This window comes from Vulpes vulpes, chromosome 3, assembly GCF_048418805.1.
Source record: "Vulpes vulpes isolate BD-2025 chromosome 3, VulVul3, whole genome shotgun sequence".
Lineage (NCBI taxonomy): Eukaryota > Metazoa > Chordata > Mammalia > Carnivora > Canidae > Vulpes > Vulpes vulpes.
This window is the reverse complement of record NC_132782.1, coordinates 112,533,817-112,648,194: the sequence shown is the minus strand read 5'-3', so window position 1 is coordinate 112,648,194 and position 114,378 is coordinate 112,533,817. Positions and strand designations below refer to the sequence as shown.

Genomic DNA, 114,378 nt, shown 5'->3' with positions numbered 1-114,378 from the left:
GACTCTGAGCCAGTGGACCCCATCACAGGAGCCTGGGGAGACCCTTGGGCCAAGACACCCCACCTTAGGAGCCTGAGACAGGGCACCAGTGTGTTCCAGCCCCTGGCTTCCACCAACCTCTCTTTGGAGCTTCTGGCCACTCTGGGGAAAGGGAGTCAAGTTTGTCACTCCATTGGACAGATGAAGAAAACTGGTTCAGGGACTGAGTTACCCCATGGCTGCTCAGCACGTGAACGGTCACCAGAGAGCCCAAACCAGGTCTGAAATGAACTCCAGAGCCCGTGTGTGTTGCTCCCCAAGGGTCAGGCTTCATCCAGACAGGCCTCGGGGACGGTACCTGCAGAGCTGGGTGTGTGGGAGCCCCTGGGGTTGGGACGGGGGTTGATACTCCCACAGCGAGTGCCGAGCAGGGTCCCAGGTGCTGGCAAGTCCCACTTGGGTTATTTACACTGGCTGCTGGGGCAGCTTCAGGAGGAAGTAGGTGACTCCCTGGGGCCCTTGCTCAACTGTGTGGCCAATTATCAGTTTGCCCCCTGGGACGTTGGGGCTTCTGGTTGGGCCTTGCCCTGAACGCCACTCTGCTTTCCTGGGTCGGCCTCCCCTCAGCGGGCTCCAAGGACACAGCATCCCAAGGGCTGAAACAGACTCCTGGAGGCCTGTTGCAGTCCCCTCCAGCTGTTCAGAGGGTAGGTGGGGGCACCCCAGGGGTCAGTGCACACCTCCATGAGTGTCTCCTTCCCATCAGTCCCCAGGACACTAGAACTGTGGCTTTGCTCTCAGCCTCTTCTGAGTGTTTTTCAAGAAAGTCCTGGGAGGCTGAGGGGAGAACTGTTCAGAGGTCAGCCTAGCAGGTGTTCTTTGGGTCTAACTTGTCCGCTGCAGCAAATGTCTCTCCCAGGGAAGAGCTGGGGGTGCGGATCATCTGCCTTCCGTGACATCAAGTGAGGTGGCTCCATGGGGGCTAAAGGATCTGCTCCAAGAGGGCCCAGAGCTTGGCTGCGGCTGAGGCTCCGGTTCCCTCCACGTGGCCTCCCCTGGGCTGACTTGGTTTCCCATCATGTGCAGGGCTCCTTTCAATGGATTGGCCTCCCTCAGCGCACACACCCTGGAAACTGCCAGGCCTCCTTCAGGCCAGAGGTGACACCGTGTCATTTCTGCCACATTCTGTAGGTCAAGCAAGGCCCTGAGCGGGTCCCAGTTCAAGGCTGGGGTCCTACACGAGCCAGAATACCGGGCCCCACGCATTGGAGGCCGCCGCAGCCACTGACGGCAGCCTGGGAATCCCGAGACCTGGACTTGAGCAGTCTGTGCTCCCCCGTGAGCCTCACGGCTTCACCCAAAAGTGAGGGGATTGGCCCTCAATCTACAGGGACTGCGTAGTGTGGCTTCTGGCAAGGTCCGTCTTCTGCCCAGTGCCCAGGACAGCCTCCCTAACGTCTGTCCTCATCCCGGCCTTGGCCTTCTGGGCCAGTAGTAGGAGAAGACACCCTTTTTGTCACCCCCCAGTGGCTCATCTGGGGGACTTGCTGGGCGGCTATGTCCCTGCCCAGGTCCCAGCTGGAGCACTCAGCCACCTCTCATCAGTCCTCCTCGGGCTGCTCTCTGGGTGCTCCAACTCGGGCTCCCACCACCCAAGGCCACACCCACACTTGTAAGGACATGAAAACCATTCAGGAACCAAAGTTTCCAGAATCTGCTGTCCCAGGGACCTATAAAGTGTCCAAGGGTGGGACCAGGGTATGAGGGCAGGGAGGGGGCTGGAGGGATTATTCCCCTATATCTGAAAGGACCCCGGGAGTCCAGAGTGCCCTTAACATCATCACATTTGATCTCCCAGGAGCCCTTGGTGGAGCCAGCTCAGCCCCAGCCTGACCTGGACTGCCGGGACTGGGAGTTGACCACACCCGGGGGGGGCGGAAGGGGGAATCAAGACAAACCCAGGTTGTCCCATTCTGTCCCCACTGGACTGAGGTCTAGTGATTTAGAGCAGAGGGTTTCAACCACAGTGATTCTGCACACACACACACACACACACACACACACACACACACACACCCAGAGGACATTGGACGCTGTCTGTAGACACTTAGTTGTCTCACTGGAAAAAGAATGCTATGGGAATCCAGTGGAGTGGAGGCCAGAGATGCTGGTAGACATCCTAAGATGCACAGAATGGCAGCCACAACAAAGGAATATCCAGGCCCAGATGTCAACAGAGCCGAGGTTGAGACACCATGGGACAGAGGACTCCAAGCTGACTGTGCCTGGAGTCCAGCCCAGCTAGGAGAAGGACTGTGCCCATCCTGCCTGGAGGGACAGGGCAGCCAGGGAGCAGCGAACTCAATCAAGGCCTGAGTGAGCATGGGCATGGGGTTCAAGCCAGCATTTCTTCCCAGGTTGAGAGCCTGCTCTCTTCCCTGGCACTCTCCCTACACCTGGCCTGCTTTGTTTGTCCTCTGCTGCCTTGGCAAGAATGCCATGCCTTGCTTACTAGGTCTGTTGAGACCTTGTCCATCCAGGAAGGCTTCCAGAGTCCTACCAGAGGGAGGATGTTCACTCCTCAACCAACGCTGGGAGCACCTTGGATCCTCCTTGGCATCAACCTGGAACTTTGCTCTCAATGCAGGTGGCAGGTGCTCTGAGAGGCCCCTCCTCTGCATTGACCTCATCACAGAGAGACCCAGGGACAAGAAGGTACAGGCCTTGGCTTTTATTGGAATCGGACCTGTGGGCTCCCCGGCCTCTCGGAGCCCAAATCTCCGCTCAGTCTGGCCTCCCAGGTACAAGTGGCTGACCTGAGTTGGAGCAGGCTGCAAGGGCTTCTATTTCTTCTCTTCTACCCATGGGACCTACCCCTTCCTCCCCCCGCCTTGAGCCTTCCTGAGGCTGGCCCAGTCTCTGGTGCTGGGCAGCTGGTAGGGGCTGAGCCCTTCCTGTCTGGACCTGCCTCCTCCTCCTGAGCCATCCTTTTCCCTCCTGTCCCCATGGGGACAGCCAGCCCTTGGCATTCATATCCTTATGGTCTCTCCAGAGCCCCAGAGCGGGTTCTTTTGCACAAAGGACATGTAGACTCCTCTGAGGCCCCCCAGGACCTCTTGGGCCTGAGCCCCAAGCCTTCAGAGGGACTGGGCTGGAAGGGGGCACCCTTGGTTGGGTCCACACTGGAACTGGAAGCTAAGGAAAGTAGGGAAAGACAATCACTCAGAGGAACCCAAGTGGAAGCTGCCAGCCCATCCTATGACACCCCCCCCAAACCAGAGCCTGTCATTCTTCAGAATAGGAAGGGAGGGGCAGTTCTCTTGAAAGAGAGCCCATGAGGGAGGAGGAAGAAGGAAACATGGTTCAAGCCGGAAGGACCTTTCTGTGATTTGACCTTCTCATTTTATAAATGGGCACAGTGGATCTAAGGGGGGTAGGGGTGATGGTGGGGAGCTGTCCAAGGTCCCTCACTGAGTGCAGACCTGGGACAGGAACCCAGGAACTTTGGGAAGGAAAAGGACCCCATTCTTGGTCCAGCTGAGTCCCCAGCCAACTCTTCCCTGGGTCTTTCCCTCCTGTCCCCAGCCCTGCCTCACCTGGACAGGTGCTCACCTGTATTTCCCAGGCTGTCCCTGGGTATTGGAGCTTCCAGGAGGGCCAAGCGGTGGCTGTTACCTGGGCTCAGAGTCCCCCGTAGCAGGTCTAGGGGCCAGGCCATGACCTCAGGACGTGAGAGGCAGCCCTTAGCCATGAGCTGGCCCAGCCAGTGGCTCTCACACTGGCCGGCAGGTTGCATGTGGCCTGGCAGGTAGAGAGCCAGGCCCCGGAGGTGGCGCAGTCGGAAGTTCTTAGGCTTTCTTCCCTGGGCACTGGGACACTGCTGCTGCTGGGCCCCCAGTCCCCCTTCATAGATGTTGGGTGGTATGTCGGGGTGGCTGGGATGTCCTCGGGCCCAGCTCACTGCATCTGCAGAGGGGAGAGCAGGAGGGTGGTGGCTAGCAGGTTGCAGCAGCCAAGAGAGGAGAATACAATCACGTGCTCTAAGACCAGCTCATTTGATGGGCTCCACTGTGGCTTGCTGAGCACCGGCCTATCTTTCCATCAAATGGTCTCAGTCCCTTGCCTCCCACCAACCCCCACCCAACATATTACTCCTCTTCCCTTTCCCAATCACAATGGCTTCTCACTTTCCCAATCAACAGGAAGGTGTGAGAAGTCTTAGAGCGTGATGCAAAGATCTCTCAGGATTTCAAGCCCTTTCTACCACCCATTTTTGCCCCCTATCCTAGAAAGAGCATTCCAGTGTCAGTATAGAAATTGCACAGTGGGTCCAGGATCACATAGTCTAGGGTCACACAGCCTAGACCACTAGTGGCCATTCCCCTCTCCCAAGGATGCATGTCCCTGAGGCCACTCTGGTGGCTTTGGGCCCAGGTCAGGACAGGAGGGCAACTCTCCTCCTGCCACTCCTCCCTGCAGCCTGGCACCTTCTCTTATGCGCAGCTCAGAGAACGCACAGACCAAGGCTTCCATGGAGGGCCAGAATGGTGGGGGAGGAGCAGCTGGGCCTCCTGTGCAGCAGGGCTCTGTTCTCCCCCGCCTGGATCTGCAGGGCTCTCATGGCAACCAGCTCTGTGATGTCAAACGGAAGACTCTCAGTCTTCCTGGACCTTCAAGTTTGGGAGAGGATGAAGCCCACGGATGGGGCAGAATGGGGCAAGGCCAAAAGAAGGAAATGGAACTCTAGAGGAGGTCCTTGATCCTCTGGGTTAGGACAGGCCACACAAAACAGCTCTTGCAGGCTTCAAAGTCACTCCCTGGGTGACCTCTGGGGGTCTCAGTTTGCTCATCCACGGGTGGGAAATGAGGCCCCAGGGGCACAGACTTGGTGAGGTCTGAGTCAGCGCTTTGAGCCTGCTGAGAAGGTGGTTCTGAGTGGCTGAGCAAGTCACTTAATTTTCCTAATTGTGCATTGTCCTATAAGTAGATGATGGGTATCATGTGGGTCATACAGTGGAAGAACTGGAGCTCTCATTTACTGCTGGGGAGGAATGTAAAGTGGTACCACTGTTTTTTTTTTTTTTTTTTTTAAGAGACCATGGATCTCTTTATTTTTTTTAAAATTTTTATTTGTTTATGATAGTCACACACACACACACACAGAGAGAGAGAAGAGAGAGAGAGAGAGAGAGAGATAGGCAGAGGGAGAAGCAGGCTCCATGCACCGGGAGCCCGACGTGGGATTCGATCCCAGGTCTCCAGGATCGCGCCCTGGGCCAAAGGCAGGCGCCAAACCGCTGCGCCACTCAGGGATCCCTGCAGAAAACCAATTTATTTTTTTTTTTAATTTTTTATTTATTTATGATAGTCACAGAGAGAGAGAGAGAGAGGCAGAGACACAGGCGGAGGGAGAAGCAGGCTCCATGCACCGGGAGCCTGATGTGGGATTCGATCCCGGGTCTCCAGGATCGCGCCCTGGGCCAAAGGCAGGCGCCAAACCGCTGCGCCACCCAGGGATCCCTAGAAAACCAATTTAAAAAAAATTTTTTAAGCATCATACTTGTGTATTTAGGAAATCTTGCTTAACATAGTCACAAAACGTTTCTCCGAAGCTTTCTTCCAAAAACCTACAATTTTTTAACTCGAACATTTAGGAAGGGTCGGGGAGGTTCCTTTCTTTGCATATGGATTTCCAACTGTTCCCAAACCATTTGTTCCAAGACTATTCTTTCTCCGCTGAAGCGCGCTGCCACCTCGTCACACTCACCAGGGGCGTGTGGCTCTATTTCGGGGCTCTCCTTGAGGTCCCAGCCGGCGTGTGGTACCCTTGGCCACGGGAGTCCCAGGGGAGCCCCAGTGGAGCTCCCAGCGGAGCAGGATCCGGGGGCGCGCAGCTCCGCCCCCCGCAGCCCCGCCCCTCGCCCACGCGCGCTCGACCACGCCCCGCCCCAAGAACCTCGGTTGCCAAGACAATCGCCGGGGAAACGAAGACTGGTCTGATTTCCGGCCTGTCGTGAAGCCCCGAGCGAGCTGCGCATGCGCAGTCGCGGCGGGATGGCCTGTTGCCACCTTGCGGTCAATTTGGGTCTTCGCCCCTCCTGTCCCGGGCCTCCGGGCCTCGCCTCTTCATGCCTTTGCCGCTTCTCAGGGGCTTCGGTCTCCATCGAAGCCAAGTTTACCCAGGCCGGAGACAAAAGTGCTGGGCAGAGGACCCAGGAGGAGACCTGGCTTTCCTTACGGTCGTGCCCAAGATTACGTATCTGAGAAACCACCAAGGAGCCGACACCGATGCAAACACACGAGGATTTATTTACAAGCTCGAGCTTGGGCCCAAGTATACCCGACATAGCAGAGCGGGGACTTGGACCCCGAGGTGGGTTCCAGCTTAGTTTTATGGACTGGTCTAGGGGACCTCCAGAAGGGGTGGAGGAATTTCTCAAGTTCTGTTCACATTCTGACGTAGGGCTTTCAAGGGTATTGAGCTCAGTTCTCTTTTTTTTTTTTTAATTATTATTTTTTTATTTATTTATGATAGTCACACACACACAGAGAGAGAGAGAGACAGAGACACAGGCAGAGGGAGAAGCAGGCTCCATGCACCGGGAGCCCGACATGGGATTCGATCCCGGGTCTCCAGGATCGCGCCCTGGGCCAAAGGCAGGCGCCAAACCGCTGCGCCACCCAGGGATCCCTGAGCTCAGTTCTTATTCTGATATGGGATTTTTTACCATGGGCGCTGAGCTCTGTTCTCATTCTAATATGGGGCCTTCTAGGGCGTTAAACTGTGAGCTGTTTTTTCCTCTAACTGAAGCAAGGTAAATTTCAGCTCTTATTCACAGGGGCCTGAGATGGCTGTACTTGTGCTAAAGCTGAACTTAAGGTGGAAAGGCCTTAATTTTCTCGACCTCCACACATTCTAGGGAATTGAGGAAGAAATGACAAGCAAGACGTAGAGCGCCTAACAGGTGTCAGGGACATACATAGTTGGTGCTCAGAGTGTGTCCGCAAGTGCCACACGTGCGTTTGGAAAGGTGTGTGAAGAGGACCCAGACGTCGCGCGGCCCGCAGCCCTTCCCTGCGGTCAGGATCCCTAGGCTTTGCCTGGACACCCGCTGCCGGTTGTCCCTGCGCATGCGCACGCGGGGCGGCCGTGCAGCTTCGCCTCGCGTTCTGTTTGGCCCCGGCTGCGCGCCGTCCAGGGCCCCGCGCGTTGCCATAGAGACCCGGGAGCGCGGAGGGGCGAGCTTGCCCAGACGCCGGGCTGCTGGGGTCCAGATCGCCATGTCTTTTCGAGACCTCCGCAGTAAGGCTGCCCTGCTCGTGTCCCCTGCGGCTCCGCGGCCGAGTCTCCCCCATCCCCCGCCGCCCCGCGCGTGGTTTCACTTACCCCCCTGAACCACTGTGTGCTTTCTGGGCAGGGAGGGCAGGCAGCTCGGTTGGAGGACGCGGGCGAGGGAGCTGGCGCCGGAGTTGGCAGTGGGGTTCTGACTTCACGGCCTGCACGCTTCCTAAAGGGGCTGCCGAGGAGAAGCCCAGTGCCTTTGCAGGGAGGGGGGAGGAGTGGAGTGAGGATAAGCGAATTAGTGCTACTTTGGGGGCGCCTGTTCAGAATATCACATTCTCGTCCCCACTTGCACAGTGAATTGGGTTGTGTGATCCCTGCATGAACTACTTGGAGGTAGAAAGAGGTCAAGTAGCTTGCTTTAGGTCACCCAGCTAGAACTGGGTGGAAGCTCGCATGGAGCAGTGGGACTCTGTGAGTCAACATCCCTTGCACCCCCGCTTTTTTTTTTTTTAATATTTTAAATATTAATGAGAGAGAGAAGCAGGCTCCCCGTGGGGAGCCAGAGGCGGGATTCAATCCCAGGATCCTGGGATCAAGACCTGAGCCAAAGGCAGATGCTCGACCACGGAGTCATCCAGGCGTCCCACATCTCTTGCCTTTTATGCACCATCATTTTCTGAATCTGAAGGTATTAGGCCAGCTGGCTCCACCTGCATAGGTGTAGCAGGTGATCGCCAATTTGGTGTGATCTGGGCACATCTTTTCTGACGAATTGCTGGACCTTTCACCATTAACCATTACTCCTTTCAGTTAGGAATCGCTCTTTTTCTACCATGTGAATATAGGGGAAGAGGCATCACATTTCATTGACATACCTAGTAGCGTCATGGTATCAATTATACGCCCTCTGGGATTTGAAGGTTCTTGGTGACTGTGTGTCACAAAGACAGGTTTCTCCTCCCTCAGGCCGAGGCCAGTGTTCTGCTAGGGGACACCAAATGGAGTTGTGCCGGGAGAAGGGTGTAAAGAAGGGATTTCTGAACGTTTTGGCCTTAAACAAATGCCATACATTTGTGCAATTTATGATAAGAAGCATAGACAATTTGCTGCCATTTTGCAGAATTAACAGCACTTGACTATTGCTTACTGGGAAGAAGTATTTAGGCAATGCCTGGCTCTGTGGTGGGAAGACTGCTGCTTTGTTGACCATCACTCTGTTCACATTTCCCCCCAAACAGTGACAGAGCTCTTTGTGCTGTTGCTCCTGCCTTATCTTGTACCTTCTGGTCTATTGGCTGGTGAGATCCAGCCTAACCTCCAGTACCCAGGTGGCCTCTTTGTGAATGATGTTGAGATATTTTGAACCTTCAGGAAGAGCAAGGACAGGCATTATGAGAGCCAGAAGCACACCGAACAGATCTTGGCATGTTGTGGAAATGCAGAAAATGTTTGTTGTGTTCATTTTTGCATTCTGCTTAAAGCTTAATGACAACAACCTCCGGTTTCCAAGTCTTAGTATTATTGTTTCTTGTTCTGGCTTATAAAAAAAAATCTAAATATTACTGTATTGTTCAACCAGTCTCTTTAAGATTTCTTTAAATACAATGCAGTTAACCTTTAAAATTATTATTAAGGTCCCATATGCTCACACACACAAAAAAAGATAAAAAGACAACTCCAGAATAACTCAGAAAGGTGAATTTTGCCCTACCACCATCACTCCTAAACATAACCACTGTTAACACTTAACATATTTTTCTTTTTCTTTTTTTTTAAGATTTATTTATTTATTCATGAGAGACATAGAGAGAGAGAGAGAGTCAGAGACACAGGCAGAGGGAGAAGCAGGCTCCATGCAGGGAGCGGATGTGGAACTCAATCCCGGGACTCCAGGATCACACCTTGGGCTGAAGGCAGACGCTCAACCACTGAGTTACCCAGGGATCCCGCATATTTTTCTTTTTAAGATTGATTTACTTATTTGAGAGAGAACACGCCCATGCACCAATGTGCCCGTATGTGAGCAGGGGGTGCTGGGCAGAGAGGGAGAGAAGCAGACTCCCGGCTAAGTGCAGTGTCCTCATGGCTTGATCTCGTGACCCTGAGATAAAGACCTGAGCCAAAATCAAGAGTCAAGTACTCAACCGACTGAGCCACCCAGGCACCCCAACATAATTTTTCTCTATGACATTTTATAAAACCAGATATTTCTGATTTTGAGGGTAAAGAGAAAGATATCCGAGAGAGAAATGACATGTCAGAGAAATTCTATTCACAGCCAACCTCTAAACCCTATTATAATGTACAGCTTCCACTTTTTCTTCCCATTGAATGTAAATGTTTTTCAAGAAGCACAGTATGTATTTTAACTTTCATCTCCTTTTTACTTTCCTTCTTAGAGACTTTTTTTTTTTTTTTTTTTATGATGGTCACACACACAGAGAGAGAGGCAGAGACATAGGCAGAGGGAGAAGCAGGCTCCATGCACCGGGAGCCCGATGTGGGATGCAATCCCGGGTCTCCAGGATCTCGCCCTGGGCCAAAGGCAGGCGCTAAACCGCTGCACCACCCAGGGATCCCCCTTCTTAGAGACTTGATAAATAGTCCCTAAAACTATCTTATACATTGGGAATAAAAAGGGGAAGCAAGGAAAACATCTGAGTAAATAAGTGGCTGCTTTTTGATGGGGAACTGACCGAATTGTATTTTACCTTTGGACAGATTTTACAGAGATGATGAGAGCCTTGGGATACCCTCGACATATCTCTATGGAAAACTTCCGCACACCAAACTTTGGACTTGTGTCTGAAGTGCTTCTCTGGCTTGTGAGACGGTTAGAATTGTACTTTATTAAGGTCTAAGAGTGAATACTATATTTTATTCAGTACCCACCTAGAGTACTGTTTGTAAAATACAGGAGTCAGTAAATTTTGAGTTTGACAGACTCAATTATAACCTGTTAAAAAATCAGTTGCATATAAAGAACGATGTGGGAGAAGGGAATGTACTGGGCAGTGGTAAAAGATTTCTCAGTAGGAAGCAGACACTGGGCACTGGTCCACGCTCCTCTTCATGTTTTCCCTTTCCTCGGGGTGACAGGGATCTCCACATGCTCTAGTGAGTATATTGGACTAGAAATCATTTAGATTCAGATTTCATTTTGTGTGAAAAAAAAAAATTTAAGCTTTATTTATTCACGAGAGACACAGAGAGGCAGACACAGGTAGAGGGAGAAGCAGGCTCCCCACACCTGATGTGGGACTCGATCCTGGGACTCCAGGCTCATGACCTGAGCCAAAGGGAGACACTCAACCATTGAGCCACCCATGTGCCCCTTGGGTGAAAAATCTAATTCAGGGTTGGCAAACTTTTTTAAGGAGATCGTAAATATTTTAGGTGTTACAGGCTACATAAAATCTTTCTACCCTATTCTTTACATCTCATAATCCTTTAGAGATGTAAAAACCCTCTTAGCATGCAGGCTGTACAGAGACACAGGGCAGCAGTCTGCTGACCGCTGGTGGGTCATCAGTAACTCGAAGAATTCCAGTAACTGCAGTTTGTCAAACTAACTAGTTAGCCTTGGGTCAAGGGCTGTCAGCCAGAGTAATAGTTGTAATTATTTTAATTAAAATTTGAGGTCTGAGATAGATTTAATTTTGGAAGCTGAGCCCCAGATTTGATTTTTGAAGTTACTTAAGTCTGTTTTTACATGAGTATTCACTCCCTTTGGTGTTTGGTATTTTATGATACTTTTGAAGTCTTTCTTAATCTTTCTCCCTTAACCCGGGCATTCAGAGAGCCTGCTATTACAGATCGTCTCAGCTGCCCACTTTGTCTTTTGTGGACTTGGTGCTTAATTAACTTGTCTTTCTCTCCATGAAAGGTACGAACCTCAGACCGACATCCCTTCTGATGTTGAGACTGAACAAGACCGAGTTTTCTTCATTAAGGCAATTGCCCAGTTCCTGGTTAGTTGACAGTTACTTGCTGGAGTTGGACTATTAAGTACATTACAGATAAGTTTTTCTTTCCTATAGAAAGCAGCTACGGCTGCTTTCACCTTTCTAAGCCCATCTGATCACCAGGTTCCTGTGGAGGCATTTTGCCAGTACAGGCTTTTCGATTTTTTGGTTTCGATTCATTATTTGTTAAGAATTCTATTTAGTTAGTTTTGTGGGGTTTTTTTTTTAATGTTTTATTTATTTTTTTATTTTATTTTATTTTTAAAGATTTTATTTATTTATGAGAGACACAGAGAGAGAGACAGAGACACAGGCAAAGGGAGAAGCAGGCTCCATGCAGGGAGCCTGATGTGGGACTTGATCCCAGGTCTCTAGGATCAGTCCCTGGGCTGAAGGCGGCTGTAAGCTGTTGAGCCACCTGGGCTGCCCCTATTTTTTAGTTTTTAAAGATTTTTATTTATCCATGAGACACACACACACACACACACACACACACACACACACACACACACAGAGGCAGAGACACAAGCAGGCTCCACGCAGGGAGCCCAACGTGGGACTCCATCCCAGGTCTCCAGGATCATGACCTGGGCCAAAGGCGGTGCTAAACTGCTGAGCTACCTGAGCTGCCCCTATTTAGTTAGTTTTGAATAGGTAAAGTGCATCATAGTTTAAAAAAATTTTTTTAAAGATTTTATTTAAGAGAGAGCACGCATGAGTAGGAGGAAAGGTAGAGGGAGAAAGAGAGGGAGAAGCTGACTCCTTGCTGAGCAGGGAGCCTGACTGAGGGCTCAGTTTCAGGACCCTGGGATCATGACCTGAGCTGAAGGTAGATGCCTCACTGACTGAGCCACCCAGGTGCCCCTGAGATTTTTTTCTTAATTGTGAAACAATATAGAATAAAATTACTTTTTGTCATGTCTGCCATTGACCCAGTTCATCCCCAGTTCCATCCTCCAGTGATTCTTTATGGGTATATAAGCAAACACAGAATATATTCTTTTCCCTTCTTTTTACATGAATGGTAGCATATGGTACACCACTGCTTAGAATCTTGCTTTCTTCACTTAATGGTACGTTTTGGAGAACTTTCCAAATCCATATCTAGTTTCCTCATTCCCTTATACCTGGGTAGCATTGCTTTCATGGATATACCATGATTTATATAATTTATATATAGATCAGCATTTAGATTGTTTGTTAACTTTTGCTTTTTGAAACTGTGCTATAGTGATAACCAATACGTATCATTTTGCTTGTGTCTGTATCCTTAGGATAAGTTCTTAAGATTGGAATTGCTGGGTCAAAGATGCATGCATCTGTAATTTTATTGTTATTTACCAAATTGCTCTCTATCAAGATTGTATCAGTTTACACACCCACTTGCAGCGCTTGAGTCCCTTGGAAGTTTAACTCAGCACAATCAGGTTATTAAAGAGAGGTTTTCAAATTACCTACATGGGATTCAATTTAGATTTTACGTATGAAAGGGCCTTAAACTTTTTTTTTTTTGTCTGAAACTAGGCCACCAAGGCACATATAAAACTCAATACCAAGAAGCTTTATCAGGCAGATGGGTATGCAGTGAAAGAACTTTTGAAGATCACCTCTGTCCTTTATAATGCTATGAAGACCAAAGGGATGGAGGGTTCTCAGATAGGAGAGGAGGACATCAGCAAATTCAAGTTTGATCTTGGCTCAAAGGTAAGGACAATGAGAGGCTCTCAATGACACAGGACAGAATGTGTACTTCTTAAACTCTGAAGGGGAACATGTCAGGTACTTTCCATAGTCCTTGACTGAGAGCAGTTTGTCAGTTCTGTGCTCACAGCATTTGGTTACAAAGAGAAGGCACAAGAAATGAATCCAGCTGCATATCGAAAGCCCACTGTATGCCAGGCACAGTTGAGATGCTGGGGGGGATACAGGCGTGAACAACAAGGACAGAAATCCTGTTCCTGTGGCTCCAGGGGGGAGTCAGACTAAGCCACAAAGCAGAAGGAACGGCAGGTCAGAGGTGATCAGTGTGTGAGGAAGTCAAAGCAGGGCAGGGCCTGGGGTAGGCGAGGCGGGTATGCTCAGTAGGGAGATGGGACTGGTGAGTCTTCAGAGCTCTGAAGGAGGGAGGAGCAAGCCATGCAGCAGAGGAGGAAAGGTAGCCTCTGATGAAAGTATGCCTTGTGTGTTTGAGGACACGGGGCCATTCAGGGAGAGACTGGGAGCTGGGAGCGGGGTGGTGGCAGACCCCTGTGTGGTGCCTGCACAGCCACGGTAAAGACTTTGACTCTGAGCTGGGAAATCACTGTGTTTAGAGCAGAGAAGTACATGATTCAAAGGATCACTTTGGGTGCTGGGTTGAGATCAATTGAAGGAGGTGAGGGGTCGAAGCAGACCTGTTAGCAAGAGATGACCGTGACCTTGAACAGGGCAGTGATGTCAGGAGCTCAGCTGAGATGGAAGAGAGCTGAGCTGCCAGGTGTTGGAGGACTTGGTGAAAGCAGCAAGCCAAAAATGAAAGTTAAGTCTTTAACCCCATACGGTAATGGGTTGGGCCAGGGGCTAAAAGCAGAGGTAGCATCACCCCTCTCTCCTGCCAGGCTGTTCTGTTTTCTCCCAGGAGAAGACACACCCTTCAAGGGGTTGTCTCCTGAGGGAGCTCTCAACAGAAGGCTCCGGCGGACGGGGAGGACTAGGATTGGAAGAGTGGTGTGTCTTGAGTCAGTGGGAAGAGTGGCCTCAGGTTTTCTCCCCAGCTCCCCCACAAGGAGGCAGAGGCAGAGGTGCTGAAGAGGACCTCAACCCACCCTGAAGACCTGGGAGTGAAGGCTCCTGGGCTAGGGGTGCAGATGGAAGGTGGGGGTCAGAGGGCCTGAGTCCCTGACTGCCACTCCTTTCAGAGCCTGCACTGCCTTGTTGTGCCTTGGCTGGTGTGAGCCTGGGCACAAGTCCCCGCTGACTGCATGAGGCCTGCCAAGGGAAGCCTTTGTGATCACCTGTGGTCAGGCCGGAGAAATCATACTTAAGTGTTTTTTGTTTTTTTTTTTTAAGATTTTATTTACTTATTCATGAGAGACACATAGAGAAGGAGAGGCAGAGACACAGGCAGAGGGAGAAGCAGGCTCCATGCAGGGAGCCTGACATGGGACTCGATCCCAGGACTCCAGGATCACGCCCTGGGATGAAGGCGATGCTAAACTCCTGAGTCACCCGGGCTGCCCCACATTTAGGTTTGTAACTAGGAGCCAGACTGCTCAGTGGAAAGAAGTGGCCAGAAGTTAGAACCTAATTTAAATGTGGATCTTGTGGGTTTGGATGTGAGTTGAGAGAAAACCGACCATGCAGGGAAGATCCTACAGCCACACTGTCTACTGGAAGTTTCTGTGATGATAAATGTTCTGTATCTATGCCATACTGTAGCAGCCACTAATCCTGTGTAGCTAGCACAACCGAATGACCAGGTTCCAAATTTTATTTAAATTTAAATAATTTAACATTGAAAATTGGCCACATGTGGCAAGTCCACACAGTTTAGCCATCAGAGCTCTGAAGTATTTGCTCTGAGTACCTGCAGGGGTGAAGTTGCATTTACTGAAATGGAGGGGATTGTGGGAGGAGCAGGCCTGGTGGGAAAGGTGGGGAGTTTGGGTGGGAGCACATTGAGTATGGGGGCGTCCAGCCTCCGGTCATAGGAGGTGTTGCCGCCTGAGCTTAGGATGGAGAGGGGGTAGAGAAGAGTTCAGGGACTGAACTCTGATGGCCTCCAGGGCTGGGAAGTGGGAAGCTGGGGAGATGATGAGACAAAGGGAATGGGACATTCGCTGCAATGAGGTTGTGTGTGGGGGGTAGCTGGAGGAAGCAGAACCCTGGAGGACTAAGGAAAGGGGAAGAAAGTCAGTGGCTATGAACGCAGAGGGAGACTTGCTGTCCGTGGCTTGGGAATAAAAGTGAGGTGGGACTTCATTGGGGAGCGAGGAAAGGTGAGCAGAGTAAGGAAATGTTTGGGTTTTCTGGAAAAGTTAGCATGAACAAGGAAGTGTTGGGGGGACCTGCGAACCCTAAGAAAGAAGCTTGTGCTTGGGGCTAGAGGCTGGCATCTTCCCAGCAGTAGCTCCACCCTTGCAGGAGCCGGCTACTGCTATGCACATGTTAACTCATGGGACCCTGGGACCCTCGGCAGCCCTGCACCCTGCTGTGAGGAGGCAGAGAGCTGGAAGCAGCAGGGTTGAGCACAGGACAGCAGGATTCTGCAGCAGGAAACGTGTCTCTGAGGTTCCCCTCTGGGGAACAGCTCGTGCACAGGATGGAAATATGTGTCTTGTGGAAAACGTGTTTAGCAGTCAGGTATCCTGACTGGTGGCAGGAATTGTTATTAACAAACTGGTTGTTTCTGAATGTCTATTAAAAACCTGTCACCGAGGTTTCTGTTTTTGATATTTTCCCTCCAGATTGCAGATTTGAAAGCAGCCAGGCAGCTTGCTTCTGAAATCACCTCCAAAGGAGCATCTCTGTATGACCTGCTGGGCAAGGAAGTAGAGTTGAGGGTGAGCTGAGTTCAGATACTTAAATACTTAGCTGAGCATTTTTCAAGGTTTTCTTGCCGATTCTGTGGTTTCCCTGTCCTCGTTTCATCACACTGAACCTGATTAAATGAGGAATGTGCAGGGAGGTCATAGTATGAACTGCTAATCCTGATTCTAGTGGCTGCTGCTCTGTTCTTAATAGCTTTGACTTTTAGTTCAGGAATGGCAGTTATGTGGCATGCTTCTGGCACTTGCCTCCTTGTGCCCATGGCAGACTTTGCCTGTCATGGTGTTTTTCCTTGGGAACTCAGCATTTGTGTCTACAGAGTGCTCTTCTGAGCCCATGGTTCCCAGACCTTGCTCCCAAGAGGAATCCCGTGGGGACCTATAAAAACTACTGATACTTGGCTTCCGTGCCAGTGTCATTGGCTTGGAGTAGACCTGGACACTGGGGCTTGTTAAGTCTTAGCTAATCTAATGTGCAGCAGATTTGGGCAGCCTGTGACCTAGCCAGTTACTACCCCTCAGCTGAAGTTGATGTTACCATTAAAATTTATTTGCACTCCTTGTTCTAGACAATGCCAACCAAGGACAATGCTTCATCCACTACGTTTACAGAGCTGTTTAATAAGAGTGTGGCTCCTATAGTCCTTTTAAATGTCCAGGTTGTCCTCCATACCAGTGAATTAGAATGTCTGGGGGTGAGAGCCAGCCATCCAGCACCCCCCCTTTTTTAAGATTTATGTATTTGTGGGGGCGGGGTGGGGGAGAGGTGCCAGTGGGAGGGACAGATGGAGAGGAAGAGAGAATGTCAAGCAGACACTGCACTGAGTGTGGAGCCCAACTTGAGGCTCGATCTCAAAACCCTGAAATCATAACCTGAGCCAAAACCAAGAGTTGGTCACTTAACCAGCTGTGCCCTCCAGGCACCCCACTCAGGGGCCCCCCAGACATCCAGCTTTTAAAGAACTCCAAGTGATTCCATTGTGCAGTAAAAGTTTGGGACCTACTGGTTTAAGAAGAAATGGAGTTTTGTTTAATTTTTATCTGTAAGGATTTATGGCATTTGAAGCATGCATGCTCACCTCTAGTGTTTTTAAATTAAGTGCATTTAATTAATTTTGTTCAGTCGGTAAGTCAGCCATGACCTCTCTCACTGCCTGGCCTGTGTTCTGGAATCACTGCTGTAGTGTAATGGTATTTTTCCTCTTGCTTTTCATTTCTGTCCCTGGAAGCAGGGGACTTGGGTGCCAGCTCACTATCCTGCTCTTGATATATTAACCTAGCAGTTGCCACCTGGTGAAGGGCAGTTGACAGAATAAAACTGCCACTCTTATCTAATAGCTAATTTAGATAACTAACAAGACAGCTCCAGGCCTTCTATGTTTTCTCTTTATAGTGCATGTGGGGGTGTGTCTGCATGCATTTCTAACATACCTAGAGACAAGAGCTCATCACTTGATAATTGCCACAGAGCTGTGGCTTCATTGTATGACTTCAATTAGGATTCTACTAGGGATTCTTAGCACCATTCTATAATGAATTGAAATAATCAGTGGCTGAACTATTGCCATGGGAGCCAAGAATATGGTACTTCTCACATTCTGTATACAGCTGTAATCTGAGGAAGATCCCCTACCCAGTATTTGTTTTTCATACACTCAACAAACATTCCTTGAGGACTAGCACCCACCACAGGCAAGGCACCGTGCCTTGTGTCTTTGAGTAGGTCATAATCCCTGCCCTCCATAGTTTCCATCAGTTGGGGATATGAGGAGTACCATGGAATAAAGGAAGCCAAGGCTGAGTTTGCTGCAGGAACCTTATAACTGCATTGGCGTTGAAATCCCATGTGTCAGAAGTTCCTAGCACTGTTGTGATAGGCACGGATGCCTCCCTTGATTGGTTCATGGTTAATGCCAGGGGCAGGACCATGGTGACTCCTCTCATTATGGTTGGTATCAGTTATCAACAACAAGCAACTCAGAGGGAATCAATCATAGGAAAGATCATAGAAGCTGGCAGAGGATTCATACAGCAAGTTGAGCAACACTTGGTTTTGGATTCACCTGAACAAATGTAGGGAAAGGAGCAAATTTGGGAGAAAAGATGATGGGGGTTTTGCCCAGTTTTGCCCATGGTGTCTTGGCGATGTGGGGGCTATAGTTGGGGACGGCCCAGGGCATTAGAGGGAGGATAGGTTGGCAGTAGGATTAGAAAGATGTGGGGCCACCTGGCTGGCTCAGTTCATGGAGCATACGACTCTTGATCTCAGGGTTGTGAGTTCAGGCCTCACGTTGGAAGTAGTTATGACTTTAAAAAAAAAGACGTTTGGAAGAGGTGCTGGAAGAAAATTTTACATCAGAGATGTACCCTGTAATAGAACTTCGGAAAACTAATCTATAAGCCATATCCAGATCTGGGGATTAGTTTTGAGAATTCATTTTCTGAAAATACTTGTAATTTCATTTCATTGTTTCTCATAGGAACTGAGAACAGAAGCAATTGCCAGACCTCTGGAAATAAATGAGACTGAAAAAGTGATGAGAATTGCAATAAAAGATATTTTGGTAAGATTATTTGCTTTTATGTAATGTTTTTGTACCTAGGACTTGAAAATACTGATTTATTCCCTGACTTCTTAAGACAGAATAACCCTAGGCCTACTGACAGAGAAAGGGGTATGATTGTGGGGAAATGGAAAATGTAGAGGACAGTCTAGGATACCTAGGTTATTTGCTTCTATTTTTTTCCCCTTGTTATAAATATGAACAACTTCTCCCCCCAAATTTGTCAGTTTTAATAACTTAACAATTCCCTTAAATTCTTCAATAATTTTCATAAGTAATGCTCTATTGTATGGACTTTCATTACTTTATTTAACTACTTCCTTACTATTGGGCATTTAAGTCATTTTCAGGTTTACTTTTTTTTTTAATGGTGCTCACACCTGGGCATGGAGATTTTTTCTCTCTCTCCTTAATTTTTATTTTAAAAAATGTTATGTATTTCAGAGAGGAAGCGAGCATGAGTTGGGGGATGGAGGGACAGAGGAGGGAGAAGCAGACCCTCACTGAGCAAGGAGCCTGATGCGGGCTCAATTCCAGGACCCTGAGATCATGACCTGAGTTGAAGGTAGACACTAGACCCACCAAGCCACCCAGGTGTCCCATCTCTCTCTCTTTTTTTAAATATTTATTTATTTCAGGGCAGCCGGGGTGGCTCAGCGGTTTAGCGCTGCCTTCATCCCAGGGCCTGATCCTGGAGACCCGGGATCGAGTCCCACGTCGGGCTCCCTGCATGGAGCCTGCTTCTCCCTCTGCCTGTGTCTCTGCCTCTCTCTCTCTCTGTGTCTCTCATGAATAAATAAATAAACTCTTAAAAAAAAACTTAAAAAAGTGAACACATGAGCTAGCTGAGTGAGGGACAGAAGGAGAAGGAGAGAGAATCTTAAGCAAATTTCCTGCTGATTGTGGAGCCTGACACAGGGCTCGATCTCACAATCCTGAGACCACGACTTGAGCCAAAACCAAGAGTCAGACACTTTAACCAGCTGCACCGCCCTGGTGCCTCTGGGCACAGGGTTTCTAACTAGCGCTATAAAGAATAGAATGACCACCATCCTTTACTGCTTACCTACAGTCAAGTATTTGCTCATCTTACCTGATGCATTCATTTGGGGGGCAGTAGTGAGGGAGACTCTAGACTCAGACTGCTTGGGTTTGAATCCCACTGTCTGATCTTAAGTAAGTTACTTAACCACCCTGTGCCTCACTTTGCTCATCCATAAAGTGAGGAGAATGGTACTGTCTACCACATAGGGTCATTACGTACATTCATTATGACAGTGCATGGTATTTGTAGTCTCCAGCACATGTAGGTATTCAGTCATTACTAGGGATTTATTTTATTTTATTTTATTTTATTTTATTTTATTTTATTTATTTTATTTTATTTATTTTATTATTTTTGGGGGGGATTCATTTTATTCAATAGACATAGGAGAGGGGATCCCTGGGTGGCTCAGCGGTTTGGCGCCTGCCTTTGGTCTGGGGCACGATCCTGGAGACCTGGGATCGAGTCCCGTGTCTGGCTCCCAGTGTGGAGGCTGCTTCTCCCTCTGCCTGTGTCTCTGCCTCTCTCTCTCCCTCTGTGTCTATCATAAATAAATAAATACATCTTTAAAAAAATAGACATAGGAGAGCCTTATGTAAACTAGGAGTAGCATAAAACAAGAATTTGCTGAGAGTTGTAAATTCTAAGATTTTTTTTTTTTTTTTTTTTTTTTTATGATAGAGAGAGAGAGAGAGGCAGAGACGCAGGAGGAGGGAGAAGCAGGCTCCATGCCGGGACCCCGACATGGGACTTGATCCCGGGACTCCAGGATCGCGCCCTGTGCCAAAGGCAGGCGCCAAACCGCTGAGCCACCCAGGGATCCCCCTGTAAATTCTAAGATTGATAGGTTTTTATAATATCCTTGTCATAAAACAGTACTACTCCCTGGGCAACCCAGCACCAGGGTTCAACCTTAGCTGTGAGGAGGGGAGGGCAGCTGAGATGGGACATCAGTTACATGCAGGCAGACAGATCCAGGAGGTAAATATGTTAAAGATAACGGAAGTCAAGGTTTTCATGGTTGGAAAACAGTTACGGATATGAAAAACTTAGAATGGGGATCCCTGGGTGGCGCAGCGGTTTGGCACCTGCCTTTGGCCCAGGGCGCGATCCTGGAGACCCGGGATCGAATCCCACATCGGGCTCCCGGTGCATGGAGCCTGCTTCTCCCTCTGCCTGTGTCTCTGCCTCTCTCTCTCTCTCTCTCTCTCTCTCTGTGACTATCATAAATAAATTTAAAAAAAAAAAAAAAAGAAAAACTTAGAATGAACCCTGAAATTGGAGGTGTTGGCTAAGTGCATAGTTTTCATTGGATAGACAGGTAACTGGCTAGCTCTAGGAATGCATTTGGTACGCTTGTATGTTTGTACACATGAGTGTATGTCATATATTTATGTACATGCCCATGTACGCCCACATACACATTCATACATTTCCTAGCTCTGAGCAAACCTACCATCAGGTCTTGGCTTCTCAATGCCATTCTCCACTAAAAGGAACCAGGGCTCTTGGGGAGAAGCATCTGAGTCCAGAGGCTGGAACAGGAAAGTACAAGATCCCGTCATGCCCAGAGAATGAAAGGGATCTATCAAAATTCTTTGCAAAATAGATAGCAAACCAGGGACAATTTAAGCTTCAAAATCAATAAATTATAGTAATGGATCATAGAGCATTGAATGAAATGGGAGGCCATGAGTTCTCACTGATATAAAAAATAAAGGACTATATTGAAAGATGAAGAGAAAGTATTTATTTCTTATAGTTTCAAAGTAGTTCCTTTCAAGAGTACTTAGTAATTACAAAGGAGAAAACAGTGACTCCACTTGAGAATCCTGGCAGACACCTGCTTAATCAGGTGATCAAAGTGTAGGTCGCTGGTAGTGGGACAAATAAAAATCCTGCACACCCTATAGGACTCAGTGATAGCTGTGCTGTTTCTGCTAAAAGGTGCGTAATCTGAAGCTTATCAGACAAAGGCAGATTGAAGGACATTTTCCAAGCTGCTTGGCCCTTCTCTCCAGCAGTGGAAGGACATGGAAGTCCAGGAAGGGCCAAGAAGCCAAGGAAATGTGATGACCGAATGCCAGGGTGACCTCCGCCTGGTGTTACGGACGCCACGGCACAAGTGGGGATATCTGAGAGAGTCTGAGGACTGCATGGTGGTGGTTCACCTGCATTCATTTCATGTTTCAGTGATTGTATCATGGTTGTGAAGGAAAGAGAAAGTCCTTGTTCATGGGAAATACAAATATTGAGAGGTGATGGGACCTCAAGCCAGCAACCCACTCTGACCTGGGTCAGGAAAAAATGCTTTGTATTCTACTCTAGCTGTTTGTAAGTTTGTGATTGTTTCTCAATGTAAGTTTTTTATTTTTATTTTTATTTTATTTTATTTTTTTTTAAATTTTTTTTATTATTTATTTATGATAGTCATACAGAGAGGGAGACTGGCAGAGACATAGGCAGAGGGAGAAGCAGGCTCCATGCACCGGGAGCCTGATGTGGGTTTCGATCCCGGGTCTCCAGGATCGTGCCCTGGGCCAAAGGCAGGCGCCAAACCGCTGCGCCACCCAGGGATCCCCTCAATGTAAGTTTTTTAACTGCTAATGCTCTTGTGCTTGTCAGTGTTCTGGCTGGATCAGGTTAACATGGCATGAATGTGCCTTTAGCACTAAGTATATATTAGAATAGTGAAAGGAGGGCACTGTTCATTTCTTTGGGGAACCTCCTTATGTATGTATGTAATATTTCCTTTTTTATTTTTAAAAAATATTTTATTTTATTTTTTTATTAATGAGAGACAGAGAGAGAGAGGCAGAGACACAGGCAGAGGGAGAAACAGGCTGGCTCCATGTAGGGAGCCCGACGTGGGACTCGATCCGGGGTCTCCAGGATCACGCCCCAGGCCAAAGGTGGCGCTAAACCACTGAGCCACCTGGTCTGCCCTATTTCATTTTTTAAATTGAAATATAGTTGACATGCAACGTTAACATTTTTTTTTTAAGATTTTATTTATCTATTCATGAGAGACACAGAGAGAGAGAGAGGCAGAGACATGGGCAGAGAGAGAAGCAGGCTCCATGCAGGGAGCCTGATTCGGGACTCGATTCCAGGACTCCAGGATCATGCCCTCGTTCGAAGGCAGACGCTAAACCACTGAGCCATCCAGGGATCCTCTCAAGGTTAACATTAGTTTCAGGTGTACAACATAGTTGGTGAAGGCCTTTTAATGTATCTGTTAGTTGCTACAAAATATCCATGATGTTTGATAATTCTAAAAGCAAAACCAAAACAACAGCATGGATACTGAAAAGGGGTTATATATAGTTGTTTCAGAAAGCTAGGGAAAATTGTGTTTATCACACTGATAGTTATTTTTTTTAACATCTTTTTTTAAAAAGATTTATTTTTTTTTAAGATTTTATTTATTTATTCATGAGAAACACAGAGGCAGAGACATAGGCAGAGGGAGAAGCAGGCTCTGTGGGGAGCCTGATACAGGACTCGTTCCCAGGACCCCAGGGTCATGCCCTGAGCCAAAGGCGGATGTTCAACCACTGAGCCACCCAGGCATCCCTAAAAAGATCTATTTATCTATTTGAGAGAGCGAGCATGTACCTGCATGGTTGGGGAGAGGCAGAGTGAGAGGAATAATCTCAAGCGGAATCCCCGCTGAGTGCAGAGCCCAACCTGGGGCTTGATCCCACGTTCCCGAAATCATGACCTGAGCAAAAACCAAGAGTTGGACGGATGTTTAACTGACTGAGCCACCGGGGGCCCCAGTGTTATTTCATGTTTGAGGAGTGCATACCTTAAAAAAATTACTTTTATTTTTGAAATCAGATAAATTCACTAGGCTTAATCTGACTTTGATTCAGAGAAATAGTTGCTGTCTACTTGAGTTATTCAGAAACTCACCTTGTATTCTGTTGTGAGAGTGAATTTATATCTCTTGTGGAGTTTTTATTATTTTTATTTTTATTTGAAAGGTTTTATTTATTTATTCATGAGAGATAGAGAGAGAGAGGGAGAGACACAGGCAGAGGGAGAAAGAAGCAGGCTCCATGCAGGGAGCCCGACGTGGGACTCGATCCCGGGTCTCCAGGATCATGCTCTGGGCTGAAGGCGGCGCTAAACCGCTGAGCCACCTGAGCTGCCCCTTCTTGTGGAGTTTTTAAAGCACTTGCAGCAAATGGATAGTGATATGATTATTTTCATGAGAATATCTTAGAAACGATTAGTGTACTTCTTTGAAAAAACTCAACCATAAATAAACAATAAAAGTGGTTGCTTCCAAATATCCAGTTAGAGTGTCTGAGCTCCTTCGATGATGACTTGTGGACCCCATAGCATCTCAGAGACCTGCAGGTAAACCCTCAGCCTTTGTGGGGCATAACCCATGTGCAGAGTACTGGAGGGGAGAGCCCCATGTCGGGCATCAGGAACTAAAGGCAGAGTTGGAATGTCAGAATTTGGAAGACAGTTGCATAGTCAGCTGGCTGCGTGCAGACATTGTTCCTAATGCAGCGGATCGGATCACAACTCTGAGCCACGGGCCTGACCTGGCCGGCTTTCCAGACAAGATGAGTGTGAAGACGGTGCGTTCATTCTGACTGCTCCATGTCACATGAACTTGCTCTTGACTGTGTCCCCTGCAGGGAGGTCTGCAGGTTTTGTCTGTGGTCTCTCCTTCCCTCTCTCCTTCCCCTTCTTTATCTGGCCCTGCTGCCCAGGCTCCCTCCCAAAAGCTGGGTCCACTGAAGGAGCCACTTTCTCACTGACATCAGTGCAGTAGTTTCTCTGTTTTAGTCTATAGTTGAGGCTTACTTGCCAGTGGGAGGAACTTTCTCAGTTTCTTTCTCAGTTTCTCACCAGCAAGCAGTGGGTGAGGGCTGGGACCACTGAATGTTTCTTTTTGTCCCTTCCCAAATAAAGCCATACTTGGTGATGGATATATTCCATGAGTCAGATATTTGTAATAGGGGGGAGAGGGGTGGAGCCGCTGAACAATGTGAATAAAGGCAGGCTAACAGTCCAGAGTGTATGTAAGCACTGTGAGCAAGTGAGCTGCACAGGAGGTCTGGGCCTTGCTCCCCTCTGCTCAGGACACTGTTCTTTCTGTTTTCATTTGTTTTCCTGGGGACAAGCATCCTCTTTTCATGGAAAAAGGATCATTTTTTTGTGGACCTATGTGGCCTCCTGCCGAAATGGTTGGTGAACTGAGCGATGGCTTAGGGGAGGGTTTGATCTGTATGTTTACTTTTGCTTTTCTGTAGTGTGATGTCACTGTGCCTGAGGAGTTGTGCACATCCTCTCTTCCAGGGGTCAGGTCGGAGTTCCTCACTGGCCCATTCATTTCCTATTCAATGCAGGCGCAGGTCCAGAAGACTAAAGATCTGCTCAATAATGTGGCCTCTGATGAAGCTAATTTAGAAGCCAAAATCGAGAAGAGGAAATTAGAACTGGAAAGAAATCAGAAGCGTCTCCAGACTCTGCAGAGTGTCAGGTAGATATGAACACCTGAAGAGTGGGATGAGAGTTGTCTTTGGCAGTTCAAGCAGAGTGAGGACGTGTGGTCAGTGGCTTTGGCCCCTTGGGCATAAGATCATCTGGACTGGTTCGTGTGCGGGCCACATGCATCCTAACAAGTGCTTTGCCAAACTCATTATCTTTACTGCTTTCAGTGTGCCTGGGAAACTGCTTAATTCTCAAACCTCCCTTTAGTCCTTTACAGCTTCTTGGAATGCAGGGCAGAGTAAGTGAATCCAGATGGTGAAAGTTACATAAGGCTCCTCTCCTAAGATCTGTGCCTTGCCCTAAACGAGGTAGACACAGAAGCATACTCTCATTTCTTAGTTTGAATAGATTTTAGACTTTTATATTTGTTGACAGTAATTAATCTTTCTTTTGACTTTCCCTCCCTGAAAATACCTTTTTCCAGGTAATATGAATGGATAGTAGTGGTGCAAAATACCCTCCAGGTGATTAGAGCTTTTCTTTTTCTTTTTTTCTTTTTTTAATTTGTTTATTCATGAGAGACAGAGAGAGAGAGAGAGAGAGGCAGAGACACAGGCAGAGGGAGAAGCAGGCTCCATGCAGGGAGCCCGATGTGGGACTCGATCCCAGGTCTGCAGGATCACACCCCGGGCTGCAGGCGGCCCTAAACTGCTGCGCCACCAGGGCTTCCCTCATTAGAGCTTTTCAAGTGTGTTCCTCACATTTTCTTGGAGCCTGTGTGTGCACCCACACACTCTCTCACTCTCGTTTTACATCTTCTTTCTCTTGCTCTATCATTCTGCACTGCTTCTCTTCCTTTTTTTTTTTTTTTTAAAGGTTTGCATTTTTTTTAATTTATTTATGATAGTCACACAGAGAGAGAGAGAGAGAGAGGCAGAGACACAGGCAGAGGGAGAAGCAGGCTCCATGCACCGGGAGCCCGATGTGGGATTCGATCCCGGGTCTCCGGGATCGCGCCCTGGGCCAAAGGCAGGCGCCAAACCGCTGCGCCACCCAGGGATCCCTGCTTCTCTTCCTTTTCCTTCTCCCTTTATTTTTCTCTCTTCACTCCGTCTGTGTAGCTGCTGCATCTGTCTGGATGTCTTGCTTTTTGGAGGTACTGGTGACTGGGTCACACCCTGGCTACTGTCCTGGCATCTGTGGAGATACGTGTAATCCAGGGAGCACTAGCCACTGGCAAGCCATTTCACCTTTGGAATCTGGGCCACCTGATACATGTATCTCATTAAAAAATTCTACCTCTCAGGGATAAATTCATTTTTGTTAAGTTTCATGGCCTTTCAATAGAAGAGTTCATATGTTTTCTCTACTCCTAAGGTTATATATTATTATTTAACTTATATGTTTATATATATATATTTTTTTAAAGATTTTATTTGTTTATTCATGAGAGACACGGAGAGAGAGAGAGAGAGAGAGAGAGAGAGAGGCAGAGAGGCAGAGACATGGAGAAGGAGAAGCAGGCTCCATGCAGGGAGCCTGACGTGGGACTCGATCTCGGGTCTCCAGGATCACACCCTGGGCTGAAGGTGGCGCTAAACCACTGAGCCACCTGGGCTGCCCCATCTGTTTATGTTTTTAAAAGAAGAGAGTTTTCCCTTTAAGATCAAAAATAAGAGAAAAAAATAGATACAACAAACCAGTTGAAACAGGTTTTTGTGTTATAGTTTTGGTTTTAGATTTTATATTGTTAAAAACTTAGCTTTAGGGATGTCTGGGTGGCTCAATTAAGTGTTGGGACTCTTGGTTTCAGCTCAAGTCATGATCTCAGAGTAATGAGATTGAGCCCCACATTGGGCTCCCCACTCAGTGGGGAGTCTGCTTGAAGATTTTCTCTCTCCGTCTGCCCCTCTCTTGCCCACTGCTTGCATGTATATGCTCACTTGCTTTCTCAAATAAAAATAAAAATCGTTTTTAAAAATTAGCTTTAATTTGTAGCAACCTATATTTCCCTTATTAGGGGACAGACTACCATTTTGGAGCATCCAGACAGCAGAATATTATGCTCAAGTAAGATAATGCATATATTTAACTTCTTGATTTTGTGAGGTATTTTTGATATGTGATTAATTTTTAAGTCTTTATTAAAATCCAACCATTGGGCAGCCTGGGTGGCTCAGCGGTTTAGTGCCAACTTTGGCCCGGGGCCTGATCCTGGAGACCCACGATCGAGTCCCATGTCAGGCTCCCTGCATGGAGCCTGCTTCTCCCTCTGCCTGTGTCTCTCATGAATAAATAAAATCTTAAAAAAAAAAAAAGATCCAAGGCATTTTTTAAAATTAATTTATTTATGATAGACATAGAGAGAGAGGCAGAGACACAGGAGGAGGGAGAAGCAGGCTCCATGCCGGGAGTCTGACGCAGGACTCAATCCCGGGACTCCAAGATCACGCCCTGGGCCAAAGGCAGGTGCCAAACTGCCGAGCCACCCAGGGATCCCCCCAATCCAAGGCATTTTGAGTAAGAAAAAAGACTGCAAAGCTTCATCGAAGATGGTAATATGCTTAATGATATTTAAAAATGCATCCCTAAAAAAAAAAAACAACAAAAAAATGCATTCCTATATGGATCCATGCGTAGAAAAGTCTGGAAGGATGCTTACCAAATATTAAGTGCTTAAACCTGGTGATAGAATTATGAGTAATTTTTACCCTATTCTTCATACTTTGAGATTATTTCTAATTTTTACAAAGAGCTTTTGATTAGAAAAAAATAATAAGTATGTTCATTTTGAAGGGAGGGAGGGAGGGAGAAGAAAAGAGAACTGGGCTGTAAGCAGCTACGAGATGAAGAACCCTCTCCAGCTAAGGACTTTTCTACAGCAAACCATGATGGCACCTGGAACTCAGAGTACTTGTTTCAAACTACTGTTTAGTGATCTATCTTTTACTTTTTATTTCATTCGGTTGTTTCAGGCCAGCTTTTATGGATGAATATGAGAAGATCGAGGAGGAGTTGCAAAAGCAGTATGACGTTTATCTAGAGAAATTTCGAAATCTGGCTTATCTGGAACAGCAACTCGAGGACCATCATAGAATGGAGCAAGAAAGGTTTGAGGTAAGTGCTCAGCCCACATTTCTGTACAGACCATTCCTCCTGGTGTGTTATTTTGTACTTGTTGATGTGTCACTTTGTAAATATTGTAGAAAAAAAAAATCTGTGAATGTTTTTTCTCCCTGATCAAGTGTAAGAATTGCTCATGTGACACTTTTGTTTAACTCCTAGTGTCGCTTGAGCACGGGGTTGTCAGCTGTCTGATGGATTTGGTCAGTAGGACTGCAGACAGGGCTGACACGTGACCACGTAGTTGCATAAGACATGGCTTAGGAGGGCCTGTTCTTACTTTAACGCTGTGCTATCACTGGCTTGAAATTATTATTATTTTTTTTTTTAAAGATTTTATTCATTTATTCATGAGAGACACACAGAGAGAGGCAGAGACATATCAGAGAGAGAAGCAGGCTCCATGCAGGGAGCCCGATGCAGAACTCGATCCAGAGGCTCCAGAATCATGCCCTCTGCTGAAGGCAGATGCTCAACTGCTGAGCCACCCAGGGGTCCCTGGCTTGAAATTCTTAATAGTTTTTAAGTGCATTTTTTTAAAAAGATTTTATTTATTCATGAGAGAGACAGAGAGAGAATGGAGGCAGAGACATAGACAGAGGGAGAAGCAGGCTCCTTGCAGGGAGCCCAATGTGGGTCTTGATCCCCAGACCTGGGGATCACGTCCTGAGCCGAAGGCAGATGCTTAACCACTAAGCCACCCAGGTGTCCCTTTAAGTGCATTTTAATTTGCACTGAGTCCCACAGAGTCGGTAACTGGTCTTGGATAAAGATCTCAAGACTTGGCCAGTTCATTGAAAGATTTTCAGGGGCCTTGGTTACTTGAATCATTCAAACCAGTTTATCAGGGACTTCTTTATAAAGAGGATGCAGTGTATTGATTATTGTGGAAAATGCATGTGACCCAGAACCAGCCGTCTTACAGGTTCCTCTCATCTCAGTGCTCACAGCCACTTTGGAAGGAGTGTTTCTGGTCCCAGCGTGAGCTGATAAATACGGAATTCAAAGCAAATGAAATTGGACCAAGTTACTATCACTTTTTGAATTGGCCTTATCCCTTGGAGATATTTCTGCTTAACCTAAGAAGGGTCACTTAGAATCTGCATTCATGATGATATTAGTCTACAGTCTCCCTTTCTCACACTCTGTGACAGATTTTGGTATAAAGGTTATGCCAGTCTTCCTGCAAACTTGGGTGTTTAAATCAGGTGAAGCTGTTTTGTTGGAGGGGAGGGCTGGCTGGGAGGATTCCTGTGCTTCTGTGGACACGTTTATCTTGACACGGAGCCCGTTGCCACCATTGCTCTGTAGTAGGGGCAGGCTGCAGGGCAGCAGGGGTACAGCACAGGCACGTTTTGAGGGCAGTGCAAAGAGCCTGGAGTTCAGGACATTTTAAACGTTGAATGTCTGGGAAAGAACCAAAAAGGGCCAGTGAAGGTAAAGGGAGTGTTTTTGTGCTGTCGGGTGTGGTCACCCCTATGTGCAGAGTGTGCCAGAACACATGCCTCAGGATGCAGATTTTTTCATCCTCTTGTGTTCACGCAGACTCTCTGTGCTTGTAGCACCTGGGCCTGAAGGCGATCTCATGCATGAAACAGAACTTTCATTATAATGTTTAGAACAACAACAAATATTTAAAGGCCAATCTCCTCTCATAGTCTCTCTTTTGACAGTAATTAGGGCTACATTTGGTAACTGAGCTGAAGCGTTAGCTTTTGTGCCCCTAAAAACTAGACTCTATTCCTATCTTTCTTTCTTTCTTTCTTTCTTTCTTTCTTTCTTTCTTTCTTTCTTTCTTTCTTTCTCTTTCTTCTCTTTTCTTTTTCTTTCTTTCTTTCTTTCTTTCTTTCTTTCTTTCTCTTTCTTCTCTTTTCTTTTTCTTTCTTTCTTTCTTTCTTTCTTTTTCTTCTTTCTTTTCTTTCTTCCTTTCTTTTTTTCTTTTCTTTCTTTTCTTTTTTCTTTTTCTTTTTCTTTTTCTTTCTTTTTCTTTTTCTTTCTTTCTCTTTTCATCGTGATCAGCCCCACCATTTAGCATGTTTTGGGGCTGGAGTGGTGCAGAGCTTTGGTCTTTGGAGCAGGAGCCCTGTACTGTCCCGTAGTTGATGCATCTGCTCCCCTGTTGGCATTGCACAGTGACACACGTGATGGGCATTTCAGCGGGTCCTTTCGTGTTCTTTAGGGCTCGGGGGGGAGGTCAGCTGCCCCACTTCTGGCTGCCTACCTTTCTCTGGGCTGCTGGCAGAGAACAGGGGTGCTAGGACCCGGCCCTGCTTGTTGACTGGGCGCTGATCCTTCTCGTGTACTTTAGATCCTGGCTGGTCCTGCAGCACAGACTTAGCCCTATGTACCTAGATGCTAAAGAACAATAAAGCAGTCCGGAACAGGGTCCTTTCTTCTGAGTCTTGTGTTTGTTGTTCCCTAGGAAGCTGAAAATACTCTGCGCCTGATGCAGAACAAGCTGAAGGAGGAGGAGAAGCGCCTGCTCAGGAGTGGAAGTAAGGCCACACTCTCAGACAGGGCTGTTTCCTCTGTGCCAGTGTTGGTAGTCCTGAAAGAAATCTGTATGTATATTTTATTTATTTTCAAAAGGCAGTTTTCTCACATGTTCTGTATCCAGGACTCTTTTCGCTCAAGAGCTCAAGAGGTTGGTTCAAATTACATAGTATTTAAAGCACATCTGGTTTTCTTGTCAACTAAAATACTGTTTTCCCATTTCAATTATACTGTTAGTTTGAATTGCATGTAACATATAACCATGAAAGAAAACTGGGTCTTGGGGGTCTGTAGGGTCCTTATTTTAGGGCAGACTGATAGAAAGCAAGTGCCATAGTGCTATGCCCATGAAGGGGTCACTTCCTTAGGGTCCGCCCCCCTACCATCATAGCCTTCATGTGGCCCCCAGTAATCCAAGATGGTCCAGTGAGGCTGTCAGCTGGTGGGGACTGCTGCTTGTGACTGGTTAGCATGCTTCATCCACGAACTTCACCAAGGTGTCAGGTCAGCCTCGGGAGTGACAGCAGTGCATGGTCTTCATGCTGCATTCACGGCCCTGTCTCAGAGTTCTCCTTCTCTTGAAGGGGACGGTATACTTTTTTATGACGATATACTTTATTCTCCTGTGCTTGAGGACTTCAGGCATGTATATAGGACTTCAGGCATGTATACCCACGGTGGCTCTCTCTGTCTTTGTACTTTTCTCCTCTGTACTTGTCCTATGCCTCTTCTAATGTCAGGAAACTCTAGAAGGACAGTAAGGACTTCGGGGAGATCCTTTAGGGGCAAGTTTAGGGAATTCCCAGGGCCTCTCTAGCCGAAGCAGCCCCTTACCTTTATGGTTCCAGGTGAGCCAGGAGAGCCTGAAGCAGCCCTAAGTGATAAGCCTGCATGGAATTTATCCCCTCCTGAGAGGCCTGGCACAGGTAAGAGCCCTGGTTGGTTGGCTGCACCCTGCTCTGTCCCCAGACCAGCATGTAAGACTTTCCTCACTGATATTGTTTTATTCTTCTAAACTCACAGTTTAATTTTGTGATCCATAGATTTGGGATCTCTTGAAGGACAAGCATTCATAGGAGCATCTCTGATTTAGCTTTTTTTGGAAAAGTAATTTCCATTTGAAATAAACTGAATGAAGGATAGCACTTAATTAGCTTGGGGTGGGCAAAGAAGTTAGGAAAACATGAAGACTCATTCTCATTTATGTTCATCCCAAAGTTCTTAAGATGTTCTGTTTTTCTTTGCTGTGCTATATGTGGGAGCATTGTTCAGAGAATTGGGATCAGGGGAAGATATATAAAGGAAGACTTTCTGAAAGACTTCTCTGAACAGAAAAACCTAATAGGACATGGACATGATTAAGAGCAAGAATGAGCAAAATTCAGGAGTGATAAGAGATTGAGTGCAACAAATCATTGTTGAAGATCTATTCTGGATGTGAAGGATTCGCTAGTGGACGAGAGACAGGGATCCTTGCTTTAACCAGTCTGCTTGCCAGTGAGAGGACACAAACACTGAGCAAGCTGAGTGCAGAAAGTGACCCTGGGGTTGGGGGGAAAGTAGAGCAGAGAAAGGATGGAGAGGGTGGGATGGAATTGGATTTTATTTTATTTTTTATTTTTATTTATTTATGATAGTCACAGAGAGAGGGAGAGAGAGAGGCAGAGACATAGGCAGAGGGAGAAGCAGGCTCCATGCACTGGGAGCCCGACGTGGGATTCGATCCCGGGTCTCCAGGATCGCGCCCTGGGCCAAAGGCAGGCGCTAAACCACTGCGCCACCCAGGGATCCCTGGAATTGGATTTTAAATAGGGAGTCAGTGTAGGCTTCGTTTAGGAAGTACTATTTAGGGCAGTCCTGGTGGCGCAGTGGTTTAGCGCCACCTGCAGCCCAGGGTGTGATCCTGAGACCCGGGATGGAGTGCCACATCCGGCTCCCTGCATGGGGCCTGCTTCTCCCTCTGCCTGTGTCTCTGCCTCTCTCTCTCTCTGTATCTCTCATGAATAAATAAATAAAATCTTTAAAAAGAAAAAAAAAGGAAGTACTATTTAAGCAAAGCTAAAATAAGTGGATCTGGGGAGAAAGGAGCTACCAGTTGAGGAGAGAGAGACCTGAGCGTCTGTAAGAGAGTGGGGACCAGAGCTCAGTGAGGCGATGAGTTTGGAGGAAGGGACTTGAGGAAGAGAAAGTCTGAGTGCTTAAAGACAGGAGAATGCCCTGGGGTTAAAAAGGCCAAGCATTTTGTTCGAGTACCCTGTAATAGAAGTAAGGGCAGCCTTCGTCTTCCCACTATCCTTTTAAACCTCACTACTGGTGGTAAATCCATAAAATGACCCAGAAGTTTCTAGAAAGCACATTAGTAACCTTGCTGTGGTTTAGTTTTTATGGTATGGTGGAGAGCAGATGTTCCTGCATTTAACACTTAACTTACTGCATGCCTACTGCATATCAGGCATTTTGCTGGCACTTAGAACATAGTGATGAGTGAAGTGCTCACGGAGCTCAGAGTCTAGAACTGTGCCACCCAGTAACCGGCCATAAACCATGTGTGACTCTTGAGTACTTCCAATGTGGCTGGTCCAAATTGAGGTGTGCTGATTGTGGAAAATATACAATAGGTTTCAATGACTTAGCATGAAAGAAAGTAAAATTATTCATTAATTAATATTTTATGTTGTTTACTTATTAGAATGATATTTTGGATATATTGGGTTAAGTAAAATAGCGCTAAAATTAATTTACCTATTTTTTTTTACTTTAGTATAGTTACTAGACAATTTTAAATTATATATCTGCCAGCTGGTATTACATTTCTTTTGGAGTGTGCTGATCTGAAAGGAGACACAAATAGTTAAAGTGGGCGTGATTGTGATTTTGATGTGAATTCCTCTGATAGCTAATGAAATGGAGCATCTTTTCATTGCTTATTGGCCATTTGTATAAATCTTCTTTGGAGAGGTTTATTCAAGTCTTTGGACATTTTTAAATTGGGTTATTTATTTATTTATTTTATTTTATTTTATTTTTTTATTGAATTGTAAGAGTTCTTCTGTATATTCCGGATACTAGATTCTTATGTGATCTGGGATTTGCAAATACTTTCTCTCATTCTCTGGGCCATCTTTTCAGTTTCTTGCTGATGGCTTTGATGGCTTTGGCTGCATAAAGTTTTAATAAAGTCCACACTATCAGTTTTCCTTTTGTTACTTGTTTTTAGTGTCATACCTAAGAAACCACTGCCTAATTTAAGGTCACTAGGATTTATCCCTGGGTTTTCTTCCAGGACCTTTATAGTATAACTCTTACTTAAGTTTCTGATCCATTTTGAGTTAATTTTTACATATGGTGTAGGTAGGCATCCAACCTCATTGCTGGGCATGTGGCTATTCAGTTGTCTCAGCACCATTTCTTAGAAAGATTATTCTTTTCTCTTTGAATTTTATGGGCACTCTTGTCTGCCATACTTAATTTTAATGCATCACTGAGAGGAGGGGCAAGATGGCGGAAGAGTAGGGTCCCCAAATCACCTGTCCCCAACAAATTACCTAGATAACCTTCAAATCATCCTGAAAATCTACGAATTCGGCCTGAGATTTAAAGAGAGACCAGCCGGAACGCTACAGTGAGAAGAGTTCGCGCTTCTATCAAGGTAGGAAGACGGGGGAAAAAGAAATAAAGAAACAAAAGGCACCAAGGGGGAGGGGCCCCGCGAGGAGCCGGGCTAAGGCCAGGGCGAGTGTCCCCAGGACAGGAGAGCCCCGTCCCGGAGAAGCAGGAGCTGCACCAACCTTCCCAGCGGAAAGGCGCCCGTAGGGAGTTAGAGCAGGACCCGGGAGGGCGGGGACGCCCTCGGGCTCCCTGGGACACTAACAGGCACCTGCGCCCCGGGGAGAGTGCGCCGAGCTCCCTAAGGGCTGCAGCGCACAAGGGGGGACCCGGAGCAGCTCAGAGGGGCTCGGGCGGCGGCTCCGCGGAGGGGGGTACGCAGCTCCGGGAGCAGCTGGGCGGCGGCGGCGACTCGGGCAGAGGAAGAAGCTCCGCGCGGAGGGGGCTGCGTGGCCGGGAGCGCGAATCCAACAGCGCAGGCGCCAAAGCACAGGGCGCCGGGACAGAGCCCAGGATCCGGCCTCCCCCCGGGACAGGCAGAGGCCGGGAGGGCCCAGGACAGTAAGGACGCTCCTACCTGGAGCTGAGCAGATCAGCGGCCCCGCCCCGGAGCCCCCAGGCCCTGCAGACGGAAAGCCCCGGAGTTATTGCGGAAGCTGAATCCAGGTTTCCAGAACTTCTCCCGCCACTGTGGCTGTTCCTCCTGGCCCTCACAGGGTAAACAACCCCCACTGAACCCTGCACTAGGCAGGGGGCAGAGCAGCTCCCCCAAGTGCTAACACCTGAAAATCAACACAGCAAGCCCCTCCCCCAGAAGACCAGCTAGACGGAACCAGTTCAGAGGAAGTCAAGGGACTTAAAGTATACAGAATCAGAAGATACTCCCACGTTTTTTTGTTTGTTTGTTTGTTTTTGTTTTGTTTTGTGTTCTTTCTTTCTTTCTTTTTGATTTCTGATTGCTTCCCCCACGCCCCCTTTTTTTTCTCCTTTCTTTTTCTTTCTCTTTTTCTTCTCTTTTTTCCCTTTTTTTCTTCTTTCTCTTTTTTCTTTTTCTCTTTCCTTTCCTTCTCTCTCTTTTTCTCCTTTTCCCAATACAACTTGTTTTTGGCCACTCTGCATTGAGCAAAAAGACTAGAAGGAAAACCTCACCTCAAAAAAAAGAATCAGAAACAGTCCTCTCTCCCACAGAGTTACAAAATCTGGATTACAATTCAATGTCAGAAAGCCAATTCAGAAGCACTATTATACAGCTACTGGTGGCTCTAGAAAAAACCATAAAGGACTCAAGAGACTTCATGACTGCAGAATTTAGATCCACTCAGGCAGAAATTAAAAATCAATTAAATGAGATGCAGTCCAAGCTAGAAGTCCTAACGACGAGGCTTAACGAGGTGGAAGAACGAGTGAGTGACATAGAAGACAAGTTGATGGCAAAGAGGGAAACTGAGGAAAAAAGAGACAGACAATTAAAAGACCATGAGGATAGATTAAGGGAAATAAATGACAGCCTGAGGAAGAAAAACCTACGTCTAATTGGGGTTCCCGAGGGCGCCGAAAGGGACAGAGGGCCAGAATATGTATTTGAACAAATCCTAGCTGAAAACTTTCCGAATCTGGGAAGGGAAACAGGCATTCAGATCCAGGAAATAGAAAGATCCCCCCCTAAAATCAATAAAAACTGTTCAACACCTCGACATTTAATAGTGAAGCTTGCAAATTCCAAAGATAAGGAGAAGATCCTCAAAGCAGCAAGAGAAAAAAAGGCCCTGACTTTTATGGGGAGGAATATTAGGGTAACAGCAGACCTCTCCACAGAGACCTGGCAGGCCAGAAAGGGCTGGCAGGATATATTCAGGGTCCTAAATGAGAAGAACATGCAACCAAGAATACTTTATCCAGCAAGGCTCTCATTCAAAATGGAAGGAAAGATAAAGAGCTTCCAAGACAGGCAGGAACTGAAAGAATATGTGACCTCCAAACCAGCTCTGCAAGAAATTTTAAGGGGGACTCTTAAAATTCCCCTTTAAGAAGAAGTTCAGAGGAACAATCCACAAAAACAAGGACTGAATAGATATCATGGTGACACTAAACTCATATCTGTCAATAGTAACTCTGAACGTGAACGGGCTTAATGACCCCATCAAAAGGTGCAGGGTTTCAGACTGGATAAAAAAGCAGGACCCATCTATTTGCTGTCTACAAGAGACTCATTTTAGACAGAAGGACACCTACAACCTGAAAATAAAAGGTTGGAGAACCATTTACCATTCAAATGGTCCTCAAAAGAAAGCAGGGGTAGCCATCCTCATATCAGATAAATTAAAATTTACCCCGAAGACTATAGTGAGAGATGAAGAGGGACACTATCTCATACTCAAAGGATCTATCCAACAAGAGGACTTAACAATCCTCAATATATATGCCCCGAATGTGGGAGCTGCCAGATATTTAAACCAATTAATAACCAAACTGAAGAAATACTTTGATAATAATACACTTATACTTGGTGACTTCAATCTAGCTCTTTCTACCCTCGATAGGTCTTCTAAGCACAACATCTCCAAAGAAATGAAAGCTTTAAATGATACACTGGACCAGATGGATTTCACAGATATCTACAGAACTTTACATCCAAACTCAACTGAATACACATTCTTCTCAAGTGCACATGGAACTTTCTCCAGAATAGACCACATACTGGGTCACAAATCGGGTCTGAACCGATACCAAAAGATCGGGATAGTCCCCTGTATATTCTCAGACCATAATGCCTTGAAATTAGAACTTAATCACAACAAGAAGTTTGGAAGGACCACAAACACGTGGAGGTTAAGGACCATCCTGCTAAAAGATGAAAAGGTCAACCAGGAAATTAAGGAAGAATTAAAAAGATTCATGGAAACTAATGATAATGAAGATACAACCATTCAAAATCTTTGGGATGCAGCAAAAGCAGTCTGAGGGGGGAAATACATCGCAATACAAGCATCCATTCAAAAACTGGAAAGAACTCAAATACAAAAACTCACCTTACACATAAAGGAACTAGAGAAAAAGCAGCAAATGGACCCCACCCCCAGCAGAAGAAGAGAGTTAATTAAAATTCGAGCAGAACTAAATGAAATCGAGACCAAAAGAACTGTGGAACAGATCAACAGAACCAGGAGTTGGTTCTTTGAAAGAATTAATAAGATAGATAAACCATTAGCCAACCTTATTAAAAAGAAGAGAGAGAAGACTCAATAAAATCATGAATGAGAAAGGAGAGATCACTACCAACACCAAGGAAATACAAACAATTTTAAAAACATATTATGAACAGCTATACGCCAATAAATTAAGCAATCTAGAAGAAATGGACGCATTCCTGGAAAGCCACAAACTACCAAAACTGGAGCAGGAAGAAATAGAAAACCTGAACAGGCCAATAACCAGGGAGGAAATTGAAGCAGTCATCAAAAACCTCCCAAGACACAAGAGTCCAGGGCCAGATGGCTTCCCAGGGGAATTCTATCAAACGTTTAAAGAAGAAATCATACCTATTCTACTAAAGCTGTTTGGAAAGATAGAAAGAGATGGAATACTTCGAAATTCGTTCTATGAGGCCAGCATCACCTTAATTCCGAAACCAGACAAAGACCCCACCAAAAAGGAGAATTACAGACCAATATCCCTGATGAACATGGATGCAAAAATTCTCAACAAGATACTAGCCAATAGGATCCAACAACACATTAAGAAAATTATTCACCATGACCAAGTAGGATTTATCCCCGGGACACTAGGCTGGTTCAACACTTGTAAAACAATTAATGTGATTCATCATATCAGCAAGAGAAAAACCAAGAACCATATGATCCTCTCATTAGATGCAGAGAAAGCATTTGACAAAATACAGCATCCATTCCTGATCAAAACACTTCAGAGTGTTGGGATAGAGGGAACTTTCTTCGACATCTTAAAAGCCATCTACAAAAAGCCCACAGCAAATATCATTCTCAATGGGGAAGCATTGGGAGCCTTTCCCCTAAGATCAGGAACAAGACAGGGATGTCCACTCTCACCACTGCTATTCAACATAGTACTGGAAGTCCTCGCCTCAACAATCAGACAACAAAAAGACATTAAAGGCATTCAAATTGGCAAAGAAGAAGTCTCTCCCTCTTCGCCGATGACATGATACTCTACATAGAAAACCCAAAAGCCTCCACCCCATACAGCAATTTGGTAGCGTGGCAGGATACAAAACCAATGCCCAGAAATCAATGGCATTTCTATACACTAACAATGAGACTGAAGAAAGAGAAATTAAGGAGTCAATCCCATTTACAATTGCACCCAAAATCATAAGATACCTAGGAATAAACCTAACCAAAGAGGTAAAGGATCTATACCCTAAAAACTTCTGAACACTTCTGAAAGAAATTGAGGAAGACACAAAGAGATGGAAAAATATTCCATGCTCATGGATTGGCAGAATCAATATTGTAAAAAATGTCAATGTTACTCAGGGCAATTTACACGTTTAATGCAATCCCTATCAAAATACCATGGACTTTCTTCAGAGAGAACAAATTATTTTAAGATTTGTGTGGAATCAGAAAAGACCCTGAATAGCCAGGGGAATTTTAAAAAAGAAAACCATAGCTGGAGGCATCACAATGCCAGATTTCAGGTTGTACTACAAAGCTGTGGTCATCAAGACAGTGTGGTACTGGCACAAAAACAGACACATAGATCAGTGGAACAGAATAGAGAACCCAGAAGTGGACCCTGAACTGTATGGTCAACTAATACTCGATAAAGGAGGAAAGACTATCCATTGGAAGAAAGACAGTCTCTTCAATAAATGGTGTTGGGAAAATTGGACATCCACATGCAGAAGAATGAAACTGGACCACTCTCTTTCACCATACACAAAGATAAACTCAAAATGGATGAGAGATCTAAATGTGAGACAAGATTCCATCCAAATCCTGGAGGAGAACACAGACAACACCCTTTTTGAACTCGGCCACAGTAACTTCTTGCAAGATACATCCACAAAGGCAAAAGAAACAAAAGCAAAAATGAACTATTGGGACTTCATCAAGATAAGAAGCTTTTGCACAGCAAACGATACAGTCAACAAAACTAAAAGACAACCTACAGAATGGGAGAAGATATTTGCAAATGACGTATCAGATAAAGGGCTAGTTTCTAAAATCTATAAAGAACTTATTAAACTCAACACCAAAGAAACAAACAATCCAATCATGAAATGGGCAAAAGACATGAAGAGAAATCTCACAGAGGAAGACATGGACATGGCCAACATGCACATGAGAAAATGCTCTGCATCACTTGCAATCAGGGAAATACAAATCCAAACCACAATGAGATACCACCTCACACCAGTGAGAATGGGGAAAATTAACAAGGCAGGAAACCACAAATGTTGGAGAGGATGGAAGAAAAGGGAACCCTCTTACACTGTTGGTGGGAATGTGAACTGGTGCAGCCACTCTGGAAAACTGTGTGGAGGTTCCTCAAAGAGTTAAAAATAGACCTGCCCTACGACCCAGCAATTGCACTGTTGGGGATTTACCCCAAAAATTCAGATGCAATGAAACGCCAGGACACCTGCACCCCGATGTTTCTAGCAGCAATGTCCACAATAGCCAAACTGTGGAAGGAGCCTCGGTGTCCATCGAAAGATGAATGGATAAAGAAGATGTGGTTTATGTATACAATTGAATATTCCTCAGCCATTAGAAAGGACAAATACCCACCATTTGCTTCAACGTGGATGGAACTGGAGGGTATTATGCTGAGTGAAGTAAGTCAATCGCAGAAGGACAAACAGTGTATGTTTTCATTCATTTGGGGAATATAAATAATAGTGAAAGGGAATATAAAGGAAGGGAAAAGTAATGTGTGGGAAATATCAGGAAGGGAGACAGAACATAAAGACTCCTAACTCAAAAAAAAAAAAAAAAAAAAAAAGACTCCTAACTCTGGGAAACGAACTAGGGGTGGTGGAAGGGGAGGAGGGCGGGGGGTGGGGGGGAATGGGTGACGGGCACTGAGGGGGACACTTGACGGGATGAGCACTGGTGTTTTTCTGTATGTTGGTAAATTGAACACCAATAAAAATTAATTTATAAAAAAAATTTTAATGCATCACTGATAACTTGGTGATTTCAGTTACAGCATGCATTAATTTAGTGTATTGGTTTGAATTTTCAGAAGAAATGTTGAGCTTGAGAAACATGTTATTGATATTTTAAAATTCATAATACTTGGTTTATATTGCATGGGGTAATGACACAATGTCACAATATTCCTGGATGAAATAAAAAGTGAACAAAGTTGAATAGTAATTTCATGTTATAGACATTAATTTGTGTTAATATTTCATCATATTCTTTGTATAGGCTTTTGTAAGGTGGTAGTTTTCAGATAGGTAGTGTTGAGGTTTGTGCAGGATGCTATTCCCCACACTTGCCCTGACTCCTGGGTTTCCTCCCCAACCCCCACCAAGGGGAAGGGCACAGCTCTTTCTGCAGTGAAGAAAGTGGAGAACTTTCCCCTGCTGCCCTGCTAGATGCAACCGCCATTTCATTACCTGCTTACAGCAGAAGCTAAGCAGAGCCTTTTCATAGACGCACAATTACTGTCCTTCCAAACTTACTTTGACTCAGTGATCAGAACAGCAGCTGCAAACACCTCAACTTCCGTCCTTCTAGAACCACCGTCTCTCCCTGGTTGCAGGAATCTGGCTGGACAGTGAACAGTGAAAGCTTTTTCTCCCCACTGTGGAAACTCTCTTTCTAGAGGTTCCCTTGAGGAAATGTCCAACCTGCACAAGACTCCAGGAGAGTATTTAAGAAATGAATGTATAAGGCTGTTGCACTGAGAGTTTTCTCTATTTGCCTGTAATGGAATTCTCTCCCGGAAGTAACATCCTGAGCACCTGTTCTCATTGCTGCTCACTGGGCTGCCATCTTTCTCAGGCCAGCCGTGCTTGGCCATTCCCAGCCTGGTCTGTGTCTTGGCTGCTGGCTTGTTTTGGTGCACTCACCTTCTCAGGGGGCTCTGCTTCCCCATCTCTGTTATCCACAAAGAGTTGGGGTAACAGTACCTAACACGGCACAGAAAATGGTTTTCCCCCCAGCTAACCAAGAATTACCTTGATGGCTGGCTGTTCAATTTTAGTTTCACCTGCCGGAATGTTTCTTTTCTTTCTTTCTTTTTTTCTTTTTTTTTTTTTTTAAGATTTATGTATTTGGGGATTGGGGTGACTGGGTGACAGGCACTGAGGTGGGCACTTGATGGGATGAGCACTGGGTATTATTGTATATGTTGGCAAATTGAACACCAATAAAAAATAAATTCATAAAAAAATAAATTCATTAAAAAATATATATATATATTTATTTATTCACGAGAGACACACAGAGAGGCAGGGTCATAGGCAGAGGGAGAAGCAGCCTCCCCGCAAGGAGCCCAGTGTGGGACTCAATCCCAGACCCCAGAATCACGCCCTGAGCCGAAGGCAGAAGCTCAACCATGGAGCCACCCAGGGGTCCCCAGAATAATGTTTCTTTTTTTTTTTTTTAAAGATTTATTTATTTATTCAGAGAGAGCAAAAGAGAGGCAGAGACACAGGCAGAGAGAGAAGCAGGCTCCATGCAGGGAGCCCGACATGGGACTCGATCCAGGGTCTCCAGGATCACACCCGGGCTGCAGGCGGCGCTAAACCGTTGCGCCACCGGGGCTGCCCCAGAATAGTGTTTCTAATTGATGTATTCTGACCCATTTTGGTCTTGCTTTGGAAGATTATTTGAAAAAGACAAATAACAACAACAAAAAAACCAGTATCTCATTGTCTGTGTTAACTCCTCACTAAATATTTCCAGGCAAATCCCAAGAGTTTCATAGAATCTAATCACCAAAAGAAAGGCTGAGAAGTACAGATGTTTTTGCACAAGAATCCTGTTGCTAGAAGCTGTTTTAGAGGTAATGATGGAGTCGCCCTTGTGTTTTGTGTCCTTGTGTTCCTCCAGGTAATGACGACTCGGACATTGACATCCAGGAAGATGATGAATCTGACAGTGAATTGGAGGAGCGGCAGCTGTCTAAGCCTCGGACAGCCGTGGAGGTGCTCATCCAAGGTACGCAGCTGCTGTCACTTGCCCTCCTCCCCATGCCCTGTCACAGAACAGTTTGGGTGGCTTCTGCTCCGGAGTTCATCCTGCCCTCCTGTTCATGAGGTTTTGGCTCTTAAACTGCTCAGCGCTCACCTTTGCTGCTAATACTCTTACCTGTGGTCCCAGGAAGAGCTGATGCTTCTTTGTGGCCGGGGGTATCTCACAGAGGCCATGGGAGTACACTGCCTCTGCCACTGAGCTGCATTCCACCCTTCTTGGGTCCAGACAGCTCTCAGTGCAGTGACATCCCCTATAATCAGAGAATTAATGCATGCAGGAAGGACTCCCAACCATCTCTGCCTTTTAAAAAATCTTCTAGTTTCTACTTTCTCACTGCTGAAGACTGAAGCAATAAAATCTATGGAGTAAATGTGGGTGTCCCCCGGGGTTTTCTTCATGTGCCACTTGCTACCCTCTAGGGGTCCTGGTTGGTAGCTGGGGGGGTGTCTTTCAGATTGCCTTTCCACATATGGATGTGCACACACATACAGCGAAATACACAAAGATCAGCTGATACATTTTGTAACCTAAGTGGAACCAGACTTTGTGTATGGTTCTGCAGCTTGCTTTTTTTTAAAAAAAGTTATTATTAAATATATCAGAACTTCTCCCATGTCAGTAAAATAAAATCCACTTCATTCTTTTTGACAGCTGCATAATTTTACATAGCATGACTGTACCCATAATTTACTTGGGCATTCTCATATTAAAAGATATTTTAAAAATATATATTTAAGTTATTTTTTCCTCTTTTCCTGGTATATACATCTTTCTGCTTATCTGCAGTGTTTGTACTATTAAAAATGGAATTCTTAAAGTTTATGTAGATCTTTGTTTTGATAGACACTACTACATTGCTCTATACTTGCTTTTAAAAACATCTATGGGGATCCCTGGGTGGCGCAGCGGTTTGGCGCCTGCCTTTGGCCCAGGGCGCGATCCTGGAGACCCGGGATCGAATCCCACGTCGGGCTCCCGGTGCATGGAGCCTGCTTCTCCCTCTGCCTATGTCTCTGCCTCTCTCTCTCTCTCACTGTGTGCCTATCATAAATAAATAAAATTAAAAAAAAATTAAAAAAAAAAAATAAAAAATAAAAACATCTATGAAAAAAAAAAATCTATGTACTGGGATGCCTGGGTGGCTCAGCGTTTGAGCATCTGCCTTTGGCTCAGGGCGTGATCCCGAGATCTGGGATCAAGTCCCGCATTGGGCTTCTTGTGGGGAGCCTGCTTCTCCCTCTCCCTGTGTCCCTGCCTCTCTCTCTCTCAGTGTCTCTCACGAATAAATAAATAAAATCTTAAAAAAAAAATAAATGAAAACATCTATCTATTATCTGTTAATTTTTGGAGCAGTTTGCATTTTTGTATGCATGGTATATTTCTTTTTTTTTTTTTTTTTGCATGGTATATTTCAGAGGTAAATTATCTTCGTTTTATATTAAGTTTTGCTATTAACTGATCTTTTTTTGTTGTTTTTAAAACATTTATTTAATTTAGAGAGAGTAAGAGTGCACTCGGATGGGATGGAGGGCAGGGAGAGGGAGAGAGAATCTCAAGCAGACTCCACACAGAGTGCGGAGCCCATTGTGGGTGGGACTCATTCCCATGACCCTGAGATCATGACCTAAACTGAAATCAAAAGTTGTACGCTCAGCCAGCTGGGCCACTCAGGCACCCCTGTCCTTTTATTTTTTAACAGCTTCATGATATAAATGGAGGTTAGAGGTTATGACTCCCATTGTACAAATGGGAGCTGAGGCTCTGAAGACGTTTGTGATTGGCTCATGAATGCACTGCTGCTCCTAAATTTTACTGCTGAGCACTCAGCCAGCAAAAGTAAAAGCTAAAAAGTATAAGGGCTTTAGAAAACACAAGATTTGCATTTAATCTGATCAAGGAAGGTTTCCGTATTAGCTCCTGGTGGCCACCCAGGCCTGTAGTGAGCAAGTTCCTCTCCCAGCTGCCTCACTGCCTTTGCCCCGAGGCGTGAACCTGGGGTCCCGGGGCTCCTTCCTCAGCCTCCAGGTGGGGGTGCAGCTCTCTGCCTCCAGCAGTGAAGGATGGCTCCTAGGTGTTTGCAGCAGTCACAGCTGGGCATCCATGAGTGAAGAATGTTTTTAAAGATGAACTAATTGTGATCCTCAAAAGGTTTTCTCTTTGGAGCTCAGACATAGATTCAAACACAGGTAATGTTGGTCTGTGTAGGGAGACTGCATTTCTTTTTTCAGCAGATAGCAGAGCTGTTCTACCCCATAGATAATCAGAGTGGGATTCAGTGATTTTTCTCACATGTGCAGGATGCGTGTTTAGTTTTCTGATTTCTGCACCATGATCATGTTTTATTGCCCTTTTTCTTTTTTTTTTCAAAGTGGAAATGCAAAAAATCCATTACTTTTCATTGGCAGTTTTGATTATTTGGGTGCTACTTAAGTAAATTTTTTAGTGTGGTTCTTATGTTTTCCCAGTTTTCTAAAGGAAAACAAATCTTGAATGCCTTTCCTTACCTTTTTTTTAAAAAATAAGATTTTCATAATTTCTTCATGCTTTGGTTCTCCTCAGGAAGACCTGGCAAGCGCATCGTGGGCACCATGCAGGGTGGAGACTCTGATGACGATGTGAGTCCCAGGCAGTTCCCTTGAGCAGCTCTGTTCTTCCCAGTCCCGGGCTGGCCTTGTAGACTCACTGAGCCGACAAGCTGAGTACAAGCTGCTGCCTTGCAGCCTGGCCTGCTGCCGGGTTTGCGCCAGAGTTCGGCCTCCCGAGGAGCTGGACTCTGCTCTGCTTGTTGATGACTCTTTTCTTTTCAAATGAATGTGCTTGCCTTTCCCCCGCTTTTTTCCTTCTCACTGTTCTTTCCATTCTTGCTTTCCAAAGATGGAAGCAGCACCAGCTCTCTTAGGTAAATGCAAGACTTCCAGCTCCAAGAAGCAGGTTGGTTTTCTTTTTCATCTTGTGTGTGTGTGTGTGTGTATGAGAGAGGGAGGGAGGGAGGGAGTGAGCCAGCTCAGAGCCACTGGAAAGCCTTCCCCAACGGTAATGCCTGTGTGTCCTGGGCAAGAGCCAGGTGCAGAGGATCCACAGTGAACTGCACAGTTGCCTAGAGATGCCCGTGCAGGGGAGGAGGGGTGAGCACTGAAACAAGAGACGAGGAAGGTTGTCAGGCCTTGGAGTGTAGCCTGGAAAAGAAGGGAGTCTGCTGAGGGCCCTCTGTTCAGGTCCTCTCTGGGGAGGGAACAGGAAAAGGAGGCTCTCTTGAGATACGGGCCTCAGAGAGGTGGGACAGGAGGCTGCGACATCAGGCTGCTGGCAACTTGAGCATCCCTGAGGTAATACTGATTGGGAGACTCACCAGAATGAGGCCCTGCTGCTGGGGCTGCCACGTCGGTCACCCTGGGTCTGTCTTCCTTGTGGCGGTCTCCAGCAAGCCTGTGAGGCCCCGGAGGGAAAGGGTGATGGGGCCCACAGACCACAGAGCTCCTCATCAGGTCAGTTACCCCATATGTCTGGAGTGTGGGACTAGTGCCTGCACAGGGACAGAACAGGAGCCTGACCGTCTTGACAGAAGATCCCTTTATTTAGTGCCAACAGTATATATTGTAACCAAAATCCATGGAGGGAGAGGTCACTCAGGTTTGTTGGCCAAGATGCACAGAGAAGATTGAGCCTTGAAATCACAGAAGGTAGCCTTAGAGAAGCAGAGAAACCATCTCGAACATTTTTTAACAGTCAGGGCTGGATGGTTAAGTAGCTTCTGTCCATCAATCTTACACATTCGAGGCAGGACTAAGAAGTCTGGTGGGGGTGCTGGGCATGCCTGGACAGCACCGTCTGGTGCCTCATCCTACCATCTGCTTGGTCATGTGCATAGCTTTCTCTTAGAGCAAATGCCTGAGCCGCAGCTTCCATCTCCCTGTGCCTCGTGTTGCTTGTTTGTTTCTGGGAGCTGCCTCCACGCTCTCCCCAGGCACACGGCTTGTCCGTCAGCGGCTCACGCATCTCCTTGAAGATACTTCCGGAGTACCTGTTACGTGAGGTGTGGTCACAGATTATGGGTAATGCGTAATTAAGCAGATACATTGGGTCATAGTGGCAAGAAGAAAAAGCTGTTCAGGGAACAGAGTGACATGGTTGAAGGGGGTGATTGATATATTTTGAACCCTCAGGGAATGTCTCTCAGATCAGGTGACAGGCAGAGGCCTGAATGGGAGGAGGGACATGGTGCAGGGAGGGGCATCTGAGGCACAGGGAATGGAGTTCCTGCATTGGAGGCCTAGAGATGGTGGCATGACTGGGACGGAGTGGGCTGAGGGTAGGAGCAGCAAAAGGCAGCAGGGGCTGTGCAGAACTTTGCAGGACGTGATGAGGACCTGGGGTTCTCTGTGAGTGCCCTGGGAGGGCCCAGAAATCGTGAGCCCAGCAGTGCCCAGAGCTAACGGGTGTTCGAGAGACCCCAGTCAGGTGTTTGCCGTAGTCTGGAGGTGCTGGCGGCTCAGCCTGAGGTAGTGGCAGCACAGGTGTTAAGTGGTCAGATTCTGGGTGTTTCCAAGGTCAGAACCATGAAGTTTTGTTAATTGGACTTAGGGTATTTGGAGAGAAACGAGGGATGCGTCACTTGGGTTGTGGTGGGCTAATAGCATACAGAGAGTTTGCATTTCCCTGACATGGGGCAGGCCTGAGGAGGGCTTGAAGAGCAGAGCAGGACTTTGGTTTGGCTCTCTACACATGCGTTGCCTGCTGGCCATCCACATGCTAGGGTTAAGTAGCCAGTTGGAGTTTAAGTCTGGAATGCAAGGGTCAGGTCTGCGCTGGAGTTGAATTTGGAGTTTAATTTGGTCAGGTCTGCGCTGGAGTTGAAGCCCACCTAAATACAATGGTATTTAGGTGGTCCTCAGGCCACACTGACACAACGTGTGATTGTGTGAGGGACAGAGTAGAAAGAAGAGAGGAGGCTCAAGGCTCCGAACTGAGCTGTGTTGCAGGGTCAAGGAGATGGAGCATGTGGGGGCAAGACTTTGAAGATGTTGGGGTGAGGTGGGGTGGGCACCAGGAGAGAAGGGTGCACTGGGGCAGAGTGGCTTTCAAGGAAGGAGCAGCCTGTGCTGGATGCAGCTTGGGGGTCACAAGGCACATGGGACTCACCCATTGGGTTTGAATCCACTGAATGTTTGCATCACTATGAGAGCTGGCCTTCACCCTGCCGAGTGTGTTGAGGAGGCAGTGAGAGGGCAACTGGCAGGAGAGTGGGATCAAAACTCCTTCAGGGAGTTTCACTGTTAGAAGGTAGAAGACCAGGGCAGAGCAGCTGGGGAGGAAGGTGGGATTAATTTTGGGGGTTTTGTTTGTTTGTTTGTTTGTTTGTTTGTTTGTTTGTTTGTTTAAAGATTTTATGTATCTATTCATGAGAGACAAAGAGAGAGGCAGAGACACAGGCAGAGGGAGAAGCAGGCCCCATGCAGGGAGCCCAATGTGGGACTCAATCCCGGGTCTCTAGGATCATGCTGTGACCGAAGGTGGTGCTGAACCACTGAGTCAACTGGGCTGCCCTGGTTTTGTATTTTTAAGAAGGAAATTGCAGCATGTATATAAGCTGGTAGGAATGATCTAGCTAGAATGGCTAGCCATCTTGGTTTACTTGAGACACAGAACTTGCACTTTAAAACCTAGCCGAGTTGGTCTCCCTAGATCTAGGTGATGGAGAGGCTGTTCCTTTTACTTTGCTCCTTATGCCCATTTCCTGTGTGGCTTTCCATCCCCTATCTGATACAATGCAAAAAACAAACAAAAACACCCAACCCTCCTCTTTGCTGTCCCCTGGTGGATGTCTGGGCCCCGAGGGGCAGAGCAGTGGCAGGTGAGCTTTGGTGCAGATCCAGTGGTGTTTTCCCTGGGAAAGCCAGCCCCATAGCACCAAGCATGGCTGCACACTGGTGTCCGAAGGTCACTGGTTAGCTGATCCATTTATGATATTTCCGCTGGCAGTGTCAGCCATGGGTCCCCTTCTCATGCCCCCACAGCCTGACTGCTGCTCCGCCCAGCTCTCCCTTCACATGAGGACGTTGCTAGTTACTGAGCTGCTGGTGAACAAGGGTCTCAGCTTACAAGCTGTGGGTATGAGGCAGGTCCTCAGTTGTCTTTGTGGTCTTCCTACAGGAGGACTCCGAGGACAGTGAGATTGACATGGAGGGTGATGAAGAAGACGATGATTTGGAAGATGAGAGCATTGCTCTCTCACCAGCTAAGCCCAGTCAAAGGGTCCGGAAGCCTGAGCCCCTGGATGAAAGCGACAATGACTTCTGACCTTCTTGCCCAAGGGACCAGATTGATTAAATCCCTCAGATCTATAGGTAAACGGGAATTGGAAGGTTAGGAAGGAAACCTATCTTGTTCACTAAACCAGCTGGACTTGTTAATGAAGCAACAGCTAATTCTTCTCTAGCCTCCTCTGTGCTAATCCACAGAGCTTCACCAAGAACTAAAGCAAACCCCAAAGAGGATGTGGGTTTTTTGTTTTTGTTTTTTGCCTTATTTATCTCCTGAAACTTGGGAAATGTGTATGTTCTTAGAGATGCACAAGTGTGGGGCACAGACCTGAGGAGAACTAAGAGCACCATCAGGTCTTGATTATTGTTGGGATGTGTTTTCCTCTAAGAGTCGGGGTGAGGGACATGGGCTGGGCACTAGGGCCCGTTTAGAAATTGTGGGGGAGCATTTGACTCCTCCTCACCTGTAGGATTTCGAACATTTACTGTACACTGGCTTTTAATTCTAGCTTTCATTCCGTGGTCTTATTTTCTTCTATACGTTCACAATACCAAGCTTTAACTGTATTTTACTAAAACGTTCTAAATGAAAGTTAGCTAAGTTAGGTGAAAACTCACTATGATTAAAAATCAGGCAACAGAGAGATGCTGCAGAATATAAATACTCATTTTCTTTCAAAAGGGTGACATTCCTCCTTAGGAAAGCAAATTACTGAAGTGTTGGTACACACTTGTGTTTCTGACTCTAAAAAAATGAACCAGGATTGCATTAGGTTGAAGAGAATAATAGGTTGAATTAGAATAATTTCCCTGATGTGAAATGAGAAGTGACAGGTGCAGTTGTTTTGTTTTTCTGATATGGAAAACACGGAGCAGTTTTCATTTATTTTTCAGTTATAGAAGTCAGAAGATTTCTGAAGTTATTTAACTCGTAATAAATGTGTTTAATTCCATGTTTTTATGTTATTAAATAAGTTTTACTTCAAAGTGTAATTATATTGTTTATTTGCACCTATAACATAAATACTTAGGAGAAGTTTACACGTTACAATGGTAGCATATAAATTGTTAGGAGACAATGTGACAATTATTTCTATCATCTTTGCTTTTTTCTCTGTCTTTTCCTAACTTCTACATAGATTACCCTCTTTTTTAAACATTCAGCATTAAGTTAATTCACCAGCAATTGAGATGTGTCATCATTGAAATGAGCTAAAAAGGGAATGGGAGTGTCGGGAGCCATGCCAACCCCCTCAGATGCTGTGGCTTCTGAGGTGCAAGTCACTGTGTCTTCTTGGATGTTCTAGTTTTGGTTTCCCTGAGTCTGACCTGCCTTATATTTTGAAAAACAAAACCAAATCAAAACAAAACAATGTATTTTTCTTTTCCTCGTGTGATAATTTTCTACTAATGAGCATTAACATGAGAATGTGGCCCACGCAGCAGGCCACCCCTACACACATACACAGGTGCCTGTGCGATGGGCCATTTATTGTTTCACCTCTTTCTCCATCATCCTTCATCCCTCGATGCTTTGGTTAACTGACTTGGGGCAGTCATTGTGGAATGGCACCTCCTTCCTAGAGCAGCTTCTTTCAACCAAGGAGCTTCAGGAACCTGATCGTAGTTATGAATGTATGTCTGTCACTGTAACAGACCCAGCAGTTGAGTGTGCCAAGTGCCGTATGACCTCTTGCCACTGGCTTTGGCCAAGCCTCAGAGCCCCAGATAAGACTGTGTGATTAGGTCAGTGAAAAACCAGTATTAGATCATTTTTGACAGTCGCTGTTGTTTTTAACTATATAATTAAAGGACCTCTTAAAATGCTTTACAACGTATATATTGACAGAAAATGTAGAGGAATTTTTCAAGTCCTTAATTTTTATTGGTGGCAGCCGTGAGAACAAAGTCCAGGGACTTCCAATGGGCAGTGTGAGGAACTGTTTCCCTTTTAGCTGGGACAGAAGAAGACCTGCAAGTGCTCTTTCGCTAGCGTTGTAAACTATAATATCAGTGTCCGTCGTCTGGGAGGACCCACTGCATCCGTATCCCAGCTGTCAGATGGGCCCAGGAGACTCAGGTGCTAGAATCCGTGACTGGCAGAATTGGAAAGGAATTAAACGTGCCCAGAGCAGAAGCCCTTGTGATGAGAATGTGACTGGAACAGGAGGACACCGAAGTCAGGAAGGGAGCTCATAACAGAAACATGTACCTGATGGGAAACCTGTGTGTCTGAGACACAGTGTTTGACCGTAGACCTCTACCCCTCTGCTGGGCAGTCTGGAAAGGATTAAGCAATAGTGACATAGAAAACTAAGTTTTTAAAAGATGCACTATTCTAAAAAGAACAGGAGAGTGGCTCAGGAGTGATCAATATTAATAAAGGCATAAGATGGAGACTAATGGTTTGAACAAAAATCATGCTGTCTGTTGAGAGGATGGAGAAACAAAAAGTAGGGATGTTAGCTGATGTACATCCAAGGGTCCTTTCCCACTTAGAAGCCAAGAGATAATCTCTAAGATGACAAAACAAGAAATAGTACACGTCAGACATTTAGTTTGGGGAGTAGGGGTATTTGGGAAGGGGAGGGACAAGACAGGAGACTGCTGTTTTCCAATATACACCTAATAATTTTTGGCTTTTTAAACTATGTGTATTACTATGAATGTTATTTTGATGAAATGAAATTCTCAAAAGATAAATATATAGACAGGAAAAGGGTAAGGGCTGGAGACAGGTTTGAGGATTATTTTCCTGTGAGATTCCTTGGGGGAGAACACATGGGATGGAAAGAGAGCCAAGGTTGGGAGCCTGAGAAATGCCTGTGTCTCATGGGCAAAGGCCACAAGGAGCCAGAAAAAGAGACTGGGAAAGTATTTTCTAAAGTGACTGTATTTTACTTTAATGATTAGGAAAAAATTTTTTTTTTATTTTCCAAAGAGTATTGAAGAGGGGTAACGAGAAGGTGGAGGACTAGACAGTTATGTTATGGAAGCCAAGGCAGAGGAGAATCTCCAAAGAAGGGAAAGATGAGTAAGTGCTGAATCCTTGTAAATAAGCTTGAGACAGAGGGCACTGAAATTGTCAGTTAGGAAATCTCCGATGACCTTAGCCAAGAGCAGTCAGATAGCCAGTGAATGTGAAGAGAGGTTAGAATTTGAAGTGAACACAGTGAGTGTTGATGAGTGTTCAGATGACTTTTTATTTTATTTTTTTATTTTTTTATTTTTTCAGATGACTTTTTAGCTGGAGGGAACTAGCATGTGGAATGAGAGCGGTTGAATCTATAAGAGAGAGAATGTGTGTAATTAATTGATGAAGTAAAGGCGTCATTAGGAGTCATTCTGTTTAAATCCATATTGCCTATTGAAAATATACGCACCAGATAACCAGCTGGGCTGGTAAAAGTAAGATGGCTTTGGTTGATGTCATGATCTTTTACACCTGGATTTCTACAGCATCTGGTGTAGATAAGGACCCAAAAGAGTTTTTTGACTTGGGCATCAGGTGGAGTAAGTACCCAGAATACTGAGACAATGCCTCAGAAGTTAGGCCACAGTAGCCCTAAGATAAGGATGGCTGTTCTTGGCTAACAAAACTTAAAACAGCAAGCATTGAAAGTATCCAGCTGTTTCTAAGTAATGTGTCCCAGAATAAAGCTCAAGAATTTTAAGGAATATAAAAATAGTCCATACCCAACAAGATAAAATTCCCAATGTCTGGTGTCCAGTTAAAAATTACCATAATGAGAAAAATAAACAGACCCAGAAGTGACTCAGAAATAACAGATGATAGAATTAGTTTTTTTAAAAAAGGACATTCAGATAGTTTTTTACTGAGATGATGGAGGGAGGCATGAACATCTTAAGAGGTGATAAGGCATAAATCTCAAAGCTTATAGAGATGGAAGAAATGAGACAAAGACTGTGCGAGATGGGATTGAGGCCCACAGAAGAGAAGATACCGGCCCTGCAGACACAGCAATAGAAATGGTTCAGAATGAAAAACAAAAAGAAGAGTCCCACCGGGCTGGCTACTGGTGTGTCGCCTCAGCTCCAGATCACCTTTCGGCCCTCCCTGCGATGGTAGAGCTATTCCTTGTAAACCTCTCTGCTTTGCCAGTGGGCAAGAGCATGGGCTGGTCAGTGGGCTGCCAGGGAGACTTAGGAGAAGGAAGGGACGAGGCTTGCTCTACAGGGCCCTGGGGAGCATGATTTTTCTCCACTGCCTTGGCCCTTGAGGTTTCGCTGATGCTGGATTCCAGCAAGACACGGCTTTCTCTAGTATTTGGCAACCGTGACTCTTGTTCTGTCTTGTTCTCAACTGAATCAGACACTGTGCAAATCAGACGGCAGTATGGCAACATCCTGAAAGTACTAAGGGCCAAATACCAGCCTTTAGGTTCTATACCCCGCAAAAAAAAAATCTTCCAAAACACAGCAATCCAAATAAATATGACACAAGACCTGCGTTTGGATGTCCCCCATTTCCAAGTACTTTTCTTTATAGCTGATTATTTTTTTCAGTAGAGGATCTAATCAGAGAGCCTGCAGTAGGTGGTTATGTTTCTTTAATCTCCTACAATTTAAAATAGTCCCCAGCCTTTTTTATTTTTCATAACATTGACATTTTTGAAGAGGTTAGGCTGGTTTTTGTTGTTGCTGTTATTTTCCAGAATGCCTCTCTGTTTGGATTTTGTCTGATTGTTCCTTCCTGATAAGATTCAAATCAGTATTTTTGGCATGATGTGTCTTCAGTGCATCACATCAGGGGCACAGCATGCCCAGTTGTCCCATTATCGGTGATGTTAGGTTTAATAACTTTGTTAAGAAAATATTTGTAAAATTGTCCATCTTTTGTAACTGTCACTCGTGGGGTGATATTTTGAGACTTGGTGGTTATCTTCTTCCTCAATAGGCTTTTATCCATGGCTTTAGCATCCATTGAGGATTTTTGCCTGAATCCTCATTTTTGAAGGCACATTTGGAATAAGTGTGCTTCCTGTTCAAACTTTAAAATGGTAGTGACTTTATAATCTTTATAAGTATTTTCCTTGGTTATTTAGTTGATGAGAACTGTGGTGTCCATTGGGGTCTTTTTCCCTTCATCCCAGACACACACGTGAGGCAACTTGGACCACATGGAAGCTCAGCTTGCTGGCCTTCACGGAGAAGCTGCAGGCACAGTCATGGTTTTGGAAGCCCAGTATAGGATAACATTAAGGCATCAGCATTTAATGTGCCGTTGATAACCAGCATGCCAGATCCCCCATAATGTATGCCAGACATAATCCATGCCATTGAGAGATTTCATAATGGATAAAGGTGGCAAGAACCTTGGAGAACCTCTTTTTGTCTTTGTCTCCAGAATCCTGTAATTAATCCTGTAATCCTTTATTTCTCTTCAAAAATTATCAATTTTTCCATGTGTTTCTAATGATCATAGACCTAAAATGTTTTAGTCTTCTTGAGAAAAGAGCGGTCCCTCTGTCACCGATGCCAAGTTGATACCCTATATAGGCTTGAAGATGGAAGCTCCTTTCAGAGTGGGGAGGAGTGATTTTAACAAGTGGAGAAGGGAAATAATAATAAAAGAGGCACATGAAGACCTCAGTGTATAAATAAACTTGTACCAGCTTCTTACCTGCTGAGCTTTAAAGCTTGTGTCCTTGGTGGGGACATCCCTTCTCTGCACCAGAGCAGAGAATCCATCTCACCCCTACTTGGACTGACCTGGGACTGAGAGAGTTGCTCGTGACCTCTTTGGCAGCACCTTTCCTGCCTCCTTGCAGGAGACCAGCTATTGTGTGGGTCAACATCATTCCCAGACCACAGGAAGGAACCCTGGAAAATTGTCTTTCCATTCAAAAGCTTCCAGCTGTTGGTCTGCCTGTTGTCCTGCCAGGTCCACCAGGAACTTGTTTTGCTCACATCTCAACAGTGCACGAAGGAGCATTTGTCTTGATAGCCTCTGAGATCATCCTGGCACCAGATTCCCCAATGTGATTTCCCTGGAGACTAGAAGAGAAACATTAGGACAGGGCTTGAGAGATGGGCTCGAGGCCCAGGGACCTGCAGGTTCTCGTTAGTAAAGAGCACGAAATGCAGAGCTCCAGCCAACACCTTCATGCTTCCAGGGTCCCCCCCATGGACAGGGCCAGAATGACTCCCCTTTATACTGAGTTTCACTGCAGAACTGCTGGAAGACCCAGGAGCCCACTGAGAATCGGGCAGAAGGCAGAGCCTGACCTGGGCGCCGCTCCAAGGGAGCAAGAATGGCAGGAAAGGGCAGGTGCCGCCGAGCCCCACTCACTTGATGTGCTGGAGGCCATGGTTTCCAGACAGTGCAGTGGCGACACATATCGCCCCATCCATCCCCAAGGAATTTTCTTGAAGACTAGGCAGAGAAAAGATGGAGACACCACCGTGAGCCACTCAGGACAGAAGAACACGCCCCAGAAAGCTACGCCACATTATCTTGGGGGGCAGCGGAAGAAAGACAGTTCTGGGGCTGATTTGTCCATCAGTGTCCTAGCAACAGCAAGGGGGCATTTACCCCTGAGGCCAGTGTCTACAAGTAGCCAGGTGGTCTCGTCTAAGTGCCATGGAAGACGTAAGACCAAAAATGCAGGCATTAAGTGACTTAGCTCTGACGTAAGCTAGACAGAATGAATGCATCCATCTGCAAGAGGGACTCTAGTAGTCAGAGCTTTCGCTATTTGGAAGGAAGCAGCTACAGAGGACCCCAAGAGCCTCTCATCTCAAGGGGGAGGTTCCAGCAGTGAAGTCTGCAGCTCTGGGCACAGGTGGGTCTCTACAGCCACTCACTTGAGTCTTTGGAGACTTGAGTTCACCTTCAGGGCATTTGCCAAGGCTTTGGCTCCAGCCACCCCAATGGCGTTTCCTCGTAAGCTGTCAGGAGAGATAGGAACCCTAAGGCACAGTGACCCCTGTGGGATGAAAACCATACCTCTTCAGACGAGCCGGGGCTACTGGGTAGAGGAAGCATGGACTCAGCCACCATGGAGGTGAGGTGGTTCCTTCCTCGCTCCAAGCACGGAACGGAGATTGGCTCTGGGGAGCAGGACACGGGTGGAGGGGTGAAGCTGGCCAACCTGGGTGGTTTGTGGGAGCCCTCACCCTCCTCCATCCCCAAGGACGGAGAGCGGGGCTGAGACAAGAGGCAGCATTGCAGCCAGTGGTCCCCGCGTGCTCAGCATCAGGAGCAGAAATGACTGGCACGTGCCTGAGAGCCGCATCCAGGGTAACCCCTACCCCCAGGACCTTGGATCCTCTCATAGAGCGAGCTCCACAGCCAGGGACCCCTACACGGGAACCTCAGGATGTGCGCCGCCTGGCAAGGCGAGAGCGGGTACCTAGGGTGAGGAGGCCCGACAGTAGGGGCTCGCAGGGAGGAAGTATGGTGTGGGAATGGGGAAGCTGCGGCCTGCTTGACCTGAAGGACGGTGTTTGAATGATCTGTGAGTTTCCACGTAAATTGACAGTTCTTTTCTTCCATATCTTCATTCTGACAACAGTGTGGTTTCTTTGGGAACAGACCAGAGCCAGAGACGGGGACACTTACTCAAGAATCTCCAAGGTTCCGTTCATGGCCAGGGCGTCCCCTAGTGCCTGGGCGCCCCGGGCCCCGATGGAGGCCGCCTGCAAGCTGTGGGAGAGGTGCAGTCAGCGCGGGCAGGCAGGGCCCCTGCAGCCTGCACCCGCCCTGCGCCGCCTAGGACGGGAGCTGCCACTGCGAGTCCAGGAGGGACATGGGGGCTCCTGGAGAGTTTGAGGGAGAACACTCTCTGAGCCCCTACTTCCTGCTTTCCAGATGCTCGAGGTCCCACTTGCTAACACTCGGAAAACGAAACACACCTTCCTTGGCTGGAAAGCAAAACTGACAGGGGGTGTGAGAGCCGGGTGCAGGGCTGGCTCCCTGGCAGCGTGCACGTTAGCACTTACTAGAGAGCGGTGAGGGTCGCGTTGGTCTTGAGCGCACTGGCCACTGCAGACGCACCCTCGTCCCCGATGGCGTTCTCCTGTAAACTGAACACAGAGCATGGCCCTGGGCTCACGGGGCATGGGGTTGGCAGTCCAGTAGGACTTGCTGAGCTGGGCCCTTCTAGATTTAATTCAAACGCAAACAGAGGGACAATGGAAAAGGGACTAAGGATGTGCTGGCCAGAGAAGTAAGTCACAGCCCTCCACCGGGCCGTTCTTGCCGGTCAGTGTTTTACATCTTTTTTTTTTTTCCCCTCCCTTCCCTTCCACATGAGTAAAGTGCTAGGTCCGAGAGCAGTCAGTGGTTAAGAGTTTAGTTAGGGTAGGCACCCGTGTGTTCAGGGGAACAGTTTGCGTTAAGAATTCTGACAGACATTTGAGTGTGTGTTGTGTCCACAGAGCCGTACAGGCCGAGGTCTGTCTCAGGTGAGGAGTTGTGATTGAATGAGCAGGCCCCAGAGGCCATGTGCCAACTGCTCACAGAAGCTGCCAGAAGAACTAGGTCTAAATTGAAACCTGAAGGATGAGAGATGGGGGAGGGGGCTTGGCACATCCGCACGAAACCCAAAGAAACTGAGTCGAGTCGCCACCTCGTGGAATGAGGCTGAGGAGGTACACAGGAAGCAGATTGGGGCGTTCTTTGGAAGCCATGTTAAGGGTTGGCCTTCACTCTGCAGGCACTGGGCAGCATTTAAGCATTTCACCTAGGACGGGGACAGATTTATGTTTGGGAAAGCTCTTTGGCCAGCTGTGTGAGAGGATGGACTGGATGTAGAGGTGCCCCTGCAGTGACGCAGGTGAGTGATGCTGCTGGCCTGCTGGTGGCTGTGGGGGCAAAGGGAAATTGTGGAACGTAGGGAGGACAGCCACAGGTGGGAAGAAAGCAGAGGTGGTGTTTCTAGCTCACACGACTGGCTGGTCCTGTTCACGAGGTGGGGCCAGAGAAGCAGGCTCATGGGCAGGTGGTTTGGGCAGTTTGAAGTTCCTGTGAGGCGCCCTAGGGGAGATGCTGAGTGGGCAGTGGTGACACAGGTCTGGAGCTCAGGAGAGACCTCTGGGGGATAGACGTGGGGGCACCAGAGCTTTTTGAAGGCAAGGAGCCTGGGAGCGGAGAGCTTCTGGAAAAGAGGTCATTCAAGAGAAGATGGCCTAGGACAGAACCGTAGGGAGCACCAGGATGTCAAACACAAGAACCAGCCAGAGGTGAGACACCCTGGTCAGAAGCCAGTGAGGCTCAAAGGGTTAAACACAGAGTTAGCCCTCGACCCAGCGGTTCCACTCATGGTGTGTAGCCACGAGAAATGAAGGCTCGCGAAGGCTCACAGCAGTGTCATGAGAGCCAGACAGTGGGAACAACCCAGTGTCCATCAGTGGACAGTGTGGTCTATGCACACACTGGACTAGGATTCATCCATAGAAAGGAATGAAGCTCTGATTCATGCCACCACCTGGGTGACCCTTAAAGACATGACACTAAATGAAAGATGTTGGTTGCAAAGGCTGCAGACAGTATGAGTCCATGTATGTAAGACGTCCAGCGTGGGTGACTCCATAGAGACAGAGCACATGTGTGCTGGCCACAGCTGGGGTTGGGGGCAGTGGGGAGTGACTGCTAATGAGTCTGGGGTATCTTCCTGGGGTGATGGAAATGCTGTCAAATTGATCGTGGTGATGGTTGCACAGCTCGGTGGATGTACTAGAAACCAGTCAGTTTTGTACTTTATACGGGTAGATTGTGGTGCCTGGATTATGCTTCAGGAAAGCTATTAAAGCAGAAAAATGCCTGCTGGCCTTAGGGCAGAGGAGGCCATGTGCCTGGTGGACACCAAGGTTTCAGGAGTCCTTGCTCCCCTGACCCTCCTACAGCCCCTGCCGAGGCCCCACTTACTCGAGGCTGGTCAGGCTTCTGTTGAGCTGTAGTGCTTGTCCCAGGGCCTTGGCAGCACCAGCCTGGATGAAGTTCCACTGCAGACTGGACAGAAACAAACACACGTGAGCCCAGGGCGGAGCCCTGCATATTCTGGAGGTTCCGGAAAGAGGGGACTCTCCCAGGAGAATCTATAGGCAGGGCAGGGGTCCTTGTGGGATGAGGTCCTCGCCACTGATAGGCTGAACTCCTGGAGCCCACCTCAGGTTTGGTTGAAGAGGGTGAATGAGCACTCTGCTTAAGGGTGAACACAGGAACAGGCTCCAATAGAAACCCCAGAGGGCCCCTGCGTGAAGCTTGTGACACTCGGAGGTATGGCATAGGTGCCCACCTCCCTATAGGCCTCTGTGCAATCGCCCCAGGAGGCAGAGCAGGACGTAGTGCGCAGCCTACTGGGGGGTCCCAAAGCTGGCCTCGTTCTCCTGGGGAGCTGGTACGATGGTCCTACAGCCCCACAGAGGGGACGGGACGGGATGGGCTGGGGCTGCCGCAGACTCACTGAAGTGACGTGAGGGCCTGGTTTTCTCTCATTGCCACCGCGATGGCCTGGGCGCCCTGGTCGTGGAGGAGGTTGGCTGTCAGGCTGGGAGGTGGGGAACACGGCGAGTAAGCAGGAGCTAGCTGGCCACAGAGGCCCCATGCTTGCTCAGCCAGGAATCCAGGTCCCCTCCTCCCCAAGGACCTCCCAGCTCACGTTGGGGGAGCCTGCGTGTGCCAAGCTCGTGCCTGAGGCTGTTGTACTGAACCCCGACAGCCGCACAGAGAGGGGACCTGGATTCAGCTTAGTGAGGTCCCAGGACAGATCACCCCCTGGGAGCCCACTCCTGGTCCCCGTACTGCGCTGCCCCTGACCTGGGCCCTCCCACGTCGCCCTGGGGAGGTGGCTGGGGGAGGGGGCAGCAGGTAACTGAGCACGTGGGGGTGGTGGGGTCACCACCAGCGGCCAGGCCTCCGGGCAGCCCTCCCCAAGCAGGTCCTTCCCAGCCTGTAGAGCCGCCCTCTGCCCTCCACTCCCCAGGGCACCAGGTAGGCGAGGGAGGCGCAGCCTGCACCCAACTCACGTACTCCAAGTTCTTTAGGGTGCTGTTGCTGCGGAGAGCTTGTGCCAGCTCCTGGGCTCCCTCCGGGCTGATAGAGTTTTCTCGAAGACTGGGGAGAGAGAAGCCCCTGACTGGATGTGTGAGGGCTGGGGGCGGGGGGAGAGGGGGGAGACAGGCCCCGGCACTCCGGCCTTTGGAGACAAAGGAACCTCAGGCAGGACCTGGGCCTCCTGAGCCATCAGGGCTGAGGTAGAAGAGCCTCCAGCAAGCCAGGCTCCCACTGCTAGCTCTCCAGGTGTCTCACCTGTAGGTCCACCCACAGGGGACCCAGCAGGAGGAAGGGGCTCAGGTGACAGGCCGTCAGAGGTGAGGGGCCTGGGGCCAGGCTCAGCTGCCTCAGGGGCTGGTTTGCTGGAAGGGAGCAGCAGAACTGGCCAGCTGAGGCCCCAGGTGCCCCTGTGCCCCCGCCCCGCCCTCCCTGAGAGAGCAGGAAGTGTGCAGGATGCCAGGTTCCAGAAAAGCCCAACCACAGATCATACAGAACAGGCCCGCAGTGGGAGGTGTGGGCTTTCCTTCCAAGTCCCAAAGTCCCCTTGGCCAAAGGGACACTGACTGGAGAGGGAAGCCAGGACTTACTTGAGGCTGGTGAGGGCCTGGTTGGCACAGAGGGCCCCCGTCAGGGCTGCCACTCCCGCGTCGCTGATGGAATTGCTCTGCAGGCTGCAAACAGAACAAGATGACGGGACGTGCTTGGCATGGCCATCCCGACCCGCAGGGAGCTGCTGCTCCGGTGTCAGGTGCAGCAGAGCTGGGGGACTCTAGCCGTAGGTGTCACCCCACGCTGCCCTTCTCCTCATCCCTCTTTCCTGTCCCTGCCCCCGTGTTCCAGACGCCCTAGGTCCGCGCAGGTGGGTCTAGTACATCAGCCCCACAGCTTAGCCTCTGCCTTATGTGAGTGGCTCCAAATACCCAGGGTAGGAGTGTGTGTTGTGTCTGCAGCCCCAGAGAGCAGCGCCGCTGCGTCTTCCCGGTGTGGGGGCAGCATTGCACTCCCCCAGCCCCCACCAAGGCCGCCACGGCTGACATCCTTTTTAGTCACCTGTACCAGCTTTTCAAGGGCACTCGGTGTTTGTCACTCTGAAAACTCCACAGTCAACACCAACCGCCACTGTCTAGGGAAATGGAGCCGGTGGGGCGGGATGGGACGGTGGGGTGGGCGTGGGACAGGTCACAGTATGACCCGGGCTGCTGAGGTTGGGTTCTGGCGAAGTAGTGGTCCTGACAACCCTCCTCCGGGACCCGCCTGCTTCTAGGTGGGGAAACCAGGGGAGTCACCCTCTGCCCACGGCCACTCCTGGAGGGCAGTCAGGCAGACTCACTCCAGACTCTCCAGGCCCTGGTTCACTCTCAGGGCCTTAGCCAGGGCCTCAGCACCTCCGTCACCGATGCTGTTACTGGAAAATCTGCAAGAGATGGGACCAGGGTGAGTCGGTTTTCGGGAGCAGCCTGGCAGGGTGGGGCCCAGGGACCAGGGTGCAGGGCTGTGCTTGCTCTGTGGTGGTAAGGGTGCCCAGTGCACAGCTTGTTTCAGCTTGGGTCTGTGGCTCACACGTAGCCTCTGCAAGTGACTCCTTATGGCCTGTATACGTCAAGGTAGCAAAGTACTTGACTCCCTAGCAGGGGCAGGGCCAACTCTCTAGTGGGAGGTTTTGTGATACTTTATGTGAAGATGGCCAGGCAGTGCTGGGAAGGCAGTAAGTTTAAGTCTGAGACAGGCCCAATCCTGGGAAGCTGGAGTCCAAAGTCAGCTATCTTGCACCCACACATCTGTCCATCTGTCCATCCATCCATCCATCCATCCATTCATCCTCATGCTCACAAATATTTGTGATGGGCTGGGCATTGTGCAGTCAGTGAGGATACATATTCGGCCCTTCTGCATTTCTCACATGAGCTCCTTCAGACTCCTGTTCTGTTTCAGGGTCTCCGCTATCAGCTGGGCTCCCACAGGCCCGATGGTATTCTTCTGTAGGCTGTGGGAGAGAAGGGTCTTTCAGCAAAGCCAGCCATAGCCATTCCCACTGCAGGGGTGGTCCGGTTCGAGGGGAGTGCTCAGAGTGCTCGAATGCCCCCTCCATCTATCACAGCATCAGCAGAGAGGTCTCTAGGAAAGGTCTGTGGCTTGATGCTGAAGTGATGCCAGCAGACTGACACCATTCCATGGGGGGTGTCAGAAGCAAGGACAGCTGGGCCCTCCCTTGTCAGAAGCTGGAAAGCAGTGACCAGAGAACGCACAATATCTAGCAAGCTCTCGAGTGGCTACTCCTGCATGTGAGTCCCGCCGACTCCTCACTCAGGCAACCCTCTCAACACCCAACCATCTACCTCTTGACCAGCCAGTGGCCTGCCTCCCAGCCCTGCAGTCCTCCGAAGGCCAACGCTCCGTTTAGGCCCTCTTGCAACAGCTACTTCCCTTTATACCAAATCTGGAGGACGGAAATGTTCCCACAAGCCCCAGGCTCATCCTAGGAGGACAGACAAGGCCCGACCTGTGTTGTGTGAGGTGAAATAGGATGTAAACAGAAGGGAATTTCGTTAGGTTCCAAAGGGGAACTTTCCCTGACAGCGTTTCCCTTAGAGCGTTTCTTTGAGAAAATTTGCTATGGTAAAGCTGTCCCTTTGAGGAGTAAGTCTTTTTAAAAGCTAAATAAACCTCTTGCCAGATTGACAGCCTGTAGGAGTCTTGGAGCCATCTCTCTCAAATGTACACATCAAGAAAGACAGCACGACTCCACTTTGTAAATGCCTGCTTGTCATAAAGATAGGAGAAGTTTGGTTTTTCCTTTGGATAAAGGCAGTAAACAGATGGCTACCCCAGCTACCAGGCAAATTTAGGAAAAGCTATGTGCAACAAATGGTGCTGTCCAGTCCTCTGGAGCACAGATTATCTCAAGAATACACATATCACAGGTTGTGTCTGCTTGGCTGTAGAAAAGGGTGAGATTTCCTTGTCTTTGCCAACTCGTTGGTGGATTGCCAATGACGTGCACTGCTCTCTAGTTGATTATTCAAATAATTAAACTGTTTCATTCTTTACTACATTTGTGGAGAGGATTTTCTGCATTGGCAAGAGGCTTTAGTTTTGGTCATTTCCCAACACCTGTTCTTTTTTTTTTTTTTTTTCCAGCACCTGTTCTGTGGAAAAGTGGTGGACATCAAGATTTCCAGGGGCCAACCAGAGGGGTCAGAAAGCCTCAGGATATCTCCCCAGTCATCCTTCCTTGCAGAAATCAGACAGAGAGGCTCTTGGAGGAGGAGAGGAGAGGAGAAGAGAGGGTCTCTCTTCTGGTCAGCATGTCCACTTACTGCAGCACAGAGAGGGTCCGGTTGGTAGCCAACGCCTCAGCCATGGACCTGGCACCATTATCCCTGATCTCGTTGCTCTGGAGGCTGTGGAGGAGGCGCGAAGATGTGTGTCACAGATGGTGCACATGAGGGTGCCCTCTGGTGGTGGCCTTCACCCTTGCTGCAGTGTTAGCGAGGCCCAAGGGAAGAGGCAGGGGGTGGCGGAGCAGCTGACTGCTATCTGTCCTTACTGCCCACCACACAGGATCTGGGGACAGCCCGGTCTTCCCAGAGCAGCCCGGTCTTGCTGATCTGGCCTTAGGATTCCCTCTGGGTCTCTAAGCATTTGTCTCTTGACTAGAAACAAGGTGCCCATGATATCGGGATAACAACTAATTTATCAGTGGTCGGAATTACAGCCAAAAGCCACAGCATCCATGTGTTGACAAGGATGTAGAAAAATTGGAACCCTCACCCACTGCTGGTGGGAATGTAAAGTGGGGCAGACTGTGGAAAGCAGTCTGGCAGTTCTCAAAAGGTCAGAGTTACCGTATGACACAGTAAATTCTACTGGTAGGCGTCTACTCAAAAGAATTAAGTATTCAAATGCTTGTATGTGAATGTGTGCAGAAGCATTATTCACAAGAGCCAAAAGGTGGAAATAACCCAAATGTCCCTCAACTGATGAGCGGATGAACTGTGGTCTGTCCAGTGGAGTATGACTCAGTCATAGATCGGGATGAAGCACCAGCTACCATGTGGATGAACCTTGAAAACACAATGCTCAGTGAGAGAAGCCAGATACAGAGGGTTGTGTTGTAGGATTCTGTGTTTGTGTTTGTGTGTGTGCGCGCATGCGCACGTGTGCGTGTGTGAAATCTGCAGAGTAGGTAAACCTAGAGACAGAGAGCACCGACCCTGCTGGCTGCCAGGGGCTGGGAGGAACAGGAGAATGGGGAGTGATTGCTAATGGATACAGGATCTGCTGTCAGGGTGATGGAAATATTTTGGAACCTGATAGAGGTGATGAATGAACAACTGTGAATGTGCTAAGTGCCATTGCAATGTATACTTTAAAATGGTGAATTTTACCCCAATAAAAATAAATAAATGAAAAAAACAAATGACAGTACACACTCAACTAAGGACGGATACAACCACAGGCCCCTAAGAGGAAGATAGCAAACCACAGCAAACCATAGGAATATTCTGGAAGATGGGCCCTTCAATGTCCTGGGAAACACCTCAGGGGGATATTCTGACACCATGGTCTTGGGGATTTCCCACTCAATGGAGGACAAGAGGTTTTCCTTATGGATTATTTTACTTTTCCACTTCTGTACCACCCCACCTTCCTTCTTTTCCACCCCCTGATTAGGCTGTAAACACAAGAACAATGACTGTGGAAGAGCTGAAACCTGAAACTTGTGTAGGTTACAAGATCATGTGGTATCCACCCAGGTGGGAGCCAGTGTAGCATGCCTGCCATTTTGAATCATCTCCCATTCCATGGTTGGCACCTAGGAGGGGGTTTTCTGGGTCCTCTACTGGTTACGTCGGGACAGGGAGCAGATGGTACATACCTCAGAAAGGCCAGAGTGCGGTTAATCTTCAGAGCATCTGCCAGAGCCTTGGCCCCTTGAGGTCCAATGGAGTTGCTGCGGAGGCTGGTGGAAGGAAGAGAAATAACTGGTTTTTGTTTTGTTTTTAATCCAATTCCCAGGGACAGAAAAACAAAAACAGAAGTTACTTGACCTTTAAATCTATGTTCCTTGAAAATAACATATTGGGCTTTAGGATTTCATGTTTTGCAGAGAAATCCTAATTTAGGTGAACAAGTAAGGACTTTCCCAGTATGGCCCATTTGGTGGAGAGGAGAAAGCAGGATCTGATGGACTTGGCTTGGACCAGGTGTGGAGGGGTGAGAGAAGAATACTATCTTCAGGGATGAAATTCTGATGCCTCCCTGAGCTGGTCCTAACAGCTGAGGAGCCAGGATTTTGCTCACTTGACTGTCTTTCCAACCCACCCAGGAGAGAGTGTGGTCTATGGGACTTCACGAGATGGCTCGCAAACTGTCCCTGACCCAAGGGTGGAAGGTTGGCCTTTGGTGCCCTACTTACTCCAGAGCAGTCAGACTTCTGTTGACCAGGAGGGCTCTGGCCAGAGCTTTGGCACCTTTATTACTGATCTGGTTCTCAGCCAAGCTGCACAAGGAGAGAGGAGTGGTTATTTTAGGTCCGTAAGTCTCATGGCCTCTTCCTCAACACCAGGCTTGTGATCCAAACCTCTCAGTTTCACTAGCATCATGAAAGCCTGGATGCAGGTGGAGATGAGGTGGTCCCTGGAGTGAGAGTGACCAGCGCAGGAAAGCCTCTGAGCCAGGTAAGGTAAGGCCAAAGAAAGGGGACAGACCCTCACACTGGCAAAGAGTCCCAGGGCAGAGTTGGGCAAGAATCTGGCACAGCAGCTTCTACACAGTGCAGCAGGGAGCATAGGCAGTTACAGAAGTTGCCCACATAGATCCCACGCAGCAGTGTGCTGCAAAAAACAAAATACAAAAACACTGATGTGTAGCATAGGCCAATTTCCATGGTGTAAATACTCCCACCTCAGCCAATTTTTTAAAACATTTTATTTATTCATGAGACACACACACAAAGGCAGAGACACATGCGGAGGGAGAAGAAGGCGCCCTGTGGGGAGCCCGATGTGGGACTCGACCCCAGGATCACAACCTGAGCTGAAGGCAGATGCTCAACCACTGAGCCACCCAGGCGCCCCTACCCAGGACATTTTTTTTTTTTAAGATTCTATTTATTTATTTATTCATGAGAAACACAGAGAGAGAGGGAGGCAGAGACACAGGTAGAAGAAGAAGCAAGCTCCATGCAGGGACCCCAATGTGGGACTTGAACCTGGGTCTCCAGGATCATGCCCTGGGCCGAAGGCAGCACTGAACCACTGAGCCAACCAGGCTGCCCTACCCAAGACTTTTATAATGTTTTATGAGTAATACTTCACGAGCCATATGTGTATCCTGAAGGGTGCCTTGGACATTTCAAATGGGGATGTGGCCCCAAAGACCAACTATAGGGAGGTGAAGAAGAGCATGTGGCCATAGAAGAAATTTTTGACTTCTATTCCAAAAATTTCCTGAGCACTCTCCAGACTCCTTCATGCAAAACACTGGAAGTTGACTATTTTGCTGAAGACTTCCCATGAAGGAAAAAATAATGAGAAGTTGTCGTTACTGTGTTTTCTCCAAAGGGGTTGCATTCATATCTCCAGCTAACGAGACAGAGATAATGCTGCTCATAATGGCTGGCCCTTCCTTGTACAGTCCTTCCTCTGTGTCTGGCCTGTCCTCACACTTCCCTTGCACTGACCTGCTGAAGCTGCTTGACAACCCAAAGAGGTAGTTAGTGTGCAGGAGAGGGTTATTAATCTTGCCCCAGTTCCTGAAAGTTGATCTCTGCTTACCTGGGAGCCTTAGGCGCCCCCCCAGTAGCAGCTTGACCTCTGGAAGGGCTTCCCTAGGGGCAGTCAGGTATATCTCCATGCCCAACCTCCGATCACAACTGCACACAAGCCTGGGGAGCCTCCCTGGTGGGAGAGCTTCGTGTGTGCTGTCACACAGGGTCACTGGGAGAGGGAGGCACCGTCTATAAGACTGCCCTGGGAAGACAACTGGGAGCTTGCCTGCTCTCCCGGGGACCACCCCACGCATCTTCTTTCTTTGCGTATTTCCATCTGATCCTTTTGATATAATGAACCACAGCTGCAGTACAATGGCTTTTCTGAGTTTTGTGAGTCCTTCTAGAGAATCATTGAACCTGAGGAAGGGTCGTCGGAAACCCCTGGACCCACAGACCCTGTTTTAACCCCATTTTAACCCTCTTTCGGCACACAGGTAACTGTCCAGGGCCACACAGGGCCCACGGCTCTCACCGCTGTCCTCGATGACTACTAGTTGTGCCTGACTCATTCCATGTTTGTTTTTGTTTTCTCAGGCAAAGATTATTTCAGAACCCGGAGGGAGGCTTACGTGAGGATGAAGAATTCCTCCCTAGATCCTATGCTCCAACTCATCTCCCTAGTTCTAGCCACCTCCAGGTCACATCAGTTCGGCTCCAAACCGGGTATTAGACTCAGAAACGTTATCACGTTGTGTTTCCTAAGCACAAAAATCTCTTCTGCCATCAGCATATAGACTTTCATCTAATTATAACATTAAAGATGCAATGTTTAAATTGTATTTTTGTACTCATTTAAAAGTTTAAATTCATTTTTTAAATTAAAAATGTTAACATTAAAGAAGCAATCCTGGGATCCCTGGGTGGTGCAGCGGTTTAGCGCCTGCCTTTGGCCCAGGGCACGATCTGGAGACCCGGGATCGAATCCCACGTCGGGCTCCCGGTGCATGGAGCCTGCTTCTCCCTCTGCCTGTGACTCTGCCTCTCTCTCTCTCTCACTGTGTGCCTATCATAAATAAATAAATAAATAAATAAATAAATAAATAAATAAATTTTAAAAAAAAGAAGCAATCCTATGCCTATGATACTGTTTTGAGGGCAAACTTTGAGAGGTGCGCAGAGAAGACTGGGCCTGGCACCACATTGGAGCACACAGTATTCAGAGAAATGCCTCCATGTCCGTGATAGCATCTGACCCTCACCCTATCCTTTCCCTCCTCTCACAGTTGAGGTACCTGAGCCTCTGAACTTTCTGGAATGGGCAGAAATAGGCAGCATGCATCCTGAGCCACAGCCTTCAAAGGCACCTCTCCTTGAAAGCACTCCTGGCCAGTTGAGCAGAGAGGAGGATGGGAAAGCAGCCCCAGACCCTGTGAGAGAGCGGGCACCCTGGATGGGGTCTCCTGAGTCAGCGTTACCTGATCCTCTGAATGCGACAGTCCTTCCCACTCAGCACACTGCCCAGCAGCTCCATCACAGGGTCCTGAAACTGGTTGTTGTCCAGCCTGCAGGAGGAAGAGCGATGATGAGCAGGTAATAGGGCCCGTGGGCAAGTGGGGTGAGGTGCTGGTGCAGGGCTGGCGTCAGGACCACAGAGGCACCCAGGCCAACATTTCCATCATGCTGCAGCCTCCGTCATGCAGCTCAGGGGTCCGTGCCAGCACCCCCACCATGCTCAGAGTTTTCCTGTGAGGGTGGACTGGGAGGCTCAGTGTTGTAAGTTCCAGGATTCCTATTCAGGGGGTGTCTTCCCAGCAGCCCCGCACGCCATGTAAGTCTGGGGAACATGGGTTGCTAGTTCTCCTCCTCTTGAGGACATGGCACCTGCTCCCAGGTCTGAAATGGCCCTGGTCTTACAGCCTTCCTAAGGTCCAGAGCCCTGGGTGGATGCTGGGCTGGGGGTGGAGGGAGTCAGTGTGGCCTCTGTCAGGACTGGAATGGTTCACAGGGTGTCAGAGGTTGAACTGTATTCCTCAAAAAAGATATGTTGGTGTTCTGACCCCCACCCCCACCCCCCCACCTGGTCAGTGACTCAAGAATGCGACCTTATTTGGAAATAGAGTCATTGCAGATGTCATTAGTTACAATGAGGTCTTTCTGAGCAGGGCGGGCCTATAATCCCATAGGCCTGGTGTTCTTATCAGAGGGAACAAACACTGCCTGAAGACAGGGACATGGAGAAGGAATCCATGTGACCACAAAGATTAGAGTGAGGTGTGGACAAGCTGAGGATGCCAGCAAACAGCACAAACTAGAGAGGCAGGGAGGATGCTCCCCTACAGGTTTCCGAGGGAGCTTGACCCTGCTAACACCTTGGTTTGGGACTCTGGCCAACAGCTGTGAGTGTATGTTGCCTTAAGCCATCTGTGCTGTGGTCCATCTCCAGGCAGCTGGCCCTAGGATTCTGATACAGGGGGGTGTGGTGGTGGTGAGGAAGCTTCCTGGGCCTGCCCGCTCCTCCACCCCCACACCTTGTACATCCCGACCTCAGTGCCCACCTGAGGCTCCGGCAGTAGAGTAGCTGGGGCAGCAGGCTCTGTAGAACGCCCCTGCTGAGGCACAGGGACAGGTTGGCCTCCTGGGCACAGGCATCAGACACCTGCAGGAGATAGGCCAGGGCTGCGCGGTGCTGGGGGCTGGTCAGCCCTGCCAGGCCCCCGCTCTCCATGGCCTCCTCCACGCTGCGGGCCAACTCTGTGCACTGCAGCTCGTGCAGGCAGTGTAGGATGTTGACTGCCCGGGCACAGATGGCCACGTTGGGGCGTAGGCAGCCCTGCAGGAGCTCCGCCACCTCGGCCCGGTAGCCCTGGTGCTCACCCTGGGCCAGCAGGGAGCCGGCCAGCAGGGCATTGACCCTTGGGGACAGGAGTCCCGAGAGGAACCTCAGGAACACGTCCAGCCGCCCGTCCTCAGCCTGCATGGCCCGCTGGGCCGCACTCCTGAAGTGTGTGAGGAAGCCCAGGCGGGGCCAGGACATGCCACCCTCGGTGAAGAGGTCGAAGATGGCCCTCTTGGATGCACTGTAGTAGTACGCAGCTGCCACGTACTCCTGCAGGGACAGGTGGCTGAAGCAGTAGGCTGTGGACGAGGCCAGGGTCTCCTCCCGCTGCAGGAAGCAGCTGCACAGGGTGCTCTGCACCAGAGTGAGATCCACGCCGAACGCCTTCAGGTCCTGCTCATAGAACACGTACTTCTTCCTGACCAGCCCATGGAAGGCCAGCCGCCCCAGGGTCCCCACCATCTTGCGGCTGCTGTGGGCCACCTGCTCGATGCGAGGGCTCGCCTTGCCCTTCTCCTGCCTGTCCCCACTGAGGGCCATCCTGAAGTAGCAGGAGTAGAGCTCGCACAGGGTCCTTGGGGCCCACGGCTCTGCATCCTGGGGCCCCAGCTTGCTGCGGCTCAAGTGAGCCAGTGCCGACGCGGCCAGCCGGCAGAAGGCGGGGACCGTGCACATTAGGTACAGAGCCCTGTCAGCCTGCACCTGCCTCAGGACCCAGCCTGAGAGGGTGTGGTCTTCGGGGAACATCTCCTCCAGACACGCCTTGATCTCGTCCTCGTTAAAGCCCCGGATCTCTGTCATCCGGTCCACCAGGCCACCCGGGATCTGGCCAGCCACATTGGGGCGAGAAGTGACCCAGACAGACACTTCTGGGAAGAGGTTGCCCCGGATGATGTTGGTGATCAGATGGTCCACCTGGATCTCCTTCTTGGGATCTGTGCAGGCCACGGTGTTGGAGAAGTCCAGAGGCATCTTACACTCATCCAGGCCGTCCAGGATAAGGAGGATTTTGGATGGGGCTGCTGCCGCCAGGCCAGACTCCCCGGTGTGTGGGAAGACGGAGTGGACGAGTCTCTCTGCAGACAGCTTCTCGTGGGTGTTGAGATCTCGGAAAGTCAAAGGTAGCACCAGGGAGAAGTCCTTGCCAACCTGTCCCCGGGCCCAGAGGTAGACAAAGTTCCTCACCAGGGTGGTCTTGCCCACGCCAGCGACCCCGATGGTGATGGAGATTCGGGGAGGGATAGACACCCGCGACAGTGGCAGGAAGAGTCTGTCGAGGGCAATGGTCCTGACCGGGTGCCAGCCTCCACGCGTGGTCTCCACCTGTGTGAAGTCGTGTTCCTTCAGCTGCAGGTCCGTCAGCCCCTCCACCAGCAGGAGGCTGGTCAGCCTGGACGGGGGGCCGCCCAGCTCCAGGCTGCCTTTCACCCAGTTCAGCAGAGCCTCCTGGCACTTCTGTGTCCTCGAGTCTGTGGGACAGAGACCGAAGGGGAGGGCTGGGAGGGACGGGGACACGGGGGGGGGGGGGGGGGGGGGGCGCGCTCCCTCTGCCTACCATCGCCGAGTGGCGGCCTGTCCGGGGCCTGCGGGGTCTGGGAGCCCTGGCCGCTCCTCCCGGCCAGCAGGTCCACGAGGGCTTTCACTTGCCCGGCTGGGGAGCCCGAGCCGTGCCCCTGGCCTGCCTCTGTGCCTGGCTGCACCTCCTGCTTCCTCATGGGGTCCGGGATTGCCGCCGGGAGCTGGGGAGAGAGCCGTGTCACCCACCGGGCCTGGGCAGGGAGTGAGCCTACGGGGCCAGGAAGGGACCCTCGCTGTGCCCTCCCCGGCCTGCTGGTGGTCCTCAGCCCGGCCCGGGAGGGCCCAGACGGGTGAGCGGGGCCTGCCTCTGATGAGGGGGCCGGTGGATCAGAGCCCGGCCTGGGCTCCAACCCGAGCTCTGCCGCTTACCGGCTGTGGGACGCTGGGCAGGCCGCCTGAGCTGCTTGCGCTGTGGTGTCCTCATTTGTGACCTGGAGATAGAGATGAGGTTCAGGGTAGATCTGCTCGCAAGAAGGGGTGAAGGAAGGAAGCCAGTCTGGGAAGTGTTCTGTGATTGCAGCTCTGCGACCTTCTGGAAAAGGCAGAACTCTGGAGATTGTTGCTGGTTGCGAGGGGCGGATGGGGGTCGGGGGAGCCAGGCGGCCCCCAGGGCGGTGAAGCCACAGTGAGGTCCTACCGTGGGTCCGTGTCATGGTGCTTTGCCCAAGCTCCTACACGTACGGTGTTGCGGTCTTCCTCACTGTTTTCCTGGGGTCTCCTGATGCGCAGGGGCAGTGTTTTCTACTGAGCACTTTGACAGGGAGCCGCTATGAGGCAGAGCTGTGCCCAGGCACCACCTGCCCACCTCCTTTTTCCTCTCTGAGAATTTGAGTGGATCCCGTAGCCAAAGCCGGCCAACCACATGTCCCTCCCTCAGCTAAGGTGGACACTGGGGGATCCCAAGCCCACCCGCACCCCCTTCCTGTCCTCACCTGTAGCGGGCGGGATGTCCAGCCCACGGCAGCCCCTCTGGCAGGGCCTCAGGTACTTAGGGGGTATGGGTCGGCAGCCCTCATCCACAGGTCTAGGACAGAAAACAGGACACAGCGCTGGGCAGAGGTCACACCTACTGCCCTGGGTGGCAGGAGCTCACTGAAACGGGTCTGACCCATGCCTCCCAGCCCTGCAGCTCTCTGGGTCTTAGGGATAATCACTTAAGAGGAGTCACTGGCTCCAGCCCCAAGGGGGCCACATACTCCCTAACCTTGTATTTGCATTGGGCCTTCCTGGCATTTTAACTCAGGACGAACCATTTACCTGGAAAATGCTAAAAAGAAGCTTAGCGACAAGTAATATAGCGTTTTCCAGCCGTTCTGTTCCTAGCGCTATTGAAGCACTAAGTAGTGCAATGAATTCAGGGTAGCTGGCTGGCGTCCAGCCCATCCGAGGAATCTGGGAGCATTCGTAAAAGGCCAGGAGCATATTCTTCAGATCCTCTCACTGTGCTCAATCCTCGGTTCTTGTAAGTGTGAAAACCAAGGTGAGAAGAAACCAGAGGAGGGATCCCTGGGTGGCGCAGCGGTTTGGCGCCTGCCTTTGGCCCAAGGCGCGATCCTGGAGACCCGGGATCGAATCCCACATCAGGCTCCCGGTGCATGGAGCCTGCTTCTCCCTCCGCCTGTGTCTCTGCCTCTCTCTCTCTCTCTCTTTGACTATCATAAATAAATAAAAAATTAAAAAAAAAAAAAAAAAAAAGAAACCAGAGGAGATTTGGACTGAAATCTCGTTAATGTGTATAGACTGGAGTAGGGGTCATTGGTCTTCCTTTATATCCTGTAGTGACGCTGTGTTTTCCCTCACGTGGATCTTGCCAATTCCCTATTTGCATCTAGATACTTTTTTTTTTAGATTTTTATTTATTCATGAGAATACACAGAGAGGAGAGAGAGAGAGGCAGAGACACAGGCAGAGGGAGAGGGAGAAGCAGGCTCCATGGCTCCATGCACAGAGCCTGACGTGGGACTCGATCCCGGGTCTCCAGGATCACACCCTGGGCTGCAGGCGGTGCTAAACTGCTGAGCCACCAGGGTTGCCTGCGTCTAGATACTTTTAAATGGTTTTTGTTGTTCTTGTGAATTCTGTCATTATAAAGGAGACAATTTTTGTGTATTTTATCTCCTATCCGATCAACATGTTAGGTATTCACCTTAGTTCTCGTCATTTCATGGTGAATTCTTATCCCAGTATGAATAAGTTCTATTTTCTAAAACTGCCAGACTTATCTTGAACAATTTCCCCACATCAGTCAGACCCCCTGCTTCCCCCACGCGGTGGTGAAGGATGGCAGTCGTGCAAGGGCATCTGCATTTTACTCCCAACCACCAGGCATGATTCCAGCCCAAGCTGGCAGGCCTGACGTTTGCGACAATGTCTAACTAGTTCTCATCTTGAAAAAGATTCTTTGATTCTCTTACCATTCAAATAACATTATGTGATACTCCCTGAAGGCTTACTGTGTTCCAGACGTTCTGTTAAGCACTCTTTATTCTACTTCTTGGAGCAACTCTCGATTGCATTATCTTTCCCATTTTATGGATGAGGACATCAAGGCTCAGAGAGGTTAAGTGATTTGCCCAAGGACAACATACAGCTGGGGAGCAGTTGAGTTGGAGAAACCAAGGCTTCGCCAACAGAAGCCTTTGTGCTGGATAATCTACTGCCTCTTAGAGTACATTCCCACATTTTTAATAAATGAGGGGGGGGCCTGTTAAATGGGGAAAGGCCTTTTGAGCAATATTGATATAGCTGCATGATTTATTTTCATTCACTCATCCAATCATCAGGTACGTATTGAGGGCCTGTCATGTGTCCCGGACACCAGGGGAGGTCAAGGAAAACAAGCTAGACCAAGTCCTGACCCTGTGAGTGTGGTCGGGGTGGAAGCATTGTGACAGTAGGGAAGAAAAGAGGGAAATGAGCGAGGTGCCTCTGCAGGTGATAAGTGCTGTGAAGGAAACACACATTACGCGTGGCGGAGCCCGTTGATGGTCACAGTGGCCAGGGAAGGCCTCTGTGAGAAGGCTACGTAGGAGCAGTGATCTGAAGGGGGAGAAAGTTAATCATGGCAGGACAGAAAAAAACATAATTGCTGGAGCATGGTGAATGGGCGAGAGGGCTCACAAGGAGGGTCAGGAGACAAGGTCAGGGGACTGCTGAGACCTGTTCACTGTTAAAAGAGTTTGGGTCTGTTCTAGGTGTGGTGGGAAGCCACCGGAGAGACTGACATGATTGATTCATATCCAGCCTCCTTCAGGCTGCGAGCTACACTAACAGATTTTCTAATATTGAACCAACCTTAGATTCTTGAATACCATCTTCAGGATGGTGTATTAGAACATAATATAGAGCCCAGGGACAAATACATAAAGTATTTACATATGAAGGAGTTTGGTAATGTGGAAAGACAATAGCATTCCAAATTAGTGGGAATGTTGTTGGGGCAAACTGGCCGGCTTATGAAAAATATTCTTTGAGTTTTAATTCATAATGAGCACAAAATTTGATTTCGGTTTGAATGAAAGTGTTAATATTAAAAACACAAAACCATGAAAACACAGTAAGAAAATATGAGAGTATATTTAAAAATATTCTTTGTGTGAGGAAGGCCATTTTATTTTATTTTATTTTATTTTATTTTATTTTTTAAAGCAAGATGTAAAATCTTGGACTCACAAGGGAAAGACTAACAGACTTATTTAAAATTTCCAAATAACAAAAATAAATAAATAAATAAATAAATAAATAAATAAATAAAATTTCCAAATAACAGTAAAAGCCATAAGCAAAACTGAAAGAAAACCTCAAGCCAGGAGTCAACCTTTGCAATACACATGAAAGAGTACTAATATCCTTAATATATAGAGAGAGCTCTTATAAGTCAATTAATTTCTTAATTAATTCTTATAAGAAATTAATGAGAAACCTAATTAATTAATTAATTAATTAATTAATTCTTATAAGAAATTAATGAGAAACCAAATAGGATTCTAGACACAGATAATTATGGATGCAGATAGAAATAGAAAAAAGGATACAGATAACTCATGGAAGTATAAATGACCCAGGCATTAAAAAGATGCTCATTCTCACTAATGATCAAGAAAAAAACAAAACAACGAACTACTGTCTTTCATCTGACAAAGATTATAATGACATAACAGGTTGCATTGGTAAGAATGTGGGAGTGGTAGGAATTTAACACACAGCTAGTGGGAGGGTAAATTAGTGTGATTCTGGATCATATTTTGCCATTATCTGTTGCTATTAAATATCTTTTGCCCCAGAAGTTCCACTTCTGAGATTTTATCCCAAAGAAATAACTGGACAAGTGCACAAAGATGGCGCTACAACTGTGATCCCAAAGCATTCTTTGTAACAAGTTGAAGGAGAAAAAAACCTAAATTTCTGTTCAAAGAGGGTTGTTAAATTATTAAGGCCCTGGTATACAGTGGAAAACTCTATGGCCATAAGAAATAAGGTCAAACTGGAAAAATGTCCATAGTGTATTTTTTAGCTGTTAATGTCATAAAGGTTTTTTTTTTAATTTTATTTATGATAGTCATACACAGAGAGAGAGAGAGAGAGAGGCAGAGACATAGGCAGAGGGAGAAGCAGGCTCCATGCACCGGGAGCCAGACGTGGGATTCGATCCCGGGTCTCCAGGATCGCTCCCTGGGCCAAAGGCAGGCGCTAAACCACTGCGCCACCCAGGGATCCCTGTTGTAAAGGTTTTAATCACCTTTTTGAGGTATAATTTATATACAAAAAATGCACCTGTTTTGAGCATAGAAACGGTTTTGAGATTAGTTCTGACAAATGTATACACCACTGTAACAACTATCACAGTCAAGACCTTGAACATTTCTTCCTCCAAAAAAATCCCCTCATGCACCTTTGTGGGCTGTCCCACCTATGGCCCTCTGGCCCTGAGCCATTGATCTGCTCTTTTTGTCTAAGATTAGTTTTGCCTTTTCTAGGGTTTCACATAAATAGAATCATACAGATCTCCATGGTTTTTCTTTCTTCATTTAAAAATTGTGGTAAAATAGGGATGCCTGAATGGCTTAGTCGGTTAAGAGTCCATCTCTTGATTTAGGCTCAGGTCATGATCTCAGGAGCCCTACCTCTGGCTCCGTGCTCCCTCCCCCGTGCACACACAATGAGGGAGAGAATCTTCAAGCAGCCTCCCCACTGAGCACAGAGCCCCATGTGGGGCTCTGTCTCCTGACCCTGAGATCATGACCTGAGCCAAAACCAAGAATCCCCCGGGTCGACCAGCTGAACCACCGGAGGCGCCTCCTTGCTTTCAGTTCTTGAGCATAGGCCCACAAGTGGTAATTCTGTTTTTAATTTTTTGAGGAACTGCCACATTACTTTCCACAGTAGCTTTACCATTTTACATTCCCAGCAAAAGTGCATAAGGGTTCCAATTTTTCAGCTTTCTCACTAATGCTTGTTGTTTCCTGTGGTTTTGGTAGTAGCTACCCTAACAGATGTGAGGTGGGATCTCGTTGTAGTGTCAATTTGTGTTTCACTAATGATGAATGATGTTGAACATCTTTTCATGTGTTCAGTTGCATATCTTCTTAGGGAAATATCTATTGAAATCCTTTCCCCATTTTTATGGCTGGTTGTTTTTTTTTTCTTGTTGTTGTTGTTGAATTGTAAGAGTTCTGTATATATTCTGGTTATTAATCCCTTATCAGATATATAATTTGCAAATATTTTCTCCCATCCTATAGGCTCCCTTTTTCTCTGTAGCTGGTGTCTTTGGTGCAACAAAATGTTCAATTCTCATGAAGCCCAATTCTGTATTTTTCTCTTCTGTTACCTATACCTTTGGTGTCACATCCAAGAAATCACTGCCAGATCCCATGGGACTTGTGCTGTTTTCTTCTAAGAACTGTATTGTCTTAGGTCTTATATTTAGATCCTTGATCCTTTTGGAGTTTATTTTTGTATATGGTATTAGGTAGGGATCCAGCTTCATGCTTTTGCATGTGCATCTCCAATTTTGACGGCACCATCTGTTGAAAAGACCGTCCTTTGCTCATTGAACAGGCATGGCGCCCTTGTCAAAACTCTTTTTTACCGTATAAGTGAAGGCTTGTTTCTGGGCTCTCTGTTCAGTTCTGTTGGTCTGTATGTCTGTCTCTATGCCAATACCACAATGTCTTGATGACAGTAGCTTTGTAGTGATTTTGAAATTAAGAAGGGTGAGTCCTCTAATTTTGTTCTTCTTCAAGACTGTTTTGGCTGTTTGGAATCCCTTAAGATTCTATATGAATTTTAGGATGGATTTTTCTTTCTTTTTTTTTTTTTTTTTTAGGATGGATTTTTCTATTTATGCAAAAAATGTCGTTGAGATTTTAATAGAATTGCATTGGATCTGTAGGTAGCTTTAGGTAACATGGACATTTCAATAATATTAAGTCTTCCAACCGAACATGGGATGTGTCTATTTATTTATTTATTTCAACAATTTTTATCGTTTTCTTTGTGCAAGGCTTTCACCTTTTTGTTTAAGTTAATTCCTAAGTATTTTATTATTTTTGATTCTATTGTGAATGGAATTGTTTTTGTAATTTCCTTTTCAGATTGTTCATTGTTTATGTGTAAAATACAATTTCTATTTGTATGTTGACTTTGTATTCTGCTACTTCACTGAATTAATTTATTAGTTCTAATAATTGTTTTGTAAAAGATCATATCATCTGCAAGCAGAGATCATTTTAATTCTTCCTTTCCAATTTGGATACCTTTTATTTCTTTTCTTGCCTCATTGCTCTAGCTAGATTTTCCACCACTATGTTGGAGAGAAGTGACAAAAATGGGTACCTATAGCTTATTCCTGGTCTTAGAAGTGCTTTTAGACTTTCACTATTGAATGATGTTTGCTGTGTTTTTTTTCACGTACAGCTTTTATTAGGTGAAAGTAGATTCCTCCTATTACTAGTTTGTTGACTGTTTTGTTTTTTTTTAAGATTTATTTATTTATTTATTTATTTGAGAGAGAGAGAGAGAGAGAGAGCGAGTACGCGCACCAGTGGGCGGAGGGACAGAAGGAGAGGGAGACAAGCCGACCTCCTGCTAAGCAGGGAGCCTGATGCAGGACCCAAGATCATGACCTGAGTTGAATTCAAGAGCCAGACACTTAACCAACTGAGCCACTCAGGCACCCTAGAATGTTTTGGGGTTTTTTGTTTGTTTGTTTATTTATTTATTTAGATAATCTCTATACCTGATGTGGGGCTCAAACTCATGACCCTGAGATCGAGTTGCATGCTTCTCTGACTGAGTCAGCCAGGCACCCCTTGTTGAATGTTTTTATCATCAAAGGATATTCAGGGTCATCTGGGTGGCTCAGTTGGCTGAGTGTCTACCTTCGGCTCAGGTCATGATCCCTGCGTCCTGGGATCGAGTCTGACATCAGGCTTCCTGCTCAGTGAGAAGTCTGCTCTTCCCTCTCTCCTGCTGTGCTTTCTATCTCTCTCAAATATATAAATAAAATCTTTAAGGAAAAGAAATAAAAAGGATATTCAATTTTGTCAAGTGCTTTTTCTGCATCAGTTGAGATAACCATGTGGTTTCTTTCCTTTATTCTGTTGATGTACATTGCATTGATCAGTTTTTCTCTGTTGAATCATTGTAATCTAGGAATAAATTCCTGAATTTATTAAATGATTAAATTTACTAAATTTATCAAAGTTATTTTTTGTTGAGGATTTTTGCATTAATGTTCATAGGGAACATTGGTCCATAGTTTTCTTTTCTTGTAATGTCTTTGGCTTTGTTAGACCGACCTGACTTCATAAAATGAGTTAGGAAATGTTCCCTCTTCTTCATTTTTTTGGAAAAATTTGAGAAGGATTTGTATTACTTCTTTTTTAAATGTTTGGTAGAATCCACCAGTGACACCATCAGGCCCAGGGCTTTACTCTGTAAGGAGATTTTTTTTTTCTTTAAATACTGACTACTGCTTATGGGTTTCCTTACTTTATAGATCTATTCAAATTTTCTATTTCTTTGTGATTTAGTTTTGGTAGGTTTTGTGGTTCTATGCATTTGTCTATTTGTCTATGCAATTGTCTAAAATTGTTATCCAATTTTTTGGTGTATAGTTGTTCCTAGACTCTTAAAATCCTTTTTTTAAAAAAATAAAATTGGTAGTAGTATCCCCAATTTTATTTCTGATTTTAGTCATTTGAGTCTTCTTTTTTTCTGAGTCCAAGGTTTGTCAATCTTGTCGATCTTTTTGAAGAACCAGCTTTTGCTGTCATTAATCTTTCTTTCTTGTTTAATTCCTTTTCTTGTTTATCTCCACTCTTTATTATTTCCCTCCTCTGCCAGCTTTGGGTTTACTTTGTTCTTTTCTAGTTCCTTAAGTTGTAAAGTTAGGTTGTTGATTTGAGATCTTTCTTGCTTTTTAATGTTAAGTGTTTGTAGCTATTAATTTCACCCCTTCACAAAAAAATTTCACCCCTTCACTATGCCAATTAGTTTGGTATGTTTTCATTTTCATTTATCTCTTTTTTTTCTAATTTCCCATGTGATTTATTCTTTAATACATTAGTTACTTAAAAACGTGTTGTTTAGGGATGCCTGGGTGGTTGAGTGTCTGCCTTTGGCTCAGGTCATGATCCGGGGGTCCGGAGATTGAGTCCTTTCCCTCTGCCTATGTCTCTGCCTCTCTCTCTCTCTGTGTCTCTCATGAATGAATAAATAAAATCTTTTTTTTAAAAAATGTGTTGTTTAGGAGTGCCTGAGTGGCTCACTCAGTTAAGCAATTGACTCTTGGTTTCAGCTCAGGTCATGATCTCAGGATTGTGGGATCCAGCCCTGTGTCAGGCTCTACGCTTAGTGCAGAGTTGGCTTGAGATTATTTCCTCCTTCCTCTCCCTCCTCCCTCTGCTCTATCCTTTTTTCCTCCTCCTGCTCTGTCTCTCAAATAAATAAAATATTTTTAAAATATATACAATGTTCTTCTTTGACCTTTCTTTTTTATTAAAAGATGTATTTATTAGAGAGAGAAAGAGAATGTGTGAGTGAAGGAAGAGGCAGAGGGAGAGAATCTCAGATTCATGCTGAGTGTGGAGCTCAATGCCGGGCTCGGTCCCAAGAACCTGAGATCATGACCTGAGCTAAAATCAAGAGTCAGCTGGTTAACCATTGAGCCACCCAGGTGCCCTGTAACCTTTCTTGACTTAAAATCTATTTTGTCTTATATCTGTAATGACTGTCCTGCTCTCTTGTGATTACTCTTTTCATGGAATATTTTTTCCAACCTTTTTCTTTCAACCCATTTGTGTCTTTGCATCTCAGGTGAATCTCTTGTAGACAGGATATAATTGGATCATGGGTTTTATCTTACTGAAAATCTCTATCCTTTTATTGGATAGTATAATCCATTTACATTTAAAATAATTACTGGTAGGGTTTGAGTAACTGGGTGATGGGCATTAAGGAGGGCACATAATGAGATGAGCACTGGGTGTTATACTATGTTGGCAAATTGAATTTAAATAAAGTGTATTTTAAAATTACTGGTAAAGTTATTTTAAAATAACTTTTATTTTAAGATCAGGGAACCCTATATGGGGCTTGACCCCAGGACCCTGGGATCATGATCTGAGCTGAAGGCAGATGCTTAACTTACTGAGCCACCCAGGTGCCCATGATGGGTGATGTTGAGCATCTTCTCATGTCTCATGTCTTTTGCTGTTTGTTTTCTTTATGCGTTATAGCTTCTCCCCTTCATTTATTGCATTACTGTCTTTGTGTATAGTTTATTTTTTTGGATTTGTTTTCTGTGTTTTTTCCTTCAAATTTTCATTTAAATTCTGGTTAGTTAACATACATTGCAATATTGGTTTCAGAAGTAGAATTCAGTGGTTCATCACTTACATGTAGCACCCAGTGCTCATCATAACAAGTGCCCTTCTGGGGCACCTTGGTGGCTAAGTAAGTCAAGCATCTGCCTTTGGCTCAGATCATGATCCCAGAGTCCTGGGATAAAGCCCTGCATTGGGCTCACTGCTCCATGGGGAGCCTGCTTCTCCCTCTCCCTCTGCCTGACACTCCCCAATAAATAATATCTTTGAAAAAAAAAACAATTAAGGAGAGCACTTTTTCCGCATTGCCCGTCTAGCCCATGCCCCATGTCTCTCCCTTCCTTCATCAACTCTGTTCTCTATCATTAAGAGTCTCTTATAGTTTGTTTCCCTCTCTCTCTTTTCCCTCCTTCCTCTATGTTCATCTGTTTTGTTTCTTAAATTCCACAAATAAGTGAAATCATATGTTGTCTTTTTCTAACTGACGTATTTTACTTAGCGTAATACACTCTAGCTCCATCCATCTTGCAAATGGCAAGATTTCATTCTTTTTGATGGCTGAGTAACAGTTCAGTGTATGTATATACCACATCTTCTTTATCTATTCATCAGTCAATGGACATTTGGGCTTTTCCCATAGTTTGGCTGTTGTTGAGAATGCTGCTATAAACATTGGGGTGCATGTACTCCTTTGAATCTGTATTTTTTTATCGTTTGGGTATATACCTAGTTGTGTAATTGCTGAATATAAGATAGTCCTATTTTTAACTTTTTGAGGAACCTCCATATTGTGTTCCAGAGTGGCTGCACCCAGTTTCCTATCAATGCAATGTAAGAGGGTTCCTCATTCTCACATCCTTGCCAACATATTTTATTTCCTTGTTGTTAATTTTAGTCATTCTGACAGGTGTGAAATGATATCTCACTGTGGTTTTGATTTGTACTTCCCTGATGATGAGTGATGTGGTTTTTTTCTAAACATTTTATTTTCGCTTTCTTTCTTTTTTTTTTTAGATTTTATTTATTTATTTGACAGAGAAAGAGAGAAAGAGAACAAGTAGGAGGAGTGGAAAGCAGAGGGAGAGGGAGAAGCAGGCTCCCCACTGATCAGGGAACCCTATATGGGGCTTGACCCCAGGACCCTGGGATCATGATCTGAGCTGAAGGCAGATGCTTAACTTACTGAGCCACCCAGGTGCCCATGATGAGTGATGTTGAGCATCTTCTCATGTCTCTGTGAGCCATCTGGATGTCTTTCTTTAGACATCTGAAACTGTCTATTCGTGTCTTCTGCCTATTTCTTGACTGAATTATTTGTTTTTTGGGCGTTGAGTTTAATAAGTTCTTTTTTTTTTAAGATTTTATTTATTCATAGAGACAGAGAGAGAGAGAGAGAGAGAGAGAAGCAGAGACACAGGCAGAGGGAGAAGCAGGCACCATACAGAGAGCCCGACGTGGGACTCGATCCCAGATCTCCTGGATCACGCCCTGGGCTGCAGGCGGCGCTAAACTGCTGCGCCACCGGGGCTGCCCTAATAAGTTCTTTATAGATTTTGGATACTATCCTTTATCAGTTATGTCATTTGCAAATATCTTCTTCCATTCCATAGGTTGCCTTTTAGTTTTGTTGATTTCCTCTGCTGTGCAGAAGCTTTTTTATCATTTTTTTAAAGAAGATTTTTATCTTGATGAGTCCCAATAGTTCACTTTTGGTTTTGTTTCCCTTGCAACGTGTCTAGTAAGAGGTTGCTATGACCAAAGTCAGTGAGGTTTCTGCCTGTGTTCTTCTCTAAATTTTGATAGTTTCCCATCTCACATTTAGGTGTTTCATCCATTTTGAATTTATTTCTGTGTATGGTGTACAAAAGTGGTCGAGTTTCATTCTTCTCTGCATGTTGCTGTCTAGTTTTCCCAGCACCATTTGTTAAAGAGACTGTCTTTTTTCCATTGGATAGTCTTTCTTGCTTTGTTGAAGATTAGCTGACCATAGAGTTGTGGGTCCTATCATTGATTTTTTTGTAGTGAAATCTTTAAATTCCTTTCTCATTGCCTTTTGTGTATATATTATAGCTATTTTCTTTGTAGTTACCATGGGATTACATTTAACATCCTGAAATTCCAACACTAATTTGAATTTATACCAGCCTAATGCACAACATACAAAAACTTTGCTTGATCCTTTACAACTGCATCTGACTCCTTTTGGTTGTTGATATAAGAATGTTACATTTTTATATGTGGCGTGCCCCCAAACATAAACTAGTGATTTTTAAAAATTGTTTAATTTCTTTAATTTTTTTTAATTTTTAAGTAATCTGTACACTCAATGTGGGGCTCACACAACCCCAAGATCAAGAGCCACATGCTCTACCAACTGAGCCAAATTGGCACCCCTTCTTTATTCTCAAATTATGTAGAAACAAAATTTGGAGTTGTAAACCAAAGTTACAGTAGTACTAGCTTGTGCACTAATTTTTTTTTTCTGTAAAGTCTGCTAATCTTTACTGATGATCCCTTTACATGATAGTAGATTCTGTCTTGCTGGTTTCAACATTTTCTTTTTGTCTTTGTCTTTTTGAAAGTTTGGTTATAAATGTGTCTTAATATGGGTCTCTGAGTTAATCTTACCTGGAGTTTGTTGAGATTCTTGGATATTTTATAGTGTATTTTTATGTGGAAAAAAATCAAGGTGTGGAGAATTAGGATACTTTTTTTCCCGTAGTGATGGATAATCACATACCATTTTTATCTGGCCATATATAGAAAAGCTGGAAATATAGGACAATGTGATTAAGAAATTGTTTTTTATTTTGTAAATTTGTTTTGTCTTATCTTTTTTTTTTTAAGTAGGCTCCATGCCCAATGTGAGGTTTGAGCTCATGACCTTGAGATCAAGAGTTGCATGTTCTACTGAGACAGCCAGCCCCTATTTTGCAAATTTCAGTTGCTTAGGTTTTGCTAACAAACATGTATTGCTTCCCTACCTCATTGAAATATACAAGTAATACATGCTTATTAAAAACACTTAAATAAAAAAAATTAAAACAAATAATATAAAGGCAAGTAAAGTATATACTTCACTTTCATTGTCTAGGAGTAATCTTTTCTGGTTGATGTTTTGTTTCATTCAATCTACAGTTGATTAGAACTTAGCATGAACTTAGCAAGATTTCTGGACACAAAATAAATACCAAAAAAAAAACCATATATATTTCTACTTACTAGCAACAAAGAAATTGAAAGTAAAATTTTAGAATGTTTAAAAAGCAAGTATTTAAGAATAAATTTAGCAAAAAATTTGCAAGACCTCTACACTGAAAATTACAAAACAATACTAAGAGAAATTAAAGACCTAAAGGAGCAATTTACCATATTCATGGACTGGAAAACAATATTGTTAAAATGTCAGTTCTTCTCAAATTGATCTATAAATTGAATGACTTCCTAATCAAAATTCCAGCAAGCTTTTTTTTGGTGAGGAAGGGATGATGGAAATTGGCAAGCTAATTCTAAAAATATATCCATAAAGCAAAAGACTCTGAACTAGCCAAAATTATTTTGAAAAAAAGAAAAAAAAAAAGAGCAAAGCTAGACTTACACTACAGAATTTCAAGGCTTAATAGAGAGCTGTAGGTATTGCCACAAGAGCAGACAAATAGACCAATGCAGTACAATAGAGTGTCCAGACACTGCCCCACACATATATGGTCACCAGATTTACATCCAAGGCTCCACTGCGGTTCAATGGAGAAAAGACGGTCTTTGTATTAAATTGTGCTACTCCAATTGCGATATTCTTACAGGAAAATGGACCTTGACCCCCTCCCTCCCACCATACACAAAAGTTGTTCCAAGATGGATCATAGCTCTAAATGTGAATGCTAACACAGCCAGGCCTTTAGAAAAAATACAGAATACTTTCAGAAACTTGAGCTAGGTAAAGACTAGAGGGAGCACAAAAAAAGCAGTAACCGTGAAAGACAAGAGTGATATATTGGAATTCATCAAAATTAGGGATATCTGTTCAAGAGAAGAGGGTGAGAAAGCAAAATGTTGACTAGGAGATGTCTCCAGTACATTTAAAAATCAGTAAGAGACAGCCCAGCTTAAAGTGAGCCAAAAAATTGAAGATATGTCACAAAAGATAATTTCCTTAGCCCTCAGAGGGGTGCCTGGATGACTCAGTTGGTTAAGCATCAGACTCTTGATTTCGGTTCAGGTCATGATCTCAGGGTTGTGAGATGGAGCCCTGTGTCAGGCTGTGTGCTACATGTGGACCTGCCTAAGATAAAGAGATCTATCCCTCTTCCTCTGCCCCTACCCCTTAAAAAGGAAATTAAAAAATAGTTTAAAAAATATATATCCTTAGTCATCAGAGGAATGCAAATTAAAATCACTTTGGAAAAATGTTTGGTAGTGATAAGACTAAATATTTTGATAAGACATATTTGTGTGATCCACCAATTCCCTGCCTGGGTATATACCCAACAGAAACAACTGTTTATATCAATCAAAGCACTATATCAGAATGTTCTAGCAGCTTTGGTCATAGTGTCCAAAAAAGTAGAAACAACCAATAGCCATCAACAATAGAATGGGATTCCTTTTTCTTTTCTTTTCTTTTTTTTTTTTTTTTTTTGATACATTCATACAATCAAGTCCTGCATAGTAAAGACAAAAAATAAGCCACTGCCACACTCTGCAGTGTGACTGACCCTCACAGACACGCAGAGTGAAAGAAATGTGACACCAAAGAGAAGATACTCTGTGATTCCACTTATGGGGAGATTTATGTCAAACCAAACCAATCTGAAATGATCAAAGTCAAAATAGTGGCTGCCCTTGGGGGCAGTTTTGACTGGGCGGGCACTGGAAACTTCTACACATTGATCTGAGTGATCAGTATGATCATTGATTGGTACAGATGCACAAGTATACGTATGTAAGAACCCATTGAGTTCACCTTCCTATCTGGAAGTTATACCTCAATTGAAAAAAAAAGTTGCGCTAGCAGCTGTCTACAGATCCAAATGTGTCTAAACCCAAATGAAGCAATGTTATTACGGCTTTTTAGTGTATGAGGCCAGGATGCCAGGGCCTCTGTCCTGCTGTTGGATGTCAGGGCACATCCAGGATGGACATGGCCTCCTGTCCTTGGGTGTCCAGGTACGCCCACGGTGACACTGCGCTGATGCTGGTGGTGGGCTAGTGGCTGGGAACATGAGGGGACCATGTTGAAGAAAGGTTCAGGTTCAGCGCTTCTCAGCTCTGGCCAGACAGGGTCTAGAGCACTATTTTAAAATTTGATTTTTGATTAAAATATGCACAGCGTAAAAATTACCATTGTAACCATTTTTTGTGTGTATAATTCAGTGGTGCTAAGTACATTTACAGAGCTGTGAAACCATCACCACCTCTAGGATTCTTCATCCCCCCAATGGGAAGTCTGCTCCTATTAAGCACCACCTTCCCATTTCCCTCCTCCCAGGCCCTGGCACCCACCATCTACTTTCTATCGCTATGAACTGGACTACTCTGGGGGCCTTATATAAGGGAAATCATAGAGTATCTGTGATATTTTTGTGTCCGACTTGCTTTCACTGAGCGTAATGTTTTCCAAGTTCATCTTTGTTTTAACATGTATAAAAATTCCCTTCTTTTTAAAAACTAAATAATGTTCCATTTTGTGGGCATACCATATTTAGTTTATTCATTCATCCATCCATGGACATTTGGGTTGTTTCCACCTTTTTTCTTTTGTGGATAAATGCTGCTGTGAACATGGGTGTGTACAAATCACTGGTTCCAGCCCCTGCTTTTGGTTTTTGGGGTATATATACTCAGAAGTGGAATTGTGCTTCTGTGGAGCACTAATTTTAGAAAGCCACGGCTCAGCCCAACCACCTAGAGATGTGTTTGGTGTGAGGTAGGGCCTCACCATGTGTGTAGTTGAAAGCTACCCAGGCGATCGTCATGAGCAGTCAGAACTGAGAAGCACCAGACTAGTGAGCCGGACAAGTGACAGAGGAGGGACAGCAGCAGCAGCAAGAATGAGGGGAGTGAGGCCCCAGTGTGTCTGGGAAGCTGGGGGGTGGTGAGACTCTCCTGCTTGCACCCTGAAGTCCCATCAGCCTGACTGTGTTGGGAACCACTGCTTCCTCTGAATGAGACACCCATTTTTCTGCCCTTCTGACCTCAGGGCTAGAGTTGCCAGATTTAGCAAATTAAGATACAGAATACCCAGTAAAATTTGAATTTCCGATGAACGATGATTCTTTCAGTGTAAGTGTATCCCAAGTGTTACGTGAGATATACTTACACTTTAAAACAAGGGCCAGCATGAGAGGCTGATGACAGAGCTCCCCCCAAGGGACGGCTAGCTGGCCGCCTGTGTGGACAGGCCCTGCAGGGTGGAACTTGCACAGGCCTCTGAGTGGAGTGTGACCTGGGGCCCGCAGGCTGCCAGGGACATCAGGTAGGTCCTGCCCAGTGCAGGCAGCCTCCAGAGAGCGGCAGGAGGCCCTGCCAGCCTAGGGCGCAGGAGACTGAGGGTGAGTGGGCCTCGGGCTGCCTCGGCGGACCTAGAGGCCAGAAGTTGGTCAGTGGGTATAAAGTGGAGCTGTTGTGGGCGGGGCGAGGCCAGGCAGACAGGGGGACCCGCTGCCCATCCCTGGAGCGGGCTTCCCCGTGCCCAGCATCCTCCAGAGTGGCATCTGTAGGGGCGGACGCAGCTAAGGCCCTGTGCTCCCTGGTGCTGGTGTCATCAGACCCTGTCTCGTCCCTGAGAAGACACAGGTCCAATTTACTCATGGTCTCTGCCAACAAGCCCTGTCCTGTCCTCCGCTGCCCTCCCAGGCCCTCCTCCCAGCCATCGCTTGGTCTGTGCAGGCGGCCAGCCTCTCTCCCCTGCTGCACTTCTTGGCTGTGGGGGCCCCGCAGTGCTGACCTCCCGCCTGGCCTCTGGGATGCTCCTCTCTCCCGACTCCCTGCCCTCATCCCACCTCCCAGCACCATGGGTATGGACCACTTGAAACCCAGTCGCCTTTTCCAGAGGTGGGAGGCAGGTACCTTTGCTGCAGGACACGGCCCTCCTGCCATTGCCCTGGGACAGAGGAGGGGCACCCAGCCTGCACCCCCATCTATGATGGCCAAGAGTGAGCCCCCACCTCGGGGAAAGCATGAGCCTATTGAGGAGACCCAGAGGAGCCCTAGGAACCCAGTAGCCTGGCCATAGGGGAGGACCCCACGGCCAGCAGCCACCCCCAGCCCAGCTCAGTGGCACCTCTTCTGGGAAGGCCTCTGGTTACTGTCTCTCTCAGAATGATGAGCCTCATTTCCACCCAAAGATGTGGCTGGAAGAGATCTCTCGGGGCTGCTCACCCAACATGGGGGTGGCGTTCGTGGAGCTGACACTGGTGCTGGGCCCCAGCCTGATTGTACCACCTCCCCTGGCCCTCAGGACCCTGGGGCAGGTCTGGTAGTGTCACCCCCATCCTACAGGTGGAAAGGGGTACCAGGAGTGGAGCTCAGGTCTGCCGATCTCAAGCCTCACCCCTGGGCTGCCGTGTTCGGCCTCATGTCTGCCTGCCTGCAGCACTTTGTTTACTTCCTGCTCTTCCCTGCCCATCACTGGTACCTGGGGAGCTGGGCTTTGTCCCCTCGGCCTGTCGTGGGCTGTCTGTGGGCACATGTTTCTTCCACGTGGTGAACTAGTCCTGCTCAGCAGCTCCAGCACCACAGGGACACCTGCTCAGCACCACCCAGCCACTGCCCCCTAGAGTAGCTCGGCCTTGAAAGTCACTGACACAGTCTCTTCTTCCTCCCCCATCTATGCTGAGGCAGCCTGGACTCACCTTAACTCCTGGACCTCGTCGCCTTAGGGATGCCGAGACTGGGGGGCTGGGGATGCTCCATCCCGGCACTCCCAGGCTCAGCCCTGCTCCAGTGGACGGAGCCAGTTGCGTGGTGGTGGGGACGTCGTGGGAGTCTCAGTGGTCGGTCAGCTGGGCCCCGAGCCCTCGGGATCTGTGCAAGGCAGGAGCAAGGCCCAGTCAGGAGGGTGGGGAGGCGCTGGCTGTGCAGGGCAGCGCGGTTGCGGCCCGCCAGCTCCTGCAGTCCCCCAAGCCCACCGCTGTCACGGCAGCTGGGCTCTTCACCTCTTCCTGTGCTGGGCTCCACCTCAACCCTCCTTCCTGTCTCATTTCAAAAGCCAACAGCTTCTCAGACAAATCAATGATCTGCGGCTGCTCAGATCAGCTCTTTCACTGCTCTGTAAGTCAGAGAGGCAGGGGGTGCCGCCAAGATCTGGATTGGAGGACCCCTGTGGACGTCATGCTTGGGGAGAGAGGTCCAGCCAAGGCCATAGAGGAAAACAGTCTCACCACCAGCAGACCTTTGTTGTTCAGGGGTTAGCTGCAGGGACGTTCAGTGACTTGCCCAAGGCTACATAGTAGGAAGCTGGCCCTACTGTGTCTGGAGCAGAGTCCCCTTGCTTCCAGGCTGGCACTCTATTGTGGCTGTGGCCCTCATCATCCTGCCTACTCCCCCTTGCTTTCCTCCCTCCAGCACCCAGCAGGCACCTGCGACCCAGCTGTACCCCACAGGGGCTCCCCAGAGGCAGGCCAGCTGCACCCTGAAACAGCAGGGTGTGGCAGTTCACTCAGGCCCCAGAGGTCGGCCTCAGCACCGGGGTGGCACTGAGCGCAAAGGGGGGAGGGGGAAGGCATGCCCAGAGTGGACAACAGGAGAAACATTACAGTACAGGAAGAGTACGGGACATGGGAGGGACATGTGACAGGGAGGGAGCCTTGGAGAGAAGCAGGGGATGAGGTGGGAGCCGAGCGGTGGGTGCGATTCTCCTAAGCAAGCCACCTGGGAGCCATGGATGGTTGTGGAGCAGGAGGGTGGTGGGTTCAGATGAGGCAGCAGCTTGTGGATAAAGGGAGGTGGGAGGGGCTGTGTGCTCCTGTCAGCCTAATCTCAGGAGCGGTGTGCATGTGATGGGGGGCAGGGGGGCGGAGACGGAAGCGGCAGGTTAGAGATGCGCCAGGCAACGACACCCTTCTGTGCCCCCGCCACCGGAGATGCATGGGGTCGCCCTCGAGGAGCCCGCCGAGGCTCCTCTCTGGAGCTGGCGCAGTGCTCACCGGGCCTGAGGTGCTGGGAGGGCGTCTGAAACCAGGCCGCCCACAGGATGTTGGAAGCCGCAGGGGCCTGGTGGGTATCCGTCACATGAAAGAGGCCCACATGAAAGAGGCCGAGAGGCCCGTTCTGCCCCCTGCACAACTGGGGCGTCCTGAGCACGGGAGGAAACCCTCCTCCGTGGGAGTCTTGGCGCCTGGGCCACAGCTCTGCCCTCTGCCTCATGGGGCCACTGCCGGGCAGGGCTGCCCATGGCTCCGAGCTCTGCGCGCCAGTGTGTGTGTGGGGTCTCTCACGGATGTGCCCCCCGTCGGGGCTTTCTGTCCTCCCAGAGCCGAGGCAGCCCGAGGCTTCCTGCTCGCCAGAGCTCCAGCTGGGCTGGGCCCCCCTTGGCCTGAGTGACCAGGGCCGGGCCAGCCACAGGCAGGGGCAGGCCTGGGAGGTGGCGACACAGCGCTGCAAAACAGGAGTGTGGTGCAGCTCACCAGGCTGGGCAGAGCTTCTGGAAGGGAGCGTCTGTCCACCCCCCGGCCGGGCCCTCCTCCGGCCTGCAGCAGGTGCTGGGACAGGGCAGCGCCGCCACGCCGCTTCCTTCTCGGCCGTGAGTTGGGCCTCAGGGTGTAGTTGCCCAGCCGGGAGGCCCAGCTTCTGGGAGAGGCCCGGACGCTGCCAGGTCTTGGCTGGGGCGGTTTCTTCACTGCGGTGCTGGTTTTAGCCCCCTGCCTGCCTCTCACCTGGGCTGGGGCGCTGGCGCTGGCCAGGCCCCTTCGGACCCCCGCTGGCCCCTGGGGGCATGGCGCAGACCTGGCCCAGCGAGGCCCTTGGCCACCAGGGCTCGCTTCCCCCCACCCTTCCCTGGCCTGTGGCTTTTCACCTGTTTCACCGCCTCCACCAACATCATACCAACCTGCGGCAGGTAACTTTCTGCCAGGCTGGGCTGCCTGTGAGGGCTGAGGGTGCCCAGCGCGCCCAGAGCTGCTCGTCCAGTGAAGCCAGGTAAGGACTCCCAGTGGCCTCCCACCTCCCAAGGGCCTGAGTCACCCTTGCAGTGAAAGGCAAGCACAAAAGCCTCCTGCAGAGAGGGCTCTGGGGGCAGCGCAGGCGCTGTGGGAGGGGGCTCGTGGCCAGCTGCCCTCCTTGGCACCCAGAAGATGCTTGTAAAGCCTTCCTGTTTTTATTGCACATCATATAAAATGGACTGCACTGTATTTAAAACAGACGGGACATTCACAAGGATGTAGAGACACAAACTTTCTCTCTTCCCTGGACGTCCCGCGCCCCACGCCGCCCCTGAGGCTGGAGACAGCCTTACCACACACCAGCAAAGCCGGTTAACAAACAACATGCGTATTCTGGGCCCTTCAGAGCTGTGCTGGGCCCTCCTGCTCTGCCCAGTTTGGAGATTGCTGGTGACAATGACAGATGTCTGGGCAGGAAGGCTGGGCCAGCAGAGTACCTGAGGCAGCGAGAGGCTGGTGGACACCTAGTGTGCTGGTGGAGGCTGAGATTATGGCCCGAGTGCTGGGAAGGAGGACGGGGCAGGGCCCCGCTGGCCCCGGACAGCCATCTCAGGACGAGGACACCCTGGCCACCTGGTGGCCGCCCACAGCCCTTCTCAAGCACCCAGGGGCTTGGCGAGGGTTAAAGGGAGACAAACGTGGGTGCTGACGGAGGTGCTAAGCTCTGAACACTATTCCAGGAAATAGAGTTGGGGACAGCTGCCCTAGCTCGGTGCTATGGCCCCTTTCACCGCGGGTGAAGGTGGTCCCCAGGTCCAGAGACGCCCACAGCAGCCTGGCTTGCTGCTGGGGGGCTGCAGACCCTCACAGGCTGCTCACGGCCAGGGGTGGGGAGGGGCGGACCGGCCTGTTGGCTCTGTCCCCTTCTTCTTGGCTGCAAGCTGCCGCCTCTTCCTCTCGAGCTTTTCCTTCCGGGCCGCAGCAGTGGTGAAGGTGATGCAGTGGGCATCCAGGAAGTCCAGCAGCTTCCCAGTGGCCACACTGATGCCCTGCTGCTTCAGCTCGGCCTGCAGCTCTGACAGCTCGAAGGGCTGGTACAGCAGGACCTTGCGGTAGAGGGCCGGCCTGGAGCGGATGTAGTGCCTCACGGCCTCCTCCGTGGCTGCTGCGTGCACGGCTGTCTGGGATGCACTCTCCTCCTCTTCACCTTCCTCATCCTCTGCAGACTCAAAGGCCACTCCAAACTCACAGGAAGAACTGAAAAGAACCAGACAAAAACATTCTGTGACACTCCTCTCCAGCACCCCGAGACCAGGAACCCCTTTGGTTTCTGTGTCCCCTGGGGAGCCTGACACCGGCATGGACGGCCTCGGGGGGCGAGGTTTGCAGGAAGCTCCAGGCTGCTGTGTCCTTGGTATGCCAGCTGCCAGCCTGAGCAGGATCTGACCCTCGGCCACAGTCGACTACTGGCAGCCAGCCCCCCTCCCAAGAGCATCCGGTGGGGTGAGCACATGGTGCTCCAGGTGCTCCAACGGTCTGCTCAGGAGGCTCACAGGGGACTGCCCTGAGCCCCACTGGGTTTTCCTTGGGTTAAATTCAGAAGGCAATGGGCTTTCTCAATGTCAGCATCAGGCCTGGCTTATGCCAACTCATGGATCCCATGGTCAGGGGACCTATGACACCACTAACCCCATCCTCCCATCTTGTTACCTTTGTGAGCTAAAGGAACTGTCACTGCTGTCCATGGAGGAGGCCACTGATTCCTGGGACGCAGGGAGCTGGGTGTCACCATCAGGATCTGGAGACTCCTCCTTTGCCTGTGACAGGTTCATTGGAGGGATGCTTCCACCAGGCTGCTGCTTTTGATGTCGGGGGCCCTTGGTCTTAGTGGACCCCTTGGACCTTTGGGGAAGAGGCCCAGAAGTGGCCCCCAGCTGGGCACGGCCAGCAGCCCTGGAGGTCCTGCTGGCGTGGGTCTGGCTGCACGGAGCCTCTGAGAGCACCTGTGAGGACTGGCTCTCATTCTCAGAGTCTGACTCCAGAGTCTGGTGAGTATATTGGAATATCTCCTTCAGTTTTAGGACCATCTGGCGTTTGGGTAGAGGGCGGACCCCAAACCTGAAATGGGGAAACAGCACAGAGCAAACAGTTATCAGCAAATTAAATAATGACTTTGTAGAACTGAAATCTTAAATGCCTGACTTTTGTGAGCTTTCAGGGGTGTCTATTCTGCATACAACTGAGCTTACTCTGAAGAATATTCCAGAAAGGCCGTTCCCAGGTTTAGCGATGGTGGTAGTGATAACAGCCCTGGTGCCCAAGGTGATGAGCAGTATTGATTGGGATGTGACAGTTTTGAAGTTCTTTTAAAAAATCAGATCTTCTTATTCAGGCTGTTAAGGCCAAGGCCCCGTCTCCATCCACATGGCACATGGAGACCTATCAACTCATGGGGACCTGGAGTCCCATCTCTTAGCTCCTCAGGGAACTGGAGGTTTGGGGAACAGTGTGGGGAAAGCCAGCAGTCGCACACGCTCCCATCCCCCAGCGGCTCCTGCTGCCAGAGCCCCACGGCGGGTCCTTCAGCTCCTGGCCTCAGCCTGGACACACATGGGAGGGAGTGGACCACCTGTGGGCAAGTTTTCAGGAACACCACTTACCTATCCAGTTCTTTCTTCAGTACCGGGGTCTCCATAATGGAGTACCTTGGCATTGGGGTGATGGGCACTTTCGGGGGCAAGTTCTTCCGATGAGCACCTTCTAGGTAGAAAAGAAACACGTTTCAGCACGAGGGACCTGGATTTACCTCTTCTGAGCTCAGCAGTATCACCAAGAGAAATACTGCATTTGAACAAAGCCCAGCCACCGTTCTGCTCCATGAGAGCGGTACCTCCACCGCCCCTTCACCGAGACTCCCAAACTGTCTTCCCATTGGAAGGCATCACACGTGGTTAGGGCCACAGCCTTGTGCAGTGCTGACGCTGTGGAACAGGGCAGAAGCAGATAGATTCATGGCTGTTGGGGGCTCAGGGGGAGGGGCACCGAGTGACTGCTAATGGGCAGGGGAAAACATTATGGGATTAGCTGTGATGGTTGCCCAATACTACTAAGGTAATAAAAACCACTGAACTGTATGGTTTGGTGGTTTTGTGGCTGCCATCTGTCACCATGCGCTGCTGTGATACCAACGACTGTAGTCGCCGTGCTGCTCCTTCACTCCTGTGATGGACTCCCCGGCCCCCCATTGCAGGACAGTGTCCATGTACTAAAAACCACTGAATGGTGTATTTTAAAGGGTGAATTTTATGGTATGTGAATAATAGCTCAACAAGGCTGTTATTTAAAAAAAAAGGAATCAATACTTTAAAGACAAATGAAACAACTCAGGAATATATAGAGTTCGGTTCTTATCCTTTTTAAGAGCACGGAGCCCTCTGAGACTCCAATGAGAATAGGCTTTCTCCCGAATAAAGCACAGAACTCTTTATATAATTTGCGAAAATTTGTCACCTCCTGGAAGCCCACCTCAAATTCAGACCAAGGTCCCTGGTCTCACAGCACCACCTGGGAACTGGTTAGAAATCCAAATTCTTGGTCTCTACTCTGGAGAGGCGCCTGGCCACGTATGTTGCACAAAGCTCTCCAGGCAGTTCTGATCCCCATTCAAGGCTGGGAGTGCTGGTCAGTCATGCCCAGCTGGTTTTGAATTTGGGGAGGAAATCAAACACCAGGATGCAGGCAGATCCTCTGCCCACAGTCCGCTTCCCTGCGACCAGTCACAGCTTCGTGGCGCCCTGCCCCTTCCCAGCTTTCCCAGGGGCTGCCTGGCAGGGGCTGACACAGGGGCTCTGATTGCCTCTTATAATAACATGAGCTGGGAAAGTGCACCCTCCATGCGCTTGGGGGTGGCAGATGAGGCAGGGCCGAGGCTCACATGGCAGATGCTTCACACTCACCCCACTGGCTGCTGTTTTAATTGAGAGGAAAATTCACATAAAATTTAAAGTGAACAATTCAGAGGCACTTAGTATACATTCACAATGCAAGCACCACCTCTAGCTCCAAAGCATTTTCACTGTCCCCAAAGGCAGTTCTGTACCCAGCACCCTTCTGATTCTCCCCTGACCCCTGCTCCTGGCAACTTCTCACCCACTTTGTCTCCACAGACTGGCTCACCCTGGACATTCCCTATAAACACAGTGACACGCTGTGGTCCTTTGTGCCTCTCTGAGCATCGTGTGTTCAAGGTTCACCCAGGAGCTAACACCTGTTTTACAGCTGACGATCCTCCACCATATGGATGGACCACATTTTCTTTATCCGTTTGTCAGCTGATGGACTTGTGGCTACTGTGAGGACTGCTGCTGCGAAGTCTGTGTAAGGGATCAGTCCTGATTTCCCCTCTTCTGGATGAGCTCCCTGGGGTGGGGCTGCTGGGCCGTAATGGCAGCACTCCGTGTAACCCTGTGAGGAACCACACTTGCCCGATTTTAAGGTGTTTGCCTTAAAGTGTTTGAGGTGTTTGCCTTTAAGGTGTTGGCCTCTCAGAAGCACTGTCCACAGCTGGGGGTTTTTAGCAAGGGCCCAGGCAAGCCAGGGGATCCAGGCAGGTTTAGGAACTGGCTAAGCAACATGTCTGATGGCAAGCCTGTTCTCCCTCTGCAGGGGAGGGTGGGGAGGAGGCTCACCACAGCCCTGCCACCCCCTCCAGCCCCTTAGCATAAAACGGCCTAACAGACAACCACCCTCCCCGCTACTCACTTGGCGTCTCCAACCCTTCTGATTTCTGAGCAGCAGCAGCATCACTCAGTATCTGGGCGGGAGGAAGGAGCTCTGAAGACTTCTGTTCCTCTCCATCCCAATCGTCCCACAGAGCTGAGTTCAAAAAGCTTAGCCTGCTGCTCGCCGGCACGCTGGCCCGAGGGGACCTCTCTCGGGACTTCCTCTGGCTAGTGCAGCTCCCTCGGGCAGGGGGGGTGCCCAGGAGGGCCGGGGAGCTGCAGCCACTGCTGTCTGGAGCCTCCCCTGCCTTACTGCCCGGACTGCTGGTGCTCAGGGGGCCTGTCCGCTCAAGGTTCAAGCGGTCAATGGGAATGGGTGACAGGGGCTCCACATGCCAATGACACTCATCCACCGGAATTGGAGGGTCGCTGTCCGGCAGGGGGCTGCTGTGGGCCTGACAGGAGGCCGCCTCCTGCTCGTCTTCGCTGTCCTCCACCTCTACGACTTCACTTGTGATGGCCTGACTCGGTGGGCTGGGCCCTGGCGGCGAGCACCCATGGGGCTGCCCAGTGAAATCGGCCAGATGGGAGATGGGACAGAGAGCCGGAGAGCAGCGCTGGGGGTGCGCAGGGTGGGGCCTGGCAGGGCTCCTGCTGTCGGGGCTGCCTGCACTGACGGAGACCAGGCCTGAGGACGACACGGGGGGTGTGATGACAGAACACTGGCTTGCAGCTTCGGGCACACCCCTATTTTCTAATGGGGTCCAGCACTTGACCTCAGCCGTCTGATCCACTGGAGCCCGGGACCTGAGGCCTGTTATCTGGGTCTGTGAAGAAGAGTCACGCCTTCTGCTGGCCAGTGGGGTGGCAGGCACGAACCATGACATATCCGTGGTGCTGTCCCCCTCAGGGCCGCTGTCAGGGTCACACGGCAGCTGAGGGGTCCCTCTGCTCCCCACAGAGCCCCGGTTCCCTGACAGCCTCCCATCCCCGCACTGCAGTGAAGTCTCTCCTCTAGCTGGACTTTGGAAAGGTTCCTGATCTGCATCAACGTCAATCACAGAAAACAGCTCAGAAGGCTTGGGGCTAACTTCTAGAACTTTCCTTTCTTCCAAGGGACCATTAAAAACTGACTTTATTTTGGTTTGTTCTAGCTCCAGCTCTTCATCTGAATCCAATAAAAGGATAATCTCATCTTCTTTGTTCTTGCTGGATGGAGTATTTTGAGATCTGGAGCTCAAACAGCTAGGTTTTGACTGGGTTAGGTCAATGGAAGGAGATTTTTCTGGGGAGATCAGAATCCCTTTATTTCTGCATTCCAACAGGGAACTATGTTCTTCGCCCTTCTGGACACCTGGATCTTTAAATAACGTGAGGAGGCTCCTGCCCTTCCTCTGCTTCAATGGTGAGTCCTGGGAGGCCACCCTGGAAGCTCTGCCTTGTGACTGGGGCACTGAAAAGGGTGACTCACCCCTGAGACTCTGGCCCCGAGGGGGCTGTGACAGGGGCAGGTGCCATGGGGGCACCTGCTGGTGAGCGGGGATACAGGCGCTCTCCGTCCCCTTTCCTGAGATGGTGTCATTGTCTTCCTTGAGATGGCTCATTATCTGGGATGGTCCAGAGCATCTTCTGGGAGTTGATGAAAACAGCCGGGCCTCAGGAGCATCAGCTGAGCGCCAGAAAGCACCTTCCTTTCTCCCTGGCCCGCAGCCTCCAGAAGGGCGAGGGGAGCCGGAACAACCCAGCGCTCCCTCCGGGGAGCCTGCTTTCTCTCCCGCGCCCTGGCCCTTGAGCAGCAGGGGCATGGACTGTCTTGTGCTCTTCCTTTTGGCTGGGGCCTCTTCTCTTCCCTGACCAGACGATTCCATCTGTTCTGCATTTTCTGGCTGTCTGCTAACCTGGTCACTTCCTAAGATCTGCATGGACACTGGACCATCCTCCCCGAATGGGTCCGTTTTTTCCTTGATCTCTGGAGCCCCTTCCCCCCGGAGCAGCTCTCGCTGAGTGGCTGCAAATTCATAAATTTCTTCCATTTCTGCCTCATTCACTTTTTCTCTGTCTTCTTCACAACCCTCAGGTTTCATCAAAGCCTCTGCTTCTTCCTCTTCACCTGTCCACATGGACCTCAAGAGTTCTTGGAAGTTCTCCGCGCGGCTTTCACAATCCTTGTCTTCCTTCTCCTTCCACAGTGTGTCCTCTGAATCTGTCATGTCAGATGCTTGTTCGCACAGAAGAACAAGCTCACTAACACCAAACCTGCAAGAGGAAATGCCACGCATCACTACCCTGCAGACGCGGTGGTTGGGCGCCCCAGCGTAGGTGAGGACCGTCGGTCCTGACCCCTTCCCTGCTCTCCAGCAGACACAGGCCGTGCTCTCAGCCAGCAACACCCCAGCACCTTGAGCTTGAGAAGAGACTCCCGGACCTTTAAGGCAGGGCTCACTGACTCCACTGCCCAAAGGGGCGCATCGGGCTGAGCTGAAGACAAGAGAATGGTGCTGCTGCAAGGAGAGCATGCTGCCTTGAAAGGCACTTGAGGCTCTGTGACTGACGCAAACCACAGAGACCAGACCTGTCCCAGTCAGCCCGGCCCAGTGGGCATGCCAGCCTGTACCCTCCTTGAAGGCTCCCTGGTCTGACTGCTACATCAGGACCCCAGAGGCTGAGCTCATCCCTTCCTAGGAGAGCACCCAAGGTTATGCCAGGGCCTTGGGCGAATATGGCTTCATCCCAGGGGCCCTCAACCTCGTCAGGAGACAGAACACCTTGTCTGTGGAGCCACCTGCCACCTCTCCTGATGCTGTGCGGATGAGCGGGATACGTGCTAACCCATGGCAGTTGCACTAGACACTCTACCCACTTCTGTTTTCTGGGACGTGGGACAGAACAGCCCTCACTGAGCTTCTGTCGCTGAACAACGGAAGAGAGGCAGCGTCTGGGGGCAGCTGAGCTGAGGACCACCCTCTCATCACACCCAGGGAGCTAAAAGCCACGAGACCCAGCAGACGCTGTCCTCAATCCGTGTTGGGCTCTCCTGCCAGTGTCCGCTCCGGCCAGACTGCCAGTCACCATGTCCCAGGCCAAGTCACTGGGGTTAACAGGGCAGGAAGGACGCAGGCCTGACCCTCCTGTGAACCGCCAACCTGCTGATCCTCAGCAGTTAACGTGAGATGCTGTGAAGGTAAATGGCAAAGACACTCGGACCTGTGGGCCAGAGCGCTCAGGTCAGGGGCCAGCTGGGGAGGCACGCCAGGGTCCGCGGTATAGAGGTAGTGCAGGAGCGCATGGATGGCCTCGGTGCTCACGTCACTCAGCAACACACGCTGACTCCTCAGATCGCCATCCTCCACAGCAAAGAAGCCTTCACTGTTCACCTGAGAATGAAATAAAACATGGGTGTGATGTGGGGCAACACAGAGCTGTATGTCCCAGCACCAGCACTGGCCAGGTCCCACCCCCCTGCTGGTCAGGCCCTCAAACTTCTGTTTGCAAAATCAGACTGTGAAAGACATTCAAACACCCCATTAGTTCCCTCTTGACAGACACATCAGAGGCACTAGAACTTTCTGGTGGAGACCAGCAGCTGGCTTCCAGATTGCCGCAGCACAACATTCAAGTCAGATGCATGTCAGTACAGGTCAGCACAGAAAGATGTGTCTGCAGCTCAGCCTTCAAGAAGTCGATGACCTCATAATTACAGAAATGGAAGAAAAGGGAACCGTTCTACAGAAAATGGATTTTGATTCAATCGAGAAATCTGATGTTCCCCAATCCTCCACTCATCTCCTCGGACCACCTCCTCACCTGGAATCTGTCTCCCCACTGCCGCAAGTGTAACAGAGGAGGGAGGTGGGTGCACGTGTGGGGGGTGCACAGAGGTGTGGGGGAGGCATGGAAAGAAGGAGCATGGGCCGTACTCACATACTGCATGAGAAGTGGGCACCGGGCATAAAGCACGAACTTGTGTGCGTAGAGCACCTCCCCGCTGTCCGTCTGAAGCTGGATATCACTCAGGTGTGGGTTATTGACCATGGCCCTGAAGTCTGCCAGCAGCAAACCGAGGGTGAGCTGGAAGGAGGGTGCACACTGGCTCAAGCAAGCTCCCCAACTTCAGGAGCGCCTTGAGCTCCTGTGCACAGGGCTCCCATGCTGGCTCCCACCTCCGGCTGCCCTGAGGCTCTCTTTGGTGCAGAACAGCACCACGCTAGCTTCTTTCCCAAATTCTCCATTATGCCCAGTCCCCTGGCCTCACATGGGGTAGGGACGAGCAAGTGGAGGCACAATGGCCACAGTGAGGCCACAGCTGGGCCAAGCATGGTGCACACAGGGCTGAGTGCTTCACAAGCACCGTGTGCAGCCCCGATGCGTCAGGCAGGGACACTGAGCCCACGATGTTCGGGTACCCAGCTGAGGGGAGTCTCGGTCCCCCTCTGACTACATGCCACAGTCGCCAGGTAGACCATGATGAGGTAATGTAGCTGATGCCACTACACTAACAGGATGAAAGCCCGACTTCCAGCACGTGAAGGGTTAGTTGGAGGCCACCTAGGGACCTGCACATCAGAGAGGCAGTCCGTCCGGAGCGAATGAGTGAAACTTTGGGGCCACCTCCCAGAGCAATGGGGATCCCTGCCGGCTCTCAGGACCAAACAGGCTCCAAGGGCTTGGCTGAGGTACCCTCAGAATTCAATGACAGAGGGACAAAGCCTCATGGCAGAGCCCTCGAGGGGGATAGGAGGCTCCCATGGGCTCTCGGCTGGCTTCGGTCAAGGGCTGTCTCTGGGGCCAGCGGACTCGTGTGCGGCTCTGGAGGCTGACTGTGAGCGGACTGTGCAGAGCACAGGACCACAAGTGGGGAGCAGGTGCCCCGGTGCTTACCGAAGCCTGGCTGCCCCCCTCCAGATGCTTCTCAGGTGGCAGGACAAACCCAGTCGGTGGAAGGCCAGTGGACGACCCATCCATCCCTGAAAGGAGGATTCAGGTATCAAAAGAACAATCACCTCCTGGCAACGTCAATCTCTGGGAAACGCCAGCAGGTGTCAGCTGGCCTACCCCAAAGGCTCCCTGAAGATGCTTTTTACCTGATTACTGGCTCTGGAAAGGGCTCTGTCCTTGCTTAAAGTTGGAGAAAATTGTGAAGGACACACCTGTACGACATCCAAAGCACTTACAGAGACTGTGTTCTCCCCGTTATTTGGGGACAAGCCAGGAGACCTCAGATTGGAGCAGCTGTCCCCACACCACAAGGACTAGCCGGTCCCACCACAGCCATAGGGAGGAAGGGTGGGAGGGCAGGGCCGGCCCTGGCGACCCATCTGGGTTCTCACCTGCGGCCACTCCTGAGCTGGCCAAGCCCCCACTGCAGGGCCACGGGGTGGCATTCAGCCCCTCTCCTGCCAGGTCCACAAGGTCCTGCAGGGCCTGGTGCTCTCTCTGGCTGGCGGAGGGTGATGGGTTCCGGGGGCCACAGCCCACAGGCTGGGCACTGTGGCGAGGTGGTGTTCGCACACCCAGCTCTGGCTGGTCAAGCAGCACCGGTGGCAGCGTGGAGTCCTGGGCAAGACCCTGAAAGAAGTCAGGAAGCCAAGTAACCCTGTGGCCACTATAGCAGCCACCACACAGAGGGGTCCTGAGAATGCCGGCCACAGCCCAGAGCAACCCTGGGAAGCTTTTCTCCCATCACCGTCTACCAGCAGGCTTCTCTGTCACAGTGAAGGCCATGCCTGTTGCAGCTACATGTACAGAACAGTCTCTGAGGGTCCTGTCCCCCTAATGTTATCTAAATGGCCTCAAGTACATAGTGACTCCAGGCCCACCTGCATCAGGGTTGTCTGGCTCCTGGGCCCCACCCCGGGCACAGGGACAACCCCTCAGATTCCAGTATGCCAGCCCCCTGGGGCTGGGGCCCTGGACTGCATTTCAAACAAACTCTCCGGGAACAGGATACATTCGGGAACCAGGGGTCCTCCCATTCTCCCCAGGAGAGCCATCAGTTGCCGTACAGACAAACACGCTACAGCCGGCACGCCTGACTTCCTATCCTTCCTTCCTTTTCGGACTTTCTGTTGATGACCCATCCTGCTATCTTGGCTGCCAGCCTCTCCCCAGAGCCCGCTGTGCACCCAGAGCGGGGGACATACCTCGGCAGGGGCAGACCGCTGGGGCACCAGGGGAGGGACCAGGCTTGTGGTGTAGAAGGCTTCCAGAGCCCAGGCTCCAGTCAGGGCACTGCCCTCCCACAGAAAGTTCTTCTTCCCTCCGGGGGGCTGCAGACTCTGGCCAGCCTTTTCCAGCTCCCCCTGTAGGATCCTGCTTGCAGGAAGTGGCGGTGTGCTGGACAGCTCCATCTCCTCCGCAAAGAGCTGGGCCACCCGGTCCTCGGTCTGCCTCCCTGTGGTCTCCAGGTCTTGGAGTAACAACAGGGGAGGGCAGGCAGGTGCTTTCCTCTTGCGACTCTTCTTTTCTGGGGTGAACGGAAGCACAGGGTCAGTGACAGAGCTGCCCCACACCCTGAGGCCCAGCAGGAGTGGTGAGGCTGTGCCAGCCTGGCGCCGCACCTACCTGCCCCCAGTCTTATCCTCTCGGAGAAAGCGCTTTCCAGTCTCAGCACAGGGGGCATGGCCTCCTGCTCCATCTTGGACCGGGACAGAGCCATGGCCACAAGCAAGTCTTCAGATGGCACCTCGGGCTCGCTGACCTTTTGCTTCTTCTGCAGCTCCTTCCTATTGGTGGCTCCCTTCCGCTTTAAACCTCCGTGATTGTTGAAGCTTAAAAAGCAGCCAAACAGAAAGATTAGTGAGGCCAGGGTGTGAGCACTTCCTGTGCGGGGGTATCCCTGCTGGACCAGAGAGGCCCAGACCCCATCTCCTCTGTATTGGGAAGAGAAAAGGGATAAACACAGACCCATTAGACAGAGGCATCAATGGCTCTGGGAGTTCACTGTGCTCATCCTGTTGCCTCATGTTAAGGTTACATGATCCTGGGCCAAGTTCAGTGCGCCCCAGAGAGGGGAGGTCTGGTCCTTCCATGTGACACTACCCTACTGAGTTCCTGGCAGGTGTATCAAGCTCTGAGTGGTACCTGCACACTCCAGGTGTGGCCAAACCCTTTGGTGGAGTCAGCTTCCTGGATTCCACCAACTTCTGCTCATCAATCCTTCAGGTGCCCCTCAGGCAGTCCTGGCCACACTGGCCATGACAGGATCCCTTTTCTCTTGCAGGGCCTGTGGGCATCGCTTCTGCCCCAGGCCCGAAGGAAAGGCTTCCCAGCTTCCACTACCAACATGGTCAGCCAGCCTGGAGGTCAGTGTATAGCAGCAGCTCATTTGACTTGGAGATTGGCTTAAAGAATTTTCCAGCTGGAAAACCTAGACCACCTGGTGAACCCCAACAGACTAAGCAAGAAATAGGAGGGCAAAGGCGAGAGAGAAATTGGGAGCTCAAACCCAGCTGTCAGAATGCTACGAAAAGCACCCTTTATAGAAGCTCATGCTTTCTCCTGGGCCAGGGGTGGCTCAAGAATCTCAGGCATCACCTCGGAAGATCTGAGCAACTCCTAATTCTGTTCAAGTTCCTGGGAACCCCACACGATAACCACAGCCTCCCAGAAGGCAAGGGGTTGTCCCAGCATCTGACTACTCCAGAGTTCCATACACCCCAGGCTTGGCCTTTGGCAGAGGAGGCTCGAAGCCTTGGTGAGGGTATCCATTTGCTATAGTTTTTCTACTTTATCAACCTTCTAGAAGGACCCACACACATCTTGTTTCTCTTCTCAAAGTTCTTTTTTTTTTTTTTTTTAAGATTTTATCCATTTATTCATAAGAGACACAGAGAGAAAGGCAGAGACACAGGCAGAGTGAGAAGCAGGCTCCTCATAGGGATCTCAATGTATGACTCGATTCCAGGACCCTGGGATCGTGCCCTGAGCTAAAGGCATTCAACCCCTAAGCTACCCAGGTGTCCCTTCTCAGAGGTATTTAAAAAGCAGATATATTTCATCTGAGTAGGTGGTTTCCATCCAGTCCTCGCAGAAGGCAAGTGACGGCTTACATAATGTCTGTGCTAGGGCCTTAAGGCTTCCGATTCTGAGATGCTAGTGTTGATGTGCTACGATATGGACAGGCTCACCAGCTAAGAACCCACCTGTGCCCACCCTAGTCTCACCATGGGCCTGGCTCAGATGCCCACAACCTGTGTGCAAGGCAGTGGCCAGGACAAACAGGGCCACCACTCTTGGCCTTCCCTTTGCTCTTGAAAAAGTCCCAAACCTACAGAAGTGCAGAGCCTACACTGGTTCCTGTAACGCGGCATCCACAGCACCACGGGCAGTAGGGAGGGGAGCTGAGCTGCTTATGTGCCTGTGGTTTGCACCAGCTAGGAGAAAGACCTCCTATTGTAACATGTAAGCATTTAGTTCATGCACGTTTAAAAAAAGAAAAAAAAAAAAAAAAGGCCTGTGCTTCTGTCTCACCAACTGTGTGAACTCACTGAGTCCTCTTCACCAAATGGTAGGAGACTCGGGTTGCACGGAGGTGGAAGCTGTGGCATACCACATGCGAAAGGACGCAATCAGGTGTGTTACCAGATTCCTCCCTCCTCCAGAAGACACCTGCGTGGACCATTTCAAGGCCTTCGAGGGTACAGAATCTGTCTCCTCCTCAGTCCTGGTGGAGACTCTGCCGGATTTTCTCCTCACATCTCATTTCCAGAATCAAGGAGGGTTCTCGGGCTCAACTGTTCTCTAATACTACAAAAGGCTTTAAAAAGAAACAATCCAAGTATTTCTTTTATTTTCCTCCTTTTCATCTGACTCACCTTGATGCCTGTGTGCTACAGGCCCCGACAGGCTGAGCTGTCTGCAGCCGTACGGCCTGGAGCAGGAGCTGGGGGCCGACGTCCATCTTCACTGCACACTGTTTCAAGTGGCTGATTCTGCTCTTTGGGGTGAGAAAGGGTTTGCCACAAATTGGGCATTCGGGGATCCGAGGTATGGAGGGTGTCAGTGCCTTTTCAGCCTCATCCAAGCACCTGGAGGAAGACAGTAAACATAAGAGAACCTTCTCCCCAGTAACATGCATCCACGTCAGCATGGACAGGCCGTGGGCCCAGCCTGTCCTGCCATAGCCCACTCCTCCACATAGCCTGCAGTCAGCTTCTAAAGCTAAATTTAGGTATCTGCTGGCTGAAGTGAGCAAGGACATGGCAAACAGTGGCAATGTGTACCCTAAGGAAGTGAGAACAGATACTCTAACATGAGAAACACGTGGTCACAGCAGCTCTATTTACAAAATCCAAAAGGCAGAGACAATCTATACAGATGAACAAGACGTGGTCTGTCCATATGACAGGATATTATTCAGCTGTAAAAAGGAATGAGATTCCAATCCGTGCTCCAACCTGAACTTGAAAGCACTACGCTGAGGGAAGGAAGCCAGACACAAAAGGCTACGTCTTACGTGACTCTGCTTAGTCCCCAACGGACAAGTCCGCGGAGACAGTATATTAGCCCCTGCGAGGGGATGGCAGTGGGGGAATGAGCAGTGAACGTTAATGGGGACAGGGTCTCCTTTAGGGTAATGAAAATATTTTAAAACTTATTGTGGTAATGGTTGCACAATTCTGTGAATATAATAAATAAAAGCCATTGAATTGTTAACTTTAAAAAGATGACCTGGGACGCCCGGGGGGCTCAGTGGCTGAGCATCCACCTTCGGCCCAGGCCATGACCTTGGGTCCAGGATCGAGTCCCGCATCGGGTCCCCGGAGGGAGCTCACTTCTCCCTCTGCCTGGGTCTCGGCCTCTCTGTGTTTCGTGAATAAATAACATCTTTAAAAAATAAATAAAAGGATGAGTTGCATAATACGGGAATCACAGCTCAATAAAGCTGTCCAATGAAATGGCAGGGCTAGGTTGAGGCCTATGCAGAGGTGCTCTGGTCACGGCCGCCCAGTCTGTCTTCCTACCGGTTCACGTGCTGCTCCCTTCGCGTCACGTTCATGGCCGAGAGGTTCTTGTGGCAGATCTGGCAGAAGAACAGCCCCGCCTCCTCCAGGCTGCCCTCTGGTGTGGCTGCGGCCGCTCGGTGGGGCCCAAGGTCCTGCTGCAGGGTGCTCTCCAGCACGGGGAGCCCGTAGCCCGGCCCTGGGGGGGGGGGAGGGGCGTGAGGGCTGCTGCCCACACTCCTGCAGCACCAGGCGGACACGTGGCCACCATCACCCAGCACCGGGCAGCCGCCCATAAGGCCTCCCGCTGTGCACTGCTCCCAGGCCCCATGAGGTGGCAGCGCCTCGGCCACTGTCGCAACCAGGCCCTGGCGGACGCACCGTTCCTGTCCCTTCCTGCTCGAGCTGCCACCCATTCCACGGAGCACAGGCTTCCCCTGCAAAGCTCAGCCTTTCCTACTGCTATGACCTTTCACTAGAGAGGCCCTTGGCACTCACAGACGCGGAAACCTTCCGAAGTCCCCAGTTCTTGAATATTCCTGTGGCCTATCTTTCCACCGAAGCCAGAAAAGTATCGCACCTCATTTTGGTGCCTTATTTTTTTCTCAACAAAGAAATGGTTTCTCTGTCTCGAGCCCTGAGCATTACTGGGAATGCTTTGAAGGTCAATGCAAACAACCGAGTCACACGCAGGGCAAGTGCTGAGCTCGTGTCCTAGCTGAGCAACTCCAATGCACCCCGGTGGAGACACAGGGGGTGATGCAATGGTGGATGTCCCCTCTGCCCGTGTGGACCTTAGAGGTAGCCTGAGAATCCTCAGTGCTCCCAGGGTGAACTCTGCAAACCCACTACCAGGAGACTATGTGTTTGTAGCTGCAGGTCCATCGACACAGTTTCTTCCTAGTTACTTCTTTTCTGTGTATTTTCACCAGAGAGGAGGGCTCACGTTGTTCTGGGGGGGAAAGAACAGAACCAGGGGTATGACGTGCCTCCTGGGGTGGTGGAGGGTGCAGTGCACGGCACCTGCATGGCACCTGCATGCTTGGTGCCTGCTGCCTTCACCCAAGGCCCCCCAGACCTCTGGTTTACTCACACGTAATATACCACAGGGCTACAGGAAGTGGTTATGTGACACTATGAGGAAACAATCAAACAAATCTAAAAGTGGGAAATTTAAAAAGACAATTGTCCTGGACTCTTCCAAAAGTTGGTATCATAAAAAAAAAAAAAAAAAAAAAAACAGGACAAGGGGACCGTTCTAGAATCTAGACTTTAAAAGACTACTGAACTATAGCAGATGCAGTGTGTGGGACTTATGGTTCTGACCAATCCTTGTTCAGAAAAAAAAAAAAGAAACCATCTATAAGGCTGTCTTTGGGACAAGTGGGGAAATTTTAATATGAACTGGACACCAGGCAGTATTATGGAATCAAGTGTGACAATAGCACTGTGATCATGTAGGAGATGTATGAGGGGGAAGCATCATGACATCTAGAACTTACTTTGAAATGGTATAGAAGAATCAGATATACTTAGAAATAAAAAATACATGCCAAAATGTTAATAATTGTTAAATACAGGTTGAGGGCATGGGGGTTCATTGTAGTATTTTTTTTGACCTTTCTATATGGGAAAAATATAATAAAAAGTCAAAATAAGAGGAAGAGGTACTTTGTCAAAGAAGCTAAATGAGAAATGACCCAAGGGACCCTTCATTCTCTGGTTAATACAATGAAGTGGCCAAGGTACGGTGCCAGCCAGAGCACCCACCCCGACCACGCAACTCAAGAATGCGGGTTCCTTCCTGCCCCTCTTTCTCCAGGGTTCAAACTTATCCTTGATGGGAATATATAAAACTCCCATCATACCATTCCCTGCTGTCATCTCCTCTGGAGGGCCCCGTGGGGTGTTTTCTTCAAGCGTGGCCTCCAGGGAGCACCTTTCTGAAGCATGCTGCAAACGCTCGGGGTCTGCCCTCTTGAACTGCTGCATTCGCCGTACAACCAACTCTGCCGTCCGGGCTTTGGAGGGACTTGGCGCTGTCACTGTCAGACAGGAAGGAGGGGGCTGGGAGTTGCTGTCCGGAGCAGCCTCTGGCAAGGAGGAAAATATTCACAGGCATCTGTTCTAGCTGGAGAAACAAGGACTCTTCCCCCAGATACAGGCTGAACCCAAGTTTCAAGGGGTTGTTTACCAACTAGTTTAGGTTTAACTCTCAACTGTGAATAGGACCAACTATTGGTAACCTCACCGTTGGAGGTAATATAAATAGACCTGTCATAAATATCTATGACAGAGGGGCACGGCATTGACTCCTAATGAGCACAGGGTTTATTTTTGGAGTGATAAGAATGTTCTAAAATTAGCTAGTGATAGTGATTACACAATTCTGTGACTACACTAAAACCAGTCAACTGTCCACTTTAAAAGGGTGCATTTTATAGAATGTGAATTCTTTCTATGAAGCTGTTATTAAAGAAATATTAATGACAAACATTTTTATCTTCCTAGGTCAGAAGTCCTCCTGTAACGCAGGGTCCACAGATGGCCTCTGGCGGGGATTCATGAAGCCCTGGCAGTTTTATGCCAGTTTCACAGGTGTGTGGGGGTGTGGTCTTCTGGGGAATCATGTGTAACTTTCACTGCTCCCAAAGAGGCATGAAGGACCAATGACGTTTCAGTAACACTACTGAGCCTTACAACAGTCTCTGTGAGCTAAGTTTTTACCACTACTCCACTGAGACAGCATGTTGACCACACTAATAAAAAATACCATTTAAGATCAGGAAGTGAAGGTGAGAAACATTTAGAAGTAGAACCCAGGAGCCGAAAGATCCTATGCAAGGTTGGTTCTCAGTTCTGCTTGAAGAAGTCATGGTAAACATACGGTTCAGTACACCAAGGGCAGCAGGGTAAGAAACCCGCTTCAAACGAACAAAGAAAAAAGAAAAGAACAAAGGTGTTTAGAGGAGAAAGGAAGGACCTGGAGATTCTTCGGGGATTGAGACCTCTCTGGCAGCTTCCTACCGCCTTCTGAGTAGCCTTACCCAACTGGCCTGCACCACCATGACTTACCCACTCTGGACTGAATTCAAGAAAATGAGAGAAGCAGCATTATTTTTGGTGTTCACGTAACTTGCATCAACTACATAATGTAAACATTAATTGGAACCTCTAAAAGAGCAGAGGGCCCCGAACATAATCATGTAGAATATTCACGCAGGGGTTAAATTTTTTATGACCATTGTTTAAAACAGGAGTTGGCAAACTATGGTCCTCAGGCAGGCTGCCTGACTTTTTTTAATGAAGTTTTGTTGAAACACAGCTCTTTCATTTGCTTACATATTGTCTAGGGAGTTGAGAAGCTGCAACAGAGACTGGGGCTGCAGAGCCAAAATAATTTACTCTCTGGCTCTTTTCAAAAAGTTTTCGGACCCCTGCTTAAAAACAGTACCACCACCTCTGCAAACATCCTGGCAGTGGTTCTGGCACAGTTACCTGTCTGGGTGGTCTGTGCACCCTTCTGGAGTGGAGTGGAGGCAAGCACACTTCCCTCTCCGTTCTTGGGGGGAGCTGGTTCACTCTCCTGCTGCTTGGGGGCCCCTTGCTCTTTAGTCCTTGGGGCCTGGCTGCCAGACCGAGTTTTCTTCTCCCTCAGGCCTGGAAGGGTTTTGCCCCTGGTCCCAGTTGGTTTGGTCCTTTTGGGTTTGCTTATCTGAGTGCTGTTTGAGGCCTTTTGTCCCTTCCTTTCACCCAACACTTCCTTGCTGACATTCTTTTTCACCCTTTGGAGAAAGCTGGCACAGAGTTCCTTAAAATCATCATCTGACTCATCCATCCTCTGACCAGCTTTAAGGCTTGTGGGTGGTCTTCTGAGGTGTGAGGTCTATCTGGGGGGCCGAGAATGAGCCTAGCAGGGCCTCATTCAGACCTGCAGCTCCATGAAGGCTCCTCTTAGCTTCTCACTAGGACACCTGGAGAGTTTGCACAACTGAGCAAAAAGTAATGCTTTTCCCTTCATAAGGATTCAAAATGTCTTTGTTCAGATTGAGTCCCTGTTAAAACAGCACGTTCAAAGTTCACATCTGAGAGCTTTTGTGGTCCAACAGATGCCTCTGAGATAGAATACATATGAACTCCATGTTCGGGTGATTCTCCAAGATCTCCATAATGGTAAAGCACATTGATTTATTTAATGTCACATCTGTGAAAAATCAAAAACATCTAAATGTTATTAGACAGACACTGCATTCTATGCCATTTCTTCCAGGAAGGTACAAGAGGATGTGGAGTATGGGCAAAGTGCTCAGAATAACAATACCTGTGTCAAATACTCAGGTACAGCCTGGTTGACAACAAACTCATGGGGAGTTTATCACAACACAACACAACACAACACAACACAACACAACACAAGGGGAAGGATCTAGTAACCCCTCAAGGAACATGAGCATCTTGGAAGAGTATTGTTTTTACTGAAATCTGGTGAATGAGTCCCATGAAGGGCAGTCACCACAGAAACAAGATGATGGCCAAATGCAGAAAAAGTGCAGGGCCGGGGGAGAGGGTGGCCAATGGAGAGAATATGCCCTTGGATACTTGGGAAGAAATGAGATGAACACAGGAGGCTCACCCATCACTGATACAATGTTTTCAAATTTAAAAAGGGCGACTTAAAAAAAAAAAAAAAAAAAAAGGGCCACTTTTCTCCACCCTCTCTCATGCTAGCAAGAACTCTAAACTCGAGTGACTGGAATGGTGACCACCGCAAAGCCTGGGTCTTATGGGCATGATTACTCTGGCACAGTTTAGCGGGATTCAAAAACCAAAACTGAGGGGCACCCGGGTGACTAAGTCAGTTAAGCATCTGCCTTCAGCTGAGGTCATGATCCTGGAATCCTGGGATCCCTGAGCAGGAGCATGCTTCTCCTTCTCCCTCTGTTGCTCCCCTTGCTTGTGCTCTTTCTCTCTGGCAAAAAATAAATAAATAAATAAAAATAAAAATCTTAAAAAAAAAATTAAAACGGAATGACCCAGTGACAGAAAGTGCAATCTCCACCATCCGAGTAATCCGTTTAATCACCTATTTTTTTCCGGAGTGGGGCAGACAGGCATACCTGTAATCTACTTCCCATGGCTGCCCCATCCTCATCTTTCCGAGTCACCTCGTTAGAGAAGCGTCCCCTCATCCTTTATCCAAGTGGACCCTCTCCAATCCCATTTTTTTTCCATCATCACACTTTACAATCGCATTTATCACAAGTTACCTTCATTTGTAGTAACATTTATTGAATGCTTATGGCGTGCCAGGCACGGTTCTAATTGCTTTAGAAGTCTAGCTCATGTAACCCTTACAACGATCCTACTCCGTGGGCTCTACCCTCATCCCTTAACAGCCAGGGGTCCGGCATAAGAATGAGGGACTGACTTAAGCTCACGCAACTTTTGAAGTGGCAGGGCTGGGATCACATCCAAGGGGGTGGTTCTGGGGCATCAGCACGTACACTCTTATGCACTTACTGTCTGTCTCCTCCTAGGCTCAAAACTTCAGGGGGGCACTGACTCACCCATTCTACTCTGGATTCCCTGTGGCTGGTTAGGCACCTGATTTGTAAAGACTTCAGAACAGTGGGAGAGGATACTGCAGGGAGGGAACCGCGTCTGGACGCCTGACTCGAGCCCTGGAACGTGGGGAGCTAGAGCAGATGCCACCCCCCGCGCCGCGGGGGTGTGCACGGGGCCTGTGACATTTGTCCGACAACGACGAACGTCCTGTCCGCGCTCCCTCCGAATGTGCGGAAGGAAGCTGCAAGTTTCCGGAGGGCTGGGGACTCGCGTCTACGCCGGCAGACGCGGAATGAATGAGTGGGCAGTGCGGGGCGGACCCTCCCGCCCCCCGGGACCCGGTGACACACGGCCAGCGGGCAGGGGCTCGGCCTGGGGGCGGCCGCCAACGACTCTGGCAGCTACCAAGCCGCACGGCAAATTCCGATCCCCAGCCGGACCCCCGGGCCGTGACCCGGTGGGCACCCGATCCCCCCTCGCCCTTCCTCCCTCCAGGCGGCCCCAGGCCCCTCCGCCCGAGCGCGGCTCCTTCCTGCCTCCACACCGCGGGCGAGAAAGGCCCCAGGTGACTGGACGTCGTTTCCAGACTGCAGGATCCTAACCCTAAAACCCGACTCCTCCTACCTCCCGCGCCGCCGAGGCACCTTCTCAACGGAGAGCCTCGCGCCTACGCATGCGCCAACCGGCGCCCCCTGCGGAGGAGAGCGCCTGCGCAGGCGCGGCCCGGCCCGGGAGCCCCGCTTCCCGTCGTCCTGCGCGGCCGGGAGCGTTTCCGGGCGGCGCGAGCAGGGGCGCGGCTGAGGGCGGCGCTCGAGGCCCGAGTGGCCGCAGGTGTGCACGGCGCCCCGCGAAGGCTGTGAGGTGCTGAGGAAGAGGCAGCGTGAGCGCAGGGCGCCGCCTCGGTCCGCCGCGGTTCCTACGGGAAATGTTTGCGGAGGCCGGGGAGGCCCCTCGGAGCGTACCTGCCCGAGGGGTGGTGTGGAGACGCACCGAGCGCGGCCCACCGGGCGGAAGAGCCTCCCGGCCCAGGTGGTAGCGAGCGAGCAGAGGCCAGGGGGTGGGCTCACGTGCCGCCCGAGGGTGCGCCGCGGGCTTGCGTGTGAGGACCTGCCTTCCACCTGCCTTCCACCTGCCGGTAGCGTCCGGAGCCCCAGCCCGGAGGTCCGCGGGAGACCCTGTCGGCGCACGAGGAGGAATCCGGAAAGGCCAGGCCGGAGGCCGGGAGAGGCCCTGGGAGATGCTGGAGTCCGCGGACGTGAGCTTGGCCCCGAGTGGAAGTCGGTGCGGAAAGTGAGAAAGGACCTGGGCGATCGGGTTAACATTTCTAGCTTTCTGGCCTGAGCCTCTGGAGTGGAGTGTGGTTCCGTTTACCGAACTAATGAACACAGGAGGAGGAGCTTTGGACCGACGATAATACGTTTAGCTGGATTTGCTTTTAAGATGTAACTTACCGTAAACTTTAAAGCGTATAATGAATTTTCACACATTCCCAAGGTCGTGCAGTCATCACCACGTCATTCCCGAACATCTTATAACCCCAAATAGAAATCCCTCCCCACCCAGGAGCAGGTACTCCCCGTTCCCCTCTGCCCAGCACACCACTGTTCTGGGGGATTGGCCTATTCTGTACATTTTCTATAAATGCTGCTGTGCAATATGCAGCCTTTTTTTTTGTCCAGCTTTTACTTAGCGTAATATTTTCAAGGTCCATCCATGTTGTAGCATGAATTGGTTCTTCAGTTTTCTTATATGTATGTTTTATTTGGCAGAGAGCAGAAGCAGGGGAAGCAGCAGAGAGAGAGAGAGGGAGAAGCAGGCTCCCTGTGGAGCCAGAAGCCAGGCTGGATCACAGCCGGAGCCAAAGGCAGGCGCTTAACAGACTGAGCCACCCAGACACCCCTGGTTCTTCACTTAGTGGCCGATGAAGCTTCCCTTGTATGGATGGATATTCCACTTTCTTCACATCAGTTGGAGTTTTGGCTGTTTTGAATAATGCTGCTGTGAACATTGTGGTAGGAGTTGTGTGTTTTTAGTTCTCTTGAGTATATACCTAAGTCTACAATTGCTGGATCACACTACGTTTAGGTGCTGAGTGTTGAGTTTCAAATGTGAATAGGACTACCAAGACCTTTTTCTGTATGGTTTTGGAAACCGAAGTTACTTTGTAATACAGTTTCTGATTGGGTTAGTTCAATAAATAGCACAAGAAGAGTGGCCGCACAGAGGCATGGTTGGGGTAGAGTGTCTCATTTATACTGCAGAATTTTAATTAATAAGGGTGAGTGGGTGACAACACACAGCGGCCAATGCCATTGGAAGAATTTATTACATTTCCAGAGAGAAGAGGGTATGCCACCCTACATGGGACCACAGGGAAGGTTCTGGTCAGGAGACAGGGGAAAGCCTAGGTCAGAGCCTTTATTCCTTGAGAAAGGCAAGGCAGACCTGAGAAAACAGTTTAGGACTGGCTAGTTTGAATAATTCTGGTGGGCTTTGGACTATAGGGGTGGTCTCTAGTTGCTTGGTCCCTGACCCTGGGATGATTTAGGGCCAGAGAAATCATTGGTTTGGTCTGTGAGCATTAAAGGAGTTGATTGGTTTGCTTGTGAGAGGCTGCTCCCAATAAGTTGATTATCATTTTTAGGAATTAGCGAGCCCTGGGAAGGGCAGTCCGGTCCCTGTCCCATCCCCCACCTCTACCAGCAAGGTTTTTAAGATGTCAAAACATTGTAAGGTACAGAAAAATGTTAAAAATGTAATTAACACACATGGTTGGGTTGATAGGAAGGCCAGTCATAAAGGTGGTGATGATTTTTCTCTAGTCAGAGTGGAAGTGCAGGGCCTGAGCCCAGTTTAGGATTCAAACGTCGGGATCCCTGGGTGGCTTAGCAGTTTAGCGCCTGCCTTCGGCCCAGGGTGCGATCCTGGAGACCTGGGGTCAAGTCCCACGTCGGGCTCCCTGCATGGAGCCTGCTTCTCCCTCTGCCTGTGTCTCTGCCTCTCTCTCTCTATCATGAATAAATAAATAAAATCTTTAAAAAAAAAAAAAAAAGGATTCAAATGTCTTGGAGGCCCAGGGAAGAAAACCCTCCCTCATGGAAAAAAAAATCTGGCAATATTATTCTTTTAAGCAAAATTAGTTGAAGTCTAGTTTAGGAAAAGCGTTCTTTAAACCTCGGATTCTCAACTGAATTACCTGTGGAATATGTTAAGCTAGAAATACTTGGATATCACCCTTAGATCTGCTGAGTAGAACTTGGGCAATCCTTCCAACCTGTAGCTTTTGAAAGTTTCACAGGTGATTCTGATAGTCTTTAGATTAGAGACTGATACTTAGGGATCCCTGGGTGGTGCAGTGGTTTGGCGCCTGCCTTTGTCCCAGGGTGCAATCCTGAAGACCCGGGATCGAATCCCACGTCGGGCTCCCGGTGCATATGGAGCCTGCTTCTCCCTCTGCCTGTGTCTCTGCCTCTCTCTCTCTCTCTCTCTCTCTATCATAAATAAATAAAAATTTTAAAAAAAGAGACTGATACTTATATTTAATTGATACCTACTGATCAAATCCTGTAGGCTAAGT

General features: G+C 48.7%; 4 protein-coding genes and 2 long non-coding RNA genes across 27 annotated transcripts; 3 read left to right on the top strand and 3 right to left on the bottom strand.

Annotated features, from left to right (window-relative positions):
* Positions 1 to 2,871: 2,871 nt before the first annotated feature.
* C3H16orf90 (chromosome 3 C16orf90 homolog) lies at positions 2,872 to 3,920 on the bottom strand. The gene is made up of 2 exons (XM_026002959.2): positions 3,592 to 3,920; positions 2,872 to 3,174 (listed from the first exon to the last, which is right to left on the bottom strand). The coding sequence occupies exons 1-2, from the start codon at positions 3,773 to 3,775 to the stop codon at positions 3,017 to 3,019; spliced, it is 342 nt and encodes a 113-aa protein (XP_025858744.2). The 5' UTR covers positions 3,776 to 3,920; the 3' UTR covers positions 2,872 to 3,016.
* Positions 3,921 to 6,060: 2,140 nt separating this feature from the next.
* On the top strand, positions 6,061 to 63,935 carry CLUAP1 (clusterin associated protein 1). Of its 18 annotated transcripts, none has more exons than XM_072751409.1 (14): positions 6,101 to 6,352; positions 9,986 to 10,097; positions 11,151 to 11,235; positions 12,754 to 12,933; positions 15,675 to 15,770; positions 18,236 to 18,319; positions 24,737 to 24,870; positions 27,797 to 27,938; positions 30,367 to 30,439; positions 31,286 to 31,363; positions 42,092 to 42,199; positions 44,795 to 44,850; positions 45,110 to 45,166; positions 48,386 to 49,482. In XM_072751409.1, exons 1-14 carry the CDS (start codon positions 6,268 to 6,270, stop codon positions 48,530 to 48,532), a joined length of 1,437 nt encoding a protein of 478 aa, XP_072607510.1. In that variant the 5' UTR covers positions 6,101 to 6,267; the 3' UTR covers positions 48,533 to 49,482. The 18 variants fall into 18 exon arrangements, with proteins under 18 accessions (XP_025858782.1, XP_072607510.1, XP_072607512.1 ...); XM_072751414.1 differs by lacking the exons at positions 6,101 to 6,352; positions 31,286 to 31,363 and adding exons at positions 7,143 to 7,282; positions 62,654 to 63,935 and having other exon boundaries at positions 48,386 to 48,579; XM_026002996.2 differs by lacking the exon at positions 6,101 to 6,352 and adding an exon at positions 7,143 to 7,282.
* Positions 52,964 to 88,691, bottom strand: NLRC3 (NLR family CARD domain containing 3). 2 transcript variants are annotated; one of them, XM_072751377.1, is made up of 20 exons: positions 88,328 to 88,691; positions 71,577 to 71,668; positions 71,014 to 71,075; positions 70,622 to 70,805; positions 68,786 to 70,535; positions 67,706 to 67,792; positions 64,935 to 65,018; positions 64,395 to 64,478; positions 62,833 to 62,916; positions 61,416 to 61,499; positions 60,846 to 60,929; positions 60,103 to 60,186; positions 59,492 to 59,575; positions 58,926 to 59,009; positions 58,388 to 58,471; positions 56,461 to 56,544; positions 56,081 to 56,164; positions 55,324 to 55,407; positions 54,809 to 54,892; positions 52,964 to 54,513 (listed from the first exon to the last, which is right to left on the bottom strand). In XM_072751377.1, the coding sequence occupies exons 4-20, from the start codon at positions 70,779 to 70,781 to the stop codon at positions 54,423 to 54,425; spliced, it is 3,180 nt and encodes a 1,059-aa protein (XP_072607478.1). In that variant the 5' UTR covers positions 70,782 to 70,805; positions 71,014 to 71,075; positions 71,577 to 71,668; positions 88,328 to 88,691; the 3' UTR covers positions 52,964 to 54,422. The 2 variants fall into 2 exon arrangements, with proteins under 2 accessions (XP_072607478.1, XP_072607479.1); XM_072751378.1 differs by having other exon boundaries at positions 68,786 to 70,389; positions 88,328 to 88,604.
* Positions 88,692 to 90,773: 2,082 nt separating this feature from the next.
* On the bottom strand, positions 90,774 to 111,547 carry SLX4 (SLX4 structure-specific endonuclease subunit). 4 transcript variants are annotated; one of them, XM_026003001.2, is made up of 15 exons: positions 111,426 to 111,547; positions 108,735 to 109,440; positions 107,105 to 107,329; positions 105,258 to 105,435; positions 104,109 to 104,321; positions 101,857 to 102,062; positions 101,436 to 101,758; positions 100,623 to 100,860; positions 100,174 to 100,259; positions 99,217 to 99,363; positions 98,500 to 98,669; positions 95,336 to 97,551; positions 93,235 to 93,334; positions 92,285 to 92,692; positions 90,774 to 91,831 (listed from the first exon to the last, which is right to left on the bottom strand). In XM_026003001.2, exons 2-15 carry the CDS (start codon positions 109,072 to 109,074, stop codon positions 91,450 to 91,452), a joined length of 5,232 nt encoding a protein of 1,743 aa, XP_025858786.2. In that variant the 5' UTR covers positions 109,075 to 109,440; positions 111,426 to 111,547; the 3' UTR covers positions 90,774 to 91,449. The 4 variants fall into 4 exon arrangements, with proteins under 4 accessions (XP_025858786.2, XP_072607466.1, XP_072607465.1 ...); XM_072751365.1 differs by having other exon boundaries at positions 93,235 to 93,331; positions 111,426 to 111,526; XM_072751364.1 differs by lacking the exon at positions 111,426 to 111,547 and adding an exon at positions 110,804 to 110,926.
* On the top strand, positions 97,373 to 108,021 carry LOC140598103 (uncharacterized). Its single transcript, XR_012000232.1, has 2 exons — positions 97,373 to 99,144; positions 107,748 to 108,021. It is a non-coding gene; the product is annotated as an uncharacterized lncRNA (long non-coding RNA).
* Positions 111,548 to 111,550: 3 nt separating the features above from the next.
* Positions 111,551 to 113,853, top strand: LOC140598098 (uncharacterized). Its single transcript, XR_012000227.1, has 2 exons — positions 111,551 to 112,370; positions 112,571 to 113,853. It is a non-coding gene; the product is annotated as an uncharacterized lncRNA (long non-coding RNA).
* The last annotated feature ends 525 nt before the right edge of the window (positions 113,854 to 114,378 follow it).

Coding starts and splice junctions, on each gene's coding strand:
- C3H16orf90 (XM_026002959.2), bottom strand. CDS start 3,775: ATGCAACCTGCCGGCCAGTGTGAGAGCCACTGGCTGGGCCAGCTCATG. Junction 3,175..3,591: donor GGACAGCCTGGGAAATACAG/GTGAGCACCTGT, acceptor TACTTTCCTTAG/CTTCCAGTTCCAGTGTGGAC.
- CLUAP1 (XM_072751409.1), top strand. CDS start 6,268: ATGCAAACACACGAGGATTTATTTACAAGCTCGAGCTTGGGCCCAAGT. Junction 12,934..15,674: donor AGTTTGATCTTGGCTCAAAG/GTAAGGACAATG, acceptor TTTTCCCTCCAG/ATTGCAGATTTGAAAGCAGC. Junction 27,939..30,366: donor TGGAGCAAGAAAGGTTTGAG/GTAAGTGCTCAG, acceptor GTTGTTCCCTAG/GAAGCTGAAAATACTCTGCG.
- NLRC3 (XM_072751377.1), bottom strand. CDS start 70,781: ATGAGGAAGCAGGAGGTGCAGCCAGGCACAGAGGCAGGCCAGGGGCAC. Junction 59,576..60,102: donor CAGGCCCTCACCAGCCTCAA/GTAAGTCCTGGC, acceptor CTCTCTCCCCAG/TCTTCGAGAAAACTCTATCA. Junction 56,545..58,387: donor AGAAGCCTGACCAGCCTCGA/GTAAGTGGGGCC, acceptor CTCTGTGTTCAG/TTTACAGGAGAACGCCATCG.
- SLX4 (XM_026003001.2), bottom strand. CDS start 109,074: ATGGATGAGTCAGATGATGATTTTAAGGAACTCTGTGCCAGCTTTCTC. Junction 99,364..100,173: donor AGGGGGGCAGCCAGGCTTCG/GTAAGCACCGGG, acceptor CCCTCCTTCCAG/CTCACCCTCGGTTTGCTGCT. Junction 93,335..95,335: donor AGAAGGGTTGGAGACGCCAA/GTGAGTAGCGGG, acceptor TTTTCTACCTAG/AAGGTGCTCATCGGAAGAAC.